Source organism: Phacochoerus africanus, chromosome 3, assembly GCF_016906955.1.
Source record: "Phacochoerus africanus isolate WHEZ1 chromosome 3, ROS_Pafr_v1, whole genome shotgun sequence".
In the NCBI taxonomy this organism is placed as follows: Eukaryota; Metazoa; Chordata; class Mammalia; order Artiodactyla; family Suidae; genus Phacochoerus; species Phacochoerus africanus.
In genome coordinates this window covers 133406477-133550655 of record NC_062546.1, presented here as the reverse complement: position 1 = coordinate 133550655, position 144179 = coordinate 133406477, and the positions used below count along the sequence as shown (strand labels likewise).

The window sequence follows — 144179 nt, the reverse complement described above, 5'->3', positions numbered from 1 at the left end:
TTGGATACCCAGTCAACTTTTTTCCCTAGTTTATTTTGTGCTCCTTCACAACAGGGATCTAATCTCTTCAGTCTTTATAATCCTAATATCCGGGGTTCCCGTCATGGTGCAGTGGAAAAGAATCCGACTAGGAACCATGAGGTTGTGGGTTCAATCCCTGGCCTCACTCAGTGGGTTAAGGATCTGGCATCGCTGTGAGTGGTGTAGGCTGCAGACACCGCTCGGATCCTGCATTGCTGTGGCTCTGGCGTAGGCCAGCAGCAACAGCTCCGATTAGACCCCTAGCCTGGGAACCTCCATATGCCAAGTGTGCAGTCCTAAAAGGACAAAAGACAAAAGATGAAAAAAAAAAAATCCTAATATCCAGCATAGTTTCCCCTATTGGCTATCACTTTGTTCTAGATCTTAAAACATTTTAAATACTTCCTTGTTTAATCCCATCTAAAATAGTTCCCTTCAGTACTTGTTCAGTTTTTACTATCAAATAACCTTGCTTATCTATATTAATGAAAGGGCCAAAGAATTAAAGGAACTAAATATCTACCATAGCCAGCTAAGGTTACATATGGTTTTACGTAGTTGACATTAACTCTTTATAGAAAAGAAAATTGCACCTATGCTTGAACATGTCAGAAATTATAGCAATATATGTCAGACCAAATAACACAATAAACTTTTAAGAGATGTTCTCTCTTGAGCTAACACAAAGCCCCAGAATATACAGGTATCCCTTTCTTGAGCTTTGATTGTACATTGGTTACATGTTTCAAGTACCTTTTACTTTTTTTTTTAGGGTTGCACCCATGGCATATGGAAGTTCCCGGGCTAGGGGTCCAATCGGAGCTGCAGCTGCCGGCCTGTACCACAGCCACAACAACTCGGGATCCAAGCCGTGTCTGTGACCTACAGCACAGCTCGTGGCAACGCTGGATCCTTAACCCACTGAGTGAGGCCAGGGATGGAACCCAGGTCTTCATGGACTAGTCGGGTTCATTAACACTGAGCCATGACGGGAACTCCTCAAGTGCCTTTTAAATTAATTTCTCTAGTAAATATTTTCTGTTTTAACTTATCTCTTGTATTTCAGCTGTATTTTGTTATAAACAGAGACTACTCATTTTTTCCAATCTTATTCATTCTTCAGACTTTAGTTATATGGAGTAATTATTTAATAAATATTTGTTGGTTAATTATAATTAGTCAGACAACCCAGTTTTCCTCACAAAACAATGGGCTAATTTTTGAATATATGATTGATTCTGCTTGAAACTACCTTCATCATAGAAAAGAGAATTCCACTGCATATTAATAATTTTTAGAAAGAGCTATGAATGTAAGACCATTCTTCTTAAAATATATGTATATAATAAATAATATATAATCAATATTTAATAGCATTGTTTTTGTCTTTTTAGGGCCACACAGGCATATGAAGTTTCCCAGGCTAGGGGTTGAATCAGAGCTGTAGCTTCTGGTCTATGCCACAACCACAGAAATGCTATATCTGAGTTGTGTGTTCAACCTACACCACAGCTCATGGCAACGCCAGATCCTTAACCCACTGAGCAAGGCCAGGGATCAAACCCGCATCCTCATGGATGCTAGTCAGATTCTGAGCCATTGACGGGAACTCTTAATAGCATTTTTTCTTAAGCTCTATTTGTATTGATTTTCCATTTTATACCTCCCAAATCTTTAATATTTCTGTAACACTACCTTCATCATCATCAATTCCTTCCTCACTTTGTGATCTCTCAGTTCTTTTGAAATTAAGTAAATAATTTTCAGTTTAACCTGTATGATTTAAAATAGGCATTTTTTTTTGTCTTTTTGCCTTTTCTAGGGCCACTCCCTCGGCATTATAGAGGTTCCCAGGCTAGGGGTCTAATTGGAGCTGTAGCCACTGGCCTATACCACAGCCATAGCAACTCGGGATCCCAGCCGAGTCTTCGACCTACAGTACACCACAGCTCACGGCAATTAACCCACTGAGTGAGGCCAGGGTTCGAACCCAAAACCCCATGGTTGCTAGTCAGATTCGTTAACCACTGAGCCAGGACGGGAACTCCTAAAATAGTTTTTTTAAGCCTTTAACCAAAACTGCTAAATGTATCAAGTTTCATGTTATCCTAATCAAATGACGAAACAATTACCCCAAAGCTATCACCTGTTGCCACTAGATGGCATCTATGTCTAAGTAACACAATCTCTATTCTTTAAGTTAAACTATTTGGAAAAAACCCTGTCTTCCTTTAAGGCAAATCCCATAGTGAATTTTTATGATAGCTGAAATTTATTTCTTTAAGATTTAAAGAATTGTTTATTTTAAACAACTTGAATTAAAATCTTTCTAAAGTAGGCGATACATTTCTTTCTGTTCTTAAACTAGAGCATATAAACCTGTTTCCTGATGATTGACAGTGATCATCATGAACATTAGTTACGGTATTACACAAACATATACAGATTATTCTAGTGTTTAACTCTACATTAAATGGTCCCAGATAACTATACTTTTTGAGATTATTTTTTAAAAGTATTTTTGAATAGTCTGGTATTTGAGGACTTATTATTATTTTTTTTTGTAAGCCTTTTTTTCCTCTCTTTTTTCCAGATATTACTTGGAGCAAATGTATCTTTTCTCCACAGTTTGTTCTGAAGAATAGCTACTCTAGTGTTTTATGATCAAATAAACCAGATACATAAAATTATTAGAATTGGGTCAAATATAAATAGTACTGATGAATTACACAGATTTTAGTATGCCTTATGGAATATATTTTGAATAATCTATGATATCTGTCTTGAGTACTGAGATATTTTGATTGTTGGAGTTGCTTAATAAGTGACTTTTTTACTATATCAGTTGTATTTATAATTAATAATTGAGCTCTCAAACATTCAAATAGCTGAATGCTACTTATATTAATATGTTCTCTTGGGAGTTCCCATTGTGGCTCAGCAGCAACCATGAGGATGTGGGTTCAATCACTGGCCTTGCTCAGTGGATCAAGGATCTTGTGTTGCCATGAGCTGTGATGCAGGTCACACTCAGCCCGGATCCTGCATTGCTGTTGCTATTGTTGTAGATGTGGCATAGGCTGGCAGCTGCAGCTCTGATTCAACCCCCAGCCTGAGAACTTCCATCTGCCACAGCATAGCCCTTAAAAGAAAAAAGAAAAAAAAAGGTCCCTTGATTTCATTCTCCTTTTAATTTTAGGATTAATAATATTATTGATCCCACTAAAGTGATTCTAAGTCTGAGAACTTATTCCAGAAAAGTAACTTCAGATCAGTTTTTTACACTTTACAAAAGTATTTTCATATGTATATTGAAAAAATAATTTTGTTTATGAAAAGGAAATATTTAACAATAATAATAGATACTACTAATAAAGTCATTCTTAAACTTTAATATGCATCAGAATCAAATAGATATTCTGCTACAACTACATGCAAATTCCAAGACCCCACTTCCAGAGATTGTATTTCTTTTTTTTTAATGATTTTAATTTTTTCCATTAGAGTTGGTTTACAGTGCTTTGTCAATTTTCTACTGTACAGCAAAGTGACCCAGTCAAACACACACACATATACATACATATATATATATATATATACATACACATTCTTTTTCTCACCTTATCCTCCATCATATTCTATCACAAGTGACTAGATATAGTTCCCTGTACTATGCAGTAGGATCAAAGATTGTATTTCAAATGGTATGAGGTGGAGAGCAGACTTTGTATCTTAAATAAGCATTCCAACTGATTCTTTTTTTTTTTTTTTTAACTTTATGGCCATACCTATGACGTATGGAAGTTCCCAGGCCAGGGATTGAATCTGAGCTGCAGTTGAGGAAATGCCATATCCTTTAATCCACTATGCCAGTCCAGGGATCAAACCATTGTCTGGACAGCAACCCAAGCTGCTGCAGTCTGATTCTTACCCTACTACACCACAGCAGGAACTCCCCAACTGCTTCTTTTACCTCTCTGTTTCTCTGAGGTCTTAGTTGGCAGTAAAGAAGAAATTCTCATTTGAATGAATATAAAGTTGAGTGTTCAAATTTAAGGTGTGTTACACAACTGTAACTTACAGGAAGGGAATTAGTTTTCACATCAAAGCCTCTTCCAAAGTTGGGCAGTACTAGAAATTCAATTTAATGCTTATTTTCTCAATAAATAATGTTTGAAGAATTTCTTCATAATCCAAGTCATATCTGAAGATAGTAAACCTAAAATCACTTCATATTATTATTTATTAGTAAGACTTCTAATATGAAGTTATGAAAAATTAATTAAAATTAAGGTAATGATCTCTGGGTTTTTTTTTAAACACTGATCTTTGCTTTTTTAAAAAAACTATTTCAAAAAATCGACTTTTGCCCTTCTTACCTTATAGTAACACTTTTCCATACCTTTTAAGTGGCCCTGTTTTGAGCAATGTTAACACTTCAGAAAAATCTCCAGATATGTGTCATGTATCTTTTGGTCTACTCTAATAACAAAACAGAGTCTCCTTGTTATCCTCACTTGCTCAACCAATGCACATTCTTGCCCCTGTGTTTATACAGTACATTCATTAGTGGTTTTTACTTGTCTAGTCTTTCGGGCCATAAAACTAGAGTTTATTATCCTCCAGGTGATGAATCTTCTTATTTACAAATTAATTGCAGATCATGTGTGGGCAGCATGATTGCTGATCCTGCCTAACGAATACATTTAGTGTTTAATTTTTTTTCTGTTGCTATTTTCTAATTTGAAGTGGGTAGACCAAAACCAATTAATTCTATTCCAGTTTTTCAGTACTTTGCTGCATGCTTCTTCTGTCACTACAGATGCTTATGACTCTTAATGTATGGCTTTAAATAACATCAGTATTAGAGATGTGCTGATATTAAACTCCATGCTTCTGATAACTGCATCTTTCAGGTAAACCAGAGCTGCTAATTACTTTAAGAAATTTTAGGTTACATATTCGTAATTTAAACTAATTTATCTTCAACAAAACTGCTTATATTCAGATTGCTTTAATATTAATCATAGAACTAGAGGTTTTCTTGGCCACACCCACGGCATATGAAAGTGCCCGGGCCAAGGATTGAACCCTTGCCACAGCAGCAACCCAAGCCTCTGCAGTGAAAACACCAGATCCTCAACATGTTGCACCACAAGAAAACTCCCAGAACTAGAGATTTTTAGGAGCATTTTAAAAGATAACTCAGAAAGGAAAAAAAATTTTTTTAATTAAAGTTAAAAAATAAAAACACAATTCAGAGATTGTAATAATTAGTCGAGTGTGATTTTACCAGAGGGTAGTTTTGTGAGGTTTCAAATTATCTGAATATGAAATTAGGAAATAGACGTGGGGTATTTTATTTTATTATTTTATTTTTATTTTATTTTTGTCTTTTCTGTCTTTTTAGGCCTCACCCGTGGCATGCACAGGTTCCCAGGCTAGAGGTCTAATTGGAGCTGTTGCCGGCCTTCGCCACAGCCACAGCAATGCCAAATCCAAGCCGTGTCTGCGACCTACACCACACCTCACGGCAATGCCGGATCCTTAACCCACTGAGCAAGGCCAGGGACAGAACCCGCAGGGGTATTTTAGATGCAGAAGTTAGTAGAATTTTGTACTCCTCAATATCTAGTCAATCAAGACATATGAATGAGGCAAAAAAGCAACCTTGTATTTGTGAAGACAAGCACTATTAAAGCTGTCATAAGATTTATGGTGACTTTTTTTTTGTCTTTTTAGGGCCACAATCTCACAAGACGTTTAAAATGTGATGAGGTTTTAGCATTAGTGAGTGAGTGGAAAGGTAAATTAAATGAACAGGTAAATATTTATATAAATGTATCATAATGCAGCTATTACCCTAACATCACAAGAATCTTGTATATAATAGAAGTAACTTTATCTTTTTCATGTTAAAAAAAATTGTAACCTGAAGTTCTGTATCATAATATTAGTCTATTAGGACATTTCAGTGGCCCTAACCTTAACATAATAACACATTTCCAGCTACTCCCCAAATTATGTGACATTAATAAGAACTAGACACTTGAAGTATAAAGAGCAGTAAGTGTGATATAAATGAACTTAAACATAACTATTTTTAGTATATATTATATTTCTAGCACTGTGCTAGGCATGATCATATAGGTTATTTCATTTAACCCTCCATTGTATACATCTTTTACAGACAAAGAAATAGTAATTTATTCCTGGCTTCTTAGTTTTCCTGTTTTCAATTATACATGCTCCAGCAGAAGTAAGCATTGCCATCACTAGACTTATTAATGCTAAGGCTGTGTAAGTACTTGAAGATATTCAAGCATTAGATGGGTGCTTGAACTGGATGAATTTAAAATTCATCCAACCCTGAGATTCCTCAAATTTATCTAATACTGCTCTATTTTAGCCTTAAAAACCATACAGCGGGGCAAAAAGCAGGATAGTATGACCATGTTCTGATGCTCAGGGATAGGCCACATTCATGACAGTCTGTCCAGAAGAGTTTGGAGTTGATTATGCATATAAAATTAATTTTTTTGTCCGTAATCGATGACATCATGGTAAAATAATCACCTAATATATAAAACATGAGAAAAAAATTCGCTGGAAGGGATCCCCCACCCCAATTTTTTAAGCAGTCAGCTTTATACGCTCACCTACAAAATGAGCAGAGGTTAGAACATTCTAATTCTATTCCTCTGTAGAACACCAAAAATAGAAGCAGTTTGCATTGAAATAGTACTGTGACTAAGCCTAGCCTCACTGTTGCATGTTTCTAATTGCATGCACATCAAGGTTTGAGTTTTTTTAGAAAGCTATTAAAAGTTAGGAAAGTAGGCCCTACAGTATGACTTAGAGTTTACTTTTAAAAAATTCAACTACTTAAAATTCATTAGTATTTAAGGCAGTGTTATTTTTCACTTCTTTTTACTTGATTTCTTTTCATTTTTATAAATAGCAATACAGACAAATTATATGCTCATGTGCATGGGTTTTAAAAAAATAACAAGGTAGGGGAAAAAGATGACCAGTAGCAAAAAAAAAAAAAAAAAAAAGGAGGGACTGAAGAATATTTGATACATCTTGTCTTACTTTAATATTATCTTTTGGCTATTTTACATGTTAATTTGTGTTTAAGTAAACTCCAGTGACAAAAAATTCTTAAGTAGTTGCTCCAATGGCTGGAGAAGAAAGTTTGGTTTCCCCACTTTCAGATATGTTTACATTTTTTTCTGTTCTTGGAGTCAGTCCCTAATTTCTCATCCATGTCAATTTTAACCTCTTTTTTTTTTTAAATTGTGATAACACACACATAATATAAATTTGCCATTTTTAAGTGTACAGATCAGTGGCATTACACATTCATGGTTTTGTACAGACTTTACCACCATCTGTCTCCATCCATTATCTTTTTTTTTTTTTTTTTATTCTTATTTCTACAGATGTAGAAGTGGGCCATTGCTGCAGATTTTCTGATCCCCATTTTACCTTTCTTAGCTGGTTTCCACAAGATAAACTTGCTAAAGGCCTTCTAAACTAAAGGCCACATTTGCTTGCCACAGCAGACACTAGTAGCATGAGGTAGCTTAGGAAAGTGATGACATTAGCAAGGAGATAGGCCAAGGCAAATTATGAGGAGTAAAAAGAATGTTTACATGTTTACATAAGTTGTTTTGGATTTTCTGTAAAATTACAGTTATCTATTGGAAATAAAGGATTTTTGAATGTATATATGTATGACTGGGTCACATTGCTGTACAGCAGAAATTGGCATAACATTGTAAATCAACTATACCTTAATTTATTATAAAGTAAAAAAAAAGAATTAAAAAAATTTCTAAAACTAAAAGCTAAAGTTTAAAGCTATCAAATCCTACAGTACAGACTTTTTTTCCTCCAGAATATGAAATATAGCACACAAGAGACAAAATTATAAGATACTGGGGATAAAACCTGTGAAAATGTCCATTCTTTGTACATTAATTATTTGTATATCTGGACACATTGGCACAGATATTGAATCTCCAAAATATCTTCATACAACTGTTCTCAAAACATGTATGTAAGGTAAGGCCAAATGTATTCTTCCAGTATTTCTATTCATTCCATAATTTAGTTTTCAGTTGAGCCCAAACATGTATCAGGTGAAAATAAGATGATCCAGATCTGTCAGTGTTGACATACATGTATGTGGTTCTTTTATTATAATTTGAGAAATGCTTACAAGCTCTCTTGGTGAGGGATCTCCATGGAGGGAGATGATAAAGATACAAGATGGCAAAGGTCCATCAAGTTGTGTAGTTCTGAGAAGTGATCAAGTACAGTTAGTTTCAAACAAGGCACATTGTTGGCCTATTCAAAGCAACAGTGCTATAGTACAGCATTTGAGTGCAAATTATTTGATATCTTAAAAGCTATTTTTTATTATTTCTTTTCAGTCTAAAGTGACTGACAACACTTCTAAAATCACTTGCTTCCGTTTGAGTGGCATTTCATTAAAAACCCCAAGCTAGGATCCCTCTTACTCTTTTATTAAGTACTGCAGTCTACATCAAAACTGTCTACAACCAGGAGTTGTTTGTGTTTGTCTTTACATTAACTGCCTTTCAATTATATTGAGAAAATCACTTTTGTTTTTCAATTACTTATTAGATTCTAAAAGAAACAGCTGTCAGAAATTAGTTTACACCGGCGAATGGCTGCCTCAATAGGTGTAAAATCAATTTCGTAATTTTTATTTAAGAACAGGGATCTGCCAAACTACTCACTCTTCCTTTGCTTACCGACTTTTGGTAGTGATGGTATATCTAATCCAAAGAGAAAATTTTTTTTTAAAAAAACAAGGTAATGTACCATGATACCAAGCATATCATGAGCTACCTTGACATTTTTCAGGAAATGAGTTTTTTTTTCAGCCTTCGTTTTTTTATACATTTTAATTTTCTCTCATAAATGACATATCATCTCTTCATCCTACAAGTAAATCTATTTCAGAATCAAAGTTCACAGTGGAGAGCAAATGACTGAACATATTTAGTCTAAGATGGAGAAATCACAAAGGCTGCAGAGAAAACTAAAGGTCCAGGACACAAGTAGATGTTATGCTAAAATAGTTTATAATTTTGGGTTTTTTTTTTACCCTTTACTTTTCTCTTAAGGTCAACTTCTGCACTTTAAAATCAACGACTAAATTAGCATAAGCAAAAACAGTAGGTAGATACATTGTCTAATCGGGTTATGTTGGTGCCAATCCCCATTTGAGGCAAAAGAACCATCGCTAACTTGCAAATACTAAAGGCCACATAAGGCATTTAGGTTTTTGCTTAAACACATCCAACATTGCAATGAATTTGCCACGTGGAAGGTTTTGATACAAAGAATGACTAGGGAATTATAGTGCTTGCAAATATTCAGAAAATATTTTAAAATTATGAAAGGCAAAGTATTAACGGCCTGCCTTTGAAAACAAAACTGTTGCATTGAAGTGTAGCCAACTAGGCAAAAACAAATGGTTGCGGGGGACCTGGTCCAGTGGGTAAGTTATTTTGGGTCTACCTGAGGACGGACAAAGACGAGCGAAGCCGGTTAAGAGCAGTTCTGCTCTCTGCCTCTTTTGTTCTTGCCAGGGTGCCCATTTTTAAAGTATTCAAACAAAGAACCACAAACCGCCAGTCACACCATAATACCAGCTTGTGTTTACGTTTTCAGCTCTCCGGATCGTGATCCTATTCAGTGCACACAGAGCGAGTGCTCGTGTACACGCGCCCGTCCGCCATCAGGAGGACTGAGACTGTAAACACAAGCTGGTATTTTGGTGTGATCACGCTAATATGGCGGCTTGCGAGGTCAAGGGGTGGAAGGTGAATTATGGATCCAGAATTTCCTTGCTTTTGTCAGTTTAAGTCAGGCTGCTTACGCAGTAGCTGCTTTTCAAACTCCAATAACTCAGCTATTTGAAAGAAATGAAGACCTACCTTAAATAATGAGAGGGACTACGCTGGAGAATTGTCTTCCCAGGAAAGCAGTGGAAGCTCCATCCTCAGAACCTGTAAAATTAGACCATGAAAGGCCTGTAACACCTTTAGAACATAAACATGCTTTGGTCATGGCAAGAAGTATTGGGTAAAATAATCCAATGTCTCTACAGATATAGCTATAGACATAGAAATAGATATTCCCTCGAAAGCATTTGGGTGGCTTCTTTTACTATTAGAAGTCCATCATTTAACCAAGAAAATTGACCAAAAAAAAGCCCATTAACTGCTCAGTGTACCCTATAGAGAAATGGACAAAGTTTGAGACCTACCTCAGAATACTTTTCCCACACGGTTATTGAACAAAAATTTATTTTTGCTATCTAATTACAGGTAGTTCATATATCCTTAACCAAAGTTATGCTAGGTGGGGTCTTCAAGACTATTTGGATTTTGAAATACTGTAGAAGTACCTTTAGTACAAAAAATATCAGAAGGATATCCCAGCTCACCCCAACAAGGGTATGAAAAGATCATGAGCAGATTTGTTGAAGCTCAATTCCTATATAAACATAGGCTAGCTAATAAATAAATAAAATTACTTTTATAGCCTCATTAATTTCTTCATACAGATACAGGTAAATATAATCCTTTTAGTCTGTTTTAAAAAGTATAATCTTACTAAAATCATCAGTGTTAGAAAGATAAATGGTAGATTTAGTAAATGGATTGCATTTATCTTGCTCTTGGCTCTTTTGAGAGTTAAGGTTACATGAGAGCTAGTTACATTTCTAGTAAAGCAATTTAAAGTTTCCATTCCTGTAGACAACACAGACGTTTCTTTCAATGTATATTATTTAGATGTGTGTGAAAAAGTAGTCCTAAAGTAGGATTCAGTTATCAAACCATGTTTGTTGTGCGTGTTTATTCTGTGTGTAGAAATGGAAAATGGAAAGAAAAATTTCTTCTTTATATATGAAATTATTTCCAGTTCATTAGAAACAAAATTTTGAAACAAAGCTCAAAGGAAGGAAGATTTTATCTTAGGCAAACAGGCCAATAATAATAATTGTATAAAATAATAATTTTTTTTCTCTTTCTCTCTCTATACATACACACACACACACGCACACACACACATATATTTAGTTATTCCATAGAGAACAATCATTTCTGTGACAACACTGCAATTTCTAGAAGTAAAATGTTCAAGTAGTCCTTTGGTCCATTATAATCTTAAAACTTTCTACAAGTGAGAAATTATCAGTCATCCATATATTGAGATATGTGGAACCCCCTTCTCTTAAAAGCCATTTTTGACTAATACAGAGCAATTGAGCACTTCCTCCCTTTCATGTTCATATGTTCACATGTAATAATATATGTAATAGATGCATATAATAACCAAACCTATAAAAATAACTAGAATAACTAAGTAATCCATATTAGCTTATTTTAAGTGAATTCATTTCTGGCTTATCTAGCCTATCATACCATCAACTACTTTAAAATTTGAACTATATTTAAATGAAAATTATAGTTCCGACAGCATCATTTATCCTCCTGGCCTCATGGCAGAACCAATTAAAAATGGAGGCAGAGGGAGGTGAGAAAATAAAATGTAAGGAGACCAAGGTTCTGAAGCACTGTGAAAACCTCTCAGTGGGACCTATATGGGAAAAGAATCTGAAAAAGAATGAATAAGTATGTATGTATAACTGAATCACTTTGCTGTACAGGAGAAATTAGCACAACATTGTGAAACAACTATACTTCAATAAAATTTTTTAAAATGAAAATAAAATCCCTCAGTAGGATTTTCCATATGTTTACACATCATCGTATATCTCTTATTATTTGGTCGGTCACAATGTCTTCATTCTCCATTGATTTAGACATACAACTCTTTTAGAAGGAAGAGAAAAGATTTAAAGAACAAAGAAAATAATATAAATGATTAAAAACAAAAAGCCACACTATTTCTTGCTTTATTTTCCTGCTTTCTCTCTTTCTTGCTTGGAATGTTTTAATAGAAAAATGTATGAAAGTAGCTTTGTGTTCTACTTGTTTAGTTAAAATTCTTCTCTTCTTGGAAAAATGGGTAGCTAATTCTGAATTTGGATAGGGCAGAAGCGGGCAACTATCACTAGATTTTGTTTGTCTTATTAGCTTAATGACTTTTACTTTGGAAAATAGTGAAGTTTTGGGAAGTGATTATTTGCTTAGTAGTCCTTCTATTGACCAGATCGGACTGTGGAGGATAATGGGACAGGTAATGTCTAAATTTTCTTCTTAATAATCTTATATTAGATGACAGCTCAAAATATCATTGAATGAGACAATCTTGGGCCTCAATCATAAAATATTTTCCTCTTTTCAAGAAAGAAATCCATTCAGATTGTTAGGCTACAGAGAAAATAATGAAAGACTTGGTTTAGATATAAGTTTTGAAAAGTGGAGATCAAAACTTGTAGATGAAATCTGACAGTTTACATAGAGCAAGCATACGTTTAAGCATTTACAACATCTTTAAAAATTTACCATCTTTGAGTGTTCCCTGGTGGCTCAGTGGATTAAGGATCTGGTGTTATTACTGCTGTGGTTCTGGTTATTGCTACTGTGTGGATTTGATCCCTGGCTTGAGAAATTCCACATGCTATGGGCACAGCTTTGGAAGGCAGTTTCTCATTACATGTCAGCATTTCTCTTCCTTATTCATTATTTAAAATATTTCTCAGATGATAATATAGAAACAGGAAAATAACTTTATAACAAAATGCTGCATTGTATACAAGTATATGTAAAAAGAGAGAAACAACAAGAGATAAGTAATGCTCTTTTAGTTCTTATATTTAAATTACAAAGGCATAGACAAGACTTAGTCTCAGCAGTAAATAATATCATGTGTGAGGTAGGCAAATAAATAGGAAATAATATATCACAATGGAGTATACATTAATAAGTATTAATACTTAGTGGGATGAAAGCAATGTAAGATGTACTTAAAGAAAAAGATTAATCTAGTCAGATATTAATCAATATAAAACAATCAGATAAAATTCTAACATGGGGTATATTTACTCATTCAAAGAACTATTTAAGAACTAATTCTAACTTTAAGACTTGGTAGAAATGATCAGCTGCATCTCCCTAGAAGTTTAGTTGAAAAATGCATGCTCATTGTTAAAAATTAAAACAATACACCAGTACATTACAGTAAAAAGTGAAAGCCATTATCAGCACATTTAAAACACATCATTTTATTATTCATATACCTCCCTATCCCAGAGGTAAATATAATTAAAAGTATAGTGTCTATCATTTCAGAACATATTCTTATGCATTTATAACACATAAATTTTTAAAGAGTTTTATTTGTTTGTTTGTTTTTTAACTTTCGACAAGACATCTTGTATATATTTCCATGTACTTATGTATAGATCTACCTCCTTATTTGAAAACTGCTGTGTAGTGCTCCAAAGCACAGACGTACCTCAATTGATTTAACTCTGCCAAAGATGATCTTTCAGATTCTTTCAAACTTTTTTTTTTTTTTTGTCTTTCTAGGGCCTCACCCATGGCATATGGAGTTTCCCAGGCTAGGGGTCCAGTCGGAGCTGTAGCTGCCAGTCTACACTATAGCAACAGCAAAATGGGATCCAAAACGCATCTGTGACCTACACCACAGCTCACTGCCATGCCGGATCCTTAACCCCCTGAGCGAGGCCAGGGATCGAACTCGAATGCTTATGGATACTAGTCGGGTTCATTAACCACTGAGCCACAACGGGAACTCCTCAAATATTTTGTATTGAAAACTGTGATGCATCAAGTAGCCTTGTGTACCTATCTTTGTGGGTTTCTTTGAGTATATTATAGGATGGGTTCAAAGAACTGAAAATGTTGGATCAAATGCATGTATAATAAATTTTGATGAACACTGCCAAATTGCTGACTATAATAAAATGAAAATGCCAGTTAAACACCTTTAAACTGGAGCTTTAAAATTAATAAAGTTTTGTAGACGTTCAAAGAATGAAAGGGCTGGTTTTGATCATTATATTACATCATTCCAGCAGCAAATACATATTAAATGCTGCCATATTTCAGGAGCGGATTGGTGGTGGGATAGAAAGTTACAAGGCAGAATAAACATTACCTTCACCCTTCGTTCTGACAGTGAAATACTATGATGTAAAATCCCCTTTGTTTTACAAAAAAGGAATGAATGTTTGAATAAAATACAAAATAATATAAATTTAAATTGATATTTCAATTTGAAGTAGGCGGCCTACATTATTTCCAATTTGTGCATATGTGGGCATGCACTGGCAATTTTATGATGAAGAGAGCAAGGCTATCACTTTTTTTTTTGGCCATGCCCTCAGCATGTGGAAGGTCCTAGGCCAGGGATCAAACCTGAGCCACAGCAGTGACAGCACCAAATCCTTAACCTGCTGTACCACGAGAAGTCAATAAGCTGTCACTTTTGAACATTCAATCCTTCAAGTAGGTTGACTTCCCTAGCTCCACTGCAAAGAAAACTTTAAGGGCTATTCAAACTAACATAGACATCAACACACTTTGGCAGCCTATTAGTTATTGCAAATATGAAGTTATCAATAGTTGGAAAAATGCAATAAAAGAGAAGCATGGAACCCACTGGAAAGTTTTCAAGGAGTGGAGGTTGTTTAATCAGGTAGGGTTGTGGAAAGTGAGTGAAAAGTGGTGAAAAGTGAGAATAGATCTCCACTTGAGCCAAAATAAAAGCATGGCAAATAATATAAGTAGTTTGGAAATAATATTTTTTTTAAATTGAGCAAGATTAATTGACCCACTTATAGTATATAAATATACTGTTCCTTTACACAAAGTTTACACCATTGAGCTAAGACTTGGGAATAAACTAGTGTACTTTCCACATACATACAGACACTTCTAAGAATCATTTGCAGATGATTAAATAAAAACAAAACCACTTTACTTCATTCTTGCTTTCTACCAAAACATTTTTCTTATGATTGGATCTAAATTAGTTGACAGGTTTTTGTTATATCTTTGAGATGTGACATTTGTTCTTTCTTAAATATTCTCATATATTTGTTTGTGTGTACATATATACGAGACACACAAACAAGAAACAGAGCCTTAGAGACTGAAAGCAAAAATGTCTCAGCTCCTCCCAATTGCCTTTTTACTGGTAGTTTCTTTAGTTTTGTATTACCAACCCCTTTAAAAATGCTTTGAAGATACCTTCTTTCAAAATTCAGTTTTTCGTAACTAACAAATAACATTTAAGAGGGGATTTTATTTCCAAAACTTGGGTCTTTGGAAGACAACTTTGAGTATATGGCCCTAAAATTAAGCCTCAAAGTAATGCTTAAAAGTACATTTAAAATCAGAGGAGTTCCTGTCGTGGCTCAGTGCTTAACCAATTCGACTAGGAACCATGAGGTTTCGGTTTTGATCCCTGCCCTTGCTCAGTGAGTTAAGGATCCAGCGTTGCCCTGAGCTGTGGTGTAGGTCGCAGACGTGGCTCGGATCCCGCATTGCTGTGGCTCTGGCGTAGGCCGGCGGCCACAGCTCCGATTCAGCTCCTAGCCTGGGAACCTCCATATGCCGTGGGAGCGGCCCTAGAAAAGGCAAAAAAAAAAAAAAAAAAAAAAAGACCAAAAAAAAAAGCACATTTAAAACCAGAATTTCTGTGTTATTGTCAAGAATGAATGGGTATGGTTTGGGCGACATTTTTTATTGGGTGTTTGTGAATAATAGCCCAAGATGATCCACCCAGCATAACTGATGTGTTTCTAATATATTTATTCCTATTTATTAAAAGTAAGAGTAAATTAGACAACTGTGCTATTTTGTTTTATATTCAAATGACATAAATGTGTCAGTATATTGCTGTGATGCAACTACATAATAAATATTTGAGTTATTCACTATTGGATAGTACAGATTAAAGTGTTAGGTAACTTATCTTGAGATAAATTCATAGGCTTACAGTATTAGAAAGGTTTCATTTGTTCTGTCACTGACCTTCAAATGATAGTTTTAACCAGGCTGATAATTTCTTATTTTCTTACTTGTAAAATAGTATATATGTCTTTCCAGAAAGAGAAATTTAAAATTTTTTCTTGGTATTTATCGCTAGTGTTTCCTTGACCTAACAAATAATGCTTCCTTGTAAAAGCCACATAAAACTGTCTGTTTTGACAAACACCTTTTTTTTTTAAATTTAGACATGAAGAATCCCTGCTCAGCATCTTTCCTCTGAAAATAAATCTTACAGTTGAATACTAAGCAAGTCACACCTTAGCCTTTTAGGACTAATGACAATTACTTAACTTTCCTCAAGGACTTGAATTCTTTGACTTTTTTTTGTTCTTTCACCTCCCATCAGTTTTTCCATATCCTTTAAAAATGTGACCCAAAGAGTTCCCTGGTGGCTCAGTGGGTAAAGAATATGGCATTGTCACTATTGTGGTTTAGGTTGCTGCCATAGTATGGGTTTGATCCCTGACCTGGGCAGTTGTGCATACCATGGGTGTGGCAAAAAATGTGATCCAAAACTGGAAGTAATTGTTAAACAAAAGTATAATTAATACATGACAAGAGGAAAAACTGTCCCTTGCTAATTTTAAGATTATTTAGGAAATCATCAAAGTTATGTTTCCCTCCTCCTGCATTATTGACTATTTGTACTTTGTTGGTAAACCTTAAAGTTATTCCTTCTTTCCTTTTGCCTACATGCCATTGTATCATCTTGTATTGCTCCAAACATTTCTGAGCATTTACTTCTTCTAAGCATCTTTTTTTTTTTTTTTTTTTTTGGCTGCACACACAGCATGTGGAAGTTCCCAGACCGGGGATCCAGCCTATACCACAGCAACAACCCAAGTCACTGCAGTGACAATGTTGGATCCTTAACCCATTGCGCCACAAGAGAACTCCCCTAGCATCATTTTTTATATGATCATTATCTTAAGTTGAATTTTATTTTTTCAGGATACTAACCACCTCACTTAATTTAATATCATTTGAAAATTAATGCAATATAGTTTTGACTTTTTATAATAAAGAGAAAATATGTTGATTATTATGGGTCCCCAAAATCCCTCAGCTCTCTCTTGATAAGGTCTTGAAACAACTTGCTCATTATTCTAATAGTATAACTGAGAAGATATTTTCTTATTATTAATGAGATGAGCATATGTTATGAGATTAAAAGTCTATTTATTCATTTGGAAAAGATGGTAAAGAATAGTGAGAAAAATCTTGTAAAAGAAAGAGTGATGCTCTAGTATACTGTGAGAAAGAAGATATACATTTTTTGAATTACAGGTGCAATGTGTTTGACACTTATCATCTATATCATTGAATCTTTACAACAATCACATTTTAACAATGAGGAACCAGAGATTTAAAAATATAACTAGCTGATGCAGTAGATAATATCATCTGTTTACAAGTCTTCATTGTCCCCAAGTCCTTGACCTATGAAGGCAATATACTTTCTTTTTCAATTCACTTAGGTTTGGCCATGTGATTTTTCTCAGACCAATCGAGTATGGATGGAAAAGAGAATGTGCTGAGTTGAGAGACTTAAGAAGCATGGCAAAGTTTTCAGCAGCCCGCTTGAACTCTGGCCACTTATCATGAGAAGAGTAAGTTCTAGGGGTCTGTTGTTACTTCAGCCTGAAAAGAGAGACGTGATACAGTGATAAACCTGACCTGGAGCCAGGAGCAAAGTCCATTTATGTCCAGCAGAATACTGCAATGTCACATTAGGCCCAGATGCCCATGAGAGAGGAATAAATGTTTGTTGCTGTAAGCCATTGAGATTTGGGGGAGTGTTTGTTACATAGCACTATTGCAGCAAAACCTGAATAGTCTCAGAATCTCATTAATACAGGTCACACTAACATAGATGAATAAAACAAAAGATAGAACCTGGACCTAGATTACAGTATATCTAAGAACTTAGTGGAGAAAATACAGGTTGCTCAAAAATGATGTGTAGACATTAATGCTACTTAATTTGGGGAAAAAAATACGGTTAGATCTCTACTTATATCTCAAACAAACTCTATATAAGTTAAAGATGCAAGAGCAAAATATGGAAACATATATTTAGAATAAAACACGGAGAATCTTTTCTTATTAATGTTGTCTTAGAGAATATCTCTCTAATAATAATACTAAGACATTGAATTCAGTAATATAAATTTGATTATATAAAAACTTTGTATGGCTACAATGACACAAACGAGGTAAAAAGACTAAAGACACTGAAAGAAATACATATCACAAAGAAAGGATTAATATCTTTAGTCTTTAAGGAACGACTTAAAAGTCAAAAACAATAAGATATATATTCCAGAAGAAAAAGAGGAATAGTATAGTATGGTTAATTCACAAATATAGAAAGAAAAATAGACCATAACATATGAAAACATGATAAACCTCATTACTAATCAAATTCTGGAAATTAAAAGAATAATGAGGAGTTCTTTTATGGTGGAGTGGGTTAAGGATCTGATGTTACTGCAATGGCTTGGGTGGGTGCATGGTAAAAGTACCCTGGCCTGGGCACAGCCAAAAACAAACAAACAAAAACAAAAACAAAACAAAAACAATGAAATAGCATGTCTCACCCATGCGATTACAAAAGATATTAAAAATAATATTAACACTCCGTATTGGGAAGGCTTGAGAATAAAATCACTATGGATTTTTGGAGGAGAATGAGGCAACATGTATCAAAAGTCTTAAAATTATGCATACTCATTGATCTAGCATTTCTAGATGTAATGTCGCAAATGTAAAATACTGAAAACTATTGCTCAATGGAGGATTGATCAAATTATGGAACATCGTGAAATAAAATATGCATTTCAATTGTAGCCACTAAAAATTATGATGATTTGCATTTATGGTCCTTAAAAGACAGCAGTAATTATACTTTAAGAGAGAAAAGGAGGCTATAAAAGAGTATGTATAATGTAGCCTCTTTTATAAATATATGAAATATATATGAATAGAATTAATTTTAGAAGAGGTAAAATATTAAAAGTAGTTTTTATGGATGATAGAGTTATGCTTGATCTTCAAAAAAGAAAGTACTTTTTTTCCATAATATTTGAATGCTTTTTTACAATGAGAATATTATATATTAACAGTGAGGAATAATAGCAATAAAATATTTTCTTTTTGAAAAGAAAAATATGAAAAATAGCAGTATCTTCTACTACAAATATGTGAAATAGTCTATGGGACTCAAAATAGGTCATATCTCTTGTTTCTTCCTTGTCCAGATTCTCATAAATTATTCATAGAAATCCTATCTATACTAATGATTATTTTTGTTCATTACTCCTTTGCATTTCTTTTCAGAAAATGACAGGTATTTTATTCTGCAGTCATTTATATTTTAGAGGATTCTTCATAATTGCTATTTTCTTAAGCCATGTTTACATGACTCAAAAAAGAATTATATTGAGTAAAATTAGAATATTTCCACCTAACCCAATAATTTTAGCTGAACTTGAATTGACCAATTACTTTAGGATTATTTTTAAGGTTAAAATCAAGAAAATTAAAAAATCTACCATTTCTTTCAATTATTTAAAGAAAAAACAATTAGAATTTATATTTCTATATATATCAATCAATTGATATAGAATCCTAATTTACATATATTTATAGATACATAAAATCTAAAGATAAACTAATAAACTGCAGGATTTGTATAGTACCCCTCTGAAGAAAATTATAAAACTTCTACTGAGGAACATAAAATTTTTTGAGGAGTGTTCTTATTTGAAAAAATGACACTATTATAAGGATGTCCCAATTTATTTATAAATTTAATATAATTCTGTTTAAAATTCCAGGTAAATTTTAAAATCCAAATGGCTTAAAAAGACTCCTTTATAGTAAAAAGCAGGAGTTCCTCTTCCCCACAGTGTCCATTCACATTCCCCAAAATTAATCATTAACAGTTTTTCGTCTTTTCTTCCAGAGGCATGTGGAAATTTCTGGGCCAGGGATAGAACCCAAGCCACAACAGTGATCCAGCCATTGGAGTGAGACAGCAAGAGAAATCCTATTCTTCCAGACATTTTGTGTGTATCTATAAGTCATGTAGTCACATACATATAGGCAGGCACATATAATTCTATACTCTTTCTGACTTTTTTCATGCTAGGAGGGATAATATTATAATATTATTCTATAACTTGCTTTCTTAATATATCCTGGGCATTTTTCCATAGCAAAACAATGTTCTCAAGTAAATTTTTTAACTTAATAAAGTAATTCTGAAAAATATAAGAAATAAATAAGCAATAATGACAAAGAAAACTTTCAGGAAAAAAGAGAAATGATTTTAGCGGGACCTGCAATACTATATGTAAAAAATGTGTAATTAAAATATTGTGATAAAAACAGAAGAGTAATCAGCAGAGCAAAAATTAATCTAAGGAGTGGGCCCTGAAACATAAAAGCTTTCATCTTGTTTCAAAGTTTTTTTTTTTTTTTTTTGGTCTTTTTGTCCTTTTAGAGCCACACCTGTGGCATATGCAGGTTCCCAGGCTAGGGATCTAATTGGAGCTGTTAACCACTGAGCCACAATGGGGACTCCAATTCAAAGTCTTTTTAAATCGGTAGAAAAGAAGTATCTTATTCAGTACTTCTTCAGGCATTCCCTGGTAGCTCAGCAGGTTAAGGATCCAGCAGTTGTCACTGCTGTGGTGCAGGTTCAGTCCCTGGCCTGGGAACTTCTTCATGCACTGGGCGCAGCCAAAAATAAATAAATAAATAAATATCCAGAGTTAATTGCTTAACAAATGGAAAAAATGATCAAAACCTCATTTCACATGATAAACTAAAATAAATTGCAGACTGTTTAAAACATTAACAACAACAAAAAGCAAAAAGGAGTTCCCGTTGTGGCTCAGCGGAAACGAATCTGACTAGCATCAGTGAGGATGCAGGCTTGATCCCTGGCCTTGATTAGCAGGTTAAGGATCTGGCATTGCTGTGAGCTGTGGTTTAGGTTGCAGATGTGGCTTGGATCTGGCATTGCTGTGGCTCTGATTTGACCCTTAATCTGTGAATCTCCATGCCATTGGTGTGGCCCCAAAAAGACAAAAACAGAAAACAAAAAACCCAAAAAACATTAAATTCATGAAATGAAAACAAACACAAAACAGAAATAAGTCATCAAATGCATAGGAAACAATGTAAGTGAATAATCTTTGTGAGGAATATTATCTAAATGTATAAGCAAGAATAGAAATTTTAATAAAAACATTTGAGAAATTGATAATTTTATGTTGAAGTCAATAACAAAGTATTACATTACCTTGGAAAAATACTTATAAAATGTATAGCACAGGGTCAGTATCCTTATTGTATGAAGAACAAACACAAATTAATTTAAAAAATATAAACATCCCAATAGGAAAAAAAAGGATAATGTGTAAGAAGAAGGAAGTAATAATAAAACAATATAAATGGCAAATAAACATATGAAATATATAAAATTTTAAAAATAATCCAAGTAACAAAAACTAAAATAAAATTTTTTCAAACATCAAATTAGAGAAGATTAAAAACCTGATAACATTGAGTGCTGGTGAAGTTATGGATAAATGGACACTCATACACTTGCATTTTGGAAGACATTTTGGCCCAAGTAACAAAACTTATTTTTTAAAAAAGCTTTTGACCTTGAAATTCTTTTTTTTGAAAATTATCTGGAGGAAATAATTATGGATGTATGCAAATACTGTCTACAGATATGTTCACCATAGCATTGTTTATAAAGTAGGAAAACTAGAAACTACCAGATACACAGTACTAGGGAATTTGTTAAACTATGGTGCATTATATAGTTAGCCAAATAACTGTTAACAAATATTTAAAGCCATGGGGAAATACTTTTGACGTATTTTAAGTGAAAAGGGTAGCTTACAAATGAGAGATGCCATGTATACTGATTATTTTATTTTTTTTGCCTTTTTAGGGCTGCACCTGAGGCATATGGAGCTTCCCAGGCTTGGGGTCAAATCAGAGCTTCTGCTGCTGGCCTTCACCACAGCCACAGAAACGCCAGATCTGAGCCACGTCTGCGACCTACAGCTCATGGCAACGCCAGATCCTTAACCCACTGAGCGAGGCCAGGGATCAAACCTGCATCCTCAGGGATGCTAGTCATATTTGTTTTTGCTGATTATTTTAACATGTATTAGTGCATACGAAAACATGTTGTAAGGATATACTCTAAAAAATTAAGAGTGGTTTTCTAACTGGCTAGGTTATGGGTAATTTTATTTCATTACATTACTTCCATAGTTTCCAAAATAAACACTGAATTCTTTTATAATTAGAAATAACATTACAAAAATAAAATAAACAAATATTTATTTTGTAGACATTGACATTTATGTTTTTCCTCAAGTGACTGGTGGCTTTAGCTTCCTTTGTGTTATTTAGGCATGACCTAAAGCCAGCTTCTAAGCATATCACTGAAAAAAGTAAATAAAATAAATCATTACAATAAAATTATATGTTGATTTTGTAAAAATAGAGATCTTTTTTCACAGAGCTAAAAGAAGATATTTTCATTTTAAAAATTGAATCAAATTAGTATAATTGAAAGAGTTCAATTAGTATTATATGCCTTTAAGTAAAAATTGAATGGCCTCCCTCAAATTATATTATGTAATTCGGCTTCACTTTTTAACTAATGGGAAAACAAATGAGTATAATTTTATCATTAAACTCAGCAAGAGATCATTTTTAAATGAAAAATTTCCAAATATCTTTCCATATACTATCCCTAGAGAATAAGTCATACCATTAAATATGGCAGATAACTTCCAGGAAAAGTCTTTATTTGTTCTTTCTAGAAAATGCTGACATTGATTTCATGACATGTGTATATATATTATATTGAAAATAAAATTAATGTATACTTAATGACATTGAAATTGTGAAGTGCAAAGCAACTAATTAAAATGCTCCATTCTTGTTCACATATCCTTCTTTCATTGTCTACGTATATTAATAAAACAAATTTTGCACAATCCTCAAATGGTGAATTAATAAAAAATATTAAAAAACTTCCAAATAGCAAATATCATGCATTATCTTCTTTTAGGATCTGATTTTAGGTATGACTAATTTGACTGGCAATATGATAAGCAGCAACCTGAATGACAGGTAAATAGGAAGGGGTAAATTCCAAGCACAATCTGAATGAGAAGCCACCCAGACGCCTTTTTAACACATCAATGCACTCTCCATCTGAAATCTGGTGCTGTTCCCAAAGGAGAAAATACTGCCCTCCAGTGGACTTCACTGGAGAAATGGAAATAGTTTCAGGTACCATGACTGCAGCATTTATGTAAAACATCGTGAATATATATCTAGTCTCATTTCTGGCTATATTTCTTAAGCTGAAACCTATGTCTACAACCAAGCATAAGAACAAAACCTCCAAAGCAAATTCTAATATATAGGCAGTTACTCTAGTAAATAGAAATATCAACTAGGAGGAATGATTATGGCATCTGACCACCAAAGTTGACCATTTATTTGACTATCACAATTGGATTAAGTTAGCCACCTATAGCTTCTCACTTCCCAGATAAGGAAGAAGAGATTTCATCTCTATGTTTCCCTTGTTGGCCAATTTTTTAGCTAAAAGACATTTAAAATTGTACAGCAGGCAGAACCCCAGGGGACCGAACAGTGTTCCAACATCCTTAAAGGCTTCCCATCACTTGAAAAACCAAATTCTTCCTCCTGTTTCTTAAACTAACCAGAGTAGGCAAAAGCAATTTTAAAAAGTCTTTGTGTCTAGCATTGGAACTTTCTCATATTTCACACCATTATATAAATGTCACTCTAACCTATATGTATCACAAATGCTACGCTAAATTAGGGCCAAATTTGCAACCTAGTTTAACTGGGTTTCCTCTTTTTGCAAATGCAGTTTTTGTGTCTGCATTTAGCAATGCATACAAAACTGTCCGTGTAGCTAACTGCTTCGAATTGCTAAATTTGAGGATGGATGTGTAGATCGCCTGAGTCTTTATGCATGTGCCAAAGCAATCCTGTTCCTAGTCATATAAAGACTTCCCAATCAAATGGACGTCAACTACACTGCTAAATTCTTGAAAGACTTCATTGACTCTCTTTGATTTAGTAAAGGAAAAATGGAATTTTAAGAGGAGAGAGATGGTTTTCTAACCTCCATCAAGCCTCTATCCTTCAGACACCAGAATGGAAGTGCCTCACATGTTTACAGCAGACTTCAGTGTTCCACAGCCATAGGGGCTCCTCTGTTACTAGCTATTTGACTTAAACTTAGTCTCATTTTCTTCATCAAAAAAGTAAAGTAATAATGCTGGTCTCATAAGAGAGCAGCATTTGGTTATCAGTATTAAATGAGGGGGTATATGTGAAGTGTCTAGCAAAGAGAACCAGTAATAATTTTTATTCTATCACCATCACTTCCTAGACTATTAATCCAATGGCTGATTTCCTAGAGGCATGATTTTCTAAAAATATTACTCTTTTATCACATTAGGCAAAGTCTCCTCTTTCAGTTTACTATATAGAGTCCAGCAGATAAACTCTTCAAAACAACACCCTGTGCTAAGACAAAATATTTCAACATCATATTGCTCAAATATAGCACCTTTAAATATGAATCAAGTTTTTCTTCTTTCACTTCCATAGAAGGTGATATCTATTATATATTTACCTGGATTCACAAAGCACTTCAGAGTTTTTTTAAAAAGTCAAATATAAAAATTATAATTATTATGAAGGCGGTATGGAAATTAGACATACGTGGGTAAGCTGTAGTGAATCATAAAATGTTTGGGCCTGAGAATGTAGAGTTGCACAACCATGCCCATTCTGGTTCTTTAACTCAGAAGATGTACATTTCAGAAAGAAATACTGCTTTCTTTAAGAGATGAATGTACTTTCTTTTAAGGTGAAGAAAAACCTACAAACACATTTTAATGAGACACATAATTTCCTGTTCTCCATGGCTGTTGTAAAGAGTTTTTAAGTGAGCCATGGTCTCACATCTTCCTCTGCTCCCACTGTGTATACCTGCAGCATTAGAAAACATAGTTTCTGTCTGGAGAAGTTAATTGAGTATTGTCTTCACTGTCCATGACATTCCACCAATCATCTCATGATACTTTATGTCATATAGCATAGAAAGAATCTTTGATTAATCAAAATAGCTCTTATAATGCAAACTATTCATGACTTAAAGCAGTAGGATATATCAAATTGAGAATACAATTTAATAAATATTTTATACTTATCAAACTCCTAGAAAATTTTGAGAAGTTCCATCTAATGATGGAGCAAAGTACAGCTTACTTACTTTTATTGCAATAGTGTATATGTGTTACATTGAAACCTGTATGTATGATCTATGTATCAATAAATGCAAAGTAAATAAACCTTCGTTAAAACACTTATAGCTAATCTAAATTAATCTCAAAATTTTACAATGAAACATGAATTTATGAGAAACATTCTGAATTTTTAAAGATACATCATATTTGTAACAGTACCAAAATAATCTAAAGTCAGAACACTTTTTCTGGGTATAATTATATTATAATTCTCTACCTTGACAGATGACAATTTTAGAAAACTCTTAAGTACAATTTCTAGTATATGCACTAAAATAAAATGTAACAGATAGACAACTCATCATAGTATAAGTAACACATTCAAATTTAGTAATTTATTTTCCAGGTGGAAACCAGGCTTCTTGGAAGACTTCAAACTATGCCAAATGGTCTGATTTTACCATAGAGGTAGGCACTAAAGGACTAAAATTACTTCTGTGTAATTTTTGTTAACTACATTTTACATGCAAATGTCTACACAACCATGTTAATGAAGTTATAGAGAAGGAAAGAAAGTTGGCATTCCCATTGTTCTGTTTTATTCAAAAGCAACTTTTCAATTGACTTGCTATATATCATTTTAAACCAATTTTCTTTTAGTTATAAGAAAACAGAAAAGTCTAACAATGGTCAAATTGGATCACAAGTCAAGAAAAATAGTACTTATGAATAAAATTTAGACTTCACAAATTTTCTCCTATACCTTATAGTCTTCAGAACATCAACTGTCTTTATTGGAATCATACCAGAAAAGTTCTGTTAATCATAAATATTTAGAAAAATGCACTCTACCAACCCAGAGCTGGTTATTTTGAGGAAAGGAATTTTGTGCTTTTTATTAAGGGCTAAAAATTTTCCATACCCAAATGGGATTGGTTAATTGACGTTATCCAAAATCTTTTTTTTCCATGAAATACAAACAAACATTTAAATTCTACATGAATGAAGTTCCTATTAAAAATTTGGTATTCAGACTTCAAAGTCCATATTGGCAATGAAAATGTACAGTATCCTTTCAACTGGAATGTTAATAATCCAAAACTTGTCTCAGATTATGTGTTCCTAGAGTGTAAGAAAAGAATGTTTTTAAAGAAAGGCACACTTGATTTGCAATAAAAATGAAAGTACTAATGACAGAAGTGTAGGTGAAAAACGGAGAAAAAGGCAGAAATAACAGTTGAAATTCTGCATTTCTGGTACATGTTGCAGACAGGACTGATAGACTCTCACTCAGGAAAAAAATAAAGCAAAATAAAACCAACTTCACCTTTACACAGTGAAAGGAATCAGGATCCCGACCCAAATTTCAAAGTCCCAGAACTTAGAAATATTTGTAAAACCCCCAATACCAGTGTTTCTGAAACCTGCCACATCCCAGAAATAGGCAGATCTTCAACCATGGACATATGACTATTAAGAATTCACAGATTATCTGAAACATTTGCTAATCACCCCACCCCCGTGCTAGAGAGAGAGGAAGACTCAAAGCACTGGGAAAAGCCTGCTGTGAAAATGCCAGGCCCTTCTTGGGGTTTAGGTTGTCAACCTAATCCCAGCCACAACTATTTTATGACTCCATCAGGGAAAACAGTGAATGTACTTGTGTGTGAGAATTGGGGTGAGGTGGGGGAACCAGGGTGTTAAGAAATTTAACAAATTCAGATGACTTTTTTCTCTTTAAAAATTTGAGAGTGTTGTGTTTATACAGGCTGGGCAACATAAACCATAAATCTTGCTGGATTTCTGCAAACTGCTGCGTGAAGCATACAAACGGCATTCCTGTCAATTGGAGGAAGAGACAGACAGAAATCAAGACAGAGACAGGCAGCACCCCCAGGACTTGAAGCGTGTTCCTACTGCAAGCTGTAGTGGAAGGAGATGATGACACCCAGAACAAAATGTCTTTTTCAGGAGGATGCTAAGGCTCTTGCTTTGTGATCTCTGTGTAGAGAAAGAATGATCAGTGGAAAGGGCTTAATTTCCACCCTTTTCTGGAATCAAAATGTAAGGGTTGTTGAGTTATTTTTAAACTTCTTCCTTTAGAGTCCATTGTTGTGTCCCATAAAACAGACAAAACTCAGCCATACAACAAAGACTTGATCTGCAGAAGAGAAGGTAATAAAGAGCAAGTCCTCTCCAGAGGGTAATTAATCCTTAGTCATTCATCCTAGAAGTCCCAGTTACAGTTAAGGTTAATGTTCAGGTAGCTTCTTTCTATTTTCTTTAAAATTTTTTTAAACTTTTTTTTTTGCAGAATGTTATACTATTAATTGCCAATTTGCATATGTGTGCAGCTGCTGTTTTGGCTCTGAACTCAATCCGATAAGCTTGCTGGAGGTATCGCAGAGCACTTGGCAGCTTTCCTATTTGAAAAGAAAGCCTCTCCCCACTACAGAACAGCTGATCGTCTATCAGCGATAGACCCTGATGGCGTGAATTACAATTACACTACTTTTCACACTAAATCTGGGTGATAGCTACTTGGAAAGAAGTTTCATCATTTTTTACCACAAACTGGAAAAAGAATTACATGGTCATGCTGTGCTTTTAAAGGCAGTTTGGTTCACTTTTGTCTATTTAACACCTAATTCCAAGAAGTCCATAGGCATCCAGAGATCTGAATGGAGCGTAATGAATTCACTGTTTAGATTGAAGATTTTTAAAATCTACCTCAAATTACATTTATTAACAAGGCGACCAGGAAGTGTTAAAGTTGTTAGACGCTTCATTTATTAAATAATTTGTGGGTATTTTCAGTTGTCATATCTAGAGTCATGGGGTTTGCTTATTTTTTTTAATTAGCAATCCAAAACAATGCTACTGCAATTTAACAATTCATCACTTAATCTTGGGCTCTTCAGTTCAGCTGTGAATGTTAGATAATTCAGATTGTTATTTTGATCTGTTTATAAATGATTTAGGTTGCATTGTGCTGTGAGGAGGTTGCAGCAGCCGAGGCAGATCTTTCTCATCCTCCTTGCATTGCTCAGGGTAGCTGAGGGACCTTCCAAAAATTCATTTGGGGAGTTTAGTATCTAGCAGGAGGAAACCAGAGAGCTGGGGTCAGGGGACACTAAAATGACTTGATTTATTATCATTACTTAGTTAACTTCTTTATTAATTTACGTGGCCCTCTCTGCTTGGAAAACTGAGGAAAGACCTCTTTGCCAAAGTGCATCTTATTAGTGTCCTCTCTCCCACTTCCTGGGATGTTACAAAGTACCTTCTCTTCCTCTTCTGAGAACAGCCCAATCATCAGAAAATTTAAGAGGCCCCTAAACATCCCTCTTCTTCTCACTCTCCTCTCAAATCTCTTCCCCTCCCATCTTGACTTTTTTTTCCCCATCCATCTTGACATTTAAATCCATTTGTTTAAAGCAAACAAACAAACAAAACCAAAAAAAAAAAAAAGTTAAACCCACCTCAAGCAGCAGAAGTGGAACACACACATCCTGACGTAGTGAACCTAAGAGAAAAATAGATTTTGTTTTCCTTTTTTAGTCGCTAGCTTTATTAGATTTCTCACTCTCACAGATTATCCGAAGACTACCCATTGATTGATCGCCCGTAGAGCTGCATTTGGTGTAAAGAAAAAACTCACAGCTTTATTGGCTCCCAGGAGACAAAACAAACAGAACAAGATATTCATATTAATGCAAACAATGCAACAAATGAGGGGAAGAATCGCCCGGCTGAAGCGAGGCGCCGAGCCGCCGGCCGGCCGGAAAAAGGCCTGGGTGCCTCCCGCCCCGGGGCCCAGGTTCTGGCTTCCGCGACCCCGGGCACCCAGAACCGTCGGTGCCCGAGCCGCCCGCCGGCCGGAGGGGCCCCGAGCACAGGCGCCCCTGCTCCCGGCCCTGCTGGCTCAGGCAGGGCGGCTGGAGGACGGGCAGGCCCCGGGCGGCTGGAGAAGGCCTCCAGGCCGGCCTCGAGAAGGGCCTGCCCGGGCCCTCACCTCCGACAGGGCGGGGCTGGCAGCTCCGGGCTCCTCTCCCTTCCCTTCCTGATGCCTCCAAGAGCCCGAGGCCTGGGACTCAGTTTCCCGGGCACCTGGGGCGGCGGTGGGAGGGGAGAGTTTCTACCGCAACTCCTCGCCCACCTGGTCGCATGGAAGGAGAGGCTCCTAAGACACCATGGACCCATGGAAGGAAGGAAGCCAGGTGGTAAGCTCCCTCTTTGACAAGCTCACGTTATCCTGGAGGAGATGAGATCAACCACGTTTCAACACAACACAAAACAAAACACTGTGTGATCAAAATCCAGGAGAGTAGTGTGTACAGCGAAGGCTGAGAAATATTTAAGAGGCACTGAGAAGTTCCTGCGGAACGGGAAAGGAAGAAAGACAATTCCAGGCACAAAAAGGGCTATTTGCCCTTCACCTAATTTTCTGGCTCTCCTTCCAATCCAATCCACAAAAAGCAAAAAACTAGGGGAAAACCTATTAAGTAAAACTTGACTTCACATCTTTTTAGTCAACAAGATATTAAAAACAAGGGTGCCAAAAACTGCATAGGGCATACTTACAGTAAAAGAAAAAAAAAATGTTTATCTAAAATTCCCATTTAACTGGACAGTGTAATTTTATTTGCTAAACCTGGCTATTCTAACTAAAAAAATACTTTATCGAAGTAAACTGTACTGGAAGTAGGCTCATTCTCTGCTGTATATGAATCAGAATATTCAGGACATTTTTAATGGGATTTTTTTGCCTTGGAAAGGAAATGTGTTAGCCCTACAGGACACTTTCCCAAGCACATTGCAGGGTGGAGGGGGAAGAAATGATGGAAACACTTGGAAAAGTCCTTATATTTTGGAGGAGGTGTCAGTTTGTTGACTCTTGTTGATTTTTGACAATGGCCTGGTGATCCTTTCCTGAGGCTGGTTCCTTTCCAGGCCAATGGAGAGTACCATAGCATGTCTGGAAGTAGAGTGTCACTTAGAATGGTTCTCCCATATTTGGATCATATATTTTTTCTAACTTTTACTATAGAGCCACTTTACTCCTTGGTATTAATTTTATTTTGAAAGAAGTAATATGGGACTGGATAACTTTGAAGGTGGAAGGGTAGAACAAAATCTGCTTTGAAATTTATCAAGTGATCTAACCTACAAACAGATCTCACCAAGGCCTTGCCTTGTAGATGCTGAAGGGAAAGACTTTCAAAATGCCAGTAGTAAAAGCTCAGGATATTGAAATGTGTGTGTGTGTGTGTGTGTGTGTGTGTGTGTGTGAGTGTGTCACAAAGCTGCTTGTCGGAGGAAGCCTGCTGGTTGCATTTCTTTCTCAGTCCTGGTTAGAGAGAGCTTTTTCAAGGAAGCTTTATCACCCTTACTGATACTTTGGATTCCTAGTGAGCTTGCCTTCCTTTTAAGCCAATTGCTTGAAGTTGTATGAATACAACCACACAAGATGCCCCTTTCTTACTGGCAATTAGTGCTATTTAACAACTGCAAATGGAGAAATTATTTGTCTAATGAGAGCTGCTTTCAGAGTTGATTCACCAACACTCTGGAGAAGACCGTATAAAGCTGAGACCTCCTCAGGAGCCTTAGGCCTATGCGGACAGGAAAAGGCCAGCTCTTGAACCAAATGAAATGTTTGGTTTAGAGAATGTTTTAGTTCCAAATTGATAGTTTTAGAAAATACATAGGCTCACTTCCTGTTTATACTGATTTACTTTTTTTTTTTTCTTTCCCATACAAAGTATAACCTTTGATTTAGAATCTGGACTGTTGAACAGTTAGCATTGTGGTTTGGGTGTTGGTGAGAGTCACTCTGCGCTTTAGAGGTATAAATTCTTTTTACCTTCTCTCCTACCTCAGTTTGTTGTCTCTTGCTACAAAATACATTACAACACTTGCTGTTTGCTCATTGGAGCAGGCATGAAAAACCTCAACACAGTGCGTTAAGATGCTTCTTCCTCCAAACAGACAAGTTCTGGGGCCCTGTGTTAGGATGGTGAAAAAATAATAATCCCCTACTAGTACACCCCATCCCTTGGTCAGGTAATATCATCCTCCCTACCGTCTCTGCAGTTTAGCGTAATAGTCTCATGTGTACAAAATATTCTGCATACAAGGCGATTTAAGTGTCCTTGGAGGTCAAGTACAAGTCTAGTGAAAAAGGATATCTTTTTTGAGGGGAGGGATTATTATGGAAAAAATAATGGATTAAAAGGCAGGAGAGTTTGAGTTGGGCTCTAGCTTTTTTTTTTTTTTGGCTTCATCCATGGCATGTGGAAGTTCTCAGGCAAGGGATCAGTCCCTCCCCATAGCAGTGACCCAAGCCCTCTGTGCCACCAGAGTTGTAGATTTTTTTTTTCCCTCCACACAGAAAGTTGGATTAGGCAATCTTTAATAAGATTTTGTTATTTCTAAAACAATTATTCCTTGAATTAAAAAGCAATATCTCATCTTTTGTACCTTGCTTCCAAAGGCTATATGTAAGCAGTTTATTTTAAAATTTATTCATGATATAGCCCTAAACAAAGAAAGCATGGGCACATTCCAGGTTATTCAGGTGGTCCAGATCCCAAGGGGATATTCGAATAAGGGAGACCAGTTCAACATGAAGGGCTTCCATGATCAGGTGCAAATACTCTAGAGAAGTGTGAGTGAGTTAAAGACAAGCAACCCTGCACAGACAGGGCAAGGGCTTAACATGTTTGAGAACTTGTACTTCAGTGCTATGTGGGCATTGAGACCTCAGAAAGAAGAGAACAGCAGTAAAGCAAAAGCTAGAGTTATTTAGTAAATATACATAGCATCATCATTCTGAATATTCTAGTGTTTGCTACACTCTAAGTGTATGAATTCACTCTGAGGCTGGAGGAAGTTAGCAATCTAATTGTAACTGGTTCCAGAAACCACCTAAGAGACTTGCTTCCGTACATCCTGTCAGTGTCATGAGGTGATGTGTCTTTTATTTTGAGGCCTTCCTTGAACTGTAAGCTCCAACAGGCTTTTGCTAAACAGACTTCATTCACATTCTGAATCTGGTTTTTGTCTCACACATATTAAATTTTACAAAACAGAAAGAAACAATAGAGCTTATTAGGAAAAACTTGTCTTGAATAGTAAATTAAGCATAATGGAAAGAGGCACATGTTTTAGCACGGTTTTCCTCCCTTTTTTACCAATGGAACATTTACATCTTTTTCAAAGTGCTGTGATTTTCCCCTTAAGTCTTAAGCTGGCACCACACACTTTCAATAAATGAGACTTACATCACTTGTATTTACTAAGAGAAATCATTGTCATACTGTGGGTTCCAAATGCACAAACTTCCATAAAAAGAGTTTTAAGCAGTCACCCCTAAATTGTACTAATCAAATCACTGTGGCATTCTAAGAATCCAAAGAACTATCTAATTTCAAAGACAGTGTAAAATCAACTGTCAGTTCCGACTAGTTTCAAATTATGCCCTGTTCTTGAGACTGGACACCTGTATATTCAGAGGTACGCCTGACTAGATGGTTTGTTATTGAGAGATATGCCCCAGGTGGAGACATCTTCAAAGCCAATATATTTTCTTTATAACTGGTGTCAAATTGATGTATATATTAAAAAATCTTGGAAAATGATCTCAAAAAGGAAGTAACAGCCCAATGAGCCATATGTTCAGGGAACCTAACAGGTTTCCATTGGGACCAAATTTCACTTCACCTTTTTGTCCTTATGTGCAAATAAAAACTTATCTGCAAATACACCATTAAAACAATCAGGCAAATTTGTGAAGTCTGTAGGCTGAGAAGAAATTACACCAAATCCCTAATAACCAAGTTGTTGGAAGTAAAGAATTTGATTGTATATTAGAAATACATAACACAAGGAATTGAACTACATTTACTTGAACTCTATATGTTTATCTCATCAGAAACACATTGCTTCTATAGAATTGGCTGATAAAAAAAAGGCTGATGAATAGTTAATAAATTGCATTAATTTTGAAGCTGATGGAGCATCTGAATCTCCAAGTTTACATTAATAAATATAATTTTTTTTTCCTGTTCCATAGATTGCTACTTTAACAGAATCAGATGCCAGGGAATTTTCCAAATGCCAGATAGTACTCTAGCTCTAAAAATTCTGTGATTCTCTAAGGGCAGAGAGGTCTTCTTAGTGGTTTTCCAAAGAGTGGAAACCAAAAATCATTAACATTTATTTGCACACAATTCTTTATATACAACTCTTTTAAGAATTCTCAGTTTTAAAACTTCTAAACATTCTGTATTATTTCAGTAGATCCTTACAATTTTGCATCCAGCTATTGTATTGGTATGCCTGGGCATATTCTAAAAGGAAAAAAAATTCACTCTGTGTGTTTGTGCAATTTTTCATATGACTCGATCAGGGATGAAGATAGAAAATACCAAAACTTACCCAGGTCATTTTATGTGTTGTACTTTTATTATGAAACATTACAAATAGAGAAGGATAGAGTAATATAAGTGAAAGCCTTGCGTATATATGACAGCTTTATCCAACTTTCACATTTTTATATTGATTTCTTTTTAAAACAAACAATTGTGTGTGTGAAGTTGTCCAACGATAAAGGTCAGCAGAACAAAAATTATACTGCCTGGATTATCTTTCAGCTGCTTTCTCTTTCCAAGTATGGCTTGGGGGAAGGAAGTTTTATTACGTTAATTTGGACACCTGGTTAGCTAAATAACAGGGAACAAGTTAGAAGGAACTGCATTCTCATTCAGCCCAAATTCCGACCATTTCTCCGTACCCGTGTTTCACTTAACCTACTTAAGCCATAAGAATGTCAATGCTTCAATGTTTTTAATCTCTGAGGGTAGTTTATGTAAATAGGTAATAGTAAAAACGTAGGAACATTATTAGCGTATTTTAAGCAAACGCTTTAAGCTCAACAATCAGCTTTTAAATTCAGTAAGTAGGAAGAAACTCAGGTCCCGGGCCTGCCTCAACAGGTGTAAGGAGACCCCATGCAGCAGAGACTCAGGTTCTGGTGGATTCTTTGTCCAAGGGCAGCCACGGCCCTGCGGCTTTGACCAACTTCTCCGAGGCCAGAGCGTGGAGCGGAGCAGCCAGGTGGGGAAACTGTGCTGCCTGAAAGGTCCCGGCCCCTCCGGCCTCAGGTCACCGCAGCGGAGGGCAGAGGGAGGGTGGCGGGTTCCTTAAAGGCTTTCTCTCCCCCGCGACAGCTGAGAGGGGTACCTCTAGGGGTCTGGAAGCCTATTACTCTAGTCTTGGGGTCGGAGGTCAAGCCTTAGACGCACAACTAACGCTCAGGCCCTTTGTCTTCCTCCGGGTGCTTAAGAAATCGTGCACGTCTAGTTCCAACCCGGCTGGGGAGGGGATCTAGCTGGATTTTGCGGGGCTCTACCAGGGAGACACTGCTGGGGGGTCGCTCGGCTGCTACGGGCGGCGTCAGCGTCGGGTGGGGGGGCATCTGCCATCGGCCTGCGGACCTTCTCCGCCTTCCTGCCCCGACTCTTTCCCCACCCCTGGCTGCCCCTCGCCCTTCCTGACTTCGCTTGGCTTCCCATTCGCTGCCCACCACGTTCAATTCGCCAGCGGAAAGCGGTGGGCGCGAGAATATAGGTTCCCCGGCCTCTTCTCCAAAACCCACTCCCAAGAGGCGCCCGGGGCGCGGGCCCACAGTCCGAACGCCTCTCAGGGCAGCGCTGCCCGGTCGCTCGCGTGCGGCCCGGGTAGCGAGGACGTCCGCGGAGGACAGCGCTGGGGCTCGCCGGCCGCTGAGGCCGGCCCGGGCTCCAGTGCCAGAGGCGGGAAGGACGCGCGGGAAAGCGAGGGAGCAGGAAGCCGGTGGTGGCGGCCGCAGGCCCGCTGGAAAGGAGGGAGCGCCGCAGGCGGGAGGGGGAGCGCGGAGGAGGGAGGCCGGGAGGAAGGAGGGAGCGCGGCAGGCAGGCGGAGGGAGGGCTGATTAGCATGCAGCAGCGCTCGCGCGCCCGGCTCCATTGTTTTAACACCTCCCCTCTCCTCCGCGCCAATCTGTCACCGTTCAGCAGGCGAACGCTGCTGCCTCAAATGCTGCTCTTCTCAAATGAGACGGATAATTAGTTGCCCCGCACGAATGCCGCACTCTTCTCACCCCTGATTGCTATCACCTTCTTGCTCCTGGCAGTTTTGACACCTCGTAATCAGCCTGCTGCTTTTCTCTTTTCTTCCCGACTTCTGCTTCCCTCCCCCCTTTCCTTCCTAGTTTACTTATTTATTTATTATTATTATTATTATTTTAAATGCAATCCCGGTCCCTCTTAGGACGAGGCCTCTGCCGAGTTAACCTTCCGCCTATACATGTGTGCATATAGATGTATATGTAAAATCGTGTGCGTGTGCGTGAGCTGGGGGCGGGCTTGCAGTTTTGCGGGAAACACTGCTTCCACGCGGAGAGAATTCTCTTCCCCTAAAGATATTTTGGGGAAGGGAGGAGTAGGGGAGAGGGACGGGAGGGGAGAGTTGGGGAGGCCTCAATTAATGCTTTAAAGATCTCTTAGAAATTAACAAACTGGGGAGTCTCGGAATCTGCTGTCAGAAGCGTGTTTTCCCCTCTCTCCTCTAACAAGCACTGACAGTCTAATTACTGTAGCTACAAGCAGCTGTCGAGGCAGCAGCCCGGGAGAGCAGGCGCCACAGGCTGGGCGCACCCGGCCGGCCCCTGCGCCTGGCGGCACCGCCGAAACCCGGGCCGCCTCGGGGGAGGCTGGAGAGGAGGGCAAGGCCCCGCACCCGAGAGCCCGGCGAGCAGAAGGCGGGCCTGGGAGCCAGCGGACACGCTCACCGTTTCATATTTATAAAGTCTTTACCTTGAAGGTTAAAAGATGTGAAGAAAAAAGGAGGGGACGTGGGGGAGTGGGAAGAACATCTCCCGAGCTTCCATCCACCCCTTTTCTACCTCCTCGAGCTCTCCCTCCCCCCGTGTTGGTAAAATAACCACGCAACCCGGGGCTGAGGGGGCGGGGTGAGCCAGGCTGGAGTGTAAGAAAGCAGATGTCCCCGCTGGCAGCAGCCTCAGCCTCCGGGGAAAGCTGCACCGGGGGGGCCCTCCCGAGGACATTCACCTCCCACTTCTCAGGCATCCCGCTCACAACTGCCTCGCCTCGGCGGGGGTGGTTTTTTCAGACTCAGCGTTTCGAGTGTGAAGCTTTTTTACCTGGGAGCTGTTCTTACCCGGCCACGCGTAGCAGATGCCAAGATGCAGCCCCTACACGACTCGGGATTCAGAGGCAGAGGGGAGACCTGGCGGGTTCCCCCCACCCCCCCTTCCCCCTTCGGGCTGCAGCCAGCGCCACCTCTGGAGTATGGGCCCGAGCCTGTTCTCCGGGCTGCCCTCCTGTGGCTCGAGAGGGCCTCTGGCCCTTGGAAGTTGGAGCTTGGGGTAGCACTGGAAGCCAAAAGAAAACAAGAGTTCCCTGCTTGCTTAAAGTGGTGGAGGTGGGGAAAGGGTGGACTGGAGAAAAGGGCTCAGTGATACACTTCAATTTGAGTCACTTTCTGGGCCATAATTTCCTTCGGCTGTCAGCAGGCTAGTAGACGTCAACTGTGTGAGAGGAACTCTTCCTCACCTAGAAAAAAGGAAGGAAAAAGAATACCCTTTCATGAGATAGGTGCAGTGGTATATTCTGGCTGGTACATGCTGGGAAGTTTTTATTTTTAATTTTGCGTTTGTGTGTGTGTCTGTATGTGTGTGTGTGAAATAAGTGAGAGGGGAGGCTGAGTGGGAGGGCGCTGGGGGGAAGGGAAACGACTTGGTAATTGTCTAGGCATTTCGATTCAGCCCCAGTGGCAGTGAAAGAAAGATGTGCATGCCTCAGAACCCTTCACAGTGAATGCCTAATAATCGCTATGTCACCTTGGTGAGGAAGATGTCAATGTGATGTGCTTGGCACCCTGAGAAGTCGAGGCACTAGTCTCATTCTTACACAAGTTAAGACTTTTCACTGTGGCACAGGGGCCTCCTTGCTCCAATTCCCCATCTGAAACCCTCTGGGTTTCTAAAACACTTGCTCCGAAGAGGGCTTAAATTTCTGATTTGAGAGTTGCAAATCAATGTGTACTTCATAAAATAGAAGCTATGCCTCAAAACATTTTTAAAAATTGGGAGTGGGGTGAGGGGAAGAGAAACCTAAAAGAATCACAGGGAAGAAAAATGAAAGGCAAGTCTGATTTTAACAAAATTCTGCAGCCTTCTGAATTCTGTATCCTCTCTCTTAAATGTCTCCCACTGGTCATCAATCATGATGCAAACAAGGAATTAACAATTTCTCAACAAGAATGTGAACATTTTAATATAAATTAATAAAATGGATAGTCCTTAAAGGGTTTTAGATTTGCTCCCTTTAAAGACACACTTTTCTTTAGCAAGCGTAGTTTGAAAAATAATTTTAAAATTCAGAGTGACCTACCAGTTGTACTAAAATGTCACCAGATCTGGTATCATCTGTCCATCAGGTTAAAGAACACATGAATTTTATAAATTTCCCCAAAATGTGATTTATTTTATCCAAGAACAAAGAACACATTAATGATCACAACATAAGTAACTTTTTTAATATTTAACTAATTTCATCATGTAGCTATACAAATAGTAAAAATTAAAACAATGTCTATTATTAAAAAAAACCAGGCACTCAAGTGTTTAAATAATCCTACTGGTGCTTTTATCACTGAGCAACAAATGTCTTGGGTTTGATATTTACTCAGATGTTTATCTTCCCTGCAATCATGGGTTTATTCAAAAAGGACACCTATAGCATAAATAATCTAAATTTTAAAATGAAAACCCATAAACATTTGACATCACCAAATTCAATAGATCTAGCCAGAAATCCAAGCAATGAGCTTAGATATTTGAAAAAGACATAAATTATTATGCAATTCTGTAAGTCACATATAATTTGGAATTATGGTAATAAACACTGTAAACATGAAGACAATGAACTACAGTTTTTGTACAGAATGATCTTTTAAAAGGTGATAAGAAAGTTACACTATAAGTTTATGAAAAAAGCCAAATACTGTGACACTGAATTTTTCAATAAATGATCTTGAGCTAAGTTTGCAATCAAGTATATAGTATTACAGACCCCAAATTACCACACAGAACTTGATATGTCTGTTTTCCAATGCGTCTTAAGTCTCCACAATAAAGTGTGAATTAAGATGCCGGAGGAAATCCCCCCTGGATGTAATGGATGGTGGGAAAACTGCTTGACAGAATTCACATACTCGAGGTATATGCAGTTCTGAGCCTGTGCCACTTAGTACCGATAAGTCACTGTCTTGATTAGGAAAGGGCTTCCAAACGGGCTGCAGGAAACAAATAAACAAAAACATCTTCTGTTATTTGTATTTAAAATCAACTTGCACTGAATTTCAAATTCAAATATTTTGAATGGGTTATGTGCATATAATATGAAATTCCCTGATATGAAAGCAAATTACCTTTCCATAGGATTAGCATGAGGACATGACTCAATTCTTTTTCATAAAGGGCATAACTTAACTTAGACTAAGAATCACTTAAAATACACATTCATGCACTTTATCTTCACACATTAAAAAATCTTCCAGCTTTGATACTACCATGTTTTAATACCTGTTATTACAATGGCAATAATTTTGGAGCAACAGTCAGTAGTCGAGACTTTTACAAAATTAAATTCTATCTTTTCTATCTTACATTGAAAACCTTAGGTTATAAGAAATTTATTAATATGGAGCACACTAGACATGATGTGTGTGCACATGCATTTGGATCAACAGCAATTTAAATTTTACTTTAAGCAAATACACAATGAAGAACTCATATAAAAATGTTCTAATTTTTGAAAATGCATTTTCTTTAAAGGATGAAACAAATGCTATTGATCAGTTGTTTTTTAAACAAAATCTAACATCATTCAACAAAATCCAACATCCGATGCATTCTTTCGACTTCTTATGTATGCTTCTGTTACAGTGCATAGTTTGGCCTTTTTAACCCTTTCTTGTGGCTAAATAAAGTGAGGTCTGTCAATAGTTGTCCAATTAAAGAATTACGGAAAAGCATAATTCAACAGAACTACCTCCATTATTATAAGCAGCATATACAATTATTATTTAAAAAAAACCCAAAACATCTAGAATGGTAAGAATAAAACATTTAGTTCAAGAATAGGTGCTCAATAAATGTTGAATGGAGTATCTCGTTTTCCTGAAATGTTGTAAACCAAATTTTTGAAATTTGCATTTTTATCTTGACATAGCTAAATTCTGACACTTTGAAGAAAATCGCCTCAAAAAGCCAACTTAGAGACCCCTTTGAGTTCTTATTACTAATATGTTTTTAAAGTAACGGCTCTAATCCAACTCCTGTTACAGCATTAGTTTTCATTCCCTTAACCAATCTCTTTCATCCTAGTTAACCAATCATTACATAAACAGTATATTACTAATTGAAGCATTTGGGTTTCACGACATCACTGTCTTCTTATAAACATTTTACTGGACAGCTGTGTACAGTTGGTGTAAATATACAAAGTCTGTCTAAGCACCAAGATACATTCAAATATCAGTACAGAGGGCTTATAATAACACTGACTCATTTCTTTTTGTGAGAAGTGGCATTTTATTACAAATAACAGTAATATTTAAAATACATACTCGAAATTTGGGGTAAAATAATTTTCTTTAGAAAAAGCTTTCTTCCATGATAAAAGAAAAGCAGTATTAACTGTGAGCATATAACAGAGTTAACGAGATTTAAATTTTAGTGTTGGCAGTTTTGTTTAAAACGTACAATTTATTAATCTGCACCATTCTCATGGGAAATTGATATGGATATAAATAAAAAATTACTCCATTAAAGATACTTTAAGATCTATAAAATCGTAACAAATAGATTCAGAAGCAATTTAACTTCTAAATTTGAAAGGCAATCTTCTACTGCCAATTTATCTTCAAAGTCCATACTTATCTTTCTCTATTAGGAGCTATTCGGTCAGATTTGATCTTTTCATAGAATTCAGTTGGGATCCCAATCACTGACTCAGCAAAAGTAGGAAGAAAAGAAAATCACATAGACTAAAGGTAAACAGATATACTTTAGACTTGACTATGCTAGCTGAATGTATAAAAATGATGTTAACTAGTAATGACTGATATAAAAGTAAAAATTTGAAACATACAATCAAAATTTCATGTCCTTTTATTATCAAAAACCCAAGAATTTTGTGTTTCTCATAGTAGCTTTATTAAAACAAATAAAACAACAAAAATCCATTTAAGAAATATTCTTTCAATCCTAAACTGTAACATGGCCTTCAAAGCAAACGAATTTCTTTGCCTTTCCTGCCAAAATATCAATTATCTAACCTTATGCCCCGTGTCTTGTGACAGCTCAACACCAATTCTCCTGCATTTTTTAAGCTGAATACTTTTCCATTAAGTTGTAATCACATACCAGCTGTTTCCCTTGCTGTAGCATAGAAAGCAAATGCACAATGCAGGGTGCCATCTACTGAAACATGAATGCACAGACCAGTAAAAGAACAAGCAAGAGATATAATGGATAAAAAAGTAAAAGTAACAAGCATTAGAACTGATGTAGTTCACAGCTCCACAGGAATTCTACTTGCAATAAATGAAATTGTTTAATTTGTTTCATTAATTAGTAACTATAACTGTGATTATGATGTGAAACAAGGTACAGTGTAGAAATAAGTGAGTTCACGATTAAAGCTTATTGTCAGAGATGCCTACTTTTCTTCACTGCTAAAATACACCACAGCTTGACTATTGCCTTCTTTGTGTAATGATTTAAAAATCTATAATCTATAAAAGTACTTATAAAGCCAAAGCATATTAATCAAGTTGGTAGTTTTTTTTTTGTAAATTAAGTATCTCAAATTTAATAAATTCTCAAAAGAGAAATCAAATGAATGTTTTCAAGTTATATTAGACAGACACCTGTACCAATCTGTGTTTTTTACAAGCTTATGTTTATTGTAGCAATTATATATTTTTCATTTGCCTTCAGGCATTAAAAACCCCTTTTTTTTCAAACCTAAAGAATCGCTCTGTAATAGAACCTGAGTAAACGGGAGGGTAGGGATGGATTGGGGTGGGGGTTGGGGGGAGCTGTAAGTAGTCTGCAAGCTTTAGAAATACTCAAGTTTTTGATTAAAATCATACATATGTAGAGAATATTTTAAAAATATATTAGGCTATGTACAGCACCAGATTAGAAAACAAAACCAAAAATCAAACCCTACAGATCTATGTACTGTAAAGCTAAGAATAGAAGCAATATTTGAAAGACAGTTCACTTATTTTGAGAAAGAGACGTATACAATGTGATTATGTACATGCATTCTTCTAAAGATAAATATGACATACACAAAATTTTGATAAAACCATCTCCTTCACAGAATGAAATTTAATAAAGAATTCTATTATAACACTAATGCTGAGTACAAAGCTTTGAATAAAGGACACTAGATATAGTTAAGGTTTATATGTATTTTTAAATGTGCCATAAATTTTCAAGTATTTTATAATAGAACTTCACTATATAGCTTTTATAATTTCATGTCATTTATTATAGGACTTGGGTCTTTTTTTTTTTTTTTAACTGAAAGCTTAACTTTGGCTAGTCATTAATTTAAAAAAGATGTATGATAACCTGAAAGAGATGCGTATCAGTGCATGCATGGCAAAATGTGTGTTCACACATAATATATTTGTTAATGCAAAACAGTTACCTGCTCTGGTCCTCGGATAGCTTCTCCTGGGGAATTGAGTGAAGGAAAAGGTGCATCAGACCGGTCCTGAAGTGGGAATGTATTTACATATAATGCATTATGGTCTCCAGGTGACAAACACAAAGCTCTATCCGGAGCTGTCCTGATACAAGTATTTACATGATTTGAGGGTTTTGTTTTGTCAGTTGTTTTAAGGTTTTGCATAGCTGAAGCTATGGAGTCAATCCCCTGAATTTCTGTTTTAACAAAGTTTCCCGGGTTGTCTCTGGGCTCCATATTAAATTTATCCTGGCATACAGCCTCAGATGTGGCAGGACCAAGGACAGTGGGTCTTTCTGGAGTGCTGTGTAAGAAAGCAGAGTCACTGTCTGTAGGTGGAAACTTGACATTGAATTTAGAAAGTGATTCAAAAGAGGTATCTTCCTCATCTTGGCCCAATCCTCTTGGTGTGACAGATGTGACGCACGGTGCAACTCTATTTATATCATCTTTAGCCTGAGGCTTAAACAGCACTTCTTGTTTATCTGTTTTATCCGTACACTGTACAGGCACAGAGCACTGTGTCTCTGCAGGGAAAAAGACACAAAAGGAAAACAGTTGCATTTCAATCATTCTTAAAAGTCTGAATGTTCAATTAATTAGCTTTGGATAGATGAGTATTATTTTTTTCTATTGGTTTTTATAGCAATTGAAGACAACCGGAATTCTTTGCATTCGCTACCATCTTACACGGAAACATTAGCAGTTTCTGCATCGGGTGAATTGGTGAATTGGAACACAGCTTATTAGTCACAGTTTAACTACTTTGTCTTTTCTTAGGTCTTGTGCTATAAGCTTTATGTCTTGTTCACAGTTACACTGCTCTACACTTAAAAAACATTTACTTGTAGTGTATACTTTTAAACATTTTGTCAGTAATGGAAACTGCACCGTGAGCTTGCTTAGACAAGGAAGTTATTAAAAAGGAAAAATCTTTACCAGGCATATATATATATATGCAGATAACATATAGGCATACACACACACACACACACACACACACACACACACAGGTTAAGAATCTATATGAATTAGGTCATTTACTCCAAATAAATATCTTTGTGTGACAAAGCAGATCGCCAATCAGCTTAGCCATTGTCTACTCTCAATAATCTATGTGAAGGAGTGTGGTGGTGGGTGTTGGGAGAGAGAAGACTGTGGAGGCAGAATAAGATTTTAAGATGTTCAGAAAACCATATGTGAATATAGGATTTTTCTCATTAAAAAAAAAGGCTTTGTTGATAACAGGTAGATACCAGGACCTCCACTGCTCATTAATCTAGAAGCTACTTATCCAACAAATTCAGCTCTCTAGGACATAGAGAAATTAAGTAAACAGTGTTTTTGAGGAGTCAGACTTAAGAACCACAAGGCCTACAGATGATTTTTTGCTCTTATTCTCATTTTAATCTAACAAGCTTGGTGATGCCTTCCTAGTTCAGAGCTGATTAGAAGCAACAAACAACAAGGTAAAAGGATATGAGTTGTTGAAAACAGAGATATCAGTAAGAGCTGAAAGCATGAAGAAGACAAGAAAAACAAGAAAGCAGATATAAGAACTTGGAAAACACTAGTTTCGTGTAGGGCAAATAAGGGCTACTTTTTTCAAGGCAAACAATGGTCAATGATGATACCAAGACATTAGAAAAAGCTAAATTATGCTCCACATTGTTACTTCAAGAAGGCAGTGAGGTTGCTGGTTGGTAATGTGTATATTTTGTCATTAAACTGACAAATGGTAAACATTTTTTTGAAAATTAGCACTTTAAAAAGGTCATCATTGGTGAAGCTGTACATTAACCAATGATGCTGATTTAAGCAGACAAGGTATACAGAGCACCACACACAGTGTCTGTCCAGGTTAGTAGGCACTTAACAAATGTCAGTTCTTTTCCCTTCCTCTGGGCTTTGCAATCTCATGACACCTTTCTCTCTTTTGTCATAGAACATTCCAATACAAGATGTTTTCTGTTTGGACATGATTATAGTACAATGCAAACAGCTTTTTTGGTTCACCCTGTTATATATCTACTGCCTCTCTTTAGTACATACCATCTTCTCTTATTGGATTATTACAGCAGCCTTTGAACTGCTTCCTTGCCACTAAATTTCTTTCATATCCACTCTATTAGACAATAGAGTGGTTTTCAACCACTGCTTTCCCCCGACCCTGCCTTAGTTTTTCTAAAGTATAAATTGTTAATAAATGTTACTTTCCTAATAAAACCTTTTCATGGCTCTCCAAGACCTTTAGCCCTAAAACTCATGTAAAACTGTTCATGCTTGGCCCTTGATCATCTCTCCATGCTCTCCTCTTTCACCATACCTGTTCTACTCCTTACTGCAGCTATAATGGATTTGGTACAGCTGTCCAAATAACCATGCTTTCTTACCTGGGGGCCTTTGCACATGCTATGCAGACTGCCCAAACCATTCCCTTCCATTACTCTTTGCCTGACTCTCATCTGTCCTTCACTTCTTGGCTTAGATATTAATTTCTCCGAATGCTTTCTCTGACTTCCCAAGACTGGTTTAGGCAGGACTCTTGGGTGCCCTAAGGACTAAGCATTCAGCATTGCAAACATTCCCTTCCATTACTCTTTGCCTGACTCTCTCTCATCTGTCCTTCACTTCTTGGCTTAGATATTAATTTCTCTGGATGCTTTCTCTGGCTTCCCAAGACTGGTTTAGGCAGGACTCTTGGGTGCCCTAAGGACTAAGCATTCAGCATTGCATTTGCGAACATAGTTTCCTCCCATTAAGAGTAGATTTCTTGAGGTCCTAAACTATATTTTGTTTCCCACTTATCTCCAGTGTTCTTCTCAGTGCCTGCACACAGTATGTCCTCAATAAATGCATTATGAATGACTATGCATTCTTTTTCCCACAGAGCCTAGTACAGTCATCTATATTTATTAGCTCATCTGTCTGTGACTAGGAGTGGTACAGTAATTGAAACCAAACTCAACTGTCTAGCAGGCTTTCTTTGTCCTCTGAGGTTCTTAAAGTCCATTAACTCTCAAATAGTTGTTTTTCCTGGTAGTAGGTTTAAGGGTGGCAGGATATTCTAGGAAACAGTAGTTTCTTTGTAGATTACAATTACTAATTGCAAATAAATCAGGAAAACCGACTGTTGAGGTAACCAAATTCTCTAACACCCGAGGAGGAAACACTTATCAAAATGTTCTCAATAGGAGAAGAGGGTGAATGCTAAGAATCTGCTGCTGCTGCTAATAACAACCATTAACATTAATAGCACTTCTACGTGCCACACACTTATAATCATTTAATATTTAAAATCATCGCCTGGTAGGCACTATATTATCCTCACTTTACATGTGAAAAAATTGAGACATGGAGGGGTTAATTCCAAGGCTGCACAGCTAATGAATGAATGGTACATCTACAATTGGAACCCAGGCAGCCTAACTCTAGAGCCTGTGCTCTAAACCGTTATGCTAAATGGAACATGCTGATTTCTATGTTATAGAGAAGAGTCTCTAAAATGACAGAAATGTGCTTTGAATTTCTTTTCCAGTAGTAGCTTGATCCCCCTTATGAACAAAATATGGAAAACCCAAACAGGTATAATAAAGCATATATTTTCTGTCAAATAGCTAGATGGCATACCTCTAGTACATTAAAATAATCTTCTGAATTAATCTCCTCAAGCAATGAGTTACTATTTAGACTACTTCTCAGCTTAATTACCTTGTGTATTGACAGAAGAAAAAGATATGATGGTTGTTTTAACCTCTAATCCTACATCCTTCCCTCTTGATCTCCACTGAAATATGACCCTGCTTTATGGACCAAACAGTACCTTTTTTGAAGCGAAATTTGTTTAATATGTACTTTCTCTTTATCCTTTCTCAAGGCTATATGTGAATGAAAAGAATAAAAATTACAAGGAAATGTACAATTTTACTAACTCAGCAACTCATGAATTATATCCATTTACCTACAAGTAAAAAATAAAATTTTAACAAAAAACATAGGGGATAATAATGTTAAATATACTCTTTCCAGCTGTATTGTGCAAATCACATTTAAAACAGTTCCTTCAGACGTTACCGCTGTGGCACAACGAGTTAAGAATATGACATTGCCACATTCGATCCCTGGCCCAGAACTTCCATATGCTGTGGTGTGGTCATAAACAAAAAACTAGTTTCTTTATATCTGTATTCAGTGTAAAGTTCACCTCTAAAAAACCTAAGTAGGCATCCTTTTCCAAAATTCTTTTCTTTCTTCCCCTTTGATCTACCATTGTTAGAAGCATAATATTTGATATTTTCGTTGGTTTAGACCTAGTAAAACTTTATGGGATATGTAGCGCAAAAGACCTAAAACATTTCAAGAATAATGGAATAATGTTGTATTTATTATTTGTGACACAGTAAATACAAAACATAAGAATAATGCTAGGAAGCAGTTTTAGTGGGGAAGAAATTGAAATTAAACACTCAGTATTCTACTTGACAGATATATACTCAGATTTAGACCTGTGCAATTTAAAAATGGTCGAAGTATTAAGCCATTGATAATGGGGTAGGTTCTCTGTGTAGCAATGAATATGTCACCATTACAATGTTTTGATAATATGCTGTTCAAAAAACCATGTTTATGAATTCTAGGTATTATGTCTCTATAGCTAGTAGATTTTAAATAGAAATAATTATTTTACTTAAGTATCTAGGGTCTTTAGCCTGAACAAAAGATCAATTTCTCATGAAAATGATAAAAATTAAGTTAGAAAAATTAGCGTTCTCTTGGGGGAAGTAGAGGGAAGGAAGAGGAAGAAATAAATTATGTTTGTCTGCAAAGATTACTCTGCTTCTCCAACACACATTGGTACCTTTTCTGAAAATAAAATGGTCGTAGTAAGCAAAAAGTGAATTTACACTATAAGATGATTTTTAAATAGCCTAAGCTATAAGAGCTCTAAGAAACAGAAAGTGATCTTTAATTAAAGGAGTGTTAGTCAGTACTACTGCAACATCTTTCGGAGTGAAAACTGTAAATCACATCTCTTGGGAATTGTATGCAGAATATCTCAAATCACAGGGTAAAAGAGAATTTATCATTATAAATGATCAGTTCACCTTCCTTTTGTTTACGGAAGTGCTTGGTAGCCAGATTCAACCCCAGTATTTTGCTATCATATCAAACTACTGAGCAAACATCAGGAAGCCAATCTGGGGTTTTAGGGAAGGGTGGGACTTTTGAAAAAACACTCTGCAACATATCTATAAAACGGATATTCCTTTTAAGTTATATATATATATAACTATATATATATATTTTTTATTTTTATTTTTATTTTTTTTATTCTATTTTTTGTCTTTTTGCCATTTCTTGGGCCACTCTCACGGCATCTGGAGGTTCCCAGGCTAGGGGTTGAATCGAAGCTGTAGCCACCGGCCTACACCAGAGCCACAGCAACTTGGGATCCGAGCCGTGTTTGCAACCTACACCACAGCTCAGGGCCACGCTGGATCGTTAACCCACTGAGCAAGGCCAGGGATCGAACCCACAACCTCATGGTTCCTAGTTGGATTTGTTAACCGCTGAGCCACGATGGGAACTCCTTAAGTTATATTTTATACTAAATTTGTACTTTGTGCCTCTAACAGAACTGGCCTCATGAAATGTGAAATGTTTATTTCTCAAACCAAATTATAAGAATCTATCCATGGTGTCCAATTAACTTGCAGGAAGAAGCTAAAACAAACCCAATATAATTTTACTTAGGTTATATATGGTAGTGCAGCTTCAGAGTTGCTTACCAATGAATCAATTAATGTTTAATAAGACCACAAATAGCAACTGAAGACTTTGAGAGATCTATCCTATAGTCATTTTTCCAAGTGGGATTTCTCATTATGATGATTAGTAATAATGTCATTCAATTCAATCTATATAGTGCCATACAGAATAAAGAGGGAAAAGGTCAGTAATTACATAATGTAGTACATTACAGAATTTAAACAGTACTTACCTGTTACAAGTGGTGAGAGGCACAGGTTACAGATCCTCAGAACTTAATAGAAATATTTTTACAATAAAAAATAAATCAATTACAACCAATAAAATTAATATTACTGTACATTAAATCAAACCTTACCAGCTGCAGTGGCTGCTACATTAAGTTTGCTTAAATGGTCTTTTTGTGCTTTTGCTAGCATGCATATTCTATGAAATTCTTCTTTCAGATCCCAGAAAGTCTTCTCTACATAACCCCTAAAAATAAATCAGTATTTTAAAATGTAAGGCCATAGCTTCAAATTTTAAAAATCATGATTAAATATACATAGCACTTTTTATTTTTTAAATTTTTATTTATTTTGTCCAGGCCTGCAGCATGTGTGGAAATACCTGAGCCAGGGATCGAACTTGTGCCACAGCTGTGACCCAAGCCACTGCAGTGACAACGGCAGATCCTTAACCTGCTGTGCCACAAAAGAACTACATAGCACCTTTTAATGCAGCACAATGTAGTTACTGAAAGGTTAAAGTTTAAAAAAAAATCATTTATAATTCCTAGAAAATGTTTCCTAAAACAACTTTAATATTTGGAGAGCCAGGCACAAAGTAAGTGACAAATTAAAGTTCTAATACATAAATGTAGTGCAGACTAGCATATCTACTTATTCATATATCACACTTATGCTGGATGTCTCATTCTTACATTAGAAATTTCAATGTATTGACTTTTTGTCCTCTGTAAATATCTTAGATGGAAGAAAATGAAATATTCCTCACTTTGACAAGGTTAACATTAAGATACATCCATATAAAAAAATGTGGCCATAACACTTGTCCTACTAAAATATGAGAACTTCAGAGAATTCAGTTTTTAGACCCATCTCTGCTATTCATTGAATGATTTATTTAGGTCATTTTAGCAGAGAGGAAACTTGAGTTGGTCTCTTCTAGTTTTAAAAGGCTGCTTTTCTCTTACAATTGCTAAAATTTAAAAATATGTACATTAAAATATATTTCAATATTTGTAGAGTTAGAAAAAAAGGGGTACATTACTACCTTTCATGGAATAAAGGAATGCCAAGACTCCCTGGTACAGTTTCTTTTCTTGAGGAAATCTCTTGTCTTCTTACCTTAAAGATATAAAATGATTACCACTTTAAACTGCTTCTAAATCAAATAAGAAAGGGCTAATAGAACACAATGGAAAATTTATCTGCTTCATTGAAAAATAGGTTTAGTTAGCTTATATTTATACACACACACGTATAAAGTACTATATATATATACACACACACACACATTTTTTTTGGCCATGCCCATGGCACATAGAAGTTTCTTAGCCAGGGATCCAACCCAGACCACAGCAGTGACAATGCTGAATCCTTAGCCACTAGACCACCAGGAAACTCCTACAATGGACTTTTTAATTAATTAACATTATTTTATGACGAACCTCTGGCACATGTTAATTTCCTGGGTTGGGGGCTGAACTGAAGCTGCAGCTTGCAGCAACTCCAGATCCTTAAACCACTGAGAGAGGCCAGGGATTGAACCTATATCCTCACAGACACCATGTTGGGTTCTTAACCCACTGAGCTACAAAAGGAACTCTTTTTTAATTTTTTTTTTTTTAAAGGAGAACGTTCAGGGAAAAAGGAAAATGAAGGTAGAAAAATAAGATGAAGACATGAGTATTTCTGGTGACTTCTTCAATTACTATTTGCAGTACTGATAATTCAAGAAATTTCCTCAAATACATATATTGATCAAATTGCCACTCTAATCACAAGCATCTGCCATGATTAGAAACTTCAGGGAAAAAAAAAAAATCCCTCTGTTTACTTCTTTTCCATTATTGGTTAAATATTTAAATCGATCTTTGTATTTTGTTATAGATTCTTTGCTGAGAAATGCAGCTGAATCAGAGGAATAAAGAAAATCAAGTTACAGCTCCTTAGCATTTAACAAGCATTTTAAAGATAGTACAATTATGTATTTAAGCTGCTTTAACACAAGTTCTTGCCTTTCACTCCCACCCTGTGGCTTCAACCGGTATTACATTTATCTGACAGTCAACATGAAAGAACATGGAATAATCTACTGTGCAGTTTAGATTTCAAAAAGAACTTCAATAATACCTAGAAAACTTTGTGTAGCTTTTAAAGCTACAAATTGATAAATTCAAATATCTGAAGAAGTTCTAATATTGTTCAATCATAAATGATAATTCTACCATAGATTATAATCGTAATTATAATTTAACCATAGATTATAATTTATATTATAAATTTTATTACATAAAACTGTGTAGGTCTTATCTAAGTTCAAATTCAAACCAGTGTTTGACTTAGGTGACTTTCAGATTTTATTCAATTAAGGTCAATACAGCTATTTTTAAAGTGGATGATTTTATTCACTGTTTCTTATCTGAGTACATCACCCCTAAAAATCTTGCTTTTTTAAAAGGTTCTTTCAATTTCTTAGGAGTCTTGTTTGTTCTTTAGGTTTTCCCTAAACCAGGATTCAAGGCTCTAGTTTGTTTCTCTTAAAATTAGTTATCTTCTCCATTTTTTTTCAGTTTACTGCTACTATTCCAGCTTTTTCTAAACATTAGCGTTTGCTTAACATCTCTAAAATAGTGTTATCATTAGTAGAATATAATCTTGGCAACCAAAACAGTTTTTTTATTTTATGTATTATGTTGTCGGTTTGAGCTAAAATAAAGATCATTTGCTGCTGCATATTTCTTTCTTATTTTTTTTCTTTTTTGGTCTTTTTGCTATTACTTTGGGCCGCTCCCGCGGCATATGGAGGTTCCCAGGCTAGGGGTCGAATCGGAACTGTAGCCACTGGCCTATGCCAGAACCACAGCAACGCGGTCTGTAACCTACACCACAGCTCACGGCAACGCCGGATCGTTAACCCATTGAGCAAGGGCAGGGACCGAACCCGCAACCTCATGGTTCCTAGTCGGATTCGTTAACCACTGCGCCACGACGGGAACTCCTGCTGCTGCATATTTTTTGTCTGACAAACATTTAGGCCATGTCTTCTGGATTAAAATTGATTTTTAAGCTTTATAAAAGCAATCATATCAGAAGATACTTTCACATTCGAAATTTGTTTTTAAAAAAATGTTAGGCAAGGTTGTTCTTTAGTGTTATGTGCAATTAGAATACTCAATGGATTTTAGTTTTTTAATTTATTATTTATTTATTTGGCTTTTTTGTCTTTTCTAGGGCCACTCCCGCGGCATATGGAGGTTCCCAGGCTAGAGGTCTAGTTGGAGTTGTAGCCAATGGCCTATGCCATAGCCACAGCAATGCCAGCTTCAAGCCACGTCTGCGACCTACACCATAGCTCATGGCAATGCCAGATACTTAACCCACTGATCCCTTAATCCAGGGATTGAACCTGCAACCTCATGGTTCCTAGTTGGATTCGTTAACCACTGTGTCATGACGGGAACTCCCACTCAATGGATTTTAGTGTGGACTAGGAAAAAGTCAACATTTTAAAGCTAAGCAACATTTAGGAAGCTACAACTATGAAAACAAACTCTTACGTTATATTATATTTATATCAATAGCAACAAAATCAGAGAAGATGTGACAATTTAAGATAGTAAATAACAAAACAAGTGATTAATTAAATGGAATGATTAGTCTCTTTTAAGAAATTCTCAACATGAAAAAAAATTTTATTAGGAGCTAGAAAGAACCAAAAATAAGTGCTCTGTAATTTTAGCCTGAAAACGAAGATATAACTACAGGGAGTAGTAATGAAGACTATTTCAGTTTTCTAAATACTGATTTTGACAAAAAATAGAAATGACTGGTTCTACAGTTAAAGAAATCTAAAAACTCAGGTGAGGGCGAGAAGAAAGAGGTGAAGGAGGAGTTCCCGTCATGGTCCAGTGGTTAATAAATCCGACTAAGAACCATGAGGTTTCGGGTTCAATCCCTGGCCTTGCTCAGTGGGTTAAGGATCTGGTGTTGCCGTGAGCTGTGGAGTGTAGGTTGCAGATGCGGCTCGGATCTGGTGTTGCTGTGGCTCTGGCATAGGCCGGCGGCTACGGCTCCGATTCAACCCCTAGCCTGGGAACCTCCATATGCCGTGGGAATGGCAAAAAGACCAAAAAAAAAAAGGTGAAGGAAAAGGTAGAAAAAGAACAATAAATTTTTGTTTGGCGTACCACAATAACTGGTGTTGACTTACTTCTGTGATGTTTAGATTTGATAACTGGTATGGGGGAATGTATCTTGAAAAGATTCCTTGGGTGAATTGATGGGGGTATGCCAATGAAGTATCTAAATGAAGGTCTTCAAGTTTCTTTGGGGTGAGGAATAGCTCTGCTTAAAATTTTTGTTATTATTATTGTTGAAGAAAATCATTACTGATTATACTAACCAATGTACTGTACTATCATTTGCACCAAGTAAATCTATTCCAAATGAAAGTTTTACACCCCTTCATCCCAAGAAAAAATTTGAGACCTTAATATGTCAGTTCAAAAAAAAAAAGGTGGGGGGGAAGTTCTCTGACAGACATTTTAAAGTAGAGTTTTATCCAGAGTAGGTGTAGAATGTTATTATTTTCCATTGTAGCAATTTGACACAACTTTCTGAAAATGATGTTTTTTTTTCCCCAAAGGATTTAAGATTAGTATAGTCAATAGCAACTCCAACACCTTCCCCAGAAACTCAGACTTTCTTTTAAATGCTAAATTATCTTACCTAATGAAGATTACAGTTTGTTGAGCATCCCAAAGAATAAGTAAACATTAGAAGACAGAACTTATATTTTTCTATTTTCAAATATTATCCAGGTGGACCCTGCACCACAGGAAGTTGAAGTTATTGCAACTTCAAATAAGAAAGCAAGAGAACTCTGAATATTTTATTTTAGGAGATTTTAAACATTAAATCATTCAACAAACGAATTTATTTTGAGGTACTAAAACTTAAAATACTTAACATTATAAACTGTTCCAAGTACTAGTTTGGAAATGGCGAACTTGTGGAATGAATACTGAAATAAGAGTTTTACACGTCGTATTTTTCATTTACACTTCCAGTATGGCACTGGAGAAGTCATTCAACTAAATCATTAAGATAAACCCATTTGAAACAGTTGGAAGACGTTGTGAAATGATTCCTTAAATTTCCTCTTATGTAAATTGGGAGAATTTGTTTTAGTGTAAATCAATTTAAGCTTTTCATAGATGCGTATTATATAAAAAAATGTTCTGTTCAAGGCCTAGTTGAATATGTAATGATATTTAAGAAGGAGAAAAAAACAAAAAGTGGCTAATATTTCATTAGTCCAAAACTTTCTTACTCTTACTGCAAAAACAATGGCAAATTTTTTTTTTGTCTTTTTGCCTTTTCTAGGGCCACTCCTGCGACATATGGAGCTTCCCAGGCTAGGGTTGGAATCGGAGCTGTAGCCACTGGCCTACACCACAGCCACAGCAACATGGGATCCAAACCGCATCTGCGACCTACACCACAGCTCACGGCAATGCCAGATCCTTAAGCCACTGAGCAAGGCCAGGGACTGAACCCGCAACCTCACGGTTCCTAGTCAGATTTGTTAACCACTGAGCCACGAAGGGAACTCTGGGAAATGATTTTGTGTTGGAATCTAAAATCTGTTAGATATCAACATTTCTAAGAAAGAAATGTACACTTTCCCCAATGCCTGCCTTTTTAATATTTGCTACTAAAAATGAAAGTACTTTGTTCATTTTATAAATCCACATGAGAAATACAGAAATGATTCACAATAGCCAAGAAACTAATTCAATCTAAATGTCCACTGATGGATTAGTTGATAATGAAAATGTGATATATACGCAATAGAATATTGTATGTGTGTGTGAATAATCAGCCTTGAAAAAGGAGGAAATCATGGAGTTCCCTGGTGGTCTAGTGGTTAAAAACTTGAGTGTTGTCACTGCTGTGGCTTGGGTTTGAACCCTGGCCAGAAACTTCTGCATGCTGCAGGCGCAGCCAAAAAAAAGGGGGTGGGGGAATAAAAAGACAGAAATCCTGTCATTTGAGACAATATGGATGAACCAGGAGGACAATATGTTATGTAAAATAAGAAAAGGCAAGCACAGAAAAACAAATACAGCGTGATCTCACTTATATGTGGCACCTAAAAAAAGTTTAACTCATAGAAGCAGAGCGGAATGGTGATTGCTAGAGTTCCTGTTGTGGCTCAGCAGGTTAAGGATCCAACTAGTATCCATGAGGATGTGGGTTCCATCCCTGGCCTCGCTCACTGGGTTAAGGATCTGGTGTTGCTGTAAGTTTTGGTGTAGGTTGCAGATGAGGCTTGGATCTACTGTTGCTGTGGCTTTGGCATAGGTAGGCAGCTGCAGCTCTGATTCAACCCCTAGCCGGGGAACTTCCATATGCCACAAGTGTAGCCCTAAAAAAAGAAAAAAAAGATTAAAAAAAAAAAAAAAAAGAATGGTAGTTGCCAGGATTTGGGGGAGAGGAAATGGGGAGATGCTGGTCAAAGAGTACAAAGTTTCAGTCATGCAGGACAGATAAGTTCTGGAGGTCTAACGTATAGCATGGCAACTATAGTTAATACTCCTATATTGTATATTTGAAATTTGAACATTTAAAAGTTTAAATCTTAAATGTTTTCACTACAATAAAAAAGAAAAGTAACTGTGAAGTGATGACTATGTTAATTAGATTGACTATGGTAATCATTTCATAATGTATGCACATGTCAAATCATCATGTTGTATATACTGTAAATATATATAATTTTTATTTGTCAACTTATAACTCCATAAAGCTAGGGGAAAAGAAATGCAATAAAAAATTTTAATCAGAATCATGTTTTTTTCTTAAAGATTTTAAGCAACTAAAGTCAGCAAAATTAAATTGAGTTACAGAACTTTTAAAGGTAACTCAATTCAAACTCATTAACACCTATAGGTATATTCTCTCATATGGAAGGAATCTAAACTTTAAAAGTCTAATACTGAATAAAGGATTAAGTTTTCAAGGGTACGTATTTGAATTATAGCAATGACTATGACGTTATTCCAGTTTTCACATCAAAAATTCCCTCTAAAATTCATTTATCACTTAGATTTTTGTTTTTATTTAATTAATTTATTTATTTGGTCTTTTTTTGTCTTTTCTAGGTCTGCATCCGTGGCATATGGAGGTTCCCAGGCTAGGGGTCTTATTGGAGCTGTAGCCACCGGCCTATACCACAGCCACAGCAAAGCCAGATCCCAGCCACATCTGCAACCTACACCACAGCTCACAGCAACGCTGGATCCTTAACCCACTGAGTGAGGCCAGGGATTGAACCCGAAACCTCATGGTTCCTAGTCAGATTCATTTCCGCTGCACCATGACGGGAACTCCTCTCTTAGATTTTTAAAACTCAGAATGAAATGTTAAAAGAGAAACTAAGGCTAAATTTACCAGATTTCCTTTTTCTTTTCTTTTCTTTTTTTTTTTTTTTTGGCCACACCTACAGCATATGGAAGGTCCCAGGCCAGGGATCAAATCCAAATCAGAGGCACAGCAACTCTGGATCCCTAACAATCTGCTGTACTACAGTGGGAACTCCGAATTTACCAGTTTTAGAGATATAAGTTATGGTGAAGTCAAGCACTAAATATGGCTGAATTACGGAGAAAATGAGAAAAGGGCAGAGAAAGGGAAGGGAAGAGATGAAGGTAGTAATAGGAATAGAAAAAAATTACAAGAGATTTGATAAGAATATAAAAGCATAGTAAGTCTGAGGACAAAAGTAATTTTAAGAACTACAAGGAAATTGTATTTATTTGTATCTCACTTATGGCCATGTGAAATATATGGTTCTCTCACTCTCAATAATTGAAAATTCAGAAAGGCAGGAGCACAAATCCTAGGAGCCTTGTCTGTTCCACATGATGCAGTGTGCTAGGCAAATCCACTGCCAGTGTGGGAACAATTCCAGGGCAAAATGGGATCCATCCCAGAGTTTTGAAGGAAGTGGTAAGAAAATAAACAATATAAAAATAAAATTAAATATCCAAATTACTTCCAAGTTCTTTACAGGGCTCTTGTTTAATGTAAATCCCAAAAAACTTCTATCAATTCAATGTTATAATAAAACATCAAAAAAATGTTAAAAACTTTACTGAAAAATAATTACTGTAATTTCAATTCTATGCATTTTGAAGCAGAATGAGATTAATACTTTCCTACTGCCTTTTTAGTCTTCCACTTTTTTTTTTTTTTTTTTTTTTTGCTATTTCTTTGGGCCGCTCCCGCAGCATATGGAGGTTCCCAGGCTAGGGGTCAAATCAGAGCTGTAGCCACCGGCCTACGCCAGAGCCACAGCAACGCAGGATCCGAGCCACGTCTGCAACCTACACCACAGCTCACGGCAACGCCGGATCGTTAACCCACTGAGCAAGGGCAGGGACCGAACCCGCAACCTCATGGTTCCTAGTCGGATTCGTTAACCACTGCGCCACGACGGGAACTCCAGTCTTTCACTTTTTATTAGGTTGCTTGTGTATGTGTGTATATATATATATATAGCCTCCTGAATTTATTTATTTTTGGCTTTTTAGGGCCACACGTGGCATATAGAAGTTCCAAGGCTAGGGGGTCAAATCGGAGTTGTAGCTGCCGGCCTGCACCACAGCCACAGCAACATCTCCCAGCCAGGTCTGCAACCTACACCACAGCTCACGGCAACGCCAGATCCTTAACCCATTGAGTGAGGCTGGGGATTGAACCCGTGTCCTTATGGATACTAGTCGGATTCATTACCACTGAGCCACAATGGGAACTCCCCTGGATTTATTTTCTTAATAGGAAGAAATATCTAATTGTAGCTGTGACCTTATGCAAAATGGAAAAGTAACTTCAGCGACCAATTAAAAAAAGTAAGGTTTCCCATACTTCCCTCACACCTTCTCTGAACGCTACATTTAAGATGAAATGATCTGGGGAGTTCCCGTAGAGGCTCAGCGGAAACAAATCTGACTAGTATCCATGAGGGCTCAGGTTTGATCCCTGCCCTCACTCAGTGGGTTAAGGATCCAGCATTGCCGTGAGCTGTGGTGTAGGTCACATATGTGGCTGGCTTGGATCCCGAGTTGCTATGGCTGTGGCCGGCAGCTAGAGCTCCGATGCAACCCTAGCCTGGGAACCTCAATATGCCACATGTGCAGCCCTAAAAAGACAAAAAAAAAAAAAAAAAAGAAATGGTTTGGGAAAACCCTTTTCATTTTCTACACTGATTTTATATCATTTCCATGGTGAACAGAAAATATCTTCATGAAAATAGCTGCTATTTAAGCTATTTGCATGTATTAATTATTTAATTTAATCTACATAGTCTTGTGAAACGACTACTTTTATTTTATTTTATCCTTCTTTATGGCCGCACCCACAGCATATGGAAATTTCCAGCCTAGTGACTGGATCAGAGCTGCAGCTGCTGGCCTACACCACAGCCCCAGTAACACCAGATTCAAGCTGAGTCTGTGACCTACACCACAAGTCACGGCAACGCCGGATCTTTAACTCACTGAGTTAAGCCAGGGATCGAACCTGTGTCCTCATGGATACTAGTCTGGTTGTTACTGCTGAGCTACAACAGGACTCCAAGTACTTTGATTTTAAAGTTTGCTATATTAACTAAGGCTTTGGAGAGGTCAAGTATTTTGTCTACAGTTTAGTTGGTGGAGTAGCTGTGATTGGAACCCAAGCCTTACTGCCCCAGGCTCTTAAATTCTCAGGCACAGGTCTTGGCTGTGAGAGAAGTGAAGTAGTAAGGTTATCTAGCATGGTGTGGTAGATAAAGAAGGGTAACATTTACATAGTGCACTGATGCAAACTATTTTAAGATTCTAAAACCTGTCATACAATGAATATATTTCTCAGTAAGGCATAGTTATAAGCCAAGTTTTGATGTTTAAATATTGCCTGGGGAAAAAAACCTTTGGTAAAGCCTTTTTTGTGCTCAAGAATGTCCAAGAAGAACTTTACACCCCCAAATCACCTAGGTAGATGTACTCAAGTTCTGTCAAACAAGCTTACTTGTTCGAAGTGGCAATTTGGCAATGTTTCTTAACCAAAATTTCATAGTTTTAAGTATTTCTCAAACTTGTTATTAAATGTTAACCATTTGACGAAGCATAACCATGGATACCCCACTCTTAACTCTATCCTCTCAAAACCTTAATCCTCTTCTTGCTTCCTTAACTACTTCCTACTAGATGATTGGGCATAGATAAAGTAGCTGATTTAAAATCATTGTCTGATAATACCTGCATCATCTAAGGATTGGTATCTGTTCTCTTGAAACTGGGTCACATTTTCTTGACTTGCCAAATATGAATAATTTTGGGTTGTACCCCAAATACTATGAATTTTATGCTGGGGATCATTATGTTACATGGTGCCAAAGGGTGGTGATATTTTTGTTTTTGCAGGCAATTAAGTTGGTTAAACTCAGTCTAAAAACTGTCACTCATTTGAAGAACAGCAATTCAGATCTCAGTTCACTCTCTGATGCCTTAGCTGCAAACGGCTTTCAGTTTGCCCGTACATCATTGGGTTTTGGGAGAGCCAGAGACTTGGGCTCAGCTTATACACAAAACTTCGAGCTCTCTTCCTCTGGCTCTCTCCTCTCTAGGGCTCTTTCCTTCACTCTACAGCAATCACGGTTATCCTGGGCTCATTTTCCTTCCTGGTTCTTCCAGCCAGAATGGTGGAGGGCTTTCAAGTGGAATTTCAGTCACTACAACTGTGGCCACCCTCAGGACAAAACCACAGAAAACTGAGATACGCACTGAGCCAATTATATGCACTACATTTTGACTCCTCTTCAAAATATGCAAAGTTAATATCCAAAGTCCTCAGGTGGTTGTTCTTTTTTTTTGTTGTTGTTGTTATGTCATACAGTTATTACTGTTATTTGTAGAGGATGGTTTGTTCAGTACTCATTCCTCTGTAACAGAAGCTGAACTTCCAAACTATTTTTTTTTTTTTAAATCCCTCCATTCTCCTGAGGGTTCACCATGATTTTCCAGAGATGTCTTAATCACCAATCCAATGACTTTTTCTAAAGCTCGCCTTCTGCTTAATGCTCATTTGACATTTCACATTAGTGAAGAGCTCTTCCTTCTTGAGACTTTTTTTGGCTACCAGTATAATATTTAGGTTTTCTTTTTAAGTTTTGCTATTTTCATTGGTCCTGGTTCTTTCTGGATCAAAAATGAGGGCTTTCTCTCAGATTCAGACACTGTTCTTCATCATTATACACGTTTCTTATTATTCATTCTTAGGTTAAGTCTTTTGAGTATTCTCCTAAAGTTTGTATCTTTAGCCTCACTCTCTCTTGAGAGCCACTCTTAATTCTCTTTCAATCCAATATATTTTTACTTGTTCCATTCGCTATTGCAGAGCACTAAGTTTTAAAAGAACATAATCACCTTTTCCTCAAATCCGATACATACTGGTAATCTTCATTTTCCTTTATTAATGTAAGGCCATTCTCCTTAGCATCAAAAAATCTTAGGGAAAGATAAAACCTTAAAGAATCTGAGATTAGGCTTTCCTGGAATAGTAAAATTCAAAACAAAAATGGGGGGTCTGATAAAGGGCTATTAACCTTTTACTTTGCCAAGAAAAACAGTAAATAAAAATAACTATAAAGATCTATTATCTTCATGTAAAAAAGAAATGGACATTTATCAAAAAAGAGGGAGAGCTTTAGATTCAGCTTTATAAAGAAGTTTTCACTTTGTCCTCAGGCCAAGATGAGAAACAAGACTTAGGGACAAGAATAGAGATTCTGAGGCTGCAGCATGAAAAGAGGAGGAGAGAATGTTCAAGCAGCAGCATCAAGAAGGAAAGCAAGATTTACTGCGGCCATTGGCCATTCAGCTGCAATACATTCCAGATGACACTTTCAGGGAATCTGGACAATTCATTATCTGGATGCAATGTAGACAGGAACATGCTAATCTTAATGTTAAATAGTGAAGGGCTATTAGGGATAGAAATAATAGTGGGTAAAATCCATCAAATATGGAATAAAAACCACACCACTATTGATAAACACAATGGGAGAGAGAAAACAAAAGCTATCCAAACAAAAGCTATTGGAATTATTTGGTTTTCCAAAAGGAACTTAGTGGAGAAAAAAAAATCACAAGTTAATGACTTATAGAATGCCTGGGAACTACTTTATGATAGTTTTATTAGGATTCTAGAATCTATCTATCTATCTGACTTAAAGTATCAAGTGTATGAAAATAAGTCTTAATTGGCAAAGAAAAGAAAATCCTTCAGGGAAAAAGAGGGCTTTCATAACATGGTAAGAGTGCCTTAAGCAAGCAATGAAGACATTGAGAGAACATAACACTTTAGGTGCAAATGAAAAATCAGGTGAGTCTTTTCCATCTTTCCCCCATCGAATTCTAGCAATATCTTAAAGGGGAATACTCAATAAGAGTTATAAAATACAATATTGGGGAAAGTGCTAGCTAGAGATTATGTAGTAAAATGAAGCTAAGAAGTTTTCTAACTGTTGACTTTGGATCCTATAAGACATTCTTGTGCCTTTAAAAATTATACAGAATACCTAGTATGCAGCATTTCAGAGGTCTAGGGTTCTGCGGAACAACTCACGAAATACATCAGGCACCACACTATCTTTTAACAGGTTAGAGTCAAAACTCAGTTTGCTCTAGACTTAATACAGTAAGTATGGACAGGTAGCCAGAAGCAATTTACAGGTATAATGATTCAGAGTATAAAGATGTAAAACAATTACTCAGTAAATGTGAAAGGGACTGATGAGCAAGCAATATGATCTCCATGCACAAATAAGGGTAACTGTGGACTTGCTAAAGTATTCTTAGGGCATGACATTTCTTCAGTAGGATGAAAAGTAAGTAACTTACTGAGAAAAAAGGTAACATGGGAGTTCCCTTTGTGGTGCAGCGGAAATGAATCCAACTAAGAACCATGAGGATGAGGGTTTGATCCCTAGCTTCACTGAGTTCGCTCAGTGGGTTAAGGATCCAGCATTGCTGTGAGCTGTGGTGTGGGTCACAGACGCAGCTTGGATCTGGCGTTGCTGTGACTGTGGTGTAGGCCGGCAGCTGTAGCTCCAAATCGACCCCTAGCCTGGGAATCTCCATATGATGTGGGTGTGGACCTAAAAAGTGGAAGAAAAAAAAAAGAAAAAAGAAAAAAGGCAACATGATTTTTTAATGGAAATATAATCTGGTAAAACCAGTGGTTATCAAAATATAGTCTAAGTTCATTGGGGGTCTTGAGAGCCCTTCAAAGGATTCACTGTTAGTATAGAGGACCTGCATGGGCCCTGAGTATCCCTGCACATTTTCACTGTGCATGTCAAGAATGTAAGGAGATCCTGTTGTGGCTCAGTGGAAACGACTCTGACTAGTATCCATGAGGATCCTGGTTGGATCCCTGGCCTTCCTTAGTGGGTTAAGGATCTGGCATTGCCGTGAGCTGTGCTGTAGGTCGCAGACATGGCTCATATCCTGCGTTTCTGTGGGTGTGGTGTGGGCTGGTGGCTACAGCTCCGATTCAACCCCAAGCTTGGGAACCTCCATATACCATGGGTGTGGTCCTAAAAAGACAAAAAAACCCCACCTAACCAAAATAAACAAACAAAAGAATGTAAGGCTCTGATTGCTCTTTACCTGGGACATTTTTCAAGGTTGTGTTTGCAAAGGACAAACTTGAGGAATGAGGCAATATCTCCTTCTCAGCCAACAAGCAGGGTACTTACTGCTTGCTATAAAAATGGTAGGTTTCCCAAACTTAATGTTCCTCTCCTTTAATGCAACCCATTGCATGTGCAGGTGTCCATCTGTGTGTCTACCTTGTGCCCGCTACCACAGAATCAATGCAAATATAATGCTATAGCTGCTTGCTGTTCTAAAAGTAACAAAGACCATTTTTCTCTGATCCAGGAGTTTTGAATCTTCTTCCAACATCCATGAAATAGCAACTGGTTAACTAATTAGCTTGTAGGTAGAGTAAAGTCAAATCCAAGACCCTGAAATTCATGGGGTCAACAACTGTGACAATAGTATTAGATATTATTTGCCTTTCTTAAAATTGTGCTGGCATTTATACTGATGGTACAAAAGCAATGGTGAGTAAAACTGCTGGTACCTGAGTACGACCAAGGCCATGATACTAAACTGTAGTCATTATATTTTTCAATGCCATGTACTCAGTAAAAAAAAGAAGCCAGTTTCACCTAAGAATGTCTCTTTTAAAATTATAGTTGATTTACAATGTTCTGTCAATTTCTGCTGTACAGCAAAGTGACCCGGTTATACACATATATACACACAAAGAATGTCTTTTAAGACACAGTAAAAATTATTAACTTTATTGAATTCTGAGCCCAAGTTACCATTTTTAATATTCTGTGTGACAAAAATGGGAAGTACACACAAGGACTTCTGTTTCATACTAAAGTACAGGGTTGTCTTCGGAAAAACTACTTGTGCAATGTTTGAGCTGCAAGCTGAACTAGTCACTTTTTAAATGGAATGCCATTTTTACTTGAAAGAATGACTATTATGCAAGCTATGGTTATTCAGATGTTTCCTCAAAAGCAAATGAAGCTAGTTTCCCACTTTAAGGAAAACAAGATTTGTTGTCCATGAAAAAATTTAAAATATTATATCATGAAATAAGTCAATATTTGGAAGATTTGCATAGTCCAGTGAATCAGTAGTTTCCAAGTGACCAATTTATAATGCTACAAAATCACACATATATTAAAGATACATTCAAAATACAATACAGGGAATGTTCTAATTTCATGCTTTTGCATGCAGCTGTCCAGTTTTTCCAGCACCACTTATTGAAGAGACTGTCTTTTCTCCATTATATATTCTTGCCTCTTTTGTCATAGATTAATTGACCACAGTTGCTTGTAACACTATACACAAAAATATGGATTAAAGACATAAATGTAAGACCAGGTACTATAAAACTCGAAAAAATAGGCCAACCACTCATTCTCTGACATAAACTGCAGCAATATCTTCTCAGACCCACTTCCTGGAGTAATGAAAATAAAAACAAATAAACAAATGGGACCTAATTAAACTTAAAAGTTTTTGCAGAGCAAAGGAAACCATAAACAAAACAAAAAGACAACCCAAAGAATGGAGAAAATATTTGCAAATGAAGTAACTCACAAAGGATTAATCTCCAAAATATATAAATACCTCCCACAGCTCAGTATTAAAAAAACAAACCCCCCCATTAAAAAGTGGGCGGAAGATCTAAATAGAAATTTCTCCAAAGAAATACGGATAGCCAAAAAACACATGAAAAGATGATCAACATCACTAATTATTAGGGAAATGCAAATCAAAACCACTGTGAGGTACCACCTTACACCAGTCAGAATGGCCATCAGCAAAAAGCATACAAACAGTAGATGCTGGAGAGAGTGTAGAGAAAAGGGAACCCCTTTACACTGTTGGTGGGAATGTAAATTGTTGCAACCACTATGGAAAACCATATGAAGGTTCCTCAAAAAAACTAAAAATAGAACTATCATATGATCCAGTAACCCCACTCCTGTGCATCTCTCCAGAGAAAACCATGATTTGAAAAGATATACGCACCCCAATGTTCACTGCAGCACTATATACAATAGCCAAGACAAGGAAGCAACCTAAGTGTTCATCAACAGAGGAATGGATAAAAATGTGATACATACAAACAATGAAATATTAGCCATAAAAAATGAAATAATGCCATTTGCAGCAACATGATGGACCTAGAAACTATCATACTATGTGAAGTGAGACAGTGAAAGACAAACATATGATACGACTTACATGTAGAATCTAAAAAAAATTATACAGATGAACTTATTTGCAGAATAGAATAGACTCACAGACTTTGAAAAACTTATGGTTATCAATGGGGACAGATGAGGGGGTGGGAGGGATGGACTGAGGGCTTGGCACTGGCATATGCACAGAGATATACGTAAGTGGGAAAAGAATCTGAGAGAGAATGGATATATGTATATGTATGACTGGGTCACTTTGTTGTACAGTAGAAATTATCACAACCTTGTAAATAAACTATACCTCAATAAAACAAACAAACAAAAACAACAACAAAATATAAGACAGATCAATGGTTTTTAACATAGAAAAAAGTTCATTGGTTTCAGCTTTTATTCTGCAACTAACATTAAGAAACTACCACTTGCCAAGTTTGAGTGTAGTATCAAAAAAGACTATCCACAGTTTATAAAAATGTTATTAGGGAGTTCCCATTGTGGCTCAGTGGTTAACGAATCCAACTAGGAACCATGAGGTTGCGGGTTTGATCCCTGGCCTTGCTCAGTGGGTTAAGGATCTGGTGCTGCCGTGAGCTGTGGTGTAGGTTGCAGATGTGGCTTGGATCCCGAGTTGCTGCGGCTGTGGCACAGGCCGGCGGCTATAGCTCCAATTAGACCCCCAGCCTGGGAACCTCCATATGCCGAGGGAGCAGCCTTAGGAAAAGGCAAAAAGACAAAAAAAAAAGGTTATTAAAATACTCACTCCTATCTATGTGTTCATATAATTCAACAAGAACAAAAAAAACTTCACACAAAATACCCCAAAGCCACCAACCACAACATATCACAAGAAGCATTTTTAACTCTGAAAAACAAATATCTTCAAAACAGATTTTGAGAACTTTTAGGATGATACATTATACCATATTAAGAAAAGAAATAATACTGTTTTGGAGGGCTAGATCCAACTTACTGAAATCGAAAAAACAGCCTTTATGCCTTGATCAAGAAAAATCAGGGCTGAAGAGACATTCTAACTCTATTTTTGTGACTGCATCCCTGGGCCAGAGATTGCCAAACCCATGCCGCAGCTGTGACCTGTGCCACGGCTGCATCAATGCCAGATCCTTAACCTACTATACCAACAAGGGGAAGATCCTATATTCTTTATCTATGCATAAAATGATAACTAGGATTTCATTTTGTTGTAACTAGGACTTCACATTGTCTTAAAATGCTTGCTAATTGCTTTGGGTCTCCAAATCTTTGTTTCCCCAACCAGACTGTAGCTCCTTAAAGGGGGAAGATCTTGTCTTGTCTTTTTTTTTTTCTTTTATTCTTTATTCCTATCGAGGACTAGCAAGACTGGGCAAATAGAAGGAGTTCAATAAATACTTCCTGTCTAAGTGACTGACAAGTGAATTTTTAGACATCAGCTTTCTTCAAACATGTCAGAGCTTCTATATTTACTTGCAACTGCCAGGTACAGCACATCTTATTTCCTTAATGTTAGCACTGATGGCAGCTCCACAGCTCCATCACTGTTTTACTATTCTAAACCTAAAAAAATCTTTCCTTCGCCTCAAGGTTACCATGTTATCTGCTGATCTAATCACAATGATAGCTACATTAGAAATATGCCAAGTGCCTGGCATCTTTCAGTAACAACTGAATTCTTTGTATTTTTAAACTTTTGCTTAAAGCATGTAACTCAGATGAAAAAAGACATGTGTAAAGAATAAATTACAGGAATTCCCTGGTGGGCCCAGCAGTTAAGGCTCTGGCATTGTGACAGCTCAGGTCATTGCTGTGGCGCAGGTTTGATCCCTGACTTGGGAACTTCCACATGCTGCAGGTGAGGCAAAAGAAAAAAAAATTATATATATATACATATACATATTATATATATAATATATACATATATATTATATGTGTATATATATTATATATACATATATACATACATATTATATGTGTATATAATATATATGTATATATTATATATAATATATACATATATTTTATATATATATATTATATATATATACATATCCCTCCTTGGATCTCTTACTTTCTTACTCAGAGGAAGATATACATAATCAGAAATAAAGCATAAAAACAGCTCTTTGTACACATAAACACATGGTCTCTAAACAGTTAAAAGTTCGAATAAACTCATATAATATTTACTTTGCATCTTGGATCCTAGAATCTGAAATAACTTTACAATATTCAATGAGGCCTATTTTGGTTATTAAATCAGTTAGAGGGCAGTTCAGAGTTACTAAATGAATGAGTGAAGAAAATTTACCAGTATCATTAAACTCTTATGTATTCTATATTATTGCTTTCTACATATTTTATGTCAAAACACTCTACACCTTTGTTGTAACTTCCACAACAACAAAAAGTGGGATAGAAAGATGAGGAAAAAAATTTTCATCTAACCCTAGTCACCTAGGATAGCATTTAATTTGGCAAGTGAAGTGCTTCCCAGAAGCAGTATTATAAAAAAAATCTTGTTTTCAAGATCATAAAAATGACCCAGTATATTACAATCCCAGCTTTTTAAAAAAAGTGAATTAAACAATGCCAATTTGTATTTATATTAAAATACAAAATTTGTTAAATAATAACTGCTATCATGACATACGTTCCTATGTCTGACAATGGTGTCTTGAACATGAGATAGTAGTATTTGCCAAGAACCAGTGTGTGCATTTTTGTTATTTGATTTCTTATATACAAATACTTTTAATTTTTAAAATTGGTTATAAAAAAGAGTAAGTAATAACATGCAACAGTTTCTTGGTTCTCTAAAGCACTGCTCATTGTGGGTTAAAGGATCTGGAATAGGTCACAGCTGTGGCTTGGATTCAGTCCCTGGTCTGGGAACTTCCATGTGCAATAAGTGAGGCCATAAAAAAAAAATTAAATTAAAAAAAAAAAGCACTGCTCCGTCAATATCCTCTGGAAAGTCTATATTCATATTAGAATTGCTGAAATTATTCTCAAGATAATTAGCTATGATATTTATTTCATCTGCAATTAATACTAACAGGATTTTTTGGTACCCTCCTCTGTACACCGCAATCTACAATCCTTATAATGCTTTAAAAATATGCCTACGAAATCTCTGATAGTCTTCAAGAGCTTATTTTCTTGTCTCTGGAGCATTCAGTGACTTGTTTCCAATGTACAGATGAAGTAGAAGCAAAGGTATGTGATTTTTATTTTTTATTTATTTTATTTTATTTTTGTCTTTTTTTTTTTGCTTTTTCTAGGGCCGTTCTCGAGGCATATGGAGATTCCCAGGCTAGGGGTCTAATCGGAGCCATAGCCACCAGCCTACACCAGAGCCACAGCAACGCGGGATCTGAGCTGCATCTGCAACCTACACCACAGCTCACGGCAACACCAGATCCACAACCCACTGAGCAAGGCCAGGGATCGAACTGGCAACCTCATGGTTCCTAGTCAGATTCATTAACCACTCCACCACGACAGTAACTCCAGGTATGTGATTTTTTAGGGACTAGACTGTAGAAAGCACTGTGGCTCCCTCCTTGGATCTCTTACTTTCTTACTCAGAGGAAGATAGGTGATACATTGTGAGGAGAGCCCATTTGGTGAGGTCTCCTGCCAACAACCATCTTGGAAGTGGATCTTCCAACCACAGTCAAGCCTTCAAATGACTGAAAGCCCTGGCCCGCACATCCTGACTTCGATCACATGAGATCCCAAGCAGAACCACCCAGCTAAGTCACTCCTGAATTTCTGACTCATAAAAGGTAAGATGATAAATAGTTTTGCTAAGAATTGGAGTAAATTTGGGGTCCTTTGTTATATGACAGATAATACAATGAGTCCTCATCAAGAATGTGCAAACTACTCGAGAGTTCCCATCATGGTGCAGCGGAAATGAATCTGACTAGGAACAATGAGGTTGCGGGTTCGATCCCTGGCATCTCTCAGTGGGTTAAGGATCTGGTGTTACTGTGAGCTATGGTGTAAGTCGAAGATGCAGCATGGCTCTGGCATTGCCGTGGCTGTGGTGTAGGCCAGCACCTGTAGCTCCGATAAGACTCCTAGCCTGGGAACCTCTATATGCTACTGGTGCGGCCCTAAAAGGACAGGAAAAAAAAAAAAAAAAAAGAATGTGCAAACTGCTATGGTGTACAGGAGGTAAAACTCAGGTTTTCCATTAAACTGAGTACTTCTCCTCTAATGTCTCTAACCTACAAACAGTACTAAGGATTCATTTAGTGATACAACTTCTGCTATCCTGACTTCTCTATGTCCTTTTAGAAATCAAAGCACTTTTTCTTTTTTTTTTTTAGGTCTTTTTCGGGCCATATTCATAGCATATGGAGGTTCCCAGGCTAGGGGTCGAATCAGAGCTACCTACAGCTGCTGGCCTACACCACAGCTATAGCAATACCAGATCTGAGCTGCATCTGTGACCTACACCACAGCTCATGGCAATGCTGAAATCAAAGGACCCTTAACATACTCTTTGTGTAGGATTATCATGAACAGAACTCTAAATTTCATATTTCTCAAATATAATTTTCTAAAAGGACCTCTTTCCCTTCAACATACTCCTTTTCCCTCTACTCTGTGTCTCATTCTCCAAAGAAGCCATAGTTGTCATTTGATAGAATATATAGGGGTCTTTCCCTTCTCAAATAATCTAACCAAGTCCTAAATAAGAGTTTAAAAGAAATCTTCAAACTACCCACTAAACAGGAGGAGAAAAGGAATATAAGTGGTTAGTAGCAGTTTTCTAGTGTATACATGCATGTCTTGTGTATACATGCATGCTTTTACAAAACTGCAACCAATATGAAATTTTTTTTTTCATTTTGGAAAAACCTTAATATATCCACATCATTCAAAATTCTTAAGAAAAGGATTTCACTTGTATTAGCTAAAAGTGAATTTAATTATAACTTAATGAGCACAGATCAACATATATGCCAATGGAAAATATTTTAATTTCAACCAGCCAGTAGTTTTCTAAATTAGGCCTAATTTTTTACAATGAATACACAGCCAGCTCTTAAATATTCAATAAATCCAATTTATCCATTCTTTTAGAAGATATTTCTTCTTCTCTTTAATTTTTTTATATGTCTAGTGCTCATTAGCATTTTGGCTTTAGATATATATGGTAAGACAAAAAAGCTGAAATATAAGACTGTTAATTAATTTGTTGTTGTCTTTAGTCCTTTTAGGGCCACACCTGTGGTATATGGAGGTTCCCAGGCTAGGGGTCCAACTGGAGCTGTAGCTGCTGGCCTACGCCAAGGCCACAGCAATGCCAGATCCGAGCCGCATCTACACAGCTCATGGCAACGCCGGATCCCCAACCCACTGGGTGAGGCCAGGGATCGAACCTGCAACCTCATGGTTCCTACCCAGATTCATTAACCACTGAGCCATGACGGGAACTCCTTAATTTTTATTATAGTACAAGAAGACTGAGTTGATGAGCTATTCAAAGTATTAAATATGTACCTGTTAAATTCCCCATTAGTAAAGATAGAGAACTCGAGTTTATTTTATTTATTTATTTTTTTGCTTTTGAGGGCTGCGCTCATGGCATATGGAAGTCCTCAGGCTAGGGGGTGAATCAGAGCTACAGCTGCCGGCTTACCCCACAGCCATAGTAATGCAGGATTCGAGCTGCCTCTGTGACCTATACCACAGCTCATGGCAACACAGGATCCCTGACCCACTGAGCAAGGCCAGGGGTTGAACCTGCATCTTCATGGATACTAGTTGGATTAGATTCCTCTGTGCTACACGGGAACTTCTCGCTGAGTTTAAATTTATTTTTTACTTGGAGCTTTATATATTTTTTCTTAGCCTTCCATGAAATAACAATTGATGCAACATTATTAATTTTTTGGAAATAAGCCATCTTTGACATGATTTCTGTTATTTACACTAAATTTCAGCCCAGGTACTCAAATATATATTTTAGAGATATAGACATCTTATAAAATTAAAGCAAATGTAATTTAAAAAAGAATTCTGTTGAAGGTTCCCTTTGAACACTAATTGACAAACTCTAAACTTTTCAAAAATAACAAATTATCATAGTTTAGAATAATCTAAATTATTAACATACCTAAAGCCTTTCACATCATCCCTTTTGTTCTAATCAAGGTTGCTATTTTCAAAAATACCTATGATTTTGAGATGGAGATATTTTATTATCTTCAAATAGATGTTATAATTGGAATAAATAAAATAATTTTGACTAAAAATTAATGGTAAATAATGAAATTTAGAAGTCACTGAAAAAAAAAACAAGAAGTCATTGAAACAGGAAAATGGGCTGCAAATATTTGCATAAGCACTAAATTTATGTCAGCATTTTGTAGTTCAATCATTTTTAAATTTACTATAATAGGCTCAAATATGAAATTCTAAGTCGGAATCACTGTTTCTGAATCTTGTCTTTTGCAAATAAACCTAAACATGTTCCAGTGGTGTGGTTTCTGAATAAAGAATAGGAACTGGGAGATACTGTAGGGAATTTTTCATTTCTTAAATTTTTATTTATGGGGGAAGTGTCAAAACTGAATTTCTCAGGATTTCCCTTGTGGCTCAGAGGGTCAAGGATCCAGTGTTGTCACTGGGTTGCTGTTATGGCTCAGGTTCTGATCCCTGGCCCAGAAACTTCCACATGCTGTGGGTGTGGACAAAGAGAATAAAAAAAGAAAAAGAGAACTTCTTCTCTGAATTTCTCAGATTTGATATTAAATAAAAACAAGTTAAGACAGTCTTAGTTATGGGATTGGTAACTGAATAACCTTGACACACAAAGTTAAAATCTCCTACCTTATTTAGAGGGAAATAAAATATTACACGCTTCACATAATTGTCTTGTGTATGTTGAGTCCTCATTTGCTAGAAGACCTTATTTTATGCAAAAGCCGTTTCATCCCACAAAAACCCAACTCGTCTCATTAAAAAATTCATTTTTACATATAAAATTTCAATGATTCAGAAAAACATGGAGAATAATGTATCTATATATCCACCACTCTGATTTAACAAGCATTACAATTTTGCCATATTTGGTTCAGAACTTTTCTTTCAAAACAGGAAAGTTACAGATACAACTGAAACTCTTATTCCTTTCCCAGAATCACAGTCTCTTCCCCTCAATTTAATTTTTCTAATGAACATCCCTGCATGTTTTTATACTTTTAACTCCATATTTATGTTTTTATAAATGATGTCATAGTGTTTTATATGTTTAAAAATCTACATACATTTCCCCATTTTATCATTTTGTAATTTCTATTTTTTTATTCAACACTTTTTGAAATCTAGGTATATTAATATTCCTAAAATATTTAACTGTAAAAATGTACCACTCTGCTACTGATGTTTAGGTTGTTTCTGACCAACGTAGCATGAACATCCTTGTACATGTCTCTCTACAGATATAAAATATTCCTTTCCATATTGCTTCAATGAAGACTTCTGCTTGAACTAGTTAAATAGATTTTGTTTTTTAATTCAGCATAGGCAAATAAAAAAACTAGAATGTTACTTTCTAGCTCAGAATCATCTGTGTCTTACTATTTAACTTATTTAAGCCTTTATTTTACTTGGAAATAATGCTTCAAAGATATTTAGGAACATGCAAGTCACTTGTTTATATATATAGGATTTCTGTTTAGAATTCTAGTGGGGTGTGTACTTTAAGAAAATAAAATGAGCAAGATGTGCTACGTATCGGCACATGAATTTTGCTTTTTTGCAGAAGCAGTGTTAGGACTGAAAAGAATCTTGTCCACTTTTCCCCTTGTTCCTGCCCACCCCAACTGTGATAGAATACTGACTAAATAATTCAATAAGTCTGTGGAACCTAATTCTCATTTATTTCCATTAGAGAATAAACCGGCAGCGCAGTCTACCTTTGATTCTTTTTCTCTTGGTATTCCTGATTTTACTTTATCATGTGGCTGATCAAGAGTCAAATTATCCTTCCTTGCTTCACTGTCTTCAAACAGGGGAACACAACCATAACTGTTATCTGAAAGACAAAAACCTCATGGACATAAGTGGAAAACTCTTGTTTTTGGTACCACCTGGAAAAGTAAAGAGAACACAAATCCAAACACCTAGTTTTAAAGAGCAGTGATTTTTTTTTTTTTTTTTGTCTTTTCGCTATTTCTTGGGCCGCTCCCATGGCATATGGAGGTTCCCAGGCTAGGGGTCTAATCGGAGCTGTAGCCGCCTGCCTACGCCAGAGCCACAGCAATGCAGGATCCAAGCCTTGTCTGCAACCTACACCACAGCTCATGGCAACGCCGGATCCTTAACCCACTGAGCAAGGGCAGGGGTCGAACCCGCAACCTCATGGTTCCTAGTCGGATTCGTTAACCACTAAGAGCAGTGATTTTTAAACTGTTGAGTTTTAAAAATTCTTTAGATAATAGTTTCTTTGACAATTTAGATTTGCTCATTTAGATTATGGCATATTTGCTTCATATTTTTCTACTTTCATTCCCACTAAACATACAAAACCCCTACTCTTCCAATATCAGTAGTATATAAAATACGTAAAATTTAGAACACTGGAAGTATGCTCTTTGTAGCTTATCACCAGAAACAGCAATTAGACTTTTATTTAAGTCATATTTCCAGGTAAGCATTTCTTGTTTAAGAAAATTATTTGCATAAGTACTCCCTGATTATAGAAAACTTAGAAAATACAGTCATGTCAAGAAAAACGAAAATTAAAAGCTACCCACAATTTTTATCATCTGTGAATTATTCTTGTTGACACTTTGGTTTATATTTTATCAGAAATTTTCTTTTCCAATGTATATAAATTCACATAAGAATCATCTTTTGTTAGGAAGTGAACACCTATTATCATCACTTTTTTTGGATACTTACCTGTTGTTCACTATATGAATAACTATAACTGAACATTTATTTCTAGTTTTCCATTATTAGAAATTTTACTGTGATGAGCATCCTTACATACATGTTTTTGAGTACTTAAAGAAATATTTTACGATGCATTCTTAGAATTTGAATTTTTGGTTTAAAAGGTAATAGGAATTTTAAAAGCCTTTTCTATTTATTGGCAAAGTGTTGACTAAGAAGTTTTATCAACTTCGAGTTCCACCATATAGTATATGTGATTATCCATTTTGCCATTTCCTTCAAGTGTTCATTTCTTAAATAAACATACTATGTAACTGTACTACAGTTATTAAAATATCAGTACTAGTGAGAAATAATAGAGAAATAAAACAGAAAAACTTGACTTCCATATTTTTCTTCTCCAAGAGGTTTAAGAAATACATAAAAATTTAACATGAACATACCTCGACTAGAATTCACAAGAAGTAACTGTGATTTTAGCTTGTCAATAATAGTTTGTTGAAGTGACAGCTGTTCTTGTTGCTCACGTATTCTCTGCTCATAGTTCTCAGTCTGCTGACATAAAAACCAGTTAGCCTGATATTTACTGACAGACACGTAAATGTATTTACTGTCCATTAATAATTACATATAGATATAAGTTACCCCTATTACCATTTTCCAGGTACTGGAGCATTTATTTATGAACTGAAAATTATGATCCAGAAATGTATTTATAATCATTACAAACATTAAGTAATTTAAAACACTTAAAACACTGTAAGTGTTTTTTTTTTTTTGGCCGTGCTATGGCATGCAGAAGTTCTCAGGCCAGGGACTGAACCTGTGCCAAAGCTGTAAGCAGAGCCGCAGCAATGATAACTCTGGATCCTTAACCCACTGAGCTATGAGGGAATTCCAACACCTAAAACACCATAAATTTTTAAAAATCACCTCAAAGACATTTTAGTCACTAGAGTTCAATGTATGATTTCTTGGATAAAAATTGTAATTTAGAATTTAATCCTTAATGATGACTAAAAAAACCATGAATGATAAAATGGATGCTATATTATTTTATAAAGATACCCACTAACTTAAAGTTAAGATTTCATGTCTTTTAAATAAACATTTTTAAAAAAACATGATATTTTATTTTTTTTGGTTGTACCTGTAGCATGTGGAAGTTCCTGGGCCAGGGATAAAACCCATGCCACTGAAGCGACCCAAGCCGCTCTAGTGACAATGCTAGATCCTTAATCCACTGTGCCACAAGAGAAGTCCCTAAATAAACATACCTTTGAATTTAGAGTACAAAAAAGTAAAGTAAGTAGCTATAACTAAAACACTATGAAAATCAAAGGAACAAGTACAAATTACAAAATTATACTGATCAGAAATTTCTAAGATTGAGTTTTAAGAAGTCAAGAGAACACACAGTTAATTTCTAGTGGATATCTTAAATACCACAATTTCCCTTTTATTTCTAATCCATTCATCTTGCTATTTTATTTCAATGGCTGTGAGAATTAAGCAATGATAGAAGGCACAAGCTTTTATCAGGGAATACAAATGTTGCAAACCTGCAATCTGAAAATGTTCCATTATGATTATCAAATTAGTACAAAGTCTTAAAAATATATTACCAAAAAATAATAGAGAATTCTTTACTGACTTCTATCACTAGAATAACAAGTTAATAGATAACTAAATTGTAAATTCCTTGAAATATGAAATAGTGTCAATAATTTTGAAATGTGCTTCGGTAGATACTAAATATTTGATTTTGAATTGATTCTTAATGAGAGTTCAAAATTAGTAAACTCTATTATTTTCAGAGACCAATAAGCCTAAAGTTCTTTAAAAATTATAGTTATTCCTAGTTTCCCAAAATAAATTAGCTTAAGAAATGGAAGCAAAATACACTTTCCCAAGTAAAAGGTAGAATCTAAGTATTATACTTAAAACATGAGTAACTGACAAAGCTGTTCAGTAACCCAAGTGGTATGTTGTCTTTGCATCTTGCCTGAGGGAAGTCTTATACAGATACTCCCACAGAATTCTGCAAAGTAACTTATACATTGGGGGTATTCAGTATGTGCTAATTGAAAAAAAAAAAAGACAAAGAATCCAATTAAGAGAAAATCCAAGTAAATTTTATTGTTATGAATAGAAGAATGAATCTTGTGAATCTCTCTGTATCTATGTCCTATGACTAAGAGTCTCAGAACAGAAACTTAGATACCAAATTCCAGGCTAAGGCCAGGTTTCCCAGAATAAGATTTCTTATTCCTACATAAATTTATATCCAAGCCCCTAGAAAGACTGGGTACACTGACTGTTAGATTTAAGCCTCTAATGCAAATTCTGTAATACTTTAAATTTACTTGGCCATATAGAGCCATCAGGGCTCAGGGATCAGCACATACATTGATGTTACAGTCTGTTCTACTTCTGTGTATTTAGAACTTTTTCTAAAGAATTCAAAGGTTTTCATAAACATCAACCAATAATTACCCATTCTTTCACTATTTTTTGATAAGTATCTCTATCCAGCATTAAGTAACCAGTACAAAAAAATTTGATAAGTTAGAGACAGGCCCAGAATAAATGTTTGTTGTTTAAGCCTCAGTCCATTCTCCATCTACTACACACACACACACACACACACACACACACACACACACACACACACACACACACACATTTCCTCACCTTAATGAAAAACCAAATGGCCTATATTTTCTTTTGGAACCTACTCAGAAAGCCTCTGCCATTTAATTTTCATCTTCTAGTTTCAGGCTTAAAAACATACTTGAGCACATCTGCATATAATGTATCATAATAAATGAATAATGCTGAAAAGTACTCATTATTGGAAAAAAAATCAACAGATCAACAACAATTTCAAGTTGAAGTTTTGAGCTATTTCTCAAGCCACTTAATAAAGTGGTTTATAAACTCAAGCAAATTCTGTAATACTTTAAAAAAAAAATACTCTTAGAAGTATAGCAGGGGAAATAGAATAGCAATGATCCATGTTCTTTTACCACTCTTTCCACATACTTACATTATATCAATTATAGCATTCTGGCCCAATTATTTATATGTATGATTTCCCTTTAGACTATGACCTCCTCAAGGGCAAAGACTATTTTCTCCTGGTCTCTCTGGAGTATAGCAGAGCACCTGGCACATATTGAGATACTCAATAAATATTAGTTGACTAAATAAAACTAAGTTGTTAAGGAAATATAAGAGAAATAGGTATGTCTTCAGAAATGACCTGAAGGAATGGAGAAAAGGTTTTGCTTATATTTCTGCAAAGGAAATAAGAAAAAAAGAGAAGTTGGTCAGTAAATGAATAAGACAAAAGGAAATTATGTTCCAGAAAAGGGATGAAAAAAAAAAAAAAAAAAAGGCAATGTCTGAAGATGTTTCTTCTTTTTGGGGAAAAAAGTGGAAGCTTACACCATCAGAAAAAAAGGTAGTAATTTGAGAAGAGAAAATACATACTCAGAAAATAGTATAAAGGTTTTGACCACAGGCTATGAGAGGGAAAGTCCAGAAGAGGATATCACATCACACTGGGAAATAACCAGCAGAATTCAGTGTTTGGAAACCAGCAGAAACAAGAAGTTTTTTTTTCCTTTTTATTAAATGATTTTGTTCATTGAACAGATGTGAATAAACTTATCTAAAAAAATCTTCTTAAAAGATCAGATAATTGTTGCACTGTCATAGTATTTTTGAAAAAAAAACAACAATATAGTTACAAAGCAAGTACATTCCAGCACTACCAAAGACCCTACAAAACAGAAAAATCGCTAACAACCACATTGAAAATGTACAACAGCAATGTCTTGTCAACACTTCTGTACAGAGCACAGACATGACAGCTAAAACAGACAGAAGAGAAGATGCTTTTGACAGCCAGTGTGTGTGAATGATTCTTTGAGTCAGATGGCAGCAACAAGTTACCAACTAGGAGATCTGCATGACAACTAACCATCCATCTGTATCAAACACCATCTGGCCAAGATGACTCTGGCTTCTGTGTATTTGACACTCCTTCCAATTCCAAAGACTAGCAAAACAAGTGGTCTATCAGCATCTAAAGAGGTAAACAGGTACTTAGGTACTTGTGCCATAATGTACTCTCTATTCTTTTTCAGTGTTCAGAAACAAAAGTTACAACAATAGTGATCAAATATAGTACACATTTTTAATTTACTAAAAATGGTTATTCATATACACTCTTGACTATCATAAATAAAGCAAAAAGCTTATCTTAAGAAATGTCCTTTTATCCAGGCAAAATTTCAATCCATCTTCAGATCTAAGGCAGCATATTCTCTATAATTTTGGACATACAGCTGTACAAGTTTTCACGGGTTTCATAAATATTAAAATGGAGTTCTATAAATTGATTTTTTTCCTATTGATGACACTGAAAATTCTCATTTTTCATATATTTTCCAACCACTTATTTCCTAGATGGGGAAAAAAAAGGTTCAAGTGTCCTTAAGCCATCCATAATACTTTAAATAGGTCAAACACTATCTCTTCTCTTCCTCAAGAACTAATTCCAATATTCTGAAAATTACCATTCTTTTCCTCCAGATATAAAAAGAACAGAAATTTAGTAAATGTTGAATGGATTAAAAGAAACATCCTTGGTTTAAAAACCTTTCAAATTGTTCCGAGATCACCAAAGAGTACAAAAGCTTTATTCAAGGATCTGCTTTCTACCATGAAAGCTCTCAATAGGAAGATCCACAGTTCATGAAGGAAGATAATTAAATATTAATTATCCCAATACATAACATTTTAGAAACAAACTGTCTTATGTTGAAACTTTGGTAAACTAAAAGTATCAACTTCAATTTTAGGTTAAAAAATGAGACTGTATAGGATTAGCAAACAGCTGGTTTACACAGCTCATTCCTAATCCACTCTCTGCTATATTCTCCAATAACTATTGAGTTATAAACTCTGTCCTCTCTCACCCTCTTGATACCAAGACTTATCTAAGAGATCTGAAATTTGACAGATTATCAATCTGATTATCTACTATTAGGTAACAGTGCTCTCACCAATTTCTCTGCATGCCAAATTGTAATCTATGACAAATTAATATTATTTTACAATCTTGTATTTCAGACCTGATTAATTTACTCAGCTTCTTTGAGCCTTAGTTTCTTTCTCTTTGAAATGAAAATAGTATTTACTTGAAGGATTAAAGGAGATGGCATGTATAAAATATATGGCACATAGTAAGCTCTTTGCAAATGTTAGTTCCTTTCCTTTGATAATGAACAAGGTTTCTACATCATATCTATTACCACAGCATATAGTGCATACATTCATTACCTAAAGCTCTGATTACCACTGCACAGAGGCAGTTTGTCACCAGACTTACCACACATTCGCCTCATGCTCTAAACCAGTCCTTCTTCTAGTTCATTATAATTGAGGACTCAGAAGTTTCTTTTTGAGAAATCAGTGTGGTACCTTCATTGAATCAAAAACATTCTGTCAAGCAAAAAAACAACAAAAAAATCTAGTTGTTCAAAGTTTACAAAGAGACAAAATAGGCTAAAAAATGATTAAGAAACAAAATGGTTGTTAAAATTATAAAAGTAGCACGTTTATTGAAAATAGTGCAAAAACCAACGAAATATCCACCATCACCACCATAACAATAACCCAAGACATGTACAAAGTAAAGAGCGACAGTCTTTTGCTTTGTTCTGTACTCCATTCCTCCTTAGAGGTTACTACTGACACTTTGGTATTTGCCCTTTCAAAATTTTGTGTACATGAATATGTATCTTTAAAACTGTGAACTGTTCTGCAACCAAATTTTTCAACACATTATCATCATATGATCATTTCACTGACTACTTAACTACACACCAGACTCAAAGAGCTTTATTTTCACTATCTAACTTAATACTTCTGAGGTTATTCTTCACATTTGATAGATAAGAAAAGTGAGGCACAAAGAGTTATGAAATAACCTGCTCAAGATTTCTCAGTAGATAGTAGAGCTGGGATTTGAATCCGAGTTTGCCTGACCACAACGCTCAAGCCCCTAAATAACCACCAGTCATCATGTGAGTCTATCTAGCTCTGCCAAGGTTCTCTTTTTGCTATACACTCTTCCCTTAGGCAATCTCACCTCCAGTGGTTGGTTATTTGCCAGTCTCTTAAATTCTCCTCCTAGCAGAATTCTTCTTTGAGCTCTATTTCTATGTGGCCAAGTGCTATCAAAAAACATTTCAAGTTTTACTTTCTCAGAACTCATGATCGCCCCTCAACTAACATCCTGCCCTCAGCCCCCTGCTACCTTTACAACTCAGATCCTTTTCTTGAATGCCTTTTCTGAGTATATGGCACCACTATGTATCTAGAAAGCTATAACCATCCTTAACATCTACTAGTTCTATTGCCAATCAATCATCATGTCAAATTTTAATCTTAAATACTCTCGCAGTTCCCATTGTGGCACAGCGGAAATGAATCTGACTAGTAACCATGAGGTTGCGGGTTCAATCCCTGGCCTCGCTCAGTAGGTTAAGGATCCATCGCTGCCGTGAGCTGTGGTGTAGGTCACAGATGTGGCTCAGATCCTGCATTGCTGTAGCTGTGGGGTAGGCTGGCAGCTGCAGCTCTGATTCGACCCCCTAGCCTGGGAACCTCCATGTGCTGTGGGTGCGGCCCTAAAAAAAAAAAGCGAAAAAATAACTGACCTGTAGAAATTCTGGACTACATCATTAAAAGGAAACTGTCTGCTCTTCCCCACTTCTCTCTCTCTTCTTACTGGCAGGGAAATGATAACAAATAGAGCAGCCACTGTGATTTCACATTTAAGGATATGAAATCCGTGGTCAAGCAATTTTTTTCAAAACATAGTTCTACAACTTATTAGTGGTGTGGTTGTGGGCAAGTCACTTCACCTCTCTGCACTTCAGTTTCCTCATCTGGAAAGCTCCTCATCTTCCTCATAAGATCTATACAATTATTAAATCAGATGACTGTAAAGCACTTCGGCAAACATAAGCCTCAATAAATCTTAGTGACGATGATGATGGTGAAGACAAAGACATTAAAAAAAAATTTAGGAGTTCTTGTCATGGCTCAGCGGAAACGAATTTGACTAGGAACCATGAGCTTGGGGGCTGGATCCCTGGCATCGCTCAGTGGGTTAATGATCCAGTGCTGCCATGAGCTGTGGTGTAGGTTACAGACACGGCTTGGATCTGGCATGGCTGTGGCTATGGCATAGGCCAGCAGCTGTAGCTTAGATTAGACCCCTAGCCTGGGGACCTCCACAAGTGTGGGTGTGGCCCTAAAAAGCAAAAACAAACAAAAACTTGGAGTTTCAGTCTTGGCACAGTGGGTTAAAAATCCAAATGCAGCAGCTTGGGTCACTGCAAAGGTGTGAGTTTAACCCCAGTGCAATCAGTTAAAAGGATCCAGAATTACCGCAGCTGCAGCGTAGGTCTCAGCCGCGGCTTGGATTCAATCTCTAGCCCAGGAACTTCCATATGCTGTGGGCGAGGTCGTAAAATTTAAAAAAAAAAAAAAAAAAAAGCTTTTTCAAATGAGCACAACTCCATTTCTTCCTTCCTTTCTTTTTCTTTTTTTCCAAAGGGAAAACTCCTTTTTTTAGGCTCTCGGAAGGAAGTTGTTTTGTTTAGAGGAGGAGAATTCAGGGTTGTAGCCATTTCAGGGTTGCAACGTTGGTTGAAAGGGATGGATATTTTGCTCTGAGGACTGAGGAAATCTTTTTTCCTGCTGGCTATATAAATTGAGACCAGGGGTAGCTATGGGGAAACTCTCCCTACATGGCTTCCCAGCTCCATTTTATTTTTTTAACTTTTAAAAATTTTTTTTGTCTTTTTAGGGTCTCACCTGAGGCACATGGAAGTTCCCAGGCTAGGGGTCGAACAAAACTGTGGTTGTTGGCCTACGCCATAGCCACAGCCATGCCAGATCTGAAGCACGTCTGCGACATACACCACAGCTCATAGCAACACCGGATCCTTAACTCACTGAGCGAGACCTGGGATCAAACCCATGTCCTCATGGATACTAGTTGGATTCGTTTCCGCTGAGCCACAATGGGAACTCCCCCAGCTCCACTTTAAATCAGGTTTCCATTATATATTTTCATAATCCTAAAACATTCATAAAAGCATAACTCCATTTCTGAAAAATATGATTCACATATTCTAGGATATACATATATTAAATTACTAACAATAGTTACCTCTGGGGAGTGAGGGAGAGGACCCCAAGATACTCTGTATATCTTAAGATTATTTGCATTTTTTTCAATAAGCATGTGCTACTTTTGTAATTTTCGCCAATATTTTAAAACATCACTTACCTGCCTTATTTGTCTCTGTCTCCTTTATTGATTTGGAATACTTGGGTATCTTTTTCTTGACACAATGTTCTTAAATGAATAGCACACTGACTTCTCAAAGAGGAGCTTCTGAGTCTTAAACTGCAATAAACTAGAAGAAACACTGTGAGAAGAACTGGCTAGATTATGGACAATTAAATGGTAAAAGGCAGGTGAGTTTGTACAAATTGAAGAATGCCAGTGAAGAGCAATAAACATCACTAGTAGGAAAATTTCTAGGCTATACTAATTTTTGGGTTTTGGTAATAGATATTTTTAAAAGTTGTAGTAAAATATATGTAACAAAATTTTGCCATGTTAACCATACATAGTGTACAGTTCTGTGGCATTAAGTACATTCATACTGTTTGCAGCCATCACCACCATCCATCTCCAGAAATTTTTCATTTTCCCTAATTGAAACTGTGTACCTTTTAATCACTAGGCCCCACTACCTAACCCCTTACCCCAGCTTCTAGGAGCCACCCTTTTATTCTGTCTCTATGAATCCAACTATTCTATTATAGACATTTATTGTGTTTTGTTTATCCACTGATCCATTGATGGGCACTTGGGTTGCTCTACCTTTTGTTCATTGTAAATAAGGCTACTACAAATATGGATGTACAAATAACTCTTTGAATTCCTGCTTTCAGTTAATTTGGGTATATACCTACAAGCAGAATTGCTTGATTATATGGTAATTCTATGTTTTGTTTTGAAGAAACACTATTTATTTCCCACAGTGGATACACCATTTTACATTCCCATCAGCAATGTACAAGAGTCGAATTTCCCCACATCCCCACATCCTCAATAATTTTTCCGTTTTTTTTTTTTTTTAATTAAATTAAACATTATTTTGGCCGTGCCTGTGGCATGTGGAAGTTCCTAGGCCAGGGATCCAACCTTCACCAGAGCAATGACAACATAGAGTCCTTAACCACTAGGTCACTACCGAATGCCCTTTTGCCTATTTTTTTTTTTTGGTCTTTTTGCTATTTCTTGGGCCGCACCCGCACCATATGGAGATTCCCAGGCTAGGGGTCCAATCGGAGCTGCAGCCACCGGCCTACGCCAGAGCCACAGCAACGCGGGATCCGAGCTGCGTCTGCAACCTACACCACAGCTCACGGCAACGCCGGATTGTTAACCCGCTGAGCAAGGGCAGGGATCGAACCGGCAACCTCATGGTTCCTAGTCGGATTCGTTAACCACTGCGCCACGACGGGAACTCCCCCTTTTGCCTATTTTTTAATCAGGTTGTTTTAATTGTTGTTGTTGAGTGTAGGAGTTCTCTATATATTCTAGATATTAATCCTTTATCAGCTATATGATTTGCAATTATCTTCTCCCATTCTTTGGGTTGCCTTTTCACTCTGCTGATAGTGTCCTTTGATGCACAAAAGTTTGGATGAAGTCCAACTTACCTTTCTTTTGTTGTCATGGTTTTGGTGTCATATCAAAGCAGTCACTACCAAATCCAATGTTATGAAGCTTTTCTCCTATGATTCCTTATATGAGTTTTTTTTTTTTTTATAGTATTAGCTCTTGCATCTAGGTCTTCGATCTGGTTTAATTTTTATACAGTGAAAAGTAAGGGTCCAAACCATGAACACAGATTTTTCCTGTGTGTTGGCTTCTTCCTTTAATTTCTTTCAGCAACACTTCGTAGTTTTCCAGGATGTAAGTCTGTTGCCTACTTGGTAAAGTTTATTCCTAAGTAATTATTCATTTTGATACTATTATAAATTGAATTTTCCTAATTTCCTCTTCAGTTTGTTTAATGTTAATGAATAGAAATGCAACTTACTTTTGTTTGTTTTGTATCTCAAACTTTGCTGAGTTTACTAGTTCTAACAGTTTATTTGATGGAATCTTCAGAATTTTCTACACATAAATTTTAAGTAATCTGCAAACAATTTTTCTTCTCCCTTTTCAATTCAGATATTGTTTTTCTTGACTAATTGCTTTGGGTAGGACTTACAATGTTATGTTGAACAGAAGTAGTCAAAGTGAACATCCTTGTTTTTTTTCCTGATCTCAGAGAAAAAGCTTTCAGTCTTTCATTACCAAGTATTACATTAGCTGTGGGTTTTCCATATATGGCCTTTATTATGCTGAAATAGTTTCCTTCTACTCCTAGTCTGTTAAGCATTTCTATCAAAAAAGGTGTTGGATTTTATCGATTCTCTTGAATCAACTAAGATGATCACGTGGTTTTTGAATACCACCACCCTTCGTTCTGTTAAACTTGTGAATTATACTGACAGATTTGTCCATCTTTGGATTGCAGGAATAAATCCCACTTGATCAAGGTATACAATCCTCCTAACACACTACTGAATTTGGTTTGCTAATATTTTGTTGAGGATTTTTGCATCAATATTCAAAAGGGATATCAGTTTGTAGTTCTTATAGTGTCTTTGTCTGGCTTTGGAATTAGGGTAGTGCTGGCCTCATAGAATGAATTAAAAGTATTCCATCCTGGAGTTCCCGTCGTGGTGCAGTGGTTAACGAATCCGACTAGGAACCATGAGGTTGCAGGTTCGGTCCCTGCCCTTGCTCAGTGGGTTAATGATCCGGCGTTGCCGTGAGATGTGGTGTAGGTTGCAGACGCGGCTCGGATCCCGCGTTGCTGTGGCTCTGGCATAGGCCGGTGGCTACAGCTCCAATTCAACCCCTAGCCTGGGAATCTCCATGTGCCGCGGGAGCGGCCCAAGAAATAGCAACAACAACAACAACAACAACAACAACAAAAAAGTATTCCATCCTGATCAATTTTTTGGAAGAATGTTAGAAAGACTGGTGCTAATTTTTCTCTCTATGTTGGCTAGAAATCGCTAGTGAAGCCATTAGGTTCTGGCCTTTTTCTTTGCTGTCAACTTTTTGGTCACTGTTTCAATCTCCTCGTTAGGTACAAATCTTTTCAGATATTCTATTTCTCTATGTTTTAATCTTGGTTAGGTGTATGTTTCTAGGAATTTGTTAATTTTATGTTGTTTATCCAAGTGGTTTGTATACAATTGTTTACAGGGTTTTTTTTGGGGTTTTTTTTGTTTTTTTTTAATGGCTGCACCTGAGATATACAGAAGTTCCTAGGCCAGGGATGAATCCCCAGCCATAGCTGGGACCTGAGCTGCAGCTGCGAGAACCCTGGACCTTTTTAACCCACTGTACTGCACTGGGCTAGGGATTGAACCCATACCTCACCAGCAACCTGAGCTGCTGCGTCATATTCTTAACCCCTGCATCACAGCAAGAAATCCTATATATAGTACTTCTATAATTCTTTTTATTTCTGTAAAATTGGTAGTATTGTCCTCTCTTTCATTTCTGATTTTAGTTGTCTGAGTCTTCTTCTTTATGAAATTTAGCTAAAGATTTGTCAGTTTTGTTGATCTCTTAGAAGAGCCAATTTGGTTTCAATGGCTTTATTAGTTTTCTAGTCTCTATTTTACTTATCAGTGTTCTCATCTTTACTATTTCCTTCTTCCTGATAGCTGTGGGTTCCTAAAAAAGAAATAATTGCACTTTTTTAAGTTTCTTAAAGTGTAAAGTTAGGTTATTGATTTGAGATCTTCTCCCTTTCAGTAGTGCTTTTACTGTATCCCGTAAGTTTTGGTGTATTGTGCTTTCATTTTCATTTGTCTCTAAGATATTTTCTAATTTCCCTTGTGATTTTTCTTTGATCTATTGGTTAATTAAGAGTGTGTTGGGAGTTCCTTTTGTGGCTCAGTGGCAATGAACCTGACTAGTATCCATGAGGATGCAGGTTCAATTCCCAGCCCTACTCAGTGGGTTAAGGATCAGGTGTTGCCATGAACTGTGGTGTAGGTTGCAGCTGCAGCTCAGATCCCACATTGCTGTGGCTATGACATAGGTTGGCAGCTACAGCTCTGATTGGAACCCTAGCCTGGGAACTTCCATATGCTGCTAGTGCAGCCCTAAAAAGCAAAATAAATAAATAAATAAATAAATAGTGTGATATTTAATTTCTGCATATGTATGAATTTCCCAGTTTTCCTTCTGCTACTGATTTCTAGTTTCATTTTACTGTGACTAGAAAAGACACTTTGTATAGTTTAAATCTTTTTAAATTTACGGAGTCATTTTTAATGGCCTAAAGTACTGTCGATCTTAGAGAATGCTTCATGTTAACTTGAGAAACGTGAATTCAGCTATTGTTGGGTGGAATACTCTCTATATATCTGCTATTTACAACTGGTCTATGATGTTCAAGTCTTCTATTTCCTTACTGGTATTCTGTCTGGTTCCATCTATTATTAGAAGTGTTGAAAGTGAGATGTTGAAGTCTCCTACTGTTACTGTAGAGCTAGCTATTTCTTTCTTTAATACTATAAGTGTTTGCTTCATATATTCTGAAGTCTTAATGTTTGGTGCATATATGATTATAACTGTTGTATCTTCTTGATGACTTGATCTTTTTTTGCTATGTAACGTCTCTCCTTATTTTTGTAACAATTTTTGACATAAATCTGTTTTGTCCAATATTAGTATAGCTACACATGCTCTTTTTTGGTTACTATTTGTATAGAATCTTTTCCTATCCTTTCATTTTCAACCTAAGCATGTTCTTAATCTCAAATGAGTCTTATAGACAGCATATAGTGGATCCTTTTTTTAAAATCTATTCTGCTAATCTATGTCTTTCAATTAAAGTAATTACTGAATTACATTTAAAGTAACTACTGATAGGTAACTACTTTCTTCATCTTGTTCTGTGTATGTCAAATAGTTTTTGTTCCTCATTTCTTCTACTACTGTCCTTCTCTGTACCTAGTTAATTTTTTGTAGTGACATGTTTTGATTCTACTTTCCTTTTGTGCATATTCTATATTTTCTTTGTGGTTACCATTGAGATTACAAATAATATCCCAAAGTTATGACAATATATTTTAAATCGATACCAACATAACTACAAATGTATACAAAAACTTTGTCTTTATAGCTCTGTTCTCCCACTTCATTATTGATGTCACAAATTACATAGACTGCATACCCATTAGTAGAGACTTAAAATTATTTTATATATTTGTCTTATAAATCCTATAGAAAATAAAAGGCAGAATTATAAACCAAAATTACAATAATATGTTTTTATATTTGTATGTGTATTTACCTTTCCGAGGACTTTATACTTTTACTTGGCTTCAAGTTACTCTCTAGCACACTCTCTCTTTTCATTTCAAGTTGAAGGGCATTCCTCAGCTTTTCTTTGCCTTTTTTTTTAGGGCCACACCTGTGGCATATGGAAGTTCAAAGGCTAGGGGTCAAATCAGAGCTGCTGCTGCTGCCAGCCTAAGCCACAGCCATGGCAACACAGGATCCGAGCCATGACTGTGACCTACATAACAGCTCATGGCAATGCCAGATCCTTAACCTACTGAACCAGGCCAGGGATTGAACGTGCATCCTTATGGATACTAGTCAGATTCTTTCTGCTGAGCCACAAGGGGTACTCCTCCTCAACTTTTCTTGTATGTCAGGTCCAGGGTATTGAACTCCTTCCACTTTTACTTTCTCCTTCATTTTTGAAGGACTTTTTTTTTTTTTTTTTTTTTTAGTACTTTAAATACATAATGCAATTGCCTTTTGGCCTTCAAGTTTCTGCTGTGAAATCTAGTGACAGTCTTACTGGGGCTCCCTTGCACATGATAAGTCACCTTCCTCTTGATGCTTTCCAGATTCTATCTTTGTCTTTCAACAGTTTGATTATAATATGTCTTGATGTAGGGCTCTTTGGATTTATCCTACATGAAGTTTGTTGAGCTTTTTGAATTTGTATATTTGTTGTTCCTCAAACTTGAGAAGTTTTTATTATTTATTTAAATAATTTATTTCTTCAAAAGAATTTTTTTCTCCTTCCCCCCATAGTGCATATATTACTGCACTTGAAAGTGTCCTCTAAGTCCCTTAGGCTCTGCAAATTCTTCTTCATTCTTCTTTTTGTTCCTCAGTCTCCAATCTTTCAACAGACCTATCTTTATGTTTACTGATTCCTTCTTCTGTGATCTTGAATGCCTCTAGTGCAATTTTCAATTCATTTACTGTATTATTCGGTTAGAATTTGGTTCTTTTTAAAAATATTTTTAATCTTGTTTTTGATTTTCTCATTTTGTTTGTATTATTGTTTTCCTAATTTTATTTAGTTCTTTGATTCTGTTTTCCTTTAGCTCTTTGAGCATATTTACAACAGTTATTTTCAAGTCTTTGTCTAGTAAGTCAGATACATGTGTTTCTTCAGGTACTGATTTTGGAAATTTACTTTGCTCCTTTCAAAGTGCCATGTTCTCATTTCTTTGTATGCCTTGTAATTGTTGAAAACTAGGCATCTGAACAAAGAGTCACCTCTTCCAGTTTGCAGCCTGGTGTGGGTGATATTCACTAATCAGCAGGCCCATTAGCCTTGAGATTAATACAGTAAAGGTTTAACATTTTCTCAGGTATTTTCTGGGTGTGAATTGTGTTTGGGCCTGTGTGGATGATTCTTTTTTTCTCCTGATTTTCCCCAGCTGTTTGGAACTGTCCTAATTTCCCAGTCTTAACCCCAGTTTCGTCTCAGGGCTCAGATGTTCCACTGTATCCCTCTCCCAAAAATCTTATACCCAATGTTTACTGCAGTCCCCTCCCTGCAGTTTCCATGTGCTATGATGCCCACCACTGCCTTCCACAGCTTCTAGCCTGAGACCCAAACTATGCTGCCATTCTCAACTCTGAGCTCCAATTAAAGTGAGACAAAAACTCTGCTTCTTCCTTTCCTTCTTCCTGAGGGAACCAGGATCTGGGTTACTTCCTCCCAACTGCACCATGCCACACTGGTAAGGAGGTGGGTCAAATGCAAAGAGAATGCTATGAAATTTCCTACCATTTACAATGTAGCTTTTTCTTCACTAAGTGTTTCCTTGGTTGGTGCAGATCACTGAGTCATTTCCAGAGCTCCTAAAAAGTTATTTCAGTTTGTGTAGTTGTTTATTTGATGCTTTTGTGGAAGAAAAAGGGCCTGAAACTTCCTAGTTGGCCATCTTTCAACAATACACCAATTGTTGAAGCATACTGTTAGGAAGGGCAGCTAGGCTCACTCACAGTATACTACCTAGGGCCTTTTCTGTCATCAGAATGCCAGGCAACTTCTCCAAGGTTGTTCTCTTCCTTCTCTTCTTCTCTTCATTTTTTTTCTCTTTTCCCTTGGTACTCCTTTAACTATCACTCCAAGTATCATCTCTACAGAGATGACTCCCAAATGTGTATTTCCAACTAGTACTTTACTTCAAAGATCCATAATTCAATAGCCTGCTAAACATCTTCCCCAGTGATCTTCTAAATACTTGAAATCAAAATATCTAAATCAAACCAAATAATAACTTCCTTTACCAAAATCAGCATCCTCTATTTCTGTGGTTGCATCATCAATCTTCCATTCATCCAGGCTGAAAATCTTGGAAGTGGTAGAAATGGTATTTGTACTTATCTTCATACAAGATGTCTGATAACTTGTATATGTCATCTTATTACTAAAGATTCTAAATGAGGAATACCTAGTTTGATTGAACTTTTCAAAGTTCAACCTCATTTCTGGGAGTAGATAGATGAGGACAAATTAGTGATTTACACTTAGTACATTTGATAATTCTATAATTTAAAAAACAATAATGTTCCATAAAATTTAAAAAATGTCAAAAAGTATACATTATTCTCACAAAAATATTTCAGGAAAAAGTTGACTTTAAAAAATATAATGAATAAGATCAGGTGTTAGAACTCTTTTTTCATTGTACTATAAGTAATATAACGGCTAATAAGTCTGAATTTCAGCAAGCCCGGCATCTCACATTAAAATGGGAATAACTATGCTGTCTTCTGAGGATACAGATATCTCTGAAATACCCTCATATGAAGCTCTCTAGTGTCCTATCAACCTACTAAGGAATGGGTGATGGAATTAGATGTGGTAGAACAAAAAGATAAGTACGATATTGTTTCATCATTGCAATCTGGGCCATTACTTCTTTAAACTTAAGCAAAAGGCTATCCACAAGGAATTCAATTATAACAGTCATTCCTCAAAACAGTTTTCTCCCAAGATACTAGTCATTTCCTCACATTCAAGAATTTTGCTCTTCCTTTCACAACAGTCTCTCTAAATGCTCTACTACCATTCTAGGAGAATTGCTCTAGTGTTAAAAAGAGTTTCTGGAATTTTTCAATCTCATTCCAGCTACCCACTTTCACGACTCATTATGAAGACAGAAGATCCTAAACATTAATATTTACTCATTGACAATAACCATTCTTTTGAATTCTCACATTCTTCTGCTTTTCTGTATTTGCTTCTCTCACTTCATGAACATTTCAGCCATACATACTCTTTTTATTCTTAATCTATTAGACTCCTACACTACTTTTATCTGATTTTAGCTTATATCTCAAAGCACATAATTTCAATAGCTTTTGTATTACTTTCTGGCTACCTAACCAGAAATTCTTCTACTCTCAACTACTCTATACTCTCTTAATCTTGGATTTAGCCAATGCTTTCTTCCACTTCTATATAAAGAAAGTTGCTGAAAAAAATAATCGGCAAGTCTGGCACCACCTAAAATTCATGGTAAAGCCTGGATATACAACGGGAGCGCCTTTCTTCGCCTATTCTTGAGATATACAAAAAATACTTCCCTTTCCCTTCTTTAGGATAATTGTTGCTGTCAGTAAAGGTTTCTTCCACGCCAAAAAGAGATTAAATTACAGACATTTTTGGTTGCTTACCACTGGCCGAAAATTAATATTCAAAAACATTTCCTAAGTGGTAATTTTTAAGTACTGTGCCAGCCTACTTAGACTACACAGTGAGATTTATGGTGAATAATTACTTTCCTTCTGAGAATCTAAAATTTTTGTTGACAGAAGGTGCCTATGTAACCAACCCTTAATAAAAATCCCAAACTCTTGAGTCTCAAATAGGGTCCCCCATGCCAAAGCACTTTTTGTTTGTTGAGTGCAGTTTTTTTTAATGATTTTTTTTTTTTGTCTTTTTAGGGCTGCACCCGTGGCATATGGAAATTCCCAGGCTAGGGGTCAAATTGGAGCTGTAGCCACTGGCCTGCACCACAGCCACAGGAACACCAGATCTGAACCGTGTCTATGATCTATACCAAAACTCATGGCAACACCGGATCCTTAACACACTTTTCAAGGCCAGGGATCTAACCCACATCCTCATGGATGCTAGTCAGATTCATTTCCACTGAGCCATGACAGGAACTCCTATTGAGTGAAGCTGAAGAAGGGGTGCATTGTGTGACCCTTCACAGGAGGGAAAGAGTATAGGAAATCTGAACATGGATCTATTTAGATCCATCTGGTATCTTTTACATTAATGATCTAGCTGTGTATCTTTACCATGTCACTGTAATATATCTTAGTTATGAGTATGACAGTATACTAAGTCCTGTGAGTCCTTCTAGAGAATCACAGAATGTGTAAGTGGTATTGAGGACTTCCAAAACACAAAGTAATGATATTGAACAAGCAAACAAAAACTCCAAGATTATCATTTGACTGTATATGTTAATAAAATTTTGCTCTTTATTCTAACAGTATGTAAACATGGGAATAATATTAGGACAAAGGAGAGAATTTTATTTTTAAATAAAAACTTTTTTTGGTTGTACCTGAGGCATGCAAAAGTTCCCTGGCCTGGGATGGAACATGTGTCACAGCAGTGACAACAGCAGATCCTTAACCTGCTGAGTAAGCAGTAACTCCAAGGACAGAATTTTAAATCGGATAAAGTTAGCATTATAAGAAGTTCATTACTAAAAAAAAAAAAAGCTCATTATTTTCATTTTTCTCATTTTGCTGTAGAGCAGAGAAAAACCTTATCATGGACAAATAACAGACATGTGCCTGGGAACTAGACCAAATAATTTTTGTCTGGGTATAGCTTTCCTACAATTTACTTTCTTTTGAAACTGAAATTACTAAATAGACATTTTATATGTACAGGAATAACTTTAAAAAGCTAAACTTCTGGTAAGTCATTAAGGATTTCACTGAAACAGTTTATTTTTAACTGTTAGAGTTAAATAATGGAAGACTATTATAAATTAATAAAAACTTAGTTTCAGGATATTTTAAGATTTGTACAGGCTTCCTGTCAGCCAAATAAAAATGTAAAAATAAAACTAGCTGAGACAGTGACACTTCTTTCCATTTGTCATTTTATTTAAAAATTATTTATGGAAGAGAACATTCTTATCTTTCCTCAATACAATCACCTTAAAATGAATTTTTCCTTGGAGTTCCCATGAGGCTTAGCAGGTTAAGAACCTGACAAGTATCCACAAAGATGCACTGGCCTCACTCAGTGGGTTTAGGATCCGGCATTACTGTAAACTGCAGCATAGGTCACAGACACAGCTTGGATCCCACATTGCTGAGGCTGTAGCATAGGTCAGCAGCAGCAGCTCTGATTCAACTCCTAGCCCAGGAACTTTCATATGTTTCAGGTGTGGCCCTAAAAAGACAAAAAAAAAAAAAAAAAGAATTCTTCCTGTTGGTCACAATGGTTACTTACATATTTACTGGCCACACCCATGGCACGAAAAAGTTCCCAGGGCAAGGATAGAACCCACCCACACCACTGCAGTACTGCTGTGATAACTCTGGATCCCTAACCCACCATGCCATAAGAGAACTCCACAATGGTTTTTTTTTTAAAAGAGAGCAAATAAAATCCTTAAATTTCATCTATTAATATATCCCTGTGTTTTAGTTCTTCAGAGCACTTTCTAACAATATTTTGCATTTACCAGAATAAATAACTTTTCAAAATCAAAAACACATACCTTTTGCTGTAGTTCTTTTACTGCAGAATCTCTATCCATGCATGCCTGCCGAAAGGCTTCATAAGCTTTATTGAGTTGCTCGCCAATGTTTTTATCCATTCCACTCTGTCCTGTAGCATCACTATAAACACTGGAGTAAATGACAGGTCTGGAAAATAATTGAACAATTTAGGTAGCTGTTATGTTATATAAATCTCATTTTAAAAAGGTACCACAGAACAGTTCTATATGGTTTAGCATGAACATTATAGAATAAACTACTATAAAGTTTTATAAAGGCAAAAAAAGTCTCATCTAAAATCCTGATCAGGAGTTCCCTGGTGACCTATTGGTTAAGGATCCAGTGTTGTCATTGCTGTGGCTAGGGTTCCATCCCTGGCCCAGGAACTTCCACATGCTGTGGGCATAGCCACAAGTAAATAGATAAATAAAATCCTGATCTGAGATATTATGAAACCTTAACTTCCACAATTTTTAAATATTCTTTACTAATGTTTAAGGAGCAATTGGGGTTCTAGTTCCTAAAGATGCTATTTTGCAAATAGCATTCTATAAATGCAACCTAAAAATGGAAAAATATAAAAGGCCATTTGTTATTAATCCTTTATTACAGAAATGCACAGCATTAGCAATGTGAGAAGGGATTTCTTTTTACTAAATGGACAGTTACTCCCACTTACAAGGTGAATACTTGCTATAATGAAATTAGAGCAAAATTAAGTAGATAATAAATGTTTGTGGATGGAGTTCACACTGTTGTTATCACAAAGCAATTAAAATGTGTGAAAATGCTCTTATTTTAGCACAAAATCTAGGGAGAGTTGCCATTGGATTGTACATTAAAAAAGAAAAATCACATTCCATCAGAACTACCCCCACTCTGTTAAGTTTTCCAATTTCTCTGCTATTTCTGAACTACAGCTGATTTACTCAGTGGAGGTAATTTGGTTTTACCATCTCAATTTGCATTAACATCTCTAAAGATATTCCTTGACTCTGAGCAGAGGGTCATCTAATGACCCTGATTTTTTTCCCTTTAAGCTGTAAAAACCACACCACAGAGCCTCTTAATCCTTTGAACAAAGGATTTCCATCATTCTTAGGCAGTTTGAGGGATACGATCTTTTTCTTTCTGTGACTGGAAATCCTTTTCCCATCTCTAATCTTTCATAGCATCTTTTTTTCTTTTTTTTGGGGGGGGGGGGTTCTTAGGGCTGTACCCGCAGCACATGGAAGTTCCCAGGCTAGGGGATGAATCAGAGTTGTAGCTGCCAGCCTATGCCACAGCCACAACACCAGATCCAAGCAACATCTGTGACCTGCACCACAGCTCATGGCAACGCTGGATCCTTAACCCACTGAGTGAGGCCAGGGATTGAACTCACATCTTATGGATACTAGTCAGGTTCATTACTTCTGAGCCCCACAATGGGAACTCCTCATAACATCTTTATCTTTGGGTTCACATGTTTAAAATCATTTTAGTATTTTGCATTTCATATACCAAAATTTGCCATTTTAAAGTATACCCTTCTCTAGTTTTTAGTATATTCACTATGTTGTGCAACCATTACCATTATCTAATTATAGAACATTTTTATCACCACAGAAAGGAACCCTGTACCTATTAGCAGTTAATCCCAATTCCCCTCTTCCCCCATTACCTGACAACCATTAATCCTCTTTCTGACTCCAAGGATTTGCCTACTTTGGAGTAACAAAATATATGGCCTTTGTGTCTTTTTTTATGCAGCATAAATTTTCCAAAGTTTATCCATGTTGTACCATATATTAGTACCTCACTGCTTTTCATGTTTGAAGAATATTCCATTTTATAGATATACTACATTTTGTTTATCCATTCCTCAGTTAATGGGCATTTGGGTTGTTTCCATTTTTTGGTTATTTTGAATAAAGCTACTATTTGTGTATACATATTTGTGTAAAACTATGTTTTCAGTTCTCTTAGATACATTCCTAGGAGGATAAATGCTAGGTCAGATGATAATTATGTTTAACTTTTTGAGGAACTACTATAGAAGTTCCAGAAGTCCCCACAGAGCTGTATCATTTTATATTTTCACTAACAATGTACAAGAGTTCCAATTTCTCCAGTTTCATCAACAATTACTGTCCATTTTAAAATTATGTGCTATGGGATGGAAATGCTATAAAATTGGGTTGTGATTATTATCACTGTACAACTATAAATGTAGTAAAATTCACTGAGTTAAAAAAAATTATGTGCTAGAATCCTAGTGGGTGTGAAGTGGTATCTCATCATAGTTTTGATGTTCAGAATCTTTTTTTTTTTTTTTGTCTTTTTAGGGCCGCGCTTGCGGCATATGGAAGTTTCCAGGCTAGGGGTCTAATTGGAGCTGTAGCCACCAGCCTACACCAGAGCCATAGCAATGCCAGATCCGAATCGTGTCTGCAGTCTACACCACAGCTCATGGCAACATGCCAGATCCTTAACCCACTGAGCAAGGCCAGGGATCGAACCCGTAACTTCATGGTTCCCAGTTGGATTCGTTTCTGCTGTGCCGTGATGGGAACTCCAATGTTGAGAATCTTAATAGTGCTTACAGGTCATTTGTATACCTTCTTTGGAGAAATGTCTAATCAATTCCTTTGCCCACTTTTCATATACATATGTGCATATATGTGTATGTATACATATATACACATATATGTATGTAATATTTTCTCCCATTCTCTGATAGTGGTTATCTTTTCATTTCTTTGATAGTGTCCTTTGACCAGGAAGTTTTTAATTAATTAATCAACTAATTATTTTTTTTATTTTTAGGGCCACACCTGAGGCATATGGAAGTATCCAGGCTAGGGGCTGAATCAGAGCTGTAGCTGCTGGCCTACACCACAGCCACAGCAATGCAGGATCCGAGCTGCATCTATGACCTACAGGACAGCTCACTGGCAATGGTGGATCCTCAAACCAGCAACCTCATGGATCCTAGTCGGGTTTGTTAACCACTGAGCCATGAAGGGAACTCCCTTCAATTTTTTAAAAATAAATTTTAGGGAGTTCCCATTGTGGCTCAGCAGAAACGAATCTGACTAGTAGCCATGAGGACGCAGGTTTGATCCCTGGCCTCACTCAGTGGGTCAAGGATCTGGTGTTGCCATAAACTGTGTTGTAGGTTGCAGATGTGGCTCACATCTGGCGTTGCTGTAGCCTAGGCCTGTGGCTACAGCTCCAGTTCGACCCCTAGCCTGGGAACCTCCATATGCTGTAGGTGTGGCCCTAAAAAGACAAAAAAAAAAAAAAAAACCTTTTTATTGGAGTACAGTTGACTTAGAAAGTTGTCAGTTTCAGGTGTATGAAGTTTTTAATTTTGATGAGGTCCAATTTATCTATTTTTTTCTTTTGTTGCCTGTGTCATATCAAAGAAACTACCGCCTAATCCAAAAATCACACAGTTTCACCTATATTTCCTTTAAGGAATTTTATAATTTTAGCTTTTATTATATCTTTGATCCATATTGAATTAATTTGTATATGGTATGAGGTAGGGCTTCAGATTCATTTTGCACATGGCTATTCATGTGTCCCAGCATCATTTGTTAAGAAGACTATTCTTTCCCCACTAAATGTCCTTGGTACTCTTTTTGAAAATCAGTTGACTATGAACCACAATACTCTTTTTAAATACCTAGGTAATATTTCAATCCTATCAGCCAGTCTTTGATTTTAGGATACTAAATACACTTTTACATCATTTTCTAGGCTTAATAAAAACAATGTCAAAGTTTTTATCATGGGAATCACAGTGTCTTTACTTTGTACAGCAATGAAAGAATGATAACTCTTTAAGGCATTCCACTTAGGAAGTTTGTTTTCACTGCTACTTTTGATAGATTGAAAAGATGAAATATTGTAAGGATAATTAACATTGCCAGGATCTCTGATATGCCATGGACACTATGGAAACATAAGTAATTAGCATTAATACAAAGCACCACTTTGAGTATTTATTTAGATACCATTATCATTCAAAGAAGGACTCAGGGTGGTTTGAAAAACACACATGAAATTAAAAATAAGTATATAATGGAGTTTCCTGGTGGCCTAGCTACAGGGACTATGATATACTATAATATGCTCATTCAGAAATTAGATGATTTAAGTAGCTAAGTGGCTAGGTTGTCTTAACAAGCTGCAGATGTCGTAAAAATTGCCAATGTAGGAGGAGTTTCAGTCGTGGCTCAGTGGTTAACAAATCTGACTAGCATCCATGAGGACGAAGGTTCGATCCCTGGCCTTACTCAGTGGGTTAAGGATCCGGCATTGCCGAGAGCTGCTGTGTAGGCTGCAGAAACAGCTTGGATCCTGTGTTGCTGTGGCCGTGGTGTGAGCCAGTAGCTGCACCTTCGATTTGACCCTGGGAACTTCATATGCCACAAGTGAGGCCCTGGAGAGGAAAAAAAAGAAGCCAATATAAACCATACCTATATTTAAAAATCTGGGACAAACAAGAGCCTTGATCTGGGGACCCATCTAATTTCTTGTTTTGTCCTATCACTGACTGACCCTGTGACCTTAGTTCGGGGCTACTAAATCTTTCTGGACTCATTTTTATCTCTTCAATACCAAAAAAAAAAAAAAAAGTTGTTTGGATTGGATTTCTAAGAAACTTCTTTGTTCTACTGTTCTTGAGTCTGTGAATCTAAAAATGCCTGTCTGTTTCATCAAGAAGGTGTATTCTGGAGTTCCCGTCGTGGCGCAGTGGTTAACGAATCCGACTAGGAACCATGAGGTTGCGGGTTCGGTCCCTGCCCTTGCTCAGTGGGTTAATGATCCGGCATTGCCGTGAGCTGTGGTGTAGGTTGCAGATGCGGCTCGGATCCCGCATTGCTGTGGCTCTGGCGTAGGCCGGTGGCTCCAGCTCCGATTCGACCCCTAGCCTGGGAACCTCCACATGCCGCGGGAGCGGCCCAAAGAAATAGCAAAGACGAAAAAAAAAAAAAAAGAAGGCGTATTCTTGTTTTTAAAAATGTAAATACAGTACTAAAAATAGCTGCATCATATGCAAATAAATCATAAGCCTTCATTTCAGGTCCTTGAATTAGATCACACAAATGTCACTAGGAAGAGTTACTGAGTAAATTCCACATGGATGCATCTTATTTCCTGAAACAAGAATATATGCTGGGAAGATATGATTCAGGTCAATATAACTAAATAAATGATACAGTTAATTCCTATCTCACAACCAAGAAGAAAATTGGGTGTTACATCAATGACAATGACCAGAGAAAAAGGAAACTGTCTCTGGGATCAGCTAATTAAATTGGACATATTTCAAATATTAACACCCTGAACTTTAAAACCACTTGTTCCACTATTTTTTTTTAAGCATTTGTTAAGAGTAAAATTAATTTCACAATTTAAGAGGTAGTCACATTTCAGTTACATTTTGGTATGCCTTCTGCAAAACTTGCCAGGCTCCAGGGAAATAGTTTTATTTATAATAAACATGTTCAAACTCAAATTTAATGGACACTCTCATCCCCCAAACTCAGGAGGTCCAAGCTAGAGCAACCTCTGCCTTGGAAACACTCCTCTGGTTATGGTTTCACTCTTTTAAATGTATTTTAAGTAAAGTCTTCAGCGTTTATTTCTTTATTTCTGGGTTTGGTTTGCTAGTTTCCTCATACCACACAAAGAAAAGATGAATTCCTTGATGCCCCAGAAGGTAACTGGGTGAGCAGAATACAAAGCATCCCACCCCCAAAATAATCTTCCAGAAGCCAGGATAGTCCTGTCTTAGCCACCTCTATTCCTCTGATAGTAGCTCCTTTTTTTCCTTTGGGTAGTTCTGGTAAGAGGGAAAATGGAGGGCAGCAAGTTCCTGTTCTGCCTCCCAGGTCCAGCATGTGCTGCCCAGGAGGAAGCACTAAGAAAATCCCTGGCCATCAGGCTGCTTTCTCTTTCACTGATTCTTGGTTAAATAATGAAACTGTCCTAAGGTAGGAAAGTCAGCCTGCACAAGGGCAATTGTTTTCTTTTACCTTGGTAAAATCTTCTAGCCCCAAGAAAGGTTTGTCAACTGCTAGGGCCGAACTTTGATTTTAATAAAATATATACCATTATTATGCAACTAAATTAGAAAAAATGAAGTACTTGTTTGCTTAATACCTGTAAAGCACTGTGAGGGATGCAGCAAGGGGCTTTAGGGATCTTAGAGCTGTGTTCCTTTTACAAAGTTTTTTCACTAGCTCTTCATCTCCTATTATTCATATTCCCATTTGACTGATAAGGCTTAGAAGAGGTAAACGAACGGCCTGCATACAGCTGCCAAGCTAAAAGTGAATGCCTGGGACCAACACTTCGAAATTCTGGGTTCAAGGACTGTTTACTAAAGCTAGCAGCACAGTATTCTCCTAGAATGCCATGATGGATATTCCACTCAATAAAACATTTACTGAGTGCCAACTAAAAACAAAGCCTGGACCAATGCATTGAGAACCAAATAGAAGTGAAACCTACCCTCACTAAGGCACCATTCGCTGCAACTTACAGCACATATATGAGTACCTGGAGAGAGCTAATGGATAAGAGTTTGGAAAGGAAACAGGTCCCATCTATTTATGAGGTTTAGGAAAGACTTTGACAGGTAGATGGCATTTGACTTGGGTCTTGAATTATTGGTAGGAATGACTTTACCTATTCCTTTTATTTGACTATCAAATAGCCGTCATCCTTTTTCTTTTTCTTTTTGCTTTTAGGGCCATACTGGAGGCATATGTACGTTTCCAGGCTAGGGGTCGAATCGGAGCTACTGCTGCTGGCCTACACCACAGCCACAGCAACACAGGATCCGAGCTGCGTCTGGGACCTACACCACAGCTCATGGCAATGCCAGATCCTTAACCCACTGAGCAAGGCCAGGGATTGAACCTGCATCCTAAGATCCTAGTTGGGTTCGTTACCAATGAGCCACGATGGGAACTCTCCAGTCATCCTTTCTAAAACAGGTTTCTGATAGCTATAAAGATGTTTTCCAGTGCTAGATAATACCCATTCTTCACTAAAATAGGCCAGGAGTATATACATTTCTTAGGCATTATTATTATTATTATTATTATTTTTTTTTTTTGGTCTTTTTGTCTTTTCTAGGGATGCACCAGCGCCATATGGAGGTTCCCAGGCTAGGGGTCTAATCGGAGCTGTAGCCACCGGCCTACGCCAGAGCCACAGCAACGCGGGATCCGAGCTGCATCTGTGACCTACACCACAGCTCACGGCTGTCCTTAACCCATTGAGCAAGGGCAGGGATTGAACCCGCAACCTCATGGTTCCCAGTCGGATTCGTTAACCACTGCGCCACAACGGGAACTCCAGAAAAAGGAAATCTTTTTTTTTTTTGCTTTTAAGGGCTGCACCTACAGCATATGGATGTTCCCAGGCTGGGGGTTGAATCTGAGCTATAGCTACCAGCCTACACCACAGCCACAGCAACACCGGATCTGAGCTGTGTCTGCAACCTTCACCACAATCAGGGCAAGGCCGGATCCTTAACCCACTGAACAAGGCCAGGGAACGAACCTGCGTCCTCATGGATGCTAGTCAGATTCGTTAACCGCTGAGCCACAACAGGAACTCCTCTTAAGCATTATTGAGTTTGAACTTCCAGATCAGGACACCTCTGCAAACCTGAGCCAATTCTTAAGTATAACCATGATGTTTACTTATAGAAATGATTAATTAGGCTACTGTTTTCCCATGATGCTTGAGAAGAAGCAAGAGCAGTAATAAAATATAGGATAAATCCTTATCTTCTCTGGACCTCTACTTTCCTTGCTTTTAAAATAAAGGAGTTACATAATACATCTCCTTCACCATTATGATTAGATAGCCTTTCCAAACAATATAGCATATAGAAGTCTTTGCTTGGCAAATACAGTGATTTATTTTTTCCTCATAAATGATATAATAGATTTAAATTATAAGCCAGATGATATGGCATTTCATTTCAAGATGGTGAGAAGTTGGAAGCGAAGTTATACAGGGTGTCCTAGAAGAGATGATACAATACTGTGAAAATATGTGATATGAAAATGTGATATAACTGCAAAAATTAATGACTTTATTTATTTAATAACAATTATTTATTCCCTCCTAAAACTTTACTACTTTTACTAAGTAGAATGAAAAAAAGGATAGACTTTGAATTTTGATCTCATATTTGTCATTTTCTAGCCATTTACTTAGTTTTTCTCAGTATTAGTTTTCTTATACATAATTTTTAGGGTTATTGTGAAGATTAAATGAGATCATACATGAAGCATATATGTTAAGTGTTCCTCAATATCCATTCTTTCCTCCCCTAGTATTCCTGATTTTTAGCTGATGTTCATGTAACTATGTTCTGGTTATGAGCAAGTAAGTGTAACTTTCAGACAGGGTCTCTTCACCTTTTCCCCTTTCCCAGTTGAACAGAATATTGTGGTGAGTCACCTGAAACACTATGAGGAGGGCAACACTTCCAGAATGGTGGTACAAGAATGAAGATGCCCAGTCCTTGACATTGTGGAGCTGCCAGATCTGGATATCTTGTAATCTGAACTATAATACATGAGAGAAATAACATGTCTTGTTTAAGCCACTGTCTTTGGGGGGGAGGTCTTAGCTTAAGAGAGGAGCTCAGCTGTATCCTAACTGGTATAATCTTCAACACTGGTTCAGTGTTGGAACACATAGTAGGTGCTCCTTTTTTTCCCATAGGAAAAGACAAACTCAAAGTCTTTGCCTTTTTCTCTAATTAGAGCTTATAATTTAGTTGGGCAAAAACACATGAAAATGATTAATCACATTAGCAGGTCAATTATAAATGGGTAAAATGCTATGAGCATATCTTGATAAAGGTCTGGGAAACACAGGCAGAAGCATTTGTAAGAACTCACCCAAAGCTTCACTCACTCAAGATTTTTACCTTTCGTTGTATTTTTTTACCTCAAAAGAAGAAAATGAACTGCTAACTTATAGGCAGGAAAAAGGCTCAACAGAAGGAACAATTAAAATGAGAGGAACTGTGGAAGGCTTCACAGAGGATCTTATAATTAAACTGGGCCCTGAAATATGAGAAGGATTTCAACAAGTAGAGAATAAGAAGGGAAAGAATATTCACTCTGAAAGAACAGAGGCCCCAAGAAATCACTAGCATAGTGTGCACTTGGGGACTGGTAGCTAGTATTCTACCACTAAAATGTAAGTCTAGTGTATGTGCAGAGAGGATGGAGAGGTCAGGGTGCTAAGACAGGATAGTCAGGGCCACCATACATGATTGCACTGCACTGAAAAAAATCCTACAGGCACCATCATGTAGACCATAATTGGAATGAAGCACCCTAGAGTTACAGAATATACTAACTACATAAACCATACTAAGACTGCAGTAGACTCTGAATATCATTCTAATAAATTTAGACTTTAACCTACCCACATTAAGAAATAATGGAGGATTTCCAAGCAGGAGATGGATATGGATATGTTTTAGAAAGATAAATTGGATACCAGCATTGAATATAAACTAATGAGGGAGACAAAGTGAGGAATTCATAGAAAACTATTGCTTTATTCTGGGTGAAAGATGAATGCTTGAACTACAGTAGGAGAAATGAAAGCCAAATGGATTCAAGAGACATTTTAAAGGCAGAATCAACAGGATTCACTGGCCAATTGGATCTGTACAATACACAAGAAGGAAGCATTCAGGCCCCAGCAATTCTGAATTAGCTGACCTAGGATGGAGACCTGGAATCTATTTTAATAAGTAAAGTGTTTTTTTGTTAGAGATGGTTCACCAGCCATATTTTTCAAAATATTGGGCAAAAAGTGATGTTAGCCAGCCACAGACAAACAGGAAGAACAATTGAGCGGGAAAAGAGAGGATAATAAATTCAGTTTTGGACAAAAGCACTAACAGAGACATAATTAATAGGCAGGAAAAATGGACAAATTGTGTGATAACAAAATCTAGAGAAAAAATGATGGCTAAGTATGCCTTCCCTCCTGCTTATATTCCTTGTCTTCTTTTTAATGTCTTCTGATATTGGCTGACAGTCGACCAGGCCAAAATATTAACAACCCCCCAAAAACAAACAAAAACAACAACAAAAAAAGCCCTATATTTTTGAAAAGAAAATAGTGGAGAGAGAAAGAAGAAATACTCATTATTATACCACAAGATGTACACTTTTTTTCCTCTCAAATATAAATCATAAAAGAGATGAGGCCCACTTACTATCTTGACGATGTCAGAAGAAAAACTAGGGGAGTTCCCATTGTGGCTCAGCGGTTAACAAACAGACTAGCATCCATGAGAACACAGGTTCAAGGCCTGCCCTTGCTCAGTGGGTTAAGGATCCGGTATTGCCGTGACCTGTGGTGTAGGTCGCAGATACTGCTTGAATCCCACATTGCTGTGGCTGTGGCACAGGCTGGCGGCTACAGACCTGATTCATCCCTAGCCTGGGAATCTCTCTATATGCCACGCATGCGGCCCTAAAAAGACAAAAAAAAAAAAAAAAAAGACGAAAAACTAGGACATGTATAAAATAGTAAAGCATTTTAGTGTAAGTCTGCTACATTATCTAACACTGTTCTATTGACCTTTATACGGTATTAAATAACAAGAAAAATTACTTTGTGGTAGAGTGATTGAATGTGTGATTTTTCTTATGTCTCTCTCTTCTACTCTACCAAATTTATGATAATGAAATGGCATTATTAATGACCTTTCAAAAGAGTAGAACAGTTTGTACCTATCTTCTGGTTTTAACCAGAAAAGTTTGAAAAAATATTTTCAGTAATCTTAAAAAGATCTCCTGGGGGACACTGTCAGAAGACAATAGTATATATCAAAGGCTGCACCAGATTCATAAAGGACAAAGTTGTTTTTGGAAAAAAAAAAAAAAAAAGGAGTTAAAATCTCATGAATTAACAGATTAGGGGTCCCTCCACCAAACTCTGAGTCATTTATTATATCAGAACTATTATAAAAGGGGAGAGCTCTTCTATGAAAAGAGAATAAAACTTTAGGAGACAGAGGGACAGAGAACCTTTTCACAAAAAGGCCTGTTTTCCCTTAAATTGCAGTTTAAATTGCTGAGCAGTCATTTAGCCTTGAGAATATGGCCAATGAGAAATGGGAACAGACAAAAGCCTACATAGTTATAAGCTCTAGTCTGTGCTCTTAATCACTGGCACAGAACTCTATAGCTCTTCATACCCCTGCTTTTAATTTCCCTGAGGACACCTAGAGGCTGTTTGGCAAATGTTTGCAAGTCACAACTTGTTTTGTTAGAAGTAAATGAGACAACTCCAGTGAGAAAATAAATAAGGTTTCAGAGATTTCCAGATCTCCATTTGCAGTCATTTCCAAGGTGTTTAAGGTATGACTTTAAATGTATAATATGATAAAAGTTTAAAACCAGATAAAATATTTTAATCCATGCAACATACTCTCTTAAACCAACTGTTGAATACTCCTTAAGACAGGACTAAAAATCCCTAGGTAGCCTGACAAATCAGCTTTTCAAACCTGCCTCTGTGCCAAAATTACCCAAATTTCCACTTTTTAGGACCACACCAGTTTTTATCAAATGTGAATATTCAGATCAAGTAAATCCTAACACTTGCTATGCTGTCCTACTGTGAAAAAGCAACAGTTTATTAAAAGTTTTGATTTGCTATCTCATTTCCTTTTGCATCTAGAAAAAAATTTTAAATGCTATAAAGATTCCAAACCACATTTTGTGTAAAATTATTTAGTTTCCTCATAGTACAAATCAGAGAATCAAAATTCAAAGGCAGGAGTTCCCACTGTGTTCAGCTTGTTAAGAATCCTACTAGTATCCATGAGGATGCAGGTTTGATCCCTGGCCTCGCTTAGTGGGTTAAGGATCTGATGTTGCCAAGAGCTGCGGCACAGGTCAAAGATGTGGCTTGGATCTAGTGTTGCTGTGGCTGTGGTGTAGGCTGGCAGCTGCAGCTCTGATTAGACCCCTAGCCTGGGAACTTCCATATGCCGCAGGTGTGGACCTAAAAAGAAACAAAAAAATTCAAAAGCCTAGGCAACCAAAGAAAAAATTAGGTTGGAGTGCAGAATACATGTCCAGTCTAGACAGATATGCTTGTTGATAGGTGAGAGTGAACAAACCATAACCTTTCTGTGGACTTCAGTTCCCTCATGTGCCCCAGTTCAGAATGCCTGGGGTATAGCATGCTATAGGATATGGGTTCCCAAACTGTCAGTGCATTAGAATAATCCAGTGTGGTTAAAAGAAAAGAGATCAGCAAATCCTGTCTTGGATCATAATTTGGTTGGGGGTGGGGTGAGGGGAGGAAGAGGGATTTAGATTTAGATAGAGATTTAGAATCAATGCCACAGAGGGTAAAGTCATAACTGGGAAAGCACTGTATTCTGTAAAAGAAATGCACCAAGGCAGGGAAATAGGCTTTTATAAAGTGTCCTTCTGTTTCACAGTGATCTGCTTTTTGAATTGTTCCCAAAGTGTATAGAATTTAGAAACAAAAATAGCAGTTGCTAAGGTAGATGTTATTTAAAAAAATAAGTATTTTGATTATTTGGTAGATGATCCAGATTAGCACTATGTTGATCTTGGTTCCAGGAAATTTCTACATCTCATCAGTCTGTAAAAGACCTGTTTTCTCAATTAATGGAACAGACAACATTAACGGCATTTGCACTGAAGTTCATGTTGAAAGAGAAATTTTTTTTTGCTTTTTAGGGCCACGCCCACAGCAAATGGAGGTTCCCAGGCTAGGGGTCCAATCGGAGCTACACCTGCCAGCTTATGCCACAGCCACAGCCACGCCAGATCCGAGCCGCATCTGTGACGTACAACACAGCTCATGGCAATGCTGGAGATCCTTAACCCACTGAGTGAGGCCAGGGATCAAACCTGAGACCTCATGGTTCCTAGTGGGATTTGTTTCCACTGTGCCAGGATGGGAACTCCTTGAAAGAGAAATTTAAGTGTGACCACAGCTCTTCTCCTACCAAGTGGTCCTTATAACTTGAGGTTCCCCCATCAATACTCTAAATTATTGAATTTCTACTTAAATTCTCTATCTACAGATAGTTGAAAAAAGACACAGATCCCTATGACATGAATTCAATCTGAACAGGCACACAGCTAAGGACCACAAGGACAATCTTAGTCTTGCATTTGAACAGTAAACATCCCAACAATAGTGGTGGGTCCCTATTTTTTCATGGGAAACATTAGGGCCAGCGGTAATGACTGACACTTACTGAGGTAAAATTACTTCAGCATCTTTAAATAAATTACCTTATTATCTTCCCTTTGTGGAGGCTTATATTATCTCCCTTTTCCAGATAAGGAAACTGCACTGCAAAAGGTTAAGCTCTTTTCACCCTAATTTAGTTTTTATTTCATTTTAATCAAAAGACAACCTATTCATATTTTAATGAATCAAACAGCTTTATAAGGCTTAAGAAAAACAGTAGTCCCTTGCTCTCCTCTCCTCCCCCCCATTTCCTGCTTCACCTTGGCAACAATTTTCAGCTCTTTTGGTTGATTCTTTTTGGTATTTATCTCTGTATCTCTAAGTAACATGCTAATATTGACACTACTGATTTTTCAATTTTACTTGTCCTTCTACTATGCAAAATAAGGATTCAACTCTCTAAAATCTCCCCTCTCTTTATATTTTCCTCATTCTCCTAATATAGTTATACCCTATTTTTGCTTAGATTTGCATTTCACTTTTACTTTCTTATTACTATTCACTGCTGAGCCATATACCATGGCTCCTTTTTCTTTCCTGAAAAAATTTTCCATGGGAAAAAAAACCAAAAACCTTGTTTGCTTTACATCTTATTATCTGTTTATTATTTTTAATACAACACCTCAATCCATTTGGACACCTCAATTATTCTATCCATTTCATCTTCTTAGAAGACTCTCTCCTTGAGCTTTCCGATTTGCTCGAGCCTTGGCTTGTTGATTTCTATGCCTAGAGGAAAGCCTTCATCCTGAGACCTTTCAACTTGAATTTGATGATTCCTCTTGTTCATCTCTTTCTAGCTGAATCCTTCATTTTCAGTATCCCAGATCTCCATCCTTCTTGTTTTACTCCCCAATTTAGTAGACTAAACCCCTTAGTAACTTCCTGGTAACTGTCTGCAAAGTAAATTTTTGAGACTCTGCATAACTGAAAATATCTTTAACCCTTAAACTTAACTGATAGTTTTCCAGGTTAAGAATTGTAGGTTGGAAGTAATTTTTCCTCAGAATTTTGTAAGCTTTGCTGTGTTCTCTTCTAGCTCCTATTTGTTTTTGCTGAAGTCCAGAGCCATTTTAATTCCTGATCTTATATTTAACCCATGTGCAAGTTCAAACTTCAGTTCTTGCAAATTTTCCTGATTTATTTCTGGGTGATTTCATTTCTTCTATGTCCCTTTCTGGGACTTCTATTATCTAGGCACTAAATTTTCTTAAGTGGTACTCTTCCCACTTTCCTCCTTTTTGTAATTTTTAAATTTTATTTTATTTTTTTTGTCTTTTTAGGGCCACAGCCACTGCATATAGAGGTTCTCAGGCTAGGGGTCCAATCATAGCTGTAGCCACTGGCCTACACCACAGCTCACGGCAACGCCGGATCCTTTACCTACCCATTGAGCGAAGCCAGGGATTGAACCTGCAACCTCATGGTTCCTAGTCAGATTCGTTTCTGCTGTGCCACGACGGGAACTCCACCTTCCTCCTTTTTAAACAAACTTTTTTCCTTATTTTATAGATAAAAATATCTTAAGCCTGTTGTCTTTGGCAACCAGCATTATGCTACCAAACGATAGTTAACTAACCGATCCTGAATAAATAAAGTATTAATCAAGCAAAGTTCTGGTACCTTGGGAGCTCCACTGAGGCTGTGGCTGTGTGAGCCAAACAATGTTCTACCACCAACTGCCCAATTCTACCAGAGCAGTTCAACTCTGACTAGTTATATACATTGGGATTTCAAGTTTGAAAAAAAATCACAGGCTTAAAAGTGGATTCCCATTACCTCCACCCTGACAATGATTTATAACTCTTTAATAAGGTCTACTTTTTGTGGGGTGGTAGAGGCAAGTGTGGGTGATTTGAGAGGTAAGAAAGGGTCCTCTGCTGGGCTTTTCCCCTCCACTGCTGAGACTATTCTGCTTCTGGGTAAAGTGTTCTGCCAGCGTTCACACTTGTGGTAAGAGAAGGTTTAAATCTAAAGCAGTTTCAGGATGGGGGAAGGATCACTGAGCGTTAACTGTTACCTCTTCCACTGTGCTCGAGAAAAGAAAATCACCTGCTTTTCCCAACCCCTTGGGGTATGAATAATAATAAGAGTTCACATTCTATTTCAGAAAAGTTGCCATCTGAGCAAACAAAGAGGTGAATAAGTGAGTTGGAGATACACCCTGTCTTTTCTATATTGTAGCTCTATGTTCGCCTCCTTACTCACAAAAAGTAAGAAGCAAAAAGAAGAAATTAAGTCAATAATGTAGCACATAAAAATAAATAAAAGAACACCCTCTGTCTTAGATGGTTAAGGCAAACCTTTAAAGACACTCAAAAATGTGTTTTCCTTACTTAAAGAAAGGAAATGGAAGAGAACTGTCACTCCTGACATTTACTTATGATCACTTCCCACTTTTAAGAGTTCCATAAACACAAGAAGCCAATTCCCCAAAATGACAGCTTGCATTTCTATTCTCACTTTCCAGGTTATAAATCTCAGTTATGGATATATTCATAGCACACTGTATTATACTGTTACTGTGTTCCAATCAGGCAGCTGAAATAAAAGAAACTTAAATATCATAGATCCAGCAGTGTCAGAATTAGGATTTTGAATTGCTTAAAACAAGCTGGTTGACTAAATGCATCAGGATAAACAAGGTAAGACAATCCCATGATCAAAACAAAAGCTCCCCAGACCAGGTTCTCCACTTTGCTGGTATTAGAATTTGGTGAAACTTTTTGTGCTATTTTCTAAGAGTTGAAAGAAGACTTTACAGTCAAAGACCACACCCATGAGTCTCAGCTTTGCCTAACTTCCTTTTTTCCTTCAATAGTACTTCTTTCGCTCAAACTATCAAATTCTATGGATTGACGTGCAAAACTAAATAGTATAACACCAAAAGAGAAGTTAGGCATGTGATATTCTACTCATCTGAGGTAAACATAAACACTGCACTGCCCAATTAGCTTGCTCAGCCATGTAAGGTGTGTCCTCTCCTCGGAGAAGGGGCAGTGTTGAGAGTCTAAAGATGGGGGAGGGGGAGTCATCAGTTTAAATGGCTACTTAATATTAAAAATCTGTCTCATAAATCATATAAATTAGGGATCTACAGAATATATTTGGATGGGGGAACTACAAGAAAAAATTTACATTCACTATGAGGAGGTATAAAAGAAGACTTCCGTGTAAAAGAAGGGCACATATGAATATCTCCTACAATTTGTGGTATTTTAATGTTCATCAAAAAGGAAATAACAGACTTTAAAAGGTTGAAAACCATTAATATCAAGGGAAAGGCATTTCTAGTTTAGGGATAGTGAATACATAAAGTCATGAAATTACATTATAGTAAAAGCCACCTATAAATGGCTATAAACAGCAAAACTATTTAATTATCCCACAAGAACAGTTGATTTTCTTCAAGCAATTTAAAAGACTATATTATCTTGAAGGGACCTGAGTCCCCGCTTTCCGTCTGTATAGCAAGTCATTCTCTATAGTGAAACTACCTGATTGCCTGATTACCTGCTGCTCAAGAGAACAATTCTCCATACCTCATTCTATTGCAAGGATCTCAAGGATTCTTATAACTTCAACTTACTAAGTAACCATCAAAATGGAATTCATTATTATTTTTCTTAATCCACTCAATTTCTAATAATTCCTTCCCATAATAATTTGAAAGACAGCCTGTTTTCACTAGACTCTTCTTTTTTGCAAAGAAAAAGTATTAGTGGTTAAAGGCTATTATAGATTACTGGTGCTCAAACTGTTTACTCTCATAATTTGGTGATGATAATTATCATCATATAGAGTATATCTTTGAAGGTAAAAGGAACAAAATTCAGGTTTCTTTTTATGGCTGCAGGTGAAGAATATGGAAGTTCCCAGGCTAGGGGTCAAAATGGAGCTACAGGACTACACCACAGTCACAGCCACACCAGATCTGAGCCACATCTGTGACCTATACTACAGCTTGCGGCAATGTCAGATCCTTAACCCACTGAGTGGAGACCAGGGATCAAACCTGCATCCTCACAGACACTATGCTGGATTCTTAACCTGCTGAGCCACAACAGGAACTCCCAAAATTCAGGTTTCTCTCTAGGACATTTCTCCCATGAGACAATTATCATTATTATTTACCTCTCAAAGTTTTTTCTCAAAAAAAAAGTAATTTCTTAAGAAATGTTTTCCTTGCTTATACAACAATGTGGATACATTCAACACAACTGAACTACGGCTAATGCGGTAAATTTCATGTTATATGTATTTTACCACAATTAAAAAATGTTTTTATAGACTAGTGTTTTTATAGACTAGAGACTGAAAAACTATGACACAGGCACTATAGAAGACCCAAAGGCTTGTTTTCAGCTGCAAAGGACCTAGTACCACTGCCTGTTTCAATCCTCCTCAACCTTTTTTTTTTTTTTTTGCTTTTTAGGGCCACACTCATGGCATATGGAAAGTTTCCAGGCGAGGGGTCAAATCGGAGCTACAGCTGCCGGCCCACGCCACAGCCACAGAACACCAGATCGAAACTGTGTCTGCCACCTACACCACAGCCCATGGCAATGCCAGATACTTAACCCACTGAGCAAGGCCAGGGATGGAACCCGTGTCCTCTAGGATACTAGTCAGACTGATTTCCGCTGTGCCACAATGGGAACTCCCGCCTCAACTTTTTGAACAGCTGTCAAAAAATGCATGTAGTTCAAAAGGCTTTATACACTAAATAACCACCCCGTCACAAGGCAGTTCAATTCATATTCTCTCTTATCCTTTTTTGAAGATAATTCAGAATTTTGGTTCTGGACTATAAAGAGATTTTGTTACCTGCTCTAGATAATGGCCTCTGCTTTTTCTCTACCCATGATTGAAAACCACAGCAGCAAGCACAAGAGATAACATGTGAGGAATGGTAGCCACAACATAAATCCTACAGAAAGTGGAAACTAAAACGTGGCTTGACATTATTAAACACAAGCAAGTTGAAACTGAACAGTAATATTCATGCTTAGAAAGGTATTAGAAAACAAAAGGATAAATAAATAGTAGGAATAACTAAGCTAAAGCATGGAAACATAGTTGGCTCTAGAACAACACAGGTTTGAAATGTACAGGTCCACTTATTCATGGATTTTTCTCAAGAATAAATAGTACAGTACTATATTTTTGGTTGGCTGAATCCCTGGATGTGGAACTGCCCATGTGGTGGAACAAGAGATACAAAAGAACCCTGGGTTCAGAAGGCCAACTGTAAATTAGACCCAGATTTTCAAATGCATAGAGGATAGACATCCCTAACCCCTGTGTTGATCAAAGGTCAACTCTAGGCAGAATAATGAAGTTTTATATCAACAGCTATCTATTTTTTTATTTACCATTTCCTTATAGATAATAGGTATGATTTAAAAAACATACAAAGTCTCTGTTACATGGCACACCCTCAAATTATGTCAATAATTATTTCTTCTAGATTAGCAGACAATAAATTAAGATACTCAAATATTCAAGCAATGACACAATGCCCACAACCCTTTGTAAATAACATTTATGAATGTCTTGAAGTCTCCACAGTTCACAGATGTATACTGTTAAACTGTATTATCTAAGGTCAGAATTTTGAAAGTAATCAGAAAATATCTGAAATAATCATTTATAAAACTTAATAATTCTAGCAAAGAATACACAATATACTACTATCCACATATTAACAGTAAACCCTTAGCTGAGTAAAACAGTGGGCTTTGGTTAGATGGTCTGTATTCCTTAGAAGTCAGCCATGTTCTTATGTGTGCGCACAGGCCATGTACATACCTGGACTGTGCTAATGATTTTCATTTCATATTAAATTAAGTAAAAGCATGCTGAGCTTGCATATTTCTTCACCCACTCATTTCAAAACGCCCCAATGGGATTTGGCTAGAGTAGAATGTCAGCTTGGTTACTACCTCTAAAGCAAGAAATTTCCCTGCAAAATTGGGAAGCTGATGACAACAAAGTGAAACCAATGCTTTCTCAGCTGAATTTCACTCTTGGGTATTTTTTTTCCTAGGGCCGCACCCATGGCATATGGAGGTTCCCAGGCTAGAGGTCTAATCAGAGCTGCAGCCGCCGGCCTACACCATAGCCACAGCAATGCCAGATCCGAACTGCATCTACAACCTATACCACTGCTCACGGCCATGTCGGATCCTTAACCCACTGAACAAGGCTAGGGATCAAACCTGCAACCCCACGGTTCCTAGTCAGATTTGTTAACCACTGAGCCACGAAGGGAACTCCACTCTTGGTTTCTTTTAGGGCATAGAAAAGCTTGCCCATGTAGAAGCAACACCCTTTCTTTCATAAATTGGAATAAAGGAGAGAAAAAAACAGTAAAACACTATTATCAGCTTCAACCTATCTATAGCATTTTCCCTGAATATGAAAAAAAAAAAAAAAGGGAAAAAAAACGGTGGGGGATAAAAATGACCTGGATGAGTATGCAGGTCTTCACTCTCAGCATGATTGGTGTTTCACACCCTTTTGGGCGGGGGGCACATCCAGCATATGGAAGTTCTCAGGGGTTGAATCAGAGCTGCAGCTGCTGGCCTACACTACAGCCACAGCAAAGCGGGATTCAAGCCACATCTGTGACCTACACCACAGCTCACAACAACGTCAGATCATTAACCCACCAAGTAAGGCCAGGTATCAAACCTGAATCCTCATGGATACTACTCAGGTTCATTACCACTAAGCCACAACAGGAACTCCCCACACCCATCTACTCTAAGGAGTTTTTGTTTGTTAGCTTTTTAAAGTTATGGAACTTTCTGCTGATTATTACTGCTGTTTTAAAAACAATGTACAGGTGTCCCCTGGTAATTTAGTGGTTAGGACATGGTGCTTTCACCACTGCAGCCCAGGTTCAATCCCTGGTCTGGGAACTAAGATCCCACATCAAGCTGTGGCATACCATGGCCAAAAAACCCCAGAAAACAAAAAAAGTACAGCTGATGCTTGAACAGCATAGGTTTTAACTGTACAATACACTTATAGGCATTTTTTTTTTCATTAAAAACACACTACTACACTATTTGCAGTTGGTTGAATCTAAGGATGCAGACACTTGGATACAGAGGGCTGACTATAAATTACATGCAGATTTTTAACCACTGGGATGCTTGGCACCCCTCACCCTGAGGTATTATTCAAGGGTCGACCACAATACTTTCAAATGTTTTCATGAATTCTTTCAGACCTTCAAAGAACAGAGAGCTTTTAAGCTATGTAAACTACCTTTATGCAGAGAAAGAAGGACTTGTTCTGAGTTCTTTATAGAAAACCAGCATAATCTTGATATCAAACTATGGCAAAGATAACACAGAAAAAAGACGATTAAGGATGAAACTCAATTACTGATTTTAAAGAAAAATGTTACCGAAAAGAAATCTATACACTTATATATTACACAATGACCAAGTGTAAGGTTGGTTCAAAAACCAGAACTCTGCTAAAATAATTTGCCACTCCAATAGGTCAAGGAACAAAAGCACACGATAGACCATGACAGATGCCAAAGTACCATTGATAAAACTCAACTTCTACTCCTGATGAAAATGTCTAGTTAAGTAGTAATGAAAAGACTTCATCTTAACAAGAAATATATGTATGAAATGAACACTCAACATCTATTATTTAAAATTGCTCTCAAAGTGCTAGCCAATGTACAGACCAAAAGAAAAAACAAAACAAAAAACCCCCCAATTTAGACATAATCCAAAATCCATTCTCTGCAAAAATTCCAGTAAGCTAGAAATATTAAAGACACTTCCTTGATAAATAAAATTATTTGAAATTTATTGAAAAACTCTTATTTAATGATGACACAGTAAAAACATCCATGAACTAAGAAATAAGAAAAGGAAGGCCATGGAGTTCCTGCTGTGGTTCAGCAGGTTAAGAATCCAACTAGTATCCATGAGGATTCAGGTTCCATCCCTAGCCTTGCTCAGTGGTTTAAGGATCTGGCATTGCCACAAGCTACAGCTATAGATAGGTCACAGATGCAGCTGGGAGTTGCTGTGGCTGTGGCATAGCCTGGAAGGTGCAGTTCCAATTCCACCCCTAGCCTGGGAACATCCATATGGCCCAGGTGTGGCCATTAAAAAATAAATAAATAAATAAACAAACAAATAAATAAATAAATAAGAAAAGAAAGAAAGAAAAGGAAGGCCAGAATCACTATTATTACCTATTACTGTTCTGGAGAAGCTAGATAGTTATTAAATCAATGAAAGAAAGAAATATAAAGAAAAAAGTAAGATTATATTCAGATGATTGTTTCCCTAGAAAATTCAAAAGAAACAATTTAAGACTAATAAGTTTAGAAAGTTGGCCAGATATATAAATCATCTACATACCAGTAACAAAACATTATTAGTGAGTAGCTGAAACCCCCCAAAGACTTAAATTTTAACGAAAGCAAATTCAACAGCTTACTTTAAATTTTACCTGAGAGGGAATGTAATAATCACAGACATTTTGAAAAAGGCAAATGAAGAGAGACTTGCTCTATGAATTACTAAAAAGTGCCTAATTACCGAGATTGGTACGTATATAGGAGGGCACAACAGAGCAAAGCAACAGAAGATCCAAAAAAACACCCATGTTCAGATGGAAATTTACTATAGTAAGATAGTTTTCCAGTCATTTGGGAAAGAACTGATTTCAACAAATGATTTCAGGAAAAATGACTAAATCTCTATCTTATACAATGTACAAAAATAATTTGCATACATTTTTATGAGTAAAGCATGCAAAACTATAAAAAGAAGTAACAGACAAGATAGGAAACTATTTTAATAATTTTTCAGTGGTGACTGATTCTTAGGCCATACAAAGCCTGAGCATTTAAAACCAAAGACTAATGGTTCTTGAAAGTATTTGCCATGTAATTCACAAAGGATTAATATATCTGTATCGTAATGAAATACAAATAATTTTGAAGAACAAGGACAAATATATAAACAGGCCAAAGGTTAACTACAGTTATGGTAAAGGCATATGGTCTAGGCAAAGCAATACCATGCTGACATTAAGATCAAGTAGAGCTACATATGGTAAGATTTCCACCATATTTTTTTATCTGAAAACCATAGAATAGAACTGTATGCATATAAAATCTCATTTTCATAAGAAGGCAAAACAGTATGTTTACCTACACATAAGAGATGTGAAAGGTTGGAGCACCTATGGCTGGGGAGAGGGTTACAAAGGAGTTTCATTTTCTGCTTTATACAAGTCTCTACCATTTTAGGGTTTTCCTCCCCTCCCCAATGAAAGGGACAAGATAGTTTTCCAGCAGAATACATAGCTTTGCTTCTCTCTTACGTTTCGACTGAAATGTGCATTCCAACCTTGGTAGGGAGGGAGATCACTATTTCTCCTTACTTTCATGTCACTTCACTTCCTTCACCACCACTTCCCTCTTAAGATATAACTTGTCAAAAGAATCTGTGAGATAAACGACACTTCGATAGCAAGACTGCTCTACTTTTGCTTGTTATAGCACGTTAAGAGCCACAAAGACTCTGGTTTGGGTATCTTCCCCCTTCTTTCTTCACTTTGTGACAAGCACAGCTTGTTATACCGGTAACTCTTCGCTAGTCAGTTTACACCGCGCTGGGGATTCCGTCTAACTCCCAGTTCCGTGGGGGCAGGGTGTGCTCTCTCCGCCTCAGCCACCCACCCATTCTCTCCGTGACCCTCGGGGAAGTTTCCTAACTTCTCATTGACAAGGCTCTGATGACACTCTGCAGGAAAGCTGAGAGCGGAACTGTGCAATAATCCTGGGAAAAACAACAGAAAGAACCTAGGAAGTTTTCGAAAGAGTAACAACGGCAGTACTAGCTTGAGGAAGACAGCCCCTGTGAGGACTGGAGGCTAGGACATTTCGCGCGGGGTCCACCACTCCCCCTGACATCGCAGGCCCTGCTTCCCCAGTTGGCCCGCCAAGAATTCAAGTCCCCGAGATTAGCACGGCGCGGAATCCCGGTGGATCCCTCCCCTTGAGCCGACGCAGAGGGGGCAGTTGTTTGCTGAGCTGACGTTGCGGGCCGGGAAAGCCCCTTCCGGGTCCTCTCTGGGACGCTGACCTAGGTCATTTCACTAACAGTAAGTCCCTCCCCACTCTAAGAACCGGTCGTCTCTGCAGCTCCTCGGCTTCTCTCCCTGCGGCGCCCATATGGACAGCGCATGCCTCTCGCTCACACACACACACACACACACACACACACACAAGTGCGCCGCCGCCGTGCCCGACGGATTCGGACACACCAGCTCGCTCACAAATTTTCTTACTCACAGTTCAAGGTGTCCGCACCTGCCTCGCACGCCACGGGGCTCCGACACCCGGCCAGGGGAATCCAACCGGAAATTGTTTTCCGTTCCAGTTCAGAGGGCAGCGCCTGCGCGCGGAGCCATTAACCCTTCACCTTCCACCTCGCCAGACCTGGCCCCCTCCCGCCCGCCCTGCCCATTCAAGCCCCGCCCAGCGCAACTCCGCCCTGCCTCTCGGGGAAAACCACAGCCACAGAAAAGGCTTCCATTGTCAAGTTTAAAGGTGACCTAGGGGGTCTTGGCAAAATTTCTGCCAAACATTAAATAACAGTGTCTAATACCACACAGTATGTAAACTGAGATTTACCTGAGAGGCCTGCTGAACACGTAGATTCACCCCTAGAGATTCCCAGAGTTCAGAGCAACTGGGGTGAAGCCCAGGAACCCCCATTTTCAAGAGATCCTCATGTGAATGTGATTGAGGCGATTGAGGTTCACACTTTGAGAAAAATCACACACACACACACCCATTCGATTTTTCACAAACCAGTAACACTTCATTAAATGTACTTGCTGAAGTTGAAAGGTGCTCCTTGAATTGCAACTAAATCTTTATCAGAAAATTTCCCATGACTTACAACTTGCCCATTATTCCGTTTCCTAACTGTGCTTGAATATTCTCCAAAATAGAAATTTTACACAGATAGCTCCAGAAAAGTTTTAGTTCTGATAACTACTCCCTCGGGCAAGTTGTTTAACCTAATGAACTTTGATTTTTAAAAATCTGACAAATGAGGACCATGAAAACTTCTTCACTGGATGGACAGTTGCAGAATCAATCGAAAATTTAAACAAAAGTCGTGGTAAACTCTAGAATGCTCTGCAAGTGAAAAGTGTTGTCTGGAATCACTCCTGTCAATCTGGCCTCTTCCCACCACCAAGATTATCTCCAGGACCCCTTTCAGGAAAAGAGCAGTCAAATCCATAGTATATGTGGAAGCTTCCCGAGAGCACTGAAGGCTGAGACTCTCCAAGTTGACTGGAACATGATTGCTTCTGGCTGAATGCATGTAGCACTTTTAGAAGCCCCCATGGTGGGGAGTTCCCGTCGTGGCGCAGTGGTTAACGAATCCGACTAGGAACCATGAAGTTGTGGGTTCGGTCCCTTCCCTTGCTCAGTGGGTTAACGATCCGGCGTTGCCGTGAGCTGTGGTGTAGGTTGCAGACGCGGCTCGGATCTTGCGTTGGCGTAGGCTGGCTGCCACAGCTCCGATTGTGGCGGCCCAAGCAATAGCAAAAAGACAAAAAAAAAAAAAAAAAAGCTTCCATGGTGATGAACTACTATTTGTTTAATTCTACGCTATTAAAAAAATTCTCACTATTTTTGCATATATATGACAGGGGTTAATGGTGTTTGAAAAAGGCTTTATTACCAAGCACAAATGTACTAAGGGTGTTGAAATAGCAATTTGATAGCCAGGATAAAATAACCATGAATACTATGTATCATTGTCAGGAAGAGCCTGCTTTAGAAGGGAGTTCTATAGCCATAGACGAAATTTCCCAAGTTGAGAACACTCCTGTCCTAGCTATCTTGGCCAAACCATGCCTAGACAGTTCTTCAGTCCGTCCATGATACTTTTCCATATTGAAAGTTTCAAGCCTAGCTTTGGAGTCTTGAGCTCTTTTTCTAGTTATATTGTCTCAGGATCTTGCTCCTCCTAGGATATCTCAGGAGGATGGGGTTCTGACTGCCTCACTTTCTCCCTGCACTTTTTTTTTTCTTTTTCAGGGTCACACCCAAGGCATATGGAAGTTCCCAGGCTAGAGGTCAAATCAGAGCTGCAGCTGCCGGCCTAGGCTGCAGTCACAGCAACTCGGTATCTGAACCGCATCCATGACCTATACCACAGCTCACAGCAATGCCAGATCCTTAACCCACTGAGCATGGCCAGGGATTGAACCCACATCCTCATGGTTACTAGTCAGATTTGTTTCCACTGAGCCACAACGGGAACTCCCAACAATACAAAATTTTTTGTTAAAGAATTTTAAAGAATAATTTTAGGTTCACGGTAAATTTGAGAGGAAGATACAGACTCCCTACCCTGTAACATGCATAAGACTTTCATTATCAACATTTCCCACCAAAGTAGTACATATGTCACAATTAATGAACCTGCATTGACATATTATTATCCAAAGTCCATAGTTTACATTAGGGGTTCACTGTTGGTGTTGTACTCTCCATGTTGACTGGAACATGATTATATCTGGCTGAGAGTGTGGACAAAAGAATAATGACATGTTCATAACTATAGTATCATATGATACTAGAGTGTACTAGTATACTCTGTATACTCTGACTTATATCTATCATTATAGTATCTTACAATACTGGAATAGTTTCATTGCCCTAAAAATCCTCTGTGCTCCTCCACCTATTCATCCCTTCTTCCCCCTAATCTCTGGCAATCACTCATCTATTCGCTGTCTCCATAGTTTTGCCTTTTCCAGAATGTCATGAACCATATAATATGAAACCTTTTAAGGTTGTCTTCTTTCATTTAGCAATAATGCATTTTAATCTCCTCTATGTCTTTTCATGGCTTGATAGCTCATTTCCTTTTAATACTGAGTAATATTCCATTGTCTAGATGTACCAAAGTTTATTTATCCATTCGCCTACTGAAGGACATCTTGGTTGCTTCCAACTTTCAGGAATTATAAATATATTTGCACTAAACATTAGTTTGCAGATTTTTGTGTGCACGTAGGTTTTCAACTGCTTTGGGTAAATACCAAGGAGTATTATTGTTTTGTTGCATGGCAAGAGTATGTTTAATTTTGTAACAAACTTCCAAACTGTCTTCCTAAGTTTCTGTACCATTTTGCATCCTCGCCAGCAATGAATAAGAGTCCCTGTTACCCCACATCCTTGCCAACATTTGGTGTTGTCAGTGTTCTGGATTTTTTGGAGTGTACTGATATCTGATTGTGCTTCAATTTTAATTTTCCTGATGACATATGATGTGGAGCATCTTTTCACATGGTTATTTGCAACCTGTATATCTTCTTTTGCAAAATACCTGTTAAGGTCTTTGGCCCATTTTAAAAACTGGATTGTTTTCTTATTGTTGAATTAGAAGAGTTCTTTGTATATTTTGGATTGCAGACCTTTACCAGATATGTCTTTTGAAAGTATTTTCTCCCAGGGTCTTGCACAGCAGAAAAATTTAATTTTAATGAAGTCTAACTTACCTAAGCACTGCTTTTGAGCAAATTGAAGGAGCTGTCTTGACTATTTCTTTTTTTTTTGTCTTTTTAGGGCCACACCTGCAGCATATGGAGGTTCCCAGGCTAGGGGTCTAATTGGAGCTGTAGCCACCAGCCTACGCCACAGTCACAGCAACACCAGATCCTAGCCATGTCTGCAAACTACACCACAGCTTACGGCAACGTGGGATCCTTAACCCACTGAGCGAGGCCAGGTATCAAAACTGCAACCTCATGGTTCCTAGTCAGATTTGTTTCCTCTGCACCACGATGAGAACACAGACTATTTCTGATTAAAATAGTAGAATTTAATAAAAAACTCAGAATGTAAAAATGAAGTCATGAGCATTTTGAAATATAAAAGTGCTAAACACTTTGAATAAGGAAAGAGCAAATTAAATATTCCTTCCTTCCTACCATTCTTTCTTTCCCATCCCATGGCATATGGAGTTTCCAGGCCAGGGATCAGATCCGAGCCACAGTTGCCACCCAAGCTGCAGCTGTGGCAATGCTGGATCCTTAACCCACTGTTCTGGGCCAAGGATTGAACCTGTGTCCCATTGCTCCCAAGAGGCCGCCTATCCCATTGCATTATAGGGGGAACTCCTAAATATACACATTTCTTAAATGTATATTTGTATTTCTTTCCACTCCCATGATGTTGTAAGTCATGAAGAGAAGTGACTGCATACTTCTCCAATGTGTGAAACATGCATGAATGCCTGGGTGGGGTACATGGATAAGTTTTGTGCTACAACGGTGTCAAACATTTTCCTTTTTTTTTTTTTTTAAATGATGACTTTTTATAATTGCATATAGTTTTGTTTTATTTTATTTTATATTATTTTAATTTTTGGCCTTTTTGCCTTTTCTAGGGCTGCTCTTGTGGCATGTGGAAGTTCCCAGGCTACAGGTCTAATCGGAACTGTAGCCACCGGCCTATGCCAGAGCCATAGCTACGTGGGATCGGAGCCTCGTCTGTGACCTACACCATGGCTTATGGCAACACCAGCTCCCCACTGAGCGAGGCCAGGGATTGAACCTGCAACCTCATGGTTCCTAGTTGGATTCGCTACCCACTGAGCCACAACAGGAACTCATTATTTTTTTTTATTTTCTTTTTTTTGTGCAATATGTTTTTATTAAGGTTAGAAATTGAGTTGAGACATTTATTTGAGGAATAACTCTTTCAAAATGACATAATGTTACTCCAGTTTTTCTCTTATTATTATAACAAGCAGTACTGGAGGGTAAAGTGGAATGAAGATGAGAACTGCAGGCTTATTAAAATTATTTTGGGACTTATTTTCAAAACTGCTTAATACTTTAGAGAGAGTTCTGAATATAAATCTAGAAACACAGAAAGATGCCAGTATAAACACTTACTACAACTTGGAATGTCAGGTATGCATCAATGATCTCTGTCAAATCTTTGATGTGAAATATCACTATTAATAGAATCTGGTTGACTTCTGATATAGGATGACATCTGGACTAGCTGTTTGTGTCTCAGTCTCTCTTAATTCAATGCCTAATGAAAAAATCAGGAAAATATGATAACTCATAATAGCATCAAAAGGCAGATTGATGACCAAGCCCAGTGTGTATGGCTGAGAAGCTGTGCCCTTGTCCAGGGCACCCAGCTGACGTAGGTGCTCACTTGCCAAGCCTCACCACCTTGGGCTTAAGTCTTCCAGAGTAGCTGTAACCCTGATAACATGTATCCTACTGACAGAGTAGCTGTAACCCTGATAATATGTATCCTACTGACAGAATTTGCAAGAACTGCAGGGCTGAAATGGACATGAACTTTGTTGTCTGAAGATTTGAAGGTGAGCAAATCTGCCACTCTGAAGCAGAGTTAGAAATCTATCTGTAGAGTTTCCTGTGGCCCAGTAGGTTAAGGAGCTGGCCTTATCAGGGTAGCAGCTTGGGTTGCTGCTGTGGCTTGTGTTGGATCCCCTGCCCAGGAACTTCCACATGCCACAAGTGCAGCCAAAAAAAAAAAAGAAGAAGAAGAAAGGCTGTCTCTCATGGCACTTACCAGTGAAATGGACAGTAACCCCACCACTATATGTAACCTACAGATAGTATTTTACATGTTGTTGCCCCATTGTCTCCCATTAGTACTTCTTCTTCTTCTTTTTTTTTTTTTTTTTTTGTCTTTTTGCCATTTCTTGGGCCGCTCCTGCGAGATATGGAAGTTCCCAGGCTAGGGGTCGAATTGGAGCTGTAGCCACCGGCCTACGCCAGAGCCACAGCAACGCGGGATCCCAGCTGCATCTGCAGCCTACACCACAGCTCACGGCAACACCGGATCCCCACTGAGCAAGGCCAGGGATCGAACCCACAACCTCATGGTTCCTAGTCGGATTTGTTAACCATTGCACCACAATGGGAACTCCCATTAGTACTTCTTTTTATTGTCCATTTTGGAGCTATGGTTTGGAGTATACCCACATGACTCCACTGAGAGTGGACAGATGTGATACTCGGTATCTAAGGATATGTGAAGCAAGTAATAGAGGGACTGAGCAGACAGAGCTGTGTCTCTGACCCTCTGGGAGTTTAATCTTTCATATATGGCTCCTCTCAAGGAAAAGAACAATGATTTTTTTCTGGTTAACAGGGAATTCTCCTCCTCATAGTAAAATAACTAGGCAATAAAGATGAGGGACCTCATCTCAGGCCAATAGGTAGTGACAAAATTGATAAATGCTAGCTTTAAGTCCAAAAGTTAGTTGTGAACTATGCATGTTCATATGTCTCCCAACTCAAGATCTGTGCCAAGGAACTAGTCGAAATCAGGCAGATAATGAGAAGAATCAAATAAAATCCACACATTTAGTTAACAGGGGCTATACAAGCTTGGAATATGTGTGTAACATAAGACAAAGTATTGCTTTGAAAAGATTGTGCTCCATGAAAGAAGAAGAACAAAGTCCCCCCAAATCCTGAGAAAGTGAACACTTTAGAAAATGCTTTGACAGAAGCGTAGGTAAATGAAAAGAATCCAATTTGTATTTTCTCTGACACAAGAGATAAAATCTAAAACAAGATATTAGACTAAGATAAGAAAGCAGAAATAGGAGTTCTCCTGTGGTTCTCAAGTTGAGGATCTGGCATTGTCACTGCAGCAGCCTGGGTCACAGCTGTGGCTCAGATTCAGCCGTGGCCTGGGAACTTCCACATGCCATGGGCAAGGTCAAAAAAACCAAAACAAAGACAAAAAAACCCTCAATAGGGTCGAAGAGCGGTGGCAGGAATAAGAAAGCTCTAATATATTCTTTTTCTTATCTGCTATATCTGGAAAAAAGGAAATTATAGAAAAGCTTTCATTCTACTGATAATTTTACATATTTTAGATTTTTTAAAAAATATAAAGGTAAATAACTACAAGTAGAATTAAAAATTGTGTGTTTATTCTTTTATATTAATAGAGGAAGAGAGAAAAGAAAATATTGCTTTGTTACATAACAAAGAAGTAAAACTCCTCCTTCTCAGCATTTATTCAGTCATCCAATAAGGTAGCTCTTGTGAGTATTCCTCTGCAACATTTTCTTGCATGCATATACTCTGTCCCCATTGTCACACGTTGTCCTCACTGTCACTCTCTGTCTCTATTGATGCCTTTTGTTCAGGCCATCATCAATTCATATTTACCATACTAGTCTCTTAACTGTTCTCCTATCCTTTTCTCTTGTCAAATTCTAAATGTAATTATGTTCCTTTAGAACCTAACGTCACTTCCTATTAATCTTAGGATATAATCCAAACTCTAAAGATAATATAAGGCTTCTTCTTATTTCTCTAGACTCATATCCTGCCTCTTCTGATTTCTTCAATACCTCAAATGCTCCCTGTTCTGTCCTTTTCAAGTGTTTACTAATATGTTTTTCTAATCCTAGAACATGATCCCTTCACATTTGCTTGGTTTGTTGAGGCCTCAAGTGAATGGTCTGATTCTAAGCAGGAAGGGCCTTACTTGACTTCTCTTCCAGGTTATAATTATGGGCTCCTATTTCACCCCATCCTTTCACTTTTATGACTTGCATTAACTTGAAATCCCAAGTGTAATGCTTTTGAAGTTAGGATGGCAACTGATATTAAAGAAACTTGCAACCATCAGTCTAAGACCTAGATGGTCATTGCCCTCGCAAAGATGAACTCGAGCTGATATAGGTTAATGCATGTGGACTATAAATGAGAGTTCTCATTAATATTGCTGCATTCATATGTTGGTATCACCATTTTCTAATCCTATGTCTTTATTAAATTTGAGCTTTAGTTTTTTCTTCTGTCAAGTGTAGATTATAATAATACTTGCCTCAAAGTTTGTGTGTGTGTGTGTGTGTGTGTGTGTGTGTATGTGTATTTGTGTGTTTGTGTGCAATGAGATAATATATGAACAGGGCCTGGACTATAGGAGGAACCCAATAAATATTAGCTAATACGGTTGACACTTGAACAGCATGAGGATTGGAGTACGAACACTCTCCCTCCCCAAAAAGTAGTTGAAAATCCAGATATAACTCCACATCTATGGTTTTGCATCTGTAGATTCAAAAAATCACAGATTGTGCAGTACTGTAGAACATATTTATTGAAAAAACTCCATGCAATTCAACTCCATGTTGTTCAAGGTCAATTGTTGAGTTAATATCTGTAACTTAAGTAGGTGGTTCTACATGTAGTTGATTTTTTTTCTTCCTTAGGGCCACACCTGTGGCATATGGCAGTTCCCAGGCTAGAGGTCAAATTACAGGTGTGGCTGGTGGTCTATACCACAGCCACAACAATGCCAGATACAAGCTGCATCTGTGACTTACACCATAGCTCACAGTAATGCCGGATCCTTAACCCACTGAGTGAGGCCAGGGATCCAACCTGCATTCTCATGGATACTAGTCACATATGTTCCTGCTGTTCCACAACAGGAAGTCCAAAAATCTCTTACTTTAAATTGTTTTATATTTGCTCAAAGAGCTAAAGAAAACCTTGGACAGTGAACCAAAATAAATCAGAAAATTATGTATGAACAAAATGAGATTATCAATAAAGAAATAGAAATTATAAAAAGGAACCAAATAGAAATTCTGTAGCTGAATAGTATGGTAAGTGAAATGAAGAATTCACTAGAGGGGTTTGGCAACAGATTTGAGCAGGTAAAAGAAGTTAGTGAATGTGCCAATAAGACAATTAAAACTATTGAGATGGAGGAGCAGAAAGAGAAAAGAATATAAAGAAAAGTGAATAGAGCCTAGAAAACTGGTGAAACATCATCTAGCAAACCAAAATATGCATTATGGTAGTTCTGAAGGAAAAGTGGGAGAAAAGGAGTGGAAAAAATATTTGAAGAAATAATGGCTGAAAACTTCCCAATCTGATGAAAGACTGAATCTGCCCAGAATTCAATAAACTCAAGTAGCCTAAAATCAGAGATATCCATACTGAGGCCCATTATAATCAAACTGTTGAGAGCCAAAGACAACAGGAGAATCTTGAAAGCATCAAGAAAGAGGAAACTCATTATATACAAGGGATCCTCAGTAAGATTAACAGCCAGTTTCACTTTGGAATCATGAAGGCCAAAAGGCAGTAGTATGACATATTTAAAATGCTGAAAAGAAAAATAGGTGTCAGCCAAGAATTCTATATCCAGCAAAACTATTCTTCAAAAATAAAGGAAAAATTAAGACATTATGAGACACACACACAGCTGGGAAAGATTGTTGCTAATAGACTTACCCTATAAAGGGAGTACTTCAGGCTCAAATGAAAGGCCACTAGACAATAATTTAGAGTCATTCAAAGAAATACACTTGGTTAAAGCAACTGTATAGGTAAATATAAAAGCCAGCATGATTGTATTTTTGTTTTGTATCTCCTCTTTTTATTTCCTACATGATTTAAAAGGAAACTACTTAAAAATAACTATAAATCTATGTTAATGGGCACACAATGTATAAAGATGAAATTTGAGATTACAAGAATGTAAAGGAGGGAACTAAGCTGTATAGGAGTATACTTTTTTATATAATTGAGGCTAAGTTGGCATTAATTCAAATTAGATTGTTATAAATTCAAGTTTCTTGTTGCAATTCTCATGATAACCACAAGACAATATCTAAAAAAAAAGAATAAAAGAAAATGAGAAGGGCATAATGTGGTACACAGCAAAGAATCAATTAAATACAAGAGAAAGTGGTGATGGGTGAAGTGAGGACCAGAAAAATGGTATAAGGTACCCAGAAATCAAATAAAAAAACAGCAGAAGTAAACACTTCCTTATCAATAATTAAATGTAAATAGATTAATTTCTTAATCAAAAGGCAAAGCTTCGCAGAATGGCTAATATAACATGATTAAACTATATACTGTCTGTAAGAGACTTACCTTAGCTCCAAAGACACAAGAAAGTTGAAAGTAAAAGGATGAAAACAGATTTTCCATGTAAATAGTAAACAAAAGAGATATGAGGTGGCTATATCAGACAAAATAGATTTCAAGTTAAAACAGTCACAAGAAATAAAAAAAGGCATTATGTAAGAAAAAAGACCATTTATCAAGAAGATATAGCAATGTAACACCAAAACAGTAGAGCTCCCAAATATATGAAGCAAATACTGGTAGAACTGAATGGAGAAATAGAGAGTACTACACTAACAGTTGGAGACGTCACTATACCTTTCTTAATATGGATAGAAAGACAGAAGCTCAAAAAAGGATATAGCAGCCTTGAATAATGGCATAAACCAACTAGACCTAATATATATATACAGAGAACTCCACCCAACAGCAGCAGAATACACGTTCTTCTCAAGTGGATATAGAACCTTCTCTAGGATAGATCAAATGTTAAGCCACGAGTATAACTTAAAAGATTGAAATCATGTGAATGAAGTTAGAAATCAATAACAGAAGGAAAACAGAAAAAAATACACAGAGTCAAATAACACATTCTTAAACAACTAATGGTTTAAAAAGGAAATCACATGGGAAATTAGATTTACTTAGAGATGAATGAAAAAAAATCATATCAAAAGTTATAGGCCATGAAAGCAGTACTTGGAGGGAAATTAATACAAGTAAATGTCTACATTAAAAAAGAAAGATCTTAAATCGATAACCTAACTTTACACCATAAGGAAGTAGAAAAAAAGAACAAATTAAATCCCAAGCTAGCTGAAGGAAGGAAATAATAAAGATTGGAGCAGAGATGAGTGAAAAAAGAATAGAAAAACAATGGCAACAATGAAATCAAAGTCAGTCATTTGAAAAGATCAACAAAATTGACAAAACTTTAGCTAGACTTATAAGGGCAGAGAATAACAAATAACTAAAATCAGAAATGAAAGTGAGAACATTACAAGCCCAAATAAAAATGACAAGGATTATAAGAGAATAGTGTGAATAATTATATGCCAACAAATTAGATAATCTAGATGAAATGTACAAATTCCTGGTACACAGAATACCAAAATGAATCTATAAGAAATTAAAATTTTAAATAGACCTATAACAAATAAAGAGATTAAAATAGTAATCAAAAACCTCCCAACAAAAAAAAGTTCAGGACCAGATGGCTTCATTGGTGAATTCTACCAAACACTATCCTTCTCAAAAATCTTAAAAAAATAGAGGAAGAGAGAATATTTCCTAACTCATTCTATGAGGCCAGCATTTCTGTAATACCAAAGCCAGATAAAGATACTACAAGAAAAGAAAAGAAAGCTAAAAACCAGTATTATTTATAGATGAAGATGAAACAATTCTCCACAAAACTGAATCCAGCAGCATATTAAGTGGATTATTAGTCATGACCAAGTGTGATTTACCCCTGGAATGCAAGGAATAAAATCATTCAATGCAATACACCACATTATAGAATAAAGGAAAAACATCCTTATGTGATAATCTCTATTGATTGATAAAAGGCATGTGACAGAATCCAACACTCTTTCATGATTAAAAAAAAAAAAAGAAAACTAAGAATACAAGGAAACTTTCACAAAGAGAATTTATGAAAAACCCACAGCTAATACTATATTGAATGGTGAAAATGGTGAATGGTGAAAAATTTCCTCCTAAGATCAGGAACAAGACAAGGGCATGTTCTTCCATTACTGCAATTCGACATTGTCATGGTATTTCTAGCTGGAGCAATTATATCAGAAAAAGAAATAGAAGGCATCCAAATTTAAAAGGAAGAAGTGAAACTATTTCTATCTATAGATAACATTATTTAACATGTAGACAATTCCAGAGAATCCAAAAGAAAGCTGTTTAGAACTAATAAATGAATTTGGCAAAGTTGCAGGATACCAGATCAACACTCAATAATCAGTTGTATTTCAATGTCACCAATGAACAATTCAAAAAGGAAATTAAGGGAATTTCAATTGTGGATCAGCGGTAATGAGCAGGATGCAGGCTTGGTGCCTGGCCTCAGTCAGTGGGTTGGGGGTCCCGCATTGCTGTGAACTGAACTGTGGTGTAAGTTGGCTGTGGCTTGGATCCCATGTTACTGTGGCTGTGGTGTAGGTCGGCAGCTGCAGCTCTGGTAGACCCTTAACCTGGGAACTTCCATATGCCACAAGTACGACCCTAAAAAGCAAAAAAAAAAAGAAAGAAACAATTTAGTTTATAACAATATCCAAAAGAATGTAATATGTAAGAATACATTTCACCAAAGAGGCAATAATGCTTGTGTACCGAAAACTGCAAAACATTGCTGGAAGACATTAAAGAAGATTTAAATAAATAGAAAGATGTTCTGTGTTCATGGATTGGAATAATTAATATTGTTAAGATGACAATGATCAGATTTAATGTAATCTGTATCAAAATTCCAACGGCTTCTTTTCCCCCAGAAATGAAAAAAGCAAAACCCCAGTTTCATATGGGATTGCAAGGAGCCCTGAATAGCCAGGAAATATTGAAAAATAAAAATAGAATTGGAGGATTCACACTTCCCAATTTCAAAACTCACCTACAGAGCTGCACTAATTGAAACAGTGTGATACCAGCATAAAGATAGACATATGGAACACAGGAATAGAATTGAGAGTCTGGAAATAAATCCTTACACCTATGATCAATTGATTTTGGCTAGGGTACAAAGACCATTCAAAGGAGAAAGAATAGTCTTTTCCTCAAATGATGTTGGAACAACTGATATCCACAAAGTAATAAAACTATGTACAAAATTAACTCAAAATGGAACAAAAATCTACATATAAGAGCTAAAACTATCAAACTCTTAGGTAAGAGGTAAGTCATCATGACCTTGAATTTGCCAATGGATTCTTAGGTATGATACCAAATCATGAACAAAAAATCAAGGAGTTCCCGTCATGGCTCAGCAGAAACGAATCTGACCGGCGTCCATGAGGACTCAGGTTCAATCCCTGTTCTTGCTCAGTGAGTTAAGGATCTGGCATTGCCATGAGCTGTGATGTAGATTGCAGACAAGGCTCAGATCTAGTATTGCTAAGGCTGTGGAGTAGGCCAGTGGCTACAGCTCCTATTCAGTCCCTAGCCCGGGAACCTCCACATGCTTTGGGTGTGGCTCTAAAAATCCAAAAAAAAAAAAACAAGAAAAAAATTCATTGGACTTCATAAAAATTTTTAAAAATAAATTTTGTGCATTGATAGATGTCGTCAAAGGGAATCTACAGGAGTTCTTTTGAGGCACAGTTAAGGATCTGGCGCTGTCACTGCAGCAATTCGTATCACTGCTGTGGTGTGGGTTTGACCCCTGGCCTGGGAACTTCCACACACCACACGTGTGGCAAAAAAAAAAAAAAAAAAAGGCAATTGTCCAACAATTTATGAAAAGATGCTCTACACATTAGAGCATCAAAGCCATGATATGGTATCATGTCACATCCATTAGCATGACTATGATAATAATAATTTAAAAAAACCCAGAAAATTACAGATGTTGACAAGAATGGAGGGCAATTGGGACTCTTGTACATCGCCTGTGGGAATGTAAAATGGTTCAGCCACTGTGGAAAACAGTGCAAGTTCCTAAAAAGTTAAACAGAAGTACCATATGACCCCACAATTCCACTGCTAGGTATAGAATTGAAAACACATACTCAAACAATGTAATGCATGGTCATAGCAGCACTGTTCACAATAGCCAAGTGAAAATAGCCCAGCTATCTTGTCCATCAGTAGATGAATGGATAAACGAATTGTGTATATACATACAATAGAATAATATTTGACAATGAAAGGAATGAAGTACTGATACATGCTACAACATGGATGAATCTTAAAACATGATGCTAATTGAAAAAACCTATACAAAGTCTTGATTTCACTTGTATGGATATTCAGAACAGGTATATTCATATAGATAGAACACAAACTGGTTGTTGCCAGGGATTGAGGAGAGCAGGAAATGTAGAGCAACTGCTTAATGGGTACAGGGTTTCCTTTTGGGGTGATAAAAATGTTTTGAAACTAGGTAGAAGTGGTGGTTGCACAACATTGCGAGTGTACCAAATGCCACTGAATTGTTCACATTTAGTGAACATTATGAAATATTTAATTTCATTATGTGAATTTTAACCTCAATTTTTAAAAAAGGAAAAAATAAAGAACTCTGCATAAACTATAAACTGTTAATAAAGATGTATCAATATCTCTCAATTTGTCACAAATGTACCATACATTAAGATGTTAGTAATAGAGGGTATGTATGAATGAATCATTTTATTGCGTAGCAGAAATTATCATAACCTTGTAACTCTTGTAACTCAACTACATTTCCATAAAACTTAGAAAATAAAATAAATAACAAAAAAAAGAGATAAAATTGGAAAAACGTAATAGAAGAAACTGTGTCTTTTGAGGGGTGGGGGACAGGAAGGAGGCAGGGTGATACATGAGACCTCTCTGTAGTGTTTTAATTTTTCTCTAAATCTAAACCTGTTCTAAAAAGATAAAGTCTATGAACTAAAACAAACAAACAAACAAACAAAACCCTTTATTGTCCTAAATAACTCTTGGATCAAAGGGGAATTAAAACTGCAATTAAAAAATCAAATAACAATAATGTGAAAACGACATGTCAAAAACATAACAGCAGTTAAAATGGTACTCAGAAAATTCCTAGCCTTTCACTACAAAATAAGAAAGAAAAAAAATGAACAAGCTAAGCATTCATCTCTAAAACTGAGAAAAGTAAAGTAGTCTAAAAAGAGGGAAAGGCAGTAAGAAAATAGTAATTAAGATAAAAGCAAAGCCAATTATTTAAAAGAGCTAACCGTAAAAGTGACACATCCAAGAGATTAACCTTTTGATATGTTCAATCATTAAAAAGAGAGAGAAAAAAAAGGACAAAATTAATAATGAAAGGGTTATCCATATGATTTTGAAGATGGCAAAAAAGTAGAAACCATGTATATTAGTGCATTTGAAAAATTTGATGAAATTTTGTTTATTAAAAACATGAATAACCTAAATTGTTTGAAAATAGCATAAAACCTGGATAGGTAACAGCTGAAAATACTGAAAAAACTTTTAAAGATTACTTCCAAAATTGGATGCTAAGGACAAAGTGTATGAAGATTTGCTCTTTAAACATTTCAAGGAGCTGATAACTCCCATTAAACTTTTTTAGAACATGGAAAGTTTTGGTATTTTTATCAGAAAATAAAAAATACAGATTAATTTTACTTAGAATATGGATGCAAAAATTCTCAATAAATTCCAGACATATATTTTCTCACCATTAATTGGTATAAGAATAATCAATTTGGACACATATTTCACATGCCACTCTTTGTTGTAACTGAATTGTGGTCAACTAGCACTGTTAAAATAGGGAGAAAGCTTTTTGCACAATATGTAGGAACAGCTGCTTTGTTTGAGAGTCTGGTTGCTCTGCCTTGATAGGGTTCTTTGGCTCTGCCACATTGTTTTCATTCTTTTCTGTTAATTTGAGTTGTGAACTGAATTGTGAAGCCAAAATAACAGAGGAGAGGCATTTAAGCATGTGGATTGAAGAGAAAATGAGGAAACGTGTAAGTTTAGCTTATTTTGATCAACCGATTTATTTACTTAACCAGAGCAATAACAAAATACACTTTATAACTACAAACCTACTTTTATTACCGAGGGATGATTTTTAATAACATGTACTTTTTTGGGAAAGAATTAATCCTTTATTGTCTTCACTGCATGGACTTTTCTTCTTTTTTCTGGCCATGCTGGTGGCATGGGGAAGTTCATGGGCCAGGGACTGAACCCATGCCACAGCAGTGACCTGAGCTACAGCAGCAACAGTGCTGGATCCTTAACTGGCTGAACCACTAGGAAACCCTAATAACATGTAATCTTTTAAAAAGTGCATTTACTCTATTGTGTAACAGAGAGCAGTTTATAATTTAAAGTAAAAAACAAAAAAACAAAAAACAAAAAACCCATACAGCTGTCTCTGGTGATAGCAAGAAAACAATAAATATAGTTTAACGTGAAGTTTTGATACACTTTTGGCAAACCAGGGTTAGAAGTATATTTGGTAGCTATTTGGTTTTTATGATTAATGTGTTTATTTCAAACCAACTGCCAACGTCATACTTAATGTTAACCACTAGGGAAATTCCCACTGAGATCAGAACAAGACGAGGTTGGCTGCTATCTCCTCTGTTATTAAATACTGTTCAAGAAGTTCTGGCCAATGTGTTGAGGAGAAAAAAAGAAGACAAAATTATATTTTTCCTATCTAGGCACCACATGTGAATCACCTAAAATAATTTAGAATAAAGAAAGTATCAATATAATGATTGGACACAAGACAAAATTAGGATATCAAGAAATTTCCTAAATGTCAGCAGTAATTAGTTAGAATATACAGTGAAAAGAATGTCCCTGTCAAGATAGCATCCCTATTCACACATGAAGAAGGTAAAATATTTTGGAATACATTTTATGATAAACAACCTATGTTTCCTGAGGCCTTAATACACGAAGAGAAAGGATGTTTGCAGATAGGAAGGTTCTGTACTGTAAGGATGATGGTTTCCTTCAAATTAATACATGTTTCAAAAAATTCCAACTGGTGCTTTTGGGGAAGGATTTGAGATTTATTTTAAATCTTCCAGTTGGTCATTTCTTTCATTGTCAACAAGTGTTTAAGAGAAATAATTGGACGCTGCTTTAGGGCCCTAGTTGGCTGCCAGCAGGAATTTAGGTCAGTTTGGATGTGGTGTCCAGCCTCAGGTTCCCCCTTCTGCATGGAGACAGACTGATATATGCACCTGTGCACAGGTGTAAGTGTGCCCTGGAGGGAAGGAGGGCATGGGGCGGGTGAGTGAAGACAACAGAGCCCTAGATATGAATTCTAAGTTTCTCTGAATGACTTGGTTTCTCTGTGACCCTGGCCAAATATTGTCCTTCCCCTCATCCTTTGGGATAAGATCTCTCAAAACACTTTTCAAATTTTATGAGAAGGCAGAGCAGTGGTAACAGAGAGCCATGAAAAAGAAGTGATGTGGATTTACGGCTAAGCCCTGGCTCTACCACTGACTAGCTGGAAGATTCTGTGACTATTTACTCCAGCAGACACTCAATAAATGGCAGCTATTAATGTAACAATAGTGATGATTCTTGGAGTTTAATCTTTTTGAACTATCAACTTTTCCTAGGATTATTCTTGAGAAAATATTACATAACTTTTAATATGCACTTTTTGTGAAAATAAAGGCCAATTGGCAATAGAATAAGAATGGATTTATATTATTGTGTAAATTTACATCTTCCAAGATAGAAAATGCAACATTTTTAAGGTTGATATTTTACTGTAAAGAAACATTCATTAACATGTATTTCTTAGAAGATGGAAAAATACAAAATGTGAGTTAATGTTTGAATAAATACCCTGGATCAGGCTGGAATTGATCTTTAAAAATTTAACCAAAAAAGTATGAGTATATGTAGCATTAGTTTGCTTTTCAACCTAGTCAACTATATACAACTTAACTTATGCCAAATATATCCCTTTTAAGTCTATGTTGTAAATAATACTCATTGGAAAAGGCTATATTCCAGACACAAACTTAAAAAAATCATTTTAAATAGAGACATAAATTCTATCTTAAAAGTTGAAAAGAACACACAAAGATCACAGTATTGAAATTTTCCCCTTAGTCTTGGCTAGGGACCCCATTTTTTGAGGCCAAATTTCTAATTATGGCAACTATGGCAATGAATAAAAGGCATTATATCATGTCATAAATTACTCACTTAACAGAAGCAATTGTAGGACAAATCTGCAACACTGCAGTTTAAGACATCCAGGCCACCTTGCTAATTTGAGAATCAGTAGAAAGTACTAAAGTTTTGATTACCTCTTCTCCAGGTTACAAGTCTTCCTTCATGGACTATATTGTTCCTTAAAAAAGTAAAGGGTCTGGAAGCTTTCTCTGCAGGCTCTAGCAGTGCTGCCCAGACGGTCCTCAGATCTCCCTTGCGTTAAACTGGGAACTTCCACTGAGAAATCCCCTGACTTGAAGACTTCCTTTTTTGTAACTATCAACAGCCAATCATGGCTAGATATTGAAATGAAGCAAAGACTACCAGAAAATATTCTGTAAACCACTGTGGCTGTAGCTCTGACTTCCTTTTGAAGCAAAGACGCTTTACTTGAAGAGTTAGGACATTTTCACAAAAATCCAGAAATTATAAACCCCCAAATATATTTGGATTAAACACATTTTCATGTAAGAACCTTTAAAAGTAAGCTTATTTGATTAAATGACTTTTATAGATTTTAAGAAGTCACTTTTTGACCTAAGCAGTACATTTATCAACAGGAGGTGAAGACCAGATTTGAGTGTAATTGTCTTGGCTTCATGGTCTATAGAGGCCACTGGATGAAGTCTCCTAGTTAGAGTTTATGCTGAATTCCAGAGCCAGGTACTTAGAAGAGAGGGGTGAAGCTCAAGAGTCTTTTCCCTGAGAATTAAGATTTGCTGTTTATGTGAAGAACTGTATATGCCAGCACACTGGGGAAACAAATTACGAATGCACATATTTTTTTCAGGCTACTTGGAGCAAAACATCAAGTTCTACATGCAAATGGAAGGTGGCATATGCACCCCAACCATTTTTCTTTGTTATAAAATTTTAGAGCTGGGAAATGTCCTTAGACACCATCTGTTCCATTTCCTTTTTATTACAGATGAGGAAACAGGAGAGGGTAAATGCTCAAAGACACAAAGAATGTTAGAGGCAGCACCCAGATTCACATCCATCTTTTGTGTCTGAATGTATTTCTCTCAGGGTATCAAGTTCTTGACCAGAAAATGGATTGTAGCTATTGATCAGTCTCCTTGTTCAACTCCTGCACTTTGTGGATGAGGACTCTGAGATCTATGCAAAGGCTCACGGTTAATATAAAGAACTAGAATTTATTTTTATTTTTTAAATTTTTAAATTTTTAATTTTTTTCCATTGTAGTTGATTTACACTGTTCTGTCAATTCCTACTGTACAGCAAAAGGACTCAATCAAACATACATATATTCTTTTTCTCATATTATCCTCCATCATGAAGAACTAGAATTCAGAACTTTTGATACTGTCTGGTTTCTTTCCCATTTTAAAACACCAACCTTTCTTAAATTAGATGTTAAACTTGAGCTATTTCTAATCACTAAGAAGTTATTCTATAAAAAGGAAGTACCTCTGAATTAATCTAAAGTGATTACCAAGCTTATAATTAAAAACATTCCATTTACTTATCAAATCTATGATGTATTAATTTCCTTTAGCATCTTGTATTTTATAATTAGCTTATTGATATCAAACATTAAATTTTCTTATATGTAATGGAAAAATAAAAACCTGTTTGATACTGCAAATACAACAAAACAAAACAAAAAAGGGAGATAGCAATTGGTGGAAGGAAAATTTTCTTCTCAAGAATTTACATTTTTGAATGAGCATGATTTTTAAAACAGTTTTGGGGGGAGTTCCTATTGCGGCGCAGTGGAAACAAATCTGACTAGGAACCGTGAGGTTGTGGGCTCAATCCCTGGCCTCCCTCAGTGGAGATCTGGGATTGCTGTGAGCTGTGGTGTAGGTGGCAGATGTGGCTCAGAACCTGTGTTGCTATGGCTGTGGTGTAGGCTGGCAGCTGTGGCTCAGATTGTACCCCTAGCCTGGGAACTTTCATATGCCACGGATGCAGCCCTAAAACACAAAAAACCAAAAACCAAAAACAAAAAAACCAAAAAACTAAACAATTTTTCAGTTTTTATTTGTTTGTTTGTTTGTTTATTTGTTTTTTTAAAGCAGTGCTGATGTATTGACAGGGATATGCCCCTTTTTCTCTCCATTCTGGGCCTCTTCCCTTGTCTATTTAGTTTGGCATGTCAGCTTGGCATAAGTCCAAACTCTGGCAGAACTGGCTGATCCTCAGGCTGGTGGATTACCACTTGCAAGAAGGCCCTGAGGCCAAGACAGGGAAGCAGAGACACTTTTTGAGGAAATTTTGGCTGTGTGCATGGAATTAAAAACCTATGCCATGGACTGGTTCCAGTTCTAGGCAAAATGTGGGAGGTGGATGGAAGTTTTATCTTTGTTGTCTTGGTGGTTACTTTTCCTATTCCCTCCTCCTCCTTTTTTCCTCTCAGAGTCATAAACCATGTGACCAGGGCAGATAAATCTACAGAGATTTCTGTGGGGAGAGGAAGGAGCAAATTTGTACTGAGCCAGGATTGGCAAGGGTTAGGGCACAATGGTCAGAACAAGAAGGGATGCAGGGGATGGGAGAGTTCCAAGCCCAAATTAGAGGATGGCAGGCAAAACTAGGTTTTCATTCAGGCAGAAGTGCATGAAGAATGAAGAAATCACCACTGTGGGACATCAAAGTTCTCAAGGCAGTTCTGGGAGAAAGGCCTCCCTAAGAAGAATTCCCCTTCCCTGGGGACGGTGCAGAGCACAAAAGCCAGTGTTCTTCATTGCTGACTGGGATGCAGGGATAGGCTTCCTCCTTCAGGAGGGGGCCCGGGTGTCTGTAACTATGGCCAAGAAGTTAGTTAGGCAGCCGGGCTCCGTGGGGTAGGTGTTTAATTGGGAAATTTGGTTCAGTCAATCACAAGGACACCTGCAGTATGAATCCATGTTGTAGGGATGGTTTTTGTGGGAGGAGCAGAATTTTCTAGCCTCTACTTGCTAGTGGGCTGATGTTCCAGGATTTCATTGGCTCATAGCCACAGCAGGGCTCAGACTTGTGGGTGCGATGGATACTCTTTTTCAGGCTACCCCTCCAATCTCTATAAACTTAACTGGGGGCAGTAGTCGGTATCACTACTTTGCAACTTAAGACAAATTTATGCCAAAGTATGGCTCCAGTTGGGATACTTTCGTCTTATGTCTTAAAGAGTTGTAGAATTAAAGTGTCCTTATTTAATTGCATTTTGGGCCATAGTGAACAAGGAAAGGGGATTTGATGGAAGTAAGGAGGAGATAGGAAAGGGGAAAGGTTTTTATTCCTTGCAATTCTTCTACTTAAGCTGTAACCTAAGTTAATGATGGGCCGTGTAGCAGTAGGGACCTGTCATCTGCATGCTGGCTTAATTATTTATACAATAATCGTGTATTATCTGTTATGTGTTAGATTCCATGCTGAGTGTAGGATTTCTTAAAATGCTTTTCCTTGCCTTTGAGGAGCTCGTGATCTTTATAAAGGAACAGACAGGCAAACAACCTCTGCCATTGCTAAAGATGAGAGCAGAGATTTGTACAAGGTGCTGTGTCGTCAGAGAAGCAGTTCTTAGCACTGGAGTGACTCATGAACAGATGCCCAGACATTCAGGAACTGAATAAGCCAAAGGATCAAGGGTTAAAAATCAATGTTGTACCTTTTTGCATAGTCTCAGTAAATTTACTCGGATTTCTTTTAGGCTAAACTTGTTGCTTTTTGCTCATTTGCATAGCTTTATAAGTAAATTTTTTCTAAAGTCTTAATTTGCTTTTTTAACATTATTGAGGGTTATTGATAGTCTTGGTGATAGTTAGACAACATTTTAGGGTTTTGGGCATCTATCGTTAAAAAACAAAGCTGTGAGCTACACCCATAGCCAGAGGACTTAAAAGATATATTAGGTCTGTTATTTTTGAGACGACGACCCTGGCTTCCCCAGTACTCTGTCATTTTCATGGTATGATGGCTACATATTTTTGGCTATCAAAAAAAAAAAAAAAGAGGACATTCCGTGATATATGATGAAATAAAGATTAATAGAGCTACATCCAAAAATAGCTTGATAAACTCATGTTATGGGCTGATGTCACATTAAACAGTAATTATAAAGTTGTATAGTTGCTATTGCAATTTACAACCTACAATCATCCTACAAACATCCACCACCCTACAAACAAACAAAAAATGAAAAAAAAAATTGCATAAGACCAGAAAAGCCTGGGGAGATGCAATTTGTAGTGGTCATACAAAAATAACTTCTTTTACTTGAGGTGGAAATATGGGGATATTAAAAAATTCCAAGATGAATAGGACTTTTGAATTACCTCGAGAATAAGGGAAGCACTAGTTCTTCTTTCAGATCCATCTTTCCAGGTACCACTCTTTAAAAAGACCATAAACAAACTAGTTATTAAATACTCATCCATGTTACATGTGTATGATTGTAGGAATGAAAGATGTGTAACTTGAAAATGAGAAGGACATAACAATATTTAAATTCAATTAAATTCTTCTGTATAGCTCCAAGGTAGATGTCAGATTGCTAAGTCACAGCTAAAAGGAAAACAAATGATGGAAAGATCATTATAACAGTAAGAATAATAGTAAGTCAAACTTGGGACATAATGAGTTCCATGTTCCAGGGGGACATCAAGCATAGGATAAATGGATACTGCTTGGCAATATTGAAAGTCTCCAAAATCTCAGAGGAGATAATATTGCCTAATACCTATATAACATTTATTGTGGTCCTGGCACAACTCTAAGTGCTTTACATGTATCATATTATTTAGCACAAATGAACCTATCTACAGAAAAGAAACAAACTCATGGACATGGAGAACAGACGTGGTTGCCAAGAGGGCGGGGGAGAGAGTGGGAGGGACTAGGAGTTTGGGGTTAGTAGATGCAAACTATTGCATTTGGAGTGGATAAGCAATGAGACCCTGCTGTATAGCCCAGCAGAATATCTGTATAGCCCGGCAGGAACTATATCTGATGACTTGTGATGGAACATGATGGAGGATAATGTGAAAAAAAGAATGTGTATATATGTATAACTGGATCACTTTGCTGTACAGCAGAAATTGATAGAACATTGTAAATCAACTACAATAAAAAAATTTTTTAAAAATCCTTATAGGTGCCCTATGAGGAAGGTACTCTGTGATACAAAAACTGGAGCATGAAGAAGTTAACTAAGTTATCCAAGTACGTGTAGCCAGTAAATGGAAACCTAAGCATCTGTCTCCATGCTCTTAACAACTTTACTAGAGTGCAGGTAGGAAGTCCATTAAAATGTTCTTTATCGAATACAGATTCCTTCATTCACTGAAAGCATTTAGAGGTGGTGAAAAGAAATCTAGATATTTTCTATCACTGTGTGTTCCTTCTCATATCCAATTTTGAAAGTTTGCAGCCTTGGCAAGAAGTTAACAAACTGAGAATAGGCCAACTCCAACCCCTGCTTAACAGCTACCTGGTATGGTTTTTGGTTTTCAAGAGCATCTTTTCAGAGTTACTAAGGCAGGTGTACTTTCCTATTTATGGTGGGTAGCTTTTCATCTTCAGGCATTCTGTAGGCCAACTGGCCTCTTCCCAGAGTGAGTAATTCAAAGGTTAACATCATACCAGAACTCTGCCACAAATCATTGTGGTATCTCAGATTGTAGAACAATACTGTTTCTCTAGTATGTGAGCGAGTCTCTGAAATGGATGCCTTTTACAAAATTGCTCACCAGAGTGGGTTGAGTGTCATTACATTGGCTTCAAGTCAAATATTTTTCAGATGGCATTGTCACAGGGACTTTGAACATTAGAACTGCAAGCCTCCAGTTGGGCACCTAGATGAATTTTATCTGTTATTTATGTAAGATGCTTAAGAAGCAAATTGCTCAGTCGCATTCATAGGGCCTGAAAGAATTCAAGCCCCATCTATGCCCTATCTCCTTGAGAAGAGTGGTTGGGGGTAGGGCAGGGTAATAGAGCTGTTGAAGATTCTGTTTTATGTCCCAGATCATGTACCTAGATCCCAGATATGGAATCAGAAATTTTATTTTGTTCCTTGGATTTTTCAGACCCTCAAATCTAAACCCAGATCTAGTCCTCTTTGTTTGTTTGACTCATTCTTTTTCTCTGAGTGGAGCTCTTCAGTTGCAACATTACAGAGGATTGTCTGGATAAGTAGTGTGTTTTCATCAAATCTGTGGATTATGACCTTTTCATTTACAGCGTATAAGTAAAAGTTACAATAGACACTATTTCTTTTTCCGGGCTACCTGTGTCAATGCAGACACTATGTCAGTTAATAAAGTTCATGAGTAGATTTCCTGCTGTGGCTCAGTGGTTACCAGCCCTACTAGTATCCATGAGGATGTGGGTCCAATCCTTGGTCTCTCTTGGTGGGTTAAATATCTGGTGTTGCTGTGTGCTGCAGTGTAGGTTGAAGACACGGCTTGGATCTGGCGTTGCTTTGGCTGTGACACAGGCCAGCAGCTCTGGTTCAGCCCCTAGCCTGGGAACTTCCATATGCCATAGGCGTGGCCCTAAAGAGCCAAAAAAAAAAAAAAGGGTGCATGAGTGCCCCTATGCAGCACCAAACTGTGTGAGCCAGTCTTTAGCTTCAGAACTGTAGGAACTCTTTCTGACTCTGCTTCGGAGTCTCCTGGGAAAAAAAGACAAGCAGACAGACATACACCATTCACCATTCTATATTTCAGATAACACACACTGATGGACTTTGGAGTGAAGGAGTCTTATCTGTTGAAAACTTTGCCAGGAGTCCTAAATCTGTGTGCCATGTGGCAGGGATGCCTCTGACCCTAAAATGAAAAAAAGAGCATTTTAGTTAGTCACACTGAGGAAAAACATCAAAGAAGCAGGAATCAGAGGAGTGTTAATCACAATAACGTACCCCCAGCTCCCTCCCCTCCTGAAGGATGAAAAAAAAACAATACCGCATCTACTTTGTTTGGCCTTAGGACTGGCATCCAAGAATGGTGTAATCAGAGACAGAAGGAGAATGAGAAGGGGAAAACGGGATGGTACAGAAGTGAGGCTTATGTTGAGAAGTGGAGGAGGTATGAGACTTGCTGCCTTTTCTCAAATGCCAATTTAGGAAAAAAGGGAAGCCTTGGTGCAGATTCAATTGCCATTAGTTGAGGAAGATGGCAGGGCACATTTTATTTCTGTAGATTTACTTAGCCTTCAATTCTTTCCCCTTCTAATCTGTTATGGATAGCTTACTAAGTCTCATTAAAAAAAAAAAAAGTGATACTTTCCATGGGGTACAAGGTGAACATAAAAAATCTTTATAAGGTAACAGAATTTTATCAGGGAATGAAGGCGCCTCATCATGGAAAGGTTTGTTTCAAATATTATGCATTCTACTTTCTCTTTTAGTGATCAAGGTAGCAATACATTTAGTTTATTGCCCAAATGGCCCTTTTATTTTGATCTATGAGCTAGAATTGCTCCTGTTTAAGGTTAAAGAATGAGTCCCACAGGCATTTTCTTTCTGAACTGAGAAACCCAGAAAGTGGTTTATATTTTAGAATGAAGGAAATAGAAATTACTTGGATCCTTCACAGAGGTCTGGAATTTATAAGCTGTGGAAAACAAACTTTGCATTATCTAAAACATATTTATTTTAGATTTATAAATTCATGAAATTGAAATTGCTATGAGATGATTAAGGTCATCAATAATTTTATGTGAGAGCACACAGCACAGTAATTTAGTCCTGATACAGTTTCTAATATTGGCAGGATTAATAATTCATGCTTGTAATTCTATATAAATCAGATAAAAAACATGTTAGCCCATCTATAACCTCTAAGACACAGTGACAGTAAGAGAGAAATTAGAGAGGAGAAAAGAGTGAGAGTCAGAAAGGATAATTCATAAACTCTGAGTTTTTCTATGGCTTAAATATAATACGTCAAGCTTTTGAAGGTTTGACCTTTGAAAACAATTTAGCTTGACTCCAGGGGGGATGTTGGGAGGATTAACTTGCTGAATCTTGGAAAAAGATTTCAAGATTCCTTGTGTATTATTTATTCTTCTGTTTACTGGTAAACAGAAGAATAAATAAAATCCCATCATGTTTGGTGGGATGCCAGAGCCATGATGAAAAATTCCATAAACATGGGTTCCAAGTAAAATCACAAGTTATTGTTTAATGGGAAAAACTGAGGTAGTGCTAGAGGTATAGGGGTGTGTGTGTGTGTGTGTGTGTGTGTGTGTGTGTGTGTCTGCGTGTGTACATGCTATTCTTTAGATAACCTTGTTATATTCCTGTACTTCAAAGAGGAAGAAACTGAGACTCAGATTGATTTTCTCAATATCAGGCAGCTGATTGATGGTGTTGACATCTTTCCACTGGAATTAGAGATCCTAGATCCAAAGTATTTCATCATCTCTGACTTTATAATTTGAGGATGCTGTTAAGGTTTGAGAGCTGAGCGATTCCATGACTGGAGAACTTCAGACTACTCTATTGGCAAAAGGCCTATGTGCTTTGTCTCTTGTCTTTGGGTTACAGGTTTTTGTTTTTGTTTTTTTGCCATTTCTAGGGCCACTCTTGTGGCATATGGAGGTTCCCAGGCTAGGGGTCGAATCGGAGCTGTAGCCATCGGCCTATGCCAGAGCCACAGAAATGTGGGATCCAAGCCTCGTCTGCGATCTACACCATGGGTCATGGCAACGCCGAATCCTTAAGCCACTGAGCAAGGCCAGGGATCGAACCCGCAACCTCATGGTTCCTAGTCGGATTCGTTAACCACTGTGCCACGACAGGAACTCCTGGGTTACAGGTTTTAAAATGTCATTCGAATGGGGAAAAAAAAAACTTTCTAGGAATACCTCCTTCCTGTGTCATTCATTTACTCATTAGTCCTCATTCATCAATTTCTCTGTGCTAATCACCTCCATGCAGAGTGCTATAGAACCAACGTCCTTTCTGTAGCAGATTAGAAGAAATAAAAAATCACCTCTTTGTTGAGAGACAGTCTTACAGAAGGGCTAGGCATGCAGTTACTGGAGCCTTATTGCCTAGGTTCCAAATCCTGACTCCATTCTTGCATTGCTCCTTGGCCTAAATCTTGTGGTTGTTTTGAGGATTAAATGAATGAGTATATATCTAAAGCATTTACAACACTGAGCCTATAATGGGACGATATGAGATTTTTGTTGTTTATTCTTTGTTATATTTTTATTCACTGTTTCAGTAAAATCACGGTGTGAATTTATACAAGCATTATAGGAAAACTAGGAAGAAGGAAGTTAAATTATTTAAGGAAGATCTTTTTGTTTCTCTATGCAACATCCATGTTATTTTTTCCTCTTCCCCGTTATAGCCTATGTGCTGTTTGGTAAAACTCCATCCCTGATTCCATGGGTTAAGTAGGATTGGCTTAAGCCAGTCAATACATTACATTTTCCTGAACTTTGCTATTGGGGTGAGCATGTGACCCCAGCCAACCTAACCTGGGTGATTTCCAGGACTCTGGTTAGAATACAGAGCTCACTTTCCCTTTACCTTTTGAGTTTTCTATTATATAGTCCTCAAAGCCATTTTTTAATTGTTTAGGCTAGTTTGAGTAGGATTTTCTATTACTAACAACTGAAATCTTCTTGCTATAATATCAATAGAGTAAAAAAAGAAGTCATGAATAACAGCAATAGCCACAAAAAATGGACTTTTGGAGAAGTTACTACAAGGCAAGTACTCTCCTAGGTACTGACTTTATAATAACCCCATGAAATGGGTATTATGATTCTTATTCTCTATCAATCAGAGGGTGAAACTCTGAACACATGTGGAAAGTATCATGACTACAGGGCCTTATGCTGCCAGCAAGGCCTGTTTTGACCTATTTTGTGCTAATATTTTTTGCAGAAAACAAGTGTGAAAGCCTAATTAGTAAAGCTTCCTCTTCCTTGATCTCCCCAGATAATTTTTAAAACTAAATACAGAAAATAATCATTTGGGCACAATGATACTGAAACTTGACAACTGATTAAGTCCTTGCAGATTTAGTTTTGAATTTTAAATTTGTTTTTTAGTTTGCTTTATTTTGTTGCAGGTTTAATATGAGAATATTTTTTCCTAATATTTGAATGTTCACTGCCCTTTTTTCTATCTCATTTATTGTAATCAAGATATTGTAATCAAGATATTATAATCAAGATATTTGTTTTTTTTAGTTTGCTTTATTTTGTTGCAGGTTTAATATGAGAATATTTTTTCCTAATATTTGAATGTTCACTGCCCTTTTTTTCTATCTCATTTATTATAATCAAGTCAACTATCTCTCTGGTTCTTTGCATTCTTTGGATTTTTAAACAAATGCTTTGAAGGTTTATTCCTCAGGAATGAAGATCTTTCTTTCTCCCTTCTATAGCAGTTGAGCGGCCAATCAGGAAATAGACACCATGGACTAATTTTTGTTTTTTTGTCTTTTGTCTTTTTAGGGCTGAACCTGTGGCATATGGAGGCTTCCAGGCTAGGGGTTGAATTGGAACTGTAGCCATCTGCCTATGCCACAGCCACAGCAATGCAGGATCCGAGGCACATCTGTGACCCTGACCATACTCATGGCAACACTGGCTCCTTAACCCACTGAGCAAGGCCAGGAATCAAATCAGCATCCTCATGGATGCTAGTTGAGCTCGTTAACCACGGAGCAACGATGAGAACTACCATGGAGTAATTTAAACAGAGAAAATTTTACATAAAAAATTATTACTATAAGAGATGGTGATTTTGAAGGGTAAAGGTAACTCAAAAGAATACTCTAGGACT

At 36.9% G+C, this 144179-nt stretch overlaps 1 protein-coding gene across 7 annotated transcripts; it reads right to left on the bottom strand.

Moving 5' to 3' along the window:
- Positions 1 to 37971: 37971 nt before the first annotated feature.
- On the bottom strand, positions 37972 to 133646 carry TANK (TRAF family member associated NFKB activator). Of its 7 annotated transcripts, none has more exons than XM_047772731.1 (8): positions 133516 to 133646; positions 92254 to 92401; positions 73434 to 73545; positions 72009 to 72127; positions 49273 to 49346; positions 48356 to 48471; positions 42190 to 42755; positions 37972 to 38755 (listed from the first exon to the last, which is right to left on the bottom strand). In XM_047772731.1, exons 2-8 carry the CDS (start codon positions 92350 to 92352, stop codon positions 38579 to 38581), a joined length of 1263 nt encoding a protein of 420 aa, XP_047628687.1. In that variant the 5' UTR covers positions 92353 to 92401; positions 133516 to 133646; the 3' UTR covers positions 37972 to 38578. The 7 variants fall into 7 exon arrangements, with proteins under 7 accessions (XP_047628687.1, XP_047628686.1, XP_047628691.1 ...); XM_047772730.1 differs by lacking the exon at positions 133516 to 133646 and adding an exon at positions 115899 to 115995; XM_047772735.1 differs by lacking the exon at positions 133516 to 133646 and adding an exon at positions 115899 to 115995 and having other exon boundaries at positions 73434 to 73542.
- Positions 133647 to 144179: the final 10533 nt, after the last annotated feature.

What these genes read in the sequence shown, in the direction of transcription:
- TANK (XM_047772731.1), bottom strand. Translation starts at nt 92,352, where the DNA reads ATGGATAAAAACATTGGCGAGCAACTCAATAAAGCTTATGAAGCCTTT. An exon ending in TAAAAGAACTACAGCAAAAG is followed by an intron (nt 73,546 to 92,253) that starts GTATGTGTTTTT and finishes TTTTTATGTCAG; the next exon opens with CAGACTGAGAACTATGAGCA. An exon ending in TGTAGCAGCCACTGCAGCTG is followed by an intron (nt 42,756 to 48,355) that starts GTAAGGTTTGAT and finishes TTTTCCCTGCAG; the next exon opens with AGACACAGTGCTCTGTGCCT.